The 139692-nt window shown below is 43.7% G+C and overlaps 10 protein-coding genes across 17 annotated transcripts; 6 read left to right on the forward strand and 4 right to left on the reverse strand.

The window, feature by feature from the left end:
* Window positions 1-2508: 2508 nt before the first annotated feature.
* On the reverse strand, window positions 2509-32860 carry vwc2 (von Willebrand factor C domain containing 2). Its single transcript, XM_076050057.1, has 4 exons — window positions 32567-32860; window positions 22242-22957; window positions 20071-20200; window positions 2509-3467 (listed from the first exon to the last, which is right to left on the reverse strand). The coding sequence occupies exons 2-4, from the start codon at window positions 22866-22868 to the stop codon at window positions 3316-3318; spliced, it is 909 nt and encodes a 302-aa protein (XP_075906172.1). The 5' UTR covers window positions 22869-22957; window positions 32567-32860; the 3' UTR covers window positions 2509-3315.
* Window positions 32861-34907: 2047 nt separating this feature from the next.
* LOC142904146 (poly(rC)-binding protein 3) lies at window positions 34908-45932 on the reverse strand. 3 transcript variants are annotated; one of them, XM_076050075.1, is made up of 14 exons: window positions 45277-45926; window positions 44026-44066; window positions 42193-42300; window positions 42009-42032; window positions 41860-41892; window positions 41631-41747; window positions 41287-41418; window positions 40726-40854; window positions 39504-39593; window positions 38801-38842; window positions 38303-38378; window positions 37394-37446; window positions 36565-36734; window positions 34908-36128 (listed from the first exon to the last, which is right to left on the reverse strand). In XM_076050075.1, exons 3-14 carry the CDS (start codon window positions 42268-42270, stop codon window positions 35768-35770), a joined length of 1305 nt encoding a protein of 434 aa, XP_075906190.1. In that variant the 5' UTR covers window positions 42271-42300; window positions 44026-44066; window positions 45277-45926; the 3' UTR covers window positions 34908-35767. The 3 variants fall into 3 exon arrangements, with proteins under 3 accessions (XP_075906190.1, XP_075906191.1, XP_075906192.1); XM_076050076.1 differs by lacking the exon at window positions 44026-44066; XM_076050077.1 differs by lacking the exons at window positions 34908-36128; window positions 38303-38378 and having other exon boundaries at window positions 36577-36734; window positions 45277-45932.
* A 2198-nt stretch (window positions 45933-48130) lies between these two features.
* On the forward strand, window positions 48131-58335 carry mocos (molybdenum cofactor sulfurase). The gene is made up of 15 exons (XM_076050051.1): window positions 48131-48455; window positions 50550-50639; window positions 50737-50803; window positions 50915-51559; window positions 51684-51760; window positions 51891-52090; window positions 52198-52314; window positions 52897-53286; window positions 53390-53552; window positions 53661-53748; window positions 54090-54214; window positions 56840-56936; window positions 57435-57576; window positions 57680-57784; window positions 57907-58335. Exons 1-15 carry the CDS (start codon window positions 48344-48346, stop codon window positions 58009-58011), a joined length of 2523 nt encoding a protein of 840 aa, XP_075906166.1. The 5' UTR covers window positions 48131-48343; the 3' UTR covers window positions 58012-58335.
* A 1358-nt stretch (window positions 58336-59693) lies between these two features.
* On the forward strand, window positions 59694-67695 carry LOC142904140 (lysophosphatidylserine lipase ABHD12). Its single transcript, XM_076050059.1, has 13 exons — window positions 59694-59840; window positions 63301-63413; window positions 63498-63603; window positions 63805-63924; window positions 64048-64078; window positions 64177-64222; window positions 64530-64659; window positions 66058-66095; window positions 66266-66345; window positions 66433-66515; window positions 66625-66703; window positions 66839-66960; window positions 67083-67695. Exons 1-13 carry the CDS (start codon window positions 59752-59754, stop codon window positions 67102-67104), a joined length of 1059 nt encoding a protein of 352 aa, XP_075906174.1. The 5' UTR covers window positions 59694-59751; the 3' UTR covers window positions 67105-67695.
* A 1560-nt stretch (window positions 67696-69255) lies between these two features.
* Window positions 69256-79880, forward strand: tm9sf3 (transmembrane 9 superfamily member 3). The gene is made up of 15 exons (XM_076050087.1): window positions 69256-69443; window positions 70322-70517; window positions 70671-70793; window positions 71798-71958; window positions 72071-72148; window positions 73111-73242; window positions 73997-74163; window positions 74556-74650; window positions 74756-74886; window positions 75829-75968; window positions 76356-76424; window positions 76501-76647; window positions 76738-76821; window positions 76917-76993; window positions 78281-79880. Exons 1-15 carry the CDS (start codon window positions 69348-69350, stop codon window positions 78346-78348), a joined length of 1764 nt encoding a protein of 587 aa, XP_075906202.1. The 5' UTR covers window positions 69256-69347; the 3' UTR covers window positions 78349-79880.
* Window positions 79881-80028: 148 nt separating this feature from the next.
* On the reverse strand, window positions 80029-84278 carry prdx3 (peroxiredoxin 3). 2 transcript variants are annotated; one of them, XM_076050092.1, is made up of 7 exons: window positions 84119-84278; window positions 82644-82755; window positions 82005-82146; window positions 81633-81768; window positions 81287-81390; window positions 80680-80845; window positions 80029-80204 (listed from the first exon to the last, which is right to left on the reverse strand). In XM_076050092.1, exons 1-7 carry the CDS (start codon window positions 84152-84154, stop codon window positions 80154-80156), a joined length of 747 nt encoding a protein of 248 aa, XP_075906207.1. In that variant the 5' UTR covers window positions 84155-84278; the 3' UTR covers window positions 80029-80153. The 2 variants fall into 2 exon arrangements, with proteins under 2 accessions (XP_075906207.1, XP_075906208.1); XM_076050093.1 differs by lacking the exon at window positions 84119-84278 and adding an exon at window positions 83147-83350.
* Window positions 84279-84405: 127 nt separating this feature from the next.
* On the forward strand, window positions 84406-88908 carry sfxn4 (sideroflexin 4). The gene is made up of 14 exons (XM_076050091.1): window positions 84406-84738; window positions 84872-84937; window positions 85037-85093; window positions 85191-85220; window positions 85436-85490; window positions 86154-86179; window positions 86259-86312; window positions 86413-86475; window positions 86561-86629; window positions 86723-86813; window positions 87010-87125; window positions 87210-87295; window positions 87584-87701; window positions 88197-88908. Exons 1-14 carry the CDS (start codon window positions 84700-84702, stop codon window positions 88272-88274), a joined length of 948 nt encoding a protein of 315 aa, XP_075906206.1. The 5' UTR covers window positions 84406-84699; the 3' UTR covers window positions 88275-88908.
* On the reverse strand, window positions 88390-93798 carry dennd10 (DENN domain containing 10). Of its 2 annotated transcripts, XM_076050090.1 has the most exons (10): window positions 93645-93798; window positions 93505-93559; window positions 93102-93298; window positions 92903-92982; window positions 92669-92817; window positions 90935-91046; window positions 90740-90840; window positions 90491-90598; window positions 90078-90172; window positions 88390-89889 (listed from the first exon to the last, which is right to left on the reverse strand). In XM_076050090.1, exons 2-10 carry the CDS (start codon window positions 93548-93550, stop codon window positions 89722-89724), a joined length of 1056 nt encoding a protein of 351 aa, XP_075906205.1. In that variant the 5' UTR covers window positions 93551-93559; window positions 93645-93798; the 3' UTR covers window positions 88390-89721. The 2 variants fall into 2 exon arrangements, with proteins under 2 accessions (XP_075906205.1, XP_075906203.1); XM_076050088.1 differs by having other exon boundaries at window positions 93505-93795.
* Window positions 93799-95310: 1512 nt separating this feature from the next.
* Window positions 95311-104866, forward strand: eif3s10 (eukaryotic translation initiation factor 3, subunit 10 (theta)). Of its 4 annotated transcripts, none has more exons than XM_076050112.1 (23): window positions 95311-95470; window positions 96843-97033; window positions 97120-97256; window positions 97453-97616; window positions 97717-97916; window positions 98192-98400; window positions 98484-98655; window positions 98836-98940; window positions 99030-99128; window positions 99226-99342; window positions 99431-99616; window positions 99732-100079; window positions 100193-100297; window positions 100375-100488; window positions 100720-100842; window positions 101003-101156; window positions 101869-102044; window positions 102176-102203; window positions 102252-102321; window positions 102450-102991; window positions 103381-103510; window positions 103614-103795; window positions 104122-104866. In XM_076050112.1, the coding sequence occupies exons 1-23, from the start codon at window positions 95422-95424 to the stop codon at window positions 104298-104300; spliced, it is 3780 nt and encodes a 1259-aa protein (XP_075906227.1). In that variant the 5' UTR covers window positions 95311-95421; the 3' UTR covers window positions 104301-104866. The 4 variants fall into 4 exon arrangements, with proteins under 4 accessions (XP_075906227.1, XP_075906228.1, XP_075906224.1 ...); XM_076050113.1 differs by having other exon boundaries at window positions 102252-102315; XM_076050109.1 differs by having other exon boundaries at window positions 102176-102321.
* A 6979-nt stretch (window positions 104867-111845) lies between these two features.
* On the forward strand, window positions 111846-117021 carry emx2 (empty spiracles homeobox 2). Its single transcript, XM_076050080.1, has 3 exons — window positions 111846-112728; window positions 113960-114144; window positions 115664-117021. Exons 1-3 carry the CDS (start codon window positions 112338-112340, stop codon window positions 115829-115831), a joined length of 744 nt encoding a protein of 247 aa, XP_075906195.1. The 5' UTR covers window positions 111846-112337; the 3' UTR covers window positions 115832-117021.
* The last annotated feature ends 22671 nt before the right edge of the window (window positions 117022-139692 follow it).

The following is a 139692-nucleotide window of genomic DNA, read 5'->3' on the forward strand; positions in this document are numbered from 1 at the left end:
TGAAACAACAATTAATCCGTTTTACGAATGACTGGTTTACATATCCAGGATGGCAAAACAGGGAGCACGGTCAGCGGTCCAAATTGCTTTTCAAGTTGTCAGACTGTGATTTGAAGCACTATTTCGGTGCTACCTCGGGGAACGAATCTCTTCTAGCCTCAGCTTGAACACCGACAGGGCTTGTTCCGAGACAAGCGCAGCCATAAACTGGGTGAAAAGCTAAATTAGAGGCACTAGTTACGCTTATCTGACGTTAATCAATGGTGCTGTTGATTCAGTAATTCTTCCAAAGGGGGCCCTGATTAATCCAGAGTCAATTTTTGATTTGACTCACCATGACACTAATTAACGGAGCGCTACATCCTAAAATATCATCTTGTCATCCTCATCCTCATCCTCAAGGTCGGAAGCTCAGCAGCAAAATGGAGCTCTTGTTGCTTCGTTACAGCTATAAATTCTTAATTCCAAACTTTGGCGTGAAGAAGGATTATTGTACAACATTCTTCGAAAAAAAGAAGGGACTGGTAAATATTTTACTGGTGTTATCAGTATTTTTACAGTGTTTCCTCATGATTCTGAAATAAAACGTTTCACATTCAACATATTACAAATTACTCGTACATGAATTTTCTTGACGAGGCCAGTTGAATTTAGCGGTTGAGGCCAGTTCAGGCCAAACCTTTTTACATCTTAAACACCACACAGACCTTATATATAAAATACTATTAATAATAATATCATTAATTATTGTCATATTCACATATTCTGTCTAATCTAAAAGAGAGATAGATCGATAGATAGATAGATAGATAGATAGATAGATAGATAGATAGATAGGAACCCACGTAGAAAGACTGACCTCTTTAACATTTTATTTCATGTTCACACAGGCGTTTGTTGTGGAAGCGCTGATGAGACACCTTTGTTGGGGCGCTTTCTTCAAACCTATGACGCATTAATCTCAACTTGCAGCGCTGAGTGATTGCCAAAAATGAATAATGGATTTCATCAGCTACCGTGATACGGACACAGCCCATCTCTCTGCGGCTGCAGTACATTGTCCGGGACAGGGCAGAGGCTTAATTGCTTAGTTATAGCTTTGGGGAGTGGAGGCTAATCTCATACTTGACTTTTTCTCTTTTTTTATGCAAACAGATGTGTCCAATTAACAATCTTACTTTAAAGGACTCCAGTTGCGTTAGCACTCTGGGAATAGTATTACAAAGTACAACGCAGCCATTTCTGCCTATTTAGGGCATAGTCTCACCCTTGGACATCTTCAATAAATCGTACACAAGGGTGGTGCTGGGGTCGGGGGGGAGGGATGGCTGCGATATTAAGTGAGCCAAAAGCCCTCCGTGAATGTTAATGACCTGTCCAGATAACATCTCTGGCCGGAGCCATTAAATCACCGGCTGAGACACGGTGGGGGGAGATGCTTGGGGAATTAGACATATGGTGGCATTATCTTGCAAAATGATAGAGTAGAGAAAGCGCCGCAGTAGCCCCTCTAAATAGAAAGGAAGCTGCCGGAAAGAACAGGACGCGTCCGAAAATGAGCTATTCACATTTCAGATGAACGCCGGTGTGCATGAGAGCAAAATCCTGTAATTATTTCCCACTCGGATGCACGGGCACAGGCCCTGTTCTCCTCGAATGAGCAAGGCTCTCTTCTTAGGAGCTTATCAGCCGTCGAAACAAAAGGGGTTTAAGGCCGGCCAGAAAACCATAATAAACCTGCGGCCACCAGATCCCCGCCGCTCTGGGAGAAGCCTGTCATGTCGCATGTACATGCATTTAAGCTTATTTACCTCGATCCCTCCGGCTGGCTGACAGGCACGTCTCACCGCTGGAGTTGCGGGCGGTGTTGTCGGGCAATTCCCCGCGGCCCTCACTCCTGTACACGCCCGAAGAGTTTGGAGCCGCGTACGTTCCAATAGGGTGACCAGAGAGGGGAAAAAAAAAAAAAAAAAAACTGCCCAGTGGTCACGCTGTAACCCTTAGATAAATGATTGATCTTATTTTAATTTGCTGCTATTGTCAAATCAAAAGCAAAGACAAGCAACAACAACAAAAAAAAGGGCCCCAAGTTGCTTGACCTTTTCAAATGTTAAAACCAAATTGGGATCAATGACATCAGAGGTTCCAGATTGGTTTTTAATGGAGGTTATAAAATAGAATAATAATTAAAAAAAAAAAATCCAACAGCAAGTATGGAGATTCTGCATTTTTGCTCACAACCTCTATCAGTTTAATGCTTATGAATATTAGGAATGAAACTGCAGCATTAGAAAATAACCTAATATCCCCTTCAAAACTAATTAAATATTAACCTTGTAGCTTCCCCACAAACCGTTCTCTTCCAGGAGCTGATGGAGGGCGGGGGGGGGTGGAGGGTTTGGGGGGCGGTCTGGTGCTCACATCTGAAGACGGGATTTGTTCAGCGCAACCGCTTCTTTCTGATGAGAGAAACGCTTGGTGGGAGAAAATAAAACAGTGCCTTGATCATTTCATCTTGGCGTCATTTTCTGTTTTGGAGGAACACTTTTATTCATTTGGAAGTCTGTAAAATGCGAAACATAATCCTCTTGGCAAAGACTGAACATGAGATTGCACAGTGGGTAAAAGCACCATTTTGAGCGTTTTACAGAGCGCAGCTTGGCATTTATTTTAAACATGTACACACGAGAGAAAATTACAAAAAGAAGCACTTTCGAATCGAAAAACAAACAATTGAACATCCAAAAAAGAAGGTAGGTCGGGGAAACAGTCACATCTTGTTGTCGCGTTACTCCGAACTCTTGATTGTTCTGTACAGCACAACTCAGCCCCTCAAAACTGAAATGGGTCACCCCCCGCGTCTGCTCTGCACTTTGGTGGTGGTGGTGGGACTGGTCTGAGGGTTTGCTTTTGTTGTTTTTTTATCTCCAGGTGACAACGCAGGTGGGGACACGGCGAGGTTTTCACCTCCAAGGACAGCTGTGTGTGTTCTTTACATTCTATTTTAGACCTCTGGTCCCATACATTGCTTATTAAAATACAGAGGATGTAAAAAATACTTATTCACTAGTTCCGCATTAATGACTCATATTTTTTTCATATATTCATAAATAATTCAATACATAGATAAATAGATATTCTGTGTGTGGATTACAAACTTTAATAAAAGCTCTCTCTTCCAGTGATTCAGGAGCGATTATAAATTCTGAAATAGTTGAGGGTGGTTTTCTGACCCTGATGTCCGGTAGTCCGGCTGAGAGACCGAGAGCTTGCGTGCAGCCTGTGCCCCAGCGTCCCAGGTGTGGTGTCCAATCCTTAGCTCCGCTGGCACTCGTTTTTACTGCAGGTGGCCTGCCGCTCGATCTGCCACGTGCCCTCCTCGTATGTGCAGTAGCAGATTGTGCACTCATCGATCTTCACCTCTCTGCCCGCCGGTATCACCGACGTGTCCGCGTAGCAGTTTGGCCCTGCACAGAAAGAAGAGGAAGTGGAATGGAGCGAGAGAGAGAAAAAGCAGCCGAATGATTTGCATGATGCGGTTAAAATTTAATTTCAAATCCGGCCTCATGTATTTTTGAAACGGCCGTTCGCGGGTTGTTGCCGCCTTATCACGTTAGGGAGGTCAAACCTTGAACGGTGAAAACTGCACAAGGACTAAATTGCCGCGCTTATTGTAGGTCAGACAGCGTTTCACTGTGTAAATTGGCACAAAGATATAGACGGCAGGAAGAATGGAAAGGAAAAAGAATGTTTTTTTTGTTCAGACTGGTACCCATCCATTTTTATTTGTCCACCAAAGACCAAACAAGGTCCAGTGTGTAAAAATCCAATTAAAGGGCTGAATGTGGAATTCAATGTCACTCTCCAAAAGAAGCCAATTGTGGTAATCGCTGACATATCAGGGTTAAAATCATTGTGTTCTGCAGTCTGACTTGGAAGGTGAAAGCACATCCATGCAGACATAACAGCATCCAGATTGTGATTCTCAAAATTTAGCTTTTTTTTTTTTAACACAAGATCAATCAATGAGATTGACACGACTCACTGACTTTAGATGAAGCCACGCCCTGCCAGATGGGAAACAGTTTTTTTTGGTTACTATTTATACGAGTGTAGTTCAACAATTATGTCACAAGTGACAAGTGATCATAAATGTAGTTTGCATGCCAGGTCTCTAGGTGGCAGTGTGTTACTGCACAGCAACTCAACTTATCGAGAGCATTACCCTCCCGGGTAACTGAGCTCCAAGGATGTACCCAGCTACCCTATGGAGGAAACTCTTTTCGGCCGCTTATATCCCCAATCTCGTTCTTTCGGTCATTACCCAAAGATCATGACCATAGGTGTGGGTGGAAACAAAAATCGACCAGTAAATCCGAAGCTTCGCCTTTTGGCTGAGCTCATTCTTCACCACGACAGATCGGTACAGCAACTGCATCACTGCAGATGCCGCACCGATCCGCCTGTCGATCTCGCGCTCCATCTCGTGAACAAGACCCCGAGATACTTGAACTCCTCCACCTGAGGCAGGACTTCTCCACCGACCCAGAGGGGGCAAGCCACCTTTTTCCAGTTGAGAACCATGACCTGGGACTTGGAGGTGCTGCCGTAAATGCAAACCAGACTCCTGCTCCGATCATAGAGGGACCAAACAACAGAAGGCCCTGACCCCCATACTCCTGGAGCACCCCTGACAAGACGCGTCGATCAAAGGGTTGGCGGTTCAATTCCTGGCTCCAACTGTCTGAAGTGTCCTTGGGCAAGACACCGAACCCCAACTTCCTACCAATGGGGCTAGGCAGCGCTTTGCATGGCAGCAGCCACCCACTGGTGTATGAATGTGTGTGTGCATGGATGAATGAGAGGCCATTGTAAAGTGCTTTGGGGTACCATGAAGGTGCTGGAAATTGCTTTCCAAGTGCAGTCCATTTACCATTTACCAAATCCACAAAGCACATGTGGACTGGTTGGACTCGAGCACCCAACGGAGAGTGTGGAGCTGGTCCAGTGTTCCGTGACTATGACGGAACACTGTTTTCTCTGGCGTTGCCAGCATTGTTCCTCCTGAATCCGAGGTTAAACTACCGGCCGTATCCTCTTCTCCAGCACCCAGGAGTAGAATTTACCGGGGAGGCTGAGGAGTGTGATCCCGCTATAATTAGAGCACACCCTCCGGTCCACCTTCACGAAAAGAGGAACCACCACTCCGGTCTGCCAATGCAGAGGCAATGTCCCCGACATTGCCTCTGGATTGTCATGGCTGACACGTCTCTGATATTACAGAGACGTGTCAGCCATGACAGTTCCTGCACAGAGACTTGAGGTACTCGGGGTGGATCTCATCCACCCCCGGTGCCATGCCACCAAGGAGCATTCTGACCACCTCAGTGACTTCAGCTTGGGTAATGGACAATTCCCCCCTAAGTCCCCTGCCTCTGCTCCCTCAGCGGAAGACATGACGGTGAGATTAAGGAGATCCTCCACTACCGCCCGAGCTGCAGCACGCTTGGCCTGCTGGTACCCATCAGCTGCTTCAAGGGTCCCACGACACCCCTGTGCTCGAACATGGTGTTCGTTATGGACAAACTGTGACTAGCACAGAAGTCCAGCAACAGAACACCGCTCGGGTTCAGATCAGGGAGGCCGTTCCTCCCAATCACGCCTTTCCAGGTCTCACTGTCGTTGCCCACATGTACGTTAAAGTCCCCCAGCAGAACAATGGAGTCCCCGGTTGGAGCACCATCCAGCACCCCTCCCAGAGCCTCCAAGAAGGCCGGGTACTCTGCACTGCTTTTTTGGGCCATAGGCCAAAATCACAGTGAGAGACCTGTCCCCAACCGAAAGGCGCAGGGTCGCTGCCCTCTCGTTCACCGGGGTAAACTCCAACATCTGGCGGCTGAGCTATGGGGCAATAAGCAAGCCCACACCAGCCTGCTGCTGCTCACCACTGGCAACACCAGAAAAATGGAGAGTCCAGCCCCTCTCAAGAAGCTAGGTTCCAGAGGCCATACTGGAGGTGCGCCCGACTATATCTAACCGGTATCTCTCAACCTCCTGCACAAGCTCAAGCTCCTTCTCCCCCCAGTAAGGTCACATTCCACGTCCCTGCAACCAGAGACCATTTCTAGAGGCCCGGGTCGTTGGGGCCCTCGACCTCGACTGCCATATGAACCACATTGCACCCGACCCCTACGGCTCCCTCTGCGGGTGGTGAGCCCACAGGAGGTTGGACCCACATCACTCCTTCGGGCTGGGCCTGACCGGGCCACGTGGGCAAAGACCTGGCCACCAGGTGTTTGCATGCGAGCCCCAACACCCGGTCTGGCTCCAGTGTGCATACCGGGCGACGTCACAGTCCTTGTTCTATTGTCCATCATAGGGGTTTTCGAACTGCTCTTGGTCTGTCCCGTCACCTAGGACCTGTTTGCCTTGAGAGATCCTACCAGGGGCATAAAGCCCCAGACAACATAGCTCCTAGGATCATTCGGGCACTCAAACTCCCCCACCGCGATAATGTGGCAGTTCAGAGCTGTGTTAAATACAGCGTAGTGTATATAACACAACAGCAAAGAGCGGGTAACATCAAATCAGAAACTTTATTATCTCTTTATTTCTTAAAGGTGGCAAAAATGGCAATAAAAATGAACGTTTTCTGTGGATGTTCAAGGAGTTTGTTTGTCTGTTTATTTGTTTGTTCCAATCCACATTTTGTCACAGTTGACATGACAGTGGATGCAACGTCACACAACGTGAGGCGAGACGTAAAACATTTTGTGCATGCATTTTATTTAGCTTCTTATAACTGTAGTGGTTTAAACTTTTCCACTCAGGAATGCGAGTGCAGTCTGTGTGGATTTTACCTCAGTGATTTCTAAACAGATCCAAGCATCTGGTGCAAACACCTTTGTGAGGGGCCTCAGCCTCCGCAACGTCATGAAGAGGTCCTTATTGCGGCATTTAAGCCACTAAGCCACAAAACTCTCCTCCCCCTACGAGCCCCTTGTTTTTTGTGTCAGAGACTATTTAGATAAACATGATATGGATTTATGTTATCTGCGGGGTGATGTAGTGCTACTTTACACCTCTTGTCACCTATTGCAGTGAGCATACATTAAAATTAATGAGGTGATAATGGGTGCCTTGTGGGGAATCTACGCTTTTATTTGAAAGCCTTATCATATACAAAGCTGTAAAAGGTGCTTCATGAGCACGAACCCCCTAAAAAACATAACATTATAGCACATGAATAAACAGCTGCCATCAGTATCTTTGATTATCAGATGACTGCATTTTAACAAAATAGCGCATCCAAATGAATCTAAGTGAAAAAATACATTTTAATTGAAAGGTGTTTTCAGATATTGTGTATGAAAATAATTTAATGTCTTTCCTCATTTGGGCCAGTTCCTGCAAAAGCTACCCAAAAGAGAGAAAAAAGGCACCCAAAATCCGTTAATAAGTATTACGTATGCCACTAGAACAGCTAGTCAATTAGGTAAGAAGCAATTATACGTCCAGAGCCTCTGGTGAACTAATCCATTAAATCTTGGGTAGTTGCAATCATTTCTTTCCACAGCCTCCCAAAGAAAAACAACACTTTGTGGCATTATTCCCATTTAACAGTCTACACTGTCTGTGACATATCGAGCAAAACTGGATAAAATTGACCATCTTCCCACGCGGTCCAATATTCTACAGGGAAACTATGGATTGTGACATTTACACTGGTACTAATTGTCGCAAGCCAATCAAATGCAATGGAAAGAATCGAAATCGAAAGCCAAAGACCAAGACACAGCCAATCTATGAAAGTCGATGTCAGCATAGGGTAACATTTGACAAACAGTAATGTAACCTCGTTCTTTATGTATATATATGTATATATATATATATATATATACATATATATATATGTGTGTGTGTGTGTGTGTGTGTGTATATTCTTTTTTTCTTTGATGAACTGTGTTTGAGTCACAAGCACCCAATTGCAGTGAAAGGAAGGTGGTAAATCAGCAGCTGCAACAGAAAGGGAGCTGGCGGTGTGTCCGTGGCTGAAGAGCAGCGAGGGCACAGTGTGTGCTTTGGCTGACACTCTGGAAAATGTACTACACATGTCGGATGTGCGCTTTCACTAACTGGGTGTCAGGGGCTACTGTCTCAATCAGAAGAGGCTTAGCAGTCCACTCAAAAAAAAAAGTGTCCGAGCACGGAGACTAACCACCAGGCGGGTTAGACACTCAACCGCAGCATCCCCGCCTTCACTTTTTATTCTCCCCCTGTCTTTCCCTGGGGTATTGGCTGCATTTCATGTCATTTGCAAATAATATTTCAGCTGGTTTTTTTTTTTAATGTTTATTCAAAGGTAAAAGATAAAGTAGGCCAGTGCTCTTACATGTAAGACCTACAAATAAGTAAATAAATAAACAAAAAGAAGGAAATAGTAGAATTACCCAGAACACTGGAGCACAGTGAAGGCCAATGGGACAAAAGCTAGTTTGAAAGTAGGACAGGACCTCCATTTTTACATTGCTTTGAGATGCATATCTGTTGCCAGGGCCACATATCTGTATGGAGATTCATCTTAACTTTCCTCGCCGAGATACTTTTCATGAAGAAGAAGAAGAAGAAGAAGAAGACGAAGAAGAAGAAGAAGAAGAAGAAGAAGAAGAAGAAGAAGAAGAAGAAGAAGAAGAAGAAGAAGAAGAAGAAATGCCAGCAGACCGAATACGGTGCCCTTCATTTCATTTCCCTCAGTGGAAAACGGGCTCTCGCATCTGGGCCCTCATATGCTGTTTCCAAAAATAGTACGATAAGAGGCGCACATGGACGAACAAGCGTCAGAATTTGGGAAAGATGCCCCCACTGGTGTCAGGGATCATTTTTTCCACAATGGGATCCTATTCCAATGGGAACCAATTTTGATCCCATTTAACGTTCTGAATACGAGCCTTAATTGGGGTCCTTTGAAAGGTTCTTGTTGGAATCTGGCATCTGCTGCGAATCCACTCAGAGTGGCTTTTTCCACCAGCACTTCGCGTCGCCAAGTGACCACTCAGCGTTGACGTAGAGAAGCCGTCTCATTCTTGAAGGCTGAACTGCCATCAAAAATGCGATGCATCCTGCGATTAGGGTGATTACACGAAATTCTTGAGGGCCTGAGTCATTATCTTTTCCAGCATCTTGTCTTGGGATTCAGACAATTAACCCAGGGGTTTTGTTTTGAGGATTTTTTTTTTTTCTTTTTTCGCATGCACTTTGTTCCATGCCTCTTTGATTCAAATTCAGACTACAGCATATTTCTGATTGAGGGCTGCTTCCGCTCTACTCTGACTCAAAGGTTGGGCTAATAGAGACTGAGACTTGTGACTGAAAACACAGGAAGCAGCGTTGTTTCGTTTTAATATGCTGCCGCTCTGTAGGGAGACCCAGGTGACTTGCCTCTTTTTTAATATCTCCTCCATAAATTTGATCCCCCTAATGGAAAAAAATTGACGTCAAAGGAAGTATTCATTGAGAGCTGCGGTCTTGAAGTGGCCCAGGCATCCCCCTTCTGTCTCCCCGCGACGTGTTTTTGCAAACAGTCCTATGCATATCCCACAGTACCAGATATGAATATCTTCCCTCTATCAGGTCTGCCGCACGAATACCTTCGCTGTACGCATGAAACTAAAGTATTGGCCTGCTAAAAGCACCTCTCTACTTAATTAGCAGCCGCAAAAGGAAAAAAAAGTAAACAAATCAGCTCATAAATCATCCATTATCTCTCAGAACGCACAGTGAAAGCCTAAACGCAGCACCGATTACCTCGGCAACAGCAGGTATAGCCGGTCCGTTTTCCCTCAGACTAACAAGGTCTTGAGCCGGTCCTAGGCATAATTAAGATGCTGATAGATGGGTGGGTAGATGGGTGGGTGGATGGATGGGTGGGGGGACGGAGGGGATTTTCTCCTGCAGCGGCGGAGCCACATTTCATTGGATGACGGCGGAAGAGGAGCGAGGCGGCGCATCAATCAGTGGCGGGCGCGTTGCCGTGGCCCCGTCAAAATGTCAACCCTGACGCATTTATAAGTCGTCAGATGGCCGCGTCTGAATAACAACTCGTGCAGCGGGCCCCGGCCGCTGTCGCCGCCGATTCATCCTCATTAGCGCCATTTAGAGCGCTCTGCTTCAGATGAAGGATGCGCACGTCAGGCGCGTTGTCGCCGGTGCGGCACCGAAAAAAACTAAACGACCCTGCAGTTTTTGTTAACAAGATAAATCCACGCTCCATCCCGGCTCCCAGGGATTAAATCACAAGCCGTCAGCCGGGCCGCTTCTCAGATGAACGACGCTCATTATTGCAAATAAATGCGTTTGACCACTGGATGCCTGTCATGGATGCCCCCCCCCAATTGTCCTGCTGCGGTAGTCATATGACACCCGCCATTTTGTTTGTCACTGCTTCATTGATATAAAACATCAGCGTCGCTCCGTCAGCCACTCACTCTGGCCGATGCGGTGGGAGATTTTTTACAGGCGCCTCAGGCTTCATGAGAGCTTTTCCAGTGACACGCGAAGAAGGCAGAGACAAATGGGCGCGCGCACGCACACTCGAACAGTCGGATCCAGACTGCCGTCGCAGCCTGTTAGGAGTTGGCATAGGCTGGCGTGTGAAAGAGACGGCCATTAGCACCTGTGGCTCCTTTCTCCGTGGCAGCCGGCGGCCGATAATGGACGGGGAAACGGGAACACGGCTCCAAGTCGTTCCACCTCTTCGTTCTGGAGTGTTGGGAACATGTTGGCAGCTTATAATACCGATAATGGTAAAGAGAGGAGCAGAAATCGCTCATCTTAATGGATTTCTCGAGTACATTTATATTATGAATGCAGAATGGAAAAAAAAAAGAAGACCTGTCCCCTTTCTGGAGGGAGCGTCGCAGGTTTTGCAAGGGGAGAGACTTATTAAGAGGTATATTTAACCACGAGCGAATGAACGATGCCTTCAAGAGGCGTTCTGCGGTAACGGGAATTCAGAAGCTGTTGAATGCGGAACTCCGTCGATGAACGCCGAGAGACAGAGGGATTCATACCGATGCTGAGGCACGCGAGATATTTTGATTTGTTTGGATGCAATGTCTCTTGCCCGCGTCCGCAGCGATGTTTGTGCCTCGACATCGCAGCTGCGGACAAGAGGCACGACTGTCACGAGCCATGTCCTTCACTGGAATAACAAACAGCATTACCCGGGACAGACTTTACTCGGGGGCTGCTTCATTTGCTTCAATCTAATAAACAGCCTATTTAAATTGTGGGGTGTGAGGCTCGACAGTCTTTTTTTTTTTTAAACAGTTGCCCTTCTCTGTTGTACTGCTGTATAGTTAAAATCCCATCCAAACGTACCTTCAGCATTGATTTTTATTCTGAATACAGCAACAAAAAAAAAACACGTAATAAGCAGCACACTCAATGGCCCTGTTGTATTGTTGAGACATAATGCAGCTCACTATTACCTTTGTGACAGTTCTTTTTAGTATTCTTATCAACGTCTCAAAATCCAGCCATGGCAGTGACCATGATTTCAATAAAACGTGGCCGTCTGGTAAAAGGCAGGAAAAAAAGAAGACGGCATATCAGCTCTTTCCCTTTTTTGTGTTATAATTAAATGCCATAAACGTGTCCTGCAGTTTATCTGGGGAAATGTCTAATTTTCCACAATATTAATTATTCATGATTGCATAATGGCCAGTAGCCATTGTGTGCAGCTTGTACCATCAGACTGTCATCATTGGAGATGGAAGGAGATCTGGAGCAAGTGTAATGAACCTTTCACACAGTCGTCTGTTACCTTTTATCTCTGGCAGAAGGAGCTCGCACTGTATGTTACAGCAAAGATTAGTCCTCAAGGGCATTTCTCTGTGTGTGTGTGTGTGTGTCTGCACACTCTCGCCAAAGAAGTTTGAAAACATTTTTTTTCCACCTATAAAAGTCTTTGGTCCTTTCTTCAATGCTAAAAAATCCCGTCCTGTCGGGGTAAAACAGTCGCTACAGCATTATGTCTACGTTAATCTCATACTCTTGTGTCTTTCCTCTTCATCCTCATCTGCGTTTTCCATTGCAAGGTCATGCATAATTGATAAACTAGTAGACAATATTGGGCAGTGCATCCTTAAAGGACCATAAAAGTGAACAACAGGTAGGCCAGGAAGTGCACTCCCCTATATACATTGTTGAAGCTGGTAAAGACAGTTTTTGTTGTTGTTGTTGTTGTTGTTGTTGTTGTTGTTGTTGTTGTTGTTCTCATACTCAGACTTGAGAAAGTTCTACACATTTGTAGTCTTTGAACGTGTAAAAAAAAAAAAAAGGGGTGAGGAAAAAAACGACTTGTGAGATTGCAAATAAATATTTAGAAATATGTGTTATATATATATATATATATATATATATATATATATATATATATATATATATAATATATATATATATATGTATATATATATATATATGTATATATATGTATATATATGTATATATATATACATATATATACATATATATACAAATACACACACATAAGAGAATGTATATAAATATATCCATATATATGTGTTGATGTGTGTTAAAAAAAAACTTTTTGTTTTCTTTTCATAATCTATGTTTTGAGGCATCTGTGAAGTTCCTTTTTCTTTTTTTATTATTATCAGAATCAAACAACTACAAAATCCATGAGGCTGGACTGGTACTACAGGATCCAGGTTATTTCTGACTGGTAAAGCAGCGCTGATTTGGAATGACGGAGCTCGGCGGAAAACAGTCAAAGCAGCGCTAATCTTTATCATTGGTACCTGGACTTCAGCACGCCTTGCCTGTTGTCCTCCAGTGACCGGAAGGAGGCTTCCTTAAACAGGCGAACTGCCCCATTTCTCTCATCATGACAAACAAACTTTCTTTTCATTTGACTGTCGAGCCCTTTAAAAAAAAAAAAAAAAAAAAATGCCACATTAAAAGGCCCTCTGTGAATCAGCCCTCTCTTAATTTAAATGAGGCTCTGTGCCTCCCGGCAACTGGGCTACCGTGTCTGGTGTTGGTCCATTTGAAGTGATTTTGGCTCGGGTTCAGACTGTTTATCGCATCCCCCCAGATTAACGTTGACCCTCGTGTCTGAGTCTTGAAGAGCACCACTTGTTTCCTCATGCGTTGCCAGGGAGATACACAGCCAGAGCAGAGGACAGGCCGCCCCGTGCTGCCGAGGTGCCGGGGAGAGTCTTCTCCAACCATTGATTTTTTTTTTTCCCTCTCCCTTAGCTTACTTCAAATGCTGCCTCGGAGAAAACTATTTTTTCATGGACAAACACAAACATGTCTTTTCTACATCTGTCCGCTGAAGGGGGAAAAAAAAAAAAAGGAAACAGACGGAGGAAAAATAATCAGGCCGGAAACACATTTTTCCCTTTGTGAATGACAAGGGCTCGTGCTCAAGAATCAATATTGTTTAATTTCTCTTTACGGGCAGCCAATGAGCGGCAGTGACAAAACTTTACGGAGTGTGAAACCACATAATTGCAATGTGTTCCAGGGCTTTGGGATAATGAGTAAAAAATGATGAGAACCTGCCACCGTTCACAGCTGTTCTTTGATATTCATGAACAACTGTCTGCTGTGGATGTTAGCGATACCTCTCACTTTCATCTCGCTCCCCCAGCGCTTCCCCAAGTGTCTCCTCGCATACGGGCTAAATAACACACGGGAGACGGGGTGCCCTGCCATAAGCATTGATTTTGCATGCCTGAAAAGGCCATGATAATGCCTTTGAATATATAATGAGCTTATCAAACGGCAGAATAATTCATTGTGATTTTTATCAATTGGGAAAATGGTAAAAGGGGAGCGAGGGAAATGTTAGCAGGCCAATGAGACAGGCGACAGGCGCGACGTTTTGATTAGAACAGATATCCCGATCAGGGAACTGATGTTTCAATTTTTCAACTAATTTCTTACTCTTAGCCCCGGCTCCCATTAGCCATCCCACATCTGGCTGAGGTATTAACTCGCTCCCATTAAGGAGCGATGCTTTGATGTGACACCTCTGATGATCCACGACTCCCGGTCTTAACATCTGCCCGTGCGTCAAACAACATCTGCATGCAAAGGGGGCAAACAACACAACCTGACGGAGGGAGGGGCGGGGGGGGGGGGGGGGGGGGGACTCTCCGACGGCGACCTTCGGCAACTTTCTCCGGCGGCGCGGCGGTCTCCCGTGGCTACCGCGGGCTCGCAGTCTCGTATCCAGCGCGCACGTCATAGATGGGCGGGGAGGGAAAAAAAGGAAAAGAAAAAACGCGGTGGACAATCAATGATCTTCATCATTTAAGTCACGGTGACCGTGATACCCGGCCAAAAAAACATCATTAATAAAAGACAAAGGGAAAGCCAATGTCTAATCGGTTTAATATTGCAATGCAAGGGAGGATCAGGAGACAGATAAGCATTGAGTGATAGCTTGTTTACTTTTGTATTATCCCGTCGGTACACCTTTGGGTTGCTCACAAAGGTACCCCCCTGAAAGTTCTTGCTTTCAATGCTTTTTTTTTTTAAATATGTTGTTGATCACGCATACACTCTGGCCTCAACCCAAGCATGAAATTAACTGAAAATGCAAATGAAAGCCTGCAACAATTGAGACTTCAAAGCTGTGTGTTTTTTTTCTTCTTTTTCGCTGCTTTGTATTCGCTAGCAGATGCTTCCGAATGGTCTTCGCTCGCCGTTAGCAAGCGAAGGCAAACACGCGCCGCGTGTGGCCGTCGCACCCACGTGTTTGCACGTCCTGTTTGCATCTCATCTTTGCACAGGCGATGACCTCGCGAGGCCTGTTCATCAAAATCCGAGCCAGTTTGGTTGCCCGTCCCACTAGGAGGCTGTTAAACACATACTGGTGCAAAGATGCTCTGCTTTCGCCCGCGATGCGAGCGCTGATGATTCGCAGCTACGCTGAGATGTGAAAACACCGGCGGGCGGCGCGGAAGTGAAAACAGAAGTCCAGGAAGAGCCAGCGGACTCACACATATCTGATGATAAATATTTTATTTTTTACGTTATTTTCGGCATTAAGGGCGCCACCTGCGCTAACTTTGAAACACTGCGGCCCAAGTGCTGCACAGTATAAATGCTGCTACAGGCTGTTTCTCTGTCTTTATAAATACCGCCATGCCCTCGCAGATTACACAGAAACAACACAGGACAAAGCTGACAGAGCTCATGCGAGGACGTTGTGGCTGAGTTGTGTGAAGCAAAATAAGCCACTGAGGCTGAAGGCGGAGTGTTTAAAAATGCGTAATCACACTCAAAGTAGCGAAGGCAAATGTTTTTAATTGAGTAGCAAGGAAGAAGAAGAAGAAGAAGAAGAAGAAGAAGAAGTACAGGGAGGATTGAAGTAAATTTAGGTCATACTCAGACTTTAGCTGTAGGCTTTGACCTGTACTTTTAATGTATATTATATGAGCATTGAGTGTTTAGTTTTCCACTTTACTGCTGCACTCTGTTTTTCATTGACTTGTGAACCGTGCTCAAAGAATTGCAACGTATTCTGCGTTTACGTGTACAAATGGCAAGACAAAAACTTTCTGAATCTTGATCCTCATTGGTTGAAGGATCATATGAGACACTGCGGCAGTCCCTGAGTGCCTCTGAGAAATCTGACAATGTTTAGAAGTTCAATGGATTCAGTAACTGAAACCCACTTGGGCGTCAAGCCATCTAGGAACACTTGTTTTTCAGTGTTGGCACCTGCTTGGCATTTTTCTGTTTTCCACAGGTGTGTGTGTGTGTGTGTGTGTGTGTGTGTGTGTGTGTGTGTGTGTGTGTGTGTGTGTGTGTGAGAGAGAGAGAGAGAGAGACAGACAGAGAGAGACAGAGAGGGAAAGACAGAGAGAGAGAGAGAGATTCTTGTCGACTGGAGCCAAGTCAAATCGGTAGAAAAAAATGGTTTTCTTGCACAAAAAAATGGACTAAAACCAATGACTACTCCTACACTGCAGCCGCGTGTATTCCACACTCGCATCCCTGCAATTCACGCTAAGCATGAAGAGACAAAGACATGAAGCCGATGTCAGGAGAGTGAATACTACTTGCACGCTAAAGGTTAATCATTATATCTTCCCCATCACTCAGTGCTGAGTGTCAGATTTGCTTTCCTGGTAGCCTACAACTCCCTCAAAACGGTCCATCAGCGTGTGCAACACATTAGACCACCAGTGTTTGCACTTTACAGAGGAACAATGCAACAATTTTATTGTAATTAGTTAATGAGTTGGTGTGATAGGTAAGTGATGTATTAAAGGAAGAATGAGGTCTGCCTCATAGCGCCCCCTGCCTGAAAAGCAGCCTTGCCTTGGAAGTTTTCTGCTTTGACTAAGACACAAACCCCAGTCAGGTATCTGCAGCTAGAAGGTAGAACCAGCCAGCGCTGCTGCATTTGTTTAAAATGTACACAGTGGCAGAGCTGAGGAAAAAGAAGAGGTGAAGAAGGCGAAACCAGTGTCTGACTGAGCAGGAAGTCACACAAAAGTCAACCTTGGTCGAGCCTTAGGTGAATGGAAGGAGGTATGTACAATCGACTGGCATTGTTTCTGCTGCACTTGAAAGTGCTGTTCAAGAGTTTGCGTGTATTCCATGTATTTCTGTGTCTTTGTGCACTCTTTGCATTTGCTGTTATTTGCAAAGCTTTGACATGCACTAATGACCTTATACTGTACATAAGCTACAGACTTGCATCGCCCCGAAGCTCGGGACTGACACAGTTGCATTTGCAGTGACAACATTTGCATGTGCGCATAAACTAAACGCATGACATTTTTTTTAATGATACAGGTTTTGTTCCATCAAGTTAACACACACATATATATGTATATATGTATGTATATATATATATAATATTAAAATAAAAAAATAAAAAAATATTAATATAATAATAATTGTTTCAAATCAAATCTAGTACAAAAGTAGGCACACAACAAATCCTCATACACATTTTAAAGAAGGAAACAGGAAGTACCAGCAGATATCATCCTAGACAATCTATTAAAACGTACGTTCAACTTTTACATTTTTGATTCACTTGTTGTTTGATAATAAATTTGCTTGCTGTGCATTCATCATCTTCCATACCCGCTTATTCCCGAGCTCAGGGTCACGGGGGCCTGCTGGAGCCTACCCCAGCTGTCTTAGGGCGAAGGCAGGGTGACACCCTGGACAAGTCGCCAGTTCATCGCAGGGCCACATAGAAACAAACAACCATTCACACTCACATGCACAGCTACGGACAATTTAGAGTGCTCAATTGACCTCACATGCATGTTTTTGGAGTGTGGGAGGAAGCCGGAGAACCCGGAGAGAACCCACGCAGACACAGGGAAAACGTGCAAACTCCACACAGAAAGGTCCCAGGCCCGGAATCAAACCCAAGAACTTCTTGCTGTGAGGCAGCAGCGCTAACCACTGCGCCACTGTGTCGCCCGCTTGCTGTGCACTAAACCTCTAATTAAACGTCTAATGCGGAGCCATCACTTCTGTGGTTGTAACTTCTTTTGACGTCAAGCACATTTTTTCTGCATTCCACGTGTTTGTAACTATGCCATTTGTCCGTAGGGATGGCAGTAACCACAGGGCAAAAACTGCCATCTTTCTACACATTTGACCCTCATATCACGTCGAGGCTTCCAACGGCTGTTGCTCACTCTGCAAGAAATGACAACGAGAGAGCAACGTTTCTAATCTCATCATAATAACTACCAACTGTCGACTGAATATTTTTAATGTCTTTGCACCCATCTTTCCTGATTGAAAAGCGAAAGAAAAGAAAAGAAATATGAATGACGGCGGCTCATAACGATGTTCAGCATTGCGTATACGCTAAAACAATAATTTAGCTGTCCAAGTAAATATATTGGCTTGAAGAGTCAAAGGGCTTCATAATACATGCTGAATAACTATATGCCTTATTTCCACAAGAAAGTTGGTAAGTGATGCCCAAAAGCCATCTGGAGAGAGCAATCAAAAAATGGAAAATCGGATCCCTCTGAGCTCAAAACACATCAAAGTTTCAACACCAAGAGCGTGGTGAATGTGTAGAAGCTTTTCTAGTGCCTCCAAAGATGTTACATAATTGTGTTTTTTTCCGGTCTGAGTGGCACTCCATGAGTTGAATGTGTTCGATCAATGTAATTCTCAATTCCCTGAAAACCAAAGACACAAGTGTTTCTAATTCTGTACGCAGTTGGTGGAATGGTAGCGCGAGTCAAACCACCAGTTACCCCGGCTGATCCCATCTCCCAGCTGTAAATCCTCGCTGGATGAACGAGCCCATGGATTTCTCTTCGGGCTGCCACATGTGTGCACTGTGCTCTATTTACATCTGTCTCCTCCACTGATTTGCAGCCCATCATGTCCACTGGGCATCTTAGATCACAGTGGGGGAGGACTAGGAGCGCTGCCCGGAGTCTGCACAAAGCGCTCCCAGCATAATCAATACGTGCAAGCATTAAAAACCGTGTGAAGGGGAGAAGGAAAGAAACAAACCAGGGGAAGAATGCGTCACAATTTAGCATATGTCTGAAGGAAAACAGGTGTCTGCTGGCAAATACTCCCAAGATTGCTAATGCTTCCAACGTGCTGTCTCGCTGTTAGCAGGCTTTTAGTGTGATAGGGAGTCCTTCTCATTGGTAACTAGGCATGACCAATCAGCAAGTGTTTAGTCTAATGAGCTTATAACTGTCGTAACACCACATTCAGGTTGTCATCATAACACACTGCACAGATGGTCATTGTATGCTGATAGAGACATTTAGTGTCATCCACTTTAAGCCAGTATTTTTTTTTGGCAGGTCCCTTTTAAGAATATATCAAGTTAAAGACGTTTGGCTTTTGTTATTTCACTTTCAAAGTCTTGCATCTGTTTCACTATTTGATATGCAAATGCACCATTTCATCAAAACACGCTGCTTGCACTTTTTAGACGCGCTGTCATCCGGTTACCGCCTCACACGTACAAAGCATTTTTACGTGCAATGAACTTTAAGGTGCACTGAGTGTTTTTTGCTGATTTTCTTCCCTCATGAAGATGACTTGCCCTCTTTGCAGACGAGCCCATGTGGCACGTAAAGATACCAAGTCAGAGATGTATCGCAAGTCATCATTCTTTTTGCTGAAGGAAGCATTGTTGCTGACGCTGCCACGTTTCATTAGAGTCACGCCAAGAAAACAAGGGGACATAATCTAGGACATGCTGTCCGGAATCATCCCCCAACAACTTCAGATAATCGACTCTGAGCTTCAGAATTCCTGCTTCTCCGACGGGGCCGGAGCTCTCGAAGCAGCGGGATCATAAACTTACAACCCCGCAGCAGGGGAGAAAAAAATGCAAGTGGAGCTTAATTCTCCGTACTTCGGGGTGAAGACAGGGGAGGACTGCAGCCTCCATTAGTGGAAAAACAAAAAATGACGACAAAAAAAACAGAAAACGAGAGGGGGGGGCGGGGGGGGGCACGACTTGCCAACTCTGTCACAATATTAGAAATATGTAACATGATATGCGAGGAGAACGGTAACGCCGCTGTGCAGCATAATGTGCGCTTTGTGTCAGCAAGGCGAGACATGCGCTCCTCTGCCCATATGATTCCTGCTGAGTTGCCCTTGAGCAAATACACTTGACACTCGTCAGAACAGTGGAAGCTGCACAACGTTCACCACTGGAGGAGTCAATGCGGCGGAATGAAATGTTCACCACAGCAAAGCATTGAAATTTAAATTTTTTTTATTATTTTTCTCTCCAATATTTTGAAGCAATAAAGGTTTTGAGGCCAAAGTGTGAAACCTTCAGATGTTTCCTTTCTTTAAAAGCCCTACAGATTTATTATTCAATTAACTGAACAAGGAGGTAGGGGTGTCCTCTTTTTTTTTTCCACGGCTGTACTGAGCAAATGTTGGAATTGCTTTGAAGACAGAGTGAAACTGGGGTGAAAAACTGTGGAAGCTGGAAGCAAATACATATATATATATATATATATATCATTTTTTTCCGCCAAAATGGTCTCCACTCACCACTCTTGCAAATGGGACAGCACTGATCCGGTTCGTACTCCGGGTCCACGCAGTCCGTCTGGGGGCAGGCGGCCACGGAGCACAGCACCTCGCCGCTTGGCTCGCATCGGCACGTCTCACACGGGGACACCTGGTTGGGCAGAGACCCGCCAGATTCACACCCTCGTAAACAGCTCTAACGCACACGCACGCACACGCACACACACACACACACACACACACACACACATACACACACAAGCGCAGTCACACACACACACACGCACACAGAGCCAACACAGAGCCTATCCGTAATTAATTTCACTCTAATCTTCACAGTGTTTGTTTCACTTCCTGCTTCCTTCCCAGCGCGCCGTCTCTCTGCGGCTATCTTTCCCTCGCACACACAATAATACCCGTCCTGTCGCTTTTGTTTAAGGCCGCGCCGTCTCACTGTCACTGGCTGCGTCCGCGGAGGAGAGGGGGGATCGGGGGGTGGGAATGGGGGGGGGGGGGGGGGTCGGGTCGTCTCTCTCCACTTTATTGCCAATGAATGGCTCATTTTGCAAAAGGGCTTGAGTGAAAATGCGCTTCACTCCCCCAATCAGTCGATACGGAGAAATCAATAGGAGCGGGGGAAACAAAAGGATACTTCCAATTTTCTTGGCCCGTGGACGGGAACATTAGAAATGGCTTGCTTATCCGAGTGTGCCAGTGTGTCACTGGAGAGAGCAACGGCGCTCGCGAGGCCCGGGAAAATGATAGCGCGCAGTTTGATCGCGATCAGGCTTCTATACATTCCTCCTGAAAGGCTTAGTTTAGCGGCCGCTCGCGCGGAGCCATTTGCCTTTCCATTTTAGCAGGAGACCAAAGGTTAATTCCGGCGGCGTCACTGATTGCAGGGGCTGGCGCCTCCGCATGGCACTCCACCGTGAAAAATGGAATGAGGCGGCACTTAGCACAATACCCCAGAACTTAGCAATCAAGCATTAAAACCTGCCTGTTGCTTTGGTATCGGAGCCCTGCTCTGCACGCGGCACAGCCAAAGGGCTCACATAATGTAAATGAATGTCCACTAATGTCTCTCAGCTGTGCAAGACGTAACCTTGTCTGCGAGTAGAGGGGGGAAAATGCTGCATTAACCAGTGCCGTGTTAGTATCACCTGGGGAGGTCGTGCAATTTATAGGAGCTGCAGAGGACTCCTATGATCTTAATGTCATCTGTTCTGGCCATGTCGGTAATTTGTTGAGTAAAAATTCCACACCAAGTAATTTCTCTTTGATGAGACCAAAGTGTATTTGTCCGTGAGGTTCTGTATTTGCCGTTTTGACAAGATGCAGAGAGAAACACGCTTCGGACGAACGGTCTAGACAGCATTCTGGATGCAGGGTTGGCTGCGGTTCACAGACAGAGCAAGATAAAAGCCATTCAAAAAGCGAAAACCCCAAATGTTTCTATTCTACCGAGCTCTCTGGTTTGTTTTTTTTTTAACCTGTTCAACAAAAAAATATGTAGCTGCTTGACATCACATCCGGGGGTAAATGCCGGCAAAATTGAGCGTAATCACTGATCCTCTGCGAGCGCACCACGTGAAACACAGCCACGCCGCGTGTCATTTCTAAATTCCGCAATGGTTCCCAGGTAATACTAATTGCGCGGATTGCGAGCTGGACTCTGACCACCCCCCCTGTTGAGACGTTAATGGCCATGAAAGAGAAAATGTTGTCTTTTGTGAGAGGCATTGCGCCAAGGTCGTGGAAAAATCCTGGGTTAAGCCTTTTGGAAACGTGGCAAAGAGGAAAGAAAATACGCTCGCTCTTCGCCAACGCCCACATACGGCAGCGGGTCTCTGTAGACTCGTACCGTTGCTGTAACTACAAGGCTTTCGTGTGGATCAACAGACTGAAGTTGAAAGTGCGCGGCTAAATTCAGCCTCCAGTAATATTGGAGCTCGTGCGTGGGGACAGAGGGAAGGAGGGGAAGGCAGGACGGGTGGATCAAGTGCTGAACTTTGTTTTTATAAATCTGCCTGGCCGGCCCCGCTTGCTTGCACGCTGCAAGGCGAGGCACAGACAGTTTTTTCGCCCCCGATGAACTCAACTCCAGCGATGGAAAAAAAAGAGGAGTGTTCTGTCAGCACTCCTTTGTTTGACCGTGTCAAGGAGTGAGCCAATGCAGTTAATGGACTCACCTTAAACTCCTCGAGAGAGGCATAGATCTTGCCCCGAAACTCGCAGTAGTTCTTCTTCTCCTTGCACAGCGGGCAGCACTGGCTCGTGTCCACTTTGATGCAGCGCGGGTGAACCTTGGGACATTCGGGCTTGGTGCACAGGGGCCCCTCGTCCGTGCAGAGGCAAGGGCACGCGGAGGGGCCGGGGGTGAACTGCTCGCCGATGGCGAACACAAAGCCACTCTCGTCCATGCAGCCTTTGCCCCTGTAGTCCGGGTAGGCGTACTCGTCAATGGCGTCCAGGGAGAGGGCGACGTCGCTGGTCGGCCCTTCGTCTATTTGATTGAGGCTGTCCTGTATGCTCCAGGACTCCTCGGGCTTGCCGCCCTTGGAGCTGAAGTTGGGCCTGGCGCGGCTCACCGCTGTCCTGTTGGGGCCTGAGACATTGATTTCCTCCAGCCGCTGCTGAGCGCCGTACCCTCCGGCAGCCTGCTGATCCTGATGTTTGTCCTCCCTGGCTTGGAACAGCGCCTTCTCCAGACGATCTCGGCTGGCCGGCAAGGTCACAATGGGATTGCACCGAGCGCCACTCGTCAGGACGCCGAGAACAAAGAGGACTTCGACTGCCATGGCGACGGAGCGTGGCATCTCGACCCCCCCCCTCCACCCACCGGTGAGGTGGGAAAACACCTTGGCTCACATAACACTCCTCACATCTTAGGTGTGAGCCAGTCCATCTGAAAAGAGAAAATTAAACTGGGGTTATGCGCTCAGTATTTTGTCACTTTTCTTTTTTTATCCCCGGCTTGGGATTCGACGGCAGAGTGGCGCGAGAAACTCGGAGCGCCGATCTGTCGTGTCGAACATCCTGCTGAGTGCGGCGGCAGGGCTGTGGGATCAGTGAATTGGATCAGGGTGGGGGTGGGTGGGGGGGCGGGGGCGGGGGCGGGGGGGGGGAGGCAGAGGATGGATTCGCGGGCGGCGTTGGGAAATCGATAGCATCTCATACTGTAACACCTCTCAGCATCAATCGGGCCCCCATCAGCGACGCAGTACGAAGAACGTAGCCAGAGAGGGGCCCTGGTTCTGACGCGGCAAAAGCTCCAGCCTCTCACACGGAACAAAGAATCAGGATCAATGTCTGCTTCTTTAAAACGAGCCGACACAACTCTGCAGTGGGGGGAAATCGATTTGAAAATTGAACATAATTTCGGTCTGGAGGAGAAAAACTTACCGCCGCAGACATAAGTGGACGTGCATAAAGGTGGGAGCGACGCAGGCGGACGATCTACAGTAAAAAAAAAAAACTTTCTCTGAACGAGCGCCAAATGTCTGCTTGTTTTGCTTAAATGCAAGACAAAAATAGAAGTGCATCACTTTCCTCAGCCTGTCTGAGGCGTCGACACGCAGCAGCTCAAGTGGGGTGAGCGCCAAGGATCAAGTGCAGACGCTGCACAGACACTGCACATTTTTGATAGGCTGCAGTCGGTGTTTGTGTTTTTTGCCCCTTGCTTAACTTGGCCTTTTTTTTCGCAGCAGTACGTTGAAATTCAAATGCTCGCTATGATGCTTTGCTGCTCTCGGTGGCCTACTTCCACCCCCCCCCCCCCCACCCCCCCACCCCCAGCCCATACGGATGTTGGGTGTCGCTGCTCATCTCCATTCAAATGGGCTACGGTTGGCGTTGACATGTATAGCTTATTTTGAAAGAGGCTGGGACTGTGCCTTATTGACTGGCGCAATGATTAACTGCAAAGTCCCGTCCGCGCTTGTTTAAGAATAGTCCGCCGCATTGATTCATTTGTCAACCCCAATGACTGCGGCTAATTTCCAGCAGGAGCGATAAGGTGCCCCAAACAGGAATGTGAGTAGAAACTGAGGATCAAATAAGCCGTGAGCCAATTGCTTCAGCAGTGTGTAATACATAGAGAGGGCAGAGATAATGCCGGGACAGCTAGCCACATTAATTCTATTTGAGTCTGACGCGGAAGAAAGAAGAAGTCTCCCCCACATGTTTTAAGTCACGCATTTTGATATTCATGAATTCTGATCCATCCGGAGGGAAACAGGCTGAAATTGAGTGCCCGCATGCCGGCGGTGTTTGAGCAGTGTTTTTAGCAGCTTCTGTGTTTGAGGCGGAATCCTTGGAGCTGCGGTGGAAATGAGAGGAGGCAGAATGAGGAGCATACCGATGGTGCCGCCGCAGCTGAGGCGGAGGGAAATGGGCCCAAGCCTCATTAGTAAAAGGACCTCATTTGGCTCCTTCCAGCCTCACCTCTCCACCTTAGCAGCTGTTTCCAGGCTGTCACAACATCACTGATGCTGAATACAGTCAGTCAGGACTGAGCGCCGAGTGCCCCCCCCCTCCCCAAGAGGCTTCCTGTATACCTTGCATTGGCCAAAAACAGCAAAAGCTAATTGTACAAGGAAAAGTTTAGAGTTCCGTATTACTGGTCCCTTGCACTGAAATAGAACAGCAGAGTCCTCATTCTACAGATAAAGACAAGGGAAGTTTGAGCCGTACTGAAAGGGCTTGTTCATTCAGGTTGTTCATCTGTGGCGCCAGCGCCAGCGTGGCTGTAAATATGATTAAAAGCACAGTGAGCTGTGACACTGCTGCTTCTTCACTCCGATAACCCACAATCGGAGCAATTCATTTTGGCAGGTGCCACCCCCCGACCCCAAGTCGTCAAGTGCTTTTTAAACAAATGTGTGTGATGAAGCCAGTGGTAAAGACGGAATTCTTTGAAAAAAAAGTTGTACATTTATTTCCCCCATGTCAGAAAGCCCCCTGAAAATGTACCCAATGAGAAGAAACATGGAACAACAGCTTTGGGTGTCCATTGGCAAATAAAAACAAACGTGTCTGTTTTGCCAATGTGGAGTTTGTAAAAAGAAATTCAAGGTGCTCTCTATCTTTTGAAAAATTTCTCCAATTTCCATAGGTTTGTACCTTTTCTCCAGAACACTGAAGCTGAAAAAATGTTTTACTTAATAACATTTCTTTGGCAACTAAAGCAAATATCTTTAGAAATGGGAGGTCGTATTAAAAATAAAGAGAGCATGCAGGAGAGAGAGTATTTCTAAGCTACAAATACTGAAAAATATAAATTTATCAAATTTCCTAAAGCACAGACAATTTGAAAGCACCATCGAATATTACATTACTACAAATAAATAAACACAAAATGATAATTAATTCAATTTCAACCAAGTCAGTCCGTACATATCAGACTAACAATAGTTAGGCAGTCCTGTTGAGTTTAATAAATAACAACATATGGATGCAAATGTGTGCATCTATGGAAAGCTGCAACCTGTTAGTAAACATGTTTGAATGCCATCAAGAGAAATTGAGAGAAATAGCTAAACCAAATCATTAAAAAGTCATTTGTGACAGCTGCTGCAATTCCCCCAATCAATTTGTCGATGTTTCATTAAAAAAAAGTTTTTTAAAAAATTATTCTTGCTCACCCCTGAAATCACACATATGTATTGAAATAAAGCGATCTAGAATCTGTAGAGCAAATGAAATGTAATGCTGCTGACAAAAGAGCCAAAAATTTGTTACAAGCCATTCAATCCTTTTGATTAAACAACAAAGAAAAGAAAAGGGAAATAAAACGAATTCTAAATTTAATTATAAAACAGGGACAATCTAAATTCTGTGTGCAAGACATATAAAATTCATGTACTGGTTAAGGAAGCCTGTCTTATAGCGCGTTTCACATTTAGGGCACTGTCAGGTGGACTTCCTCAAAATATGGCGGATCCAGATGGCAGCTAACTAGGAGCAAGACCCTGAAAGCTCTATGTATATTGTTGTATGTAAGTGAGAACCGTTCGAAGGGCAGGAAAACCAAATTATTTTTCTTGTACTGCGAGTATACACTTTAAATAATGTATATATGGGCAGGATGTTAAGCTTTTACCAATACAAAAATCATACATTGAGCTGAATTTTGCACACTGGACCTTTAAGTCTGCTTTTCCTTTTCAGACACAAATATTTCTCTTCATCCATTTGAGCCACTCGTCTGTTTTTTTCTTCTCTTTTCTCTTATGGTCGGAGTTTCAGAACATTATTAATTTTTAAAAGTTGTTTAAACATTTCCTCACAAATATCAGACTTTCACCAATTTTAAATACTCTCCATATCATGACTATCGCTATAATAACACTATATGTAGTAAACTCCAACACATTTTTGCTTCATGTTTTTTTTTTTTAATCAGGTGATTTTTAGCCCAACCCAAAGAATCAGAAACCGGTATTGCACTTAATTGCACCGATCATTAAAAGGGGAGATTGTGAACTAGTTTGTTTTTTTTAATGTGAAACAAATTCTTTACAACCATATTCAGTAAATGAAGACATATAGCAAGTATTTGCTCCATTTTTTACATCATGACAGACCTAACCTTTTGTACATGTCTAATTAATTCTTAGATTCAAGTGTCTGGGGGTTTAGGAGGCTGGATTTGAATTTTTACTGCGCGGTTTCCAGGTTAAAGACCAGGATATCACTCCTTGGGTTCAAGTGATATCCAGCTCCTTCTGTTTATGGTCTTGCATACGGTATAAGACATTTGGGGAAAGGTCATGGATTTATCTTTGCCCTACAGCTTTTTAGAGAGCTCAGTTTTTTTGCCTGGCTGCTTCATCTTTAATCCCTGTGAAAATATTGCCTGGCCGGGGAGGGGGAAAAACAGCCACGACTGACGAGGCTAGATGTGGCAAACGCTGCCAGTTTGTCTGTACATCTCTGCATCTGCTATGGACAGCCATTCAGGCATACTTCATTTTCCGAGTCAGAGTTTTGTGGAAACATGATCTGTAAAATTGCTGATCGCCGATTCAGTAGTGTCCTTTTTCCAGTGTCCTCTTCCAGGATCGGGGCGTCATGAGGGGACATTATGCGGTCACCCACTCCGACCGAGTCGAAGCAATGAAGCCGTCAGACTCGTAAAGTGCGGCACGCGTGTGACCTGAGAGGGCCGCGCTCACTAAAGCCTTAGATTAAGTACTGGTTGTAGCCATCAATCAACACTAGAGCCCATATGGGCAAAACAAGACAGAGTTCATTCACACTTGTGATACAAACACTCACTGCAGAGGCAAAAAAATCAAAGCAAATTAATTAATCTACTCCGTCAGTGGAAGGAACAGCTCCACAATTTACGCTTGTAAGATCCAAATAATTACCTCTGGAAAACAAACACTCTCGTTAAAGCTGGAGAGTGAGCTGTATATTTTGCTCTTTGGAGAGCCGTCATCTTTTCTTACCTCACACAGCCAAGCGGTCATGTGGTGTCACATCTGCTCAGGCAACTGATAGGACTGCGTGGGATCGAGTATAAAAGTAACTGCAAATGAGTGCTGATTGCTTTAAAGTCCGGCTGTTAAAAAGAAATGACCCATGAAACTACACATTTCGCAAAAAAGGAAATCAAGTCTGTCTTTCAAGATATACAACATGTTCTGCAGTGGAGCCAACTCCTAAACAATTGTGGTTGCTGGAGCTAATAGCAGGGAGGCAACCGGATGTAGTACAAAATAACGAGTGATGAATCAGTTCTGTTCTGTTCTATTACTCTTCAGTTTACCTTTGTTTCCAACACTTGGCAAGAAGGCCGTGTTAACGCAACTCTGTAATTGGACCTGTAAGTTTTAGTTCACGATTCTGCCGTGACAGGTCGAACAGCAGGAAATCTCAGGCGGGGGAGCTCGACAGCAGACAGCCTGAGATACGGCATTACATCACTTACGCCTAACTATCTCTCAGGACGGTGAGTAAAATATAATCGGTTGTAAAGTCCACTCTGCGGGACTGCTGAGGCTGCAAAAATCCAGCATCATATCTAAATATTATCTTGCCCTGGATAACAAGATTCTCTTTTGTTGAATCTTGTTTTGGTGAACCTTCATGCGCCTGCTGGACTGTGGACATGCATTCACAGATGTTGGGGATTCTGCAGTGTTAACAATCTCTCAGCTTTATCTCTCTCTCACTCCTTCTCTCTCTCTCTCTCTCTCTGTCTTTTTTATTGTGTCCATCTCCTTTGTGTCTGTGTCCCGACCAGAGGCAAACATCTTATGCACCACCGCACTTTACACGTATGCATCGCAGCTGAGTGGTCATACTTGTATGTCCACAAACACCTACTGTTTTTTTGTTTTTTTTTACTTTTACAGAGACACACTTAGGTTTGGTGTTGTCATACCTGTGCACTGACTTAACGCAAAACCCAAACAAATTGTGTTCCCTAAATGCACTACATTGACTTTCAGGAAAGAATTTTAGGGTTGCTTCCCCCAAATGCTTTGACCTTGTTACAGAGGGACCTAAAACTGTCTGAGCTGATTCTTCTGAATGATTTTGCCGGGCTTCATGATCTGGAAACCACTGGTCACATCCGTTTCACTTGATTGATTTTTTTGTATAATTTGTTTTGACATTCACTGTTGGTCGTTCGGTCTGAAATAAGCAAGAATCCCTGTGAAATGGTTTCTTGATCTTTTTTTTTTTTTTTTTAAATAATAACACGTTTCATTAGTCTGCAACAAGAAAAAAACACTGAATTCAAGGGAAAGAAAAACCTTAAACCGTCACCAACAGCAAGATAACCTTGTGATAGCCTTGCTGTGGTTTTAGGCCTTATTACTAACAGTCTAATTGCCTCCAAACACAAACACCATGTGGTGTAATGTGTACTTTCCATCTGTGATTATTTTTGGGAGGAGCAAACAGTAAATGTACCTTTGATAACGCTAAGTCAATACTATTAACGCCCTTAGATTTTCAATCGTGTCAACACTGCAGCCCCTGTTCTGCAAACATTTTATTAAAAGAGGTGATGTTGGCTCAGGAGGCAGCGCAGGTTGTTCACTAATTGCAGGGTCGCTTGTTCAATCCCTGCCTGTGGCTGTGCTTCAAAGTGTCCTTCGGCAAAACCCTAAACCCCCGTGTTGTTCGCTGCTGTGAATGAGGATTGCTCACGCCGACCTGCCGGTTTGCTTCAACCACAGGGATGCACGTGTCATCGGCGTGGGCTTTAGTGTACCACATAAATACAGTCCATCTACCACAAACGTATTTAAATAGAAAAAAGCATGATGGTAAAATACATGTTGAAAAAATCGGGGGTTAAAGGCATTTTATTGCTGCTCACTGGTTTTCCTTTGAAACACCGGCCACTATCTGTGGCTGAAGAACGCAAAACCTGCAATTAAATTGCATGCCCACCGTGTAATTTCTTAGAGCTTTTATACTGTAATCTGCCCCCAAAAGAATATTGTTATACTTTCTGCCGTAGGTCTCATCATTTGGGGGGAAACATTAAAGACATTTTGTTTGTAATAAATTGTAGAAAATTTAAATGTATTCAATTGTGGCTCAAATACAGCCTAGCAGTGACCGGATACAGAGAAGAATAAGATCTGACTCATACACCCCCCCCGCCGCCGCCCCAACGCTACATTTTTTTTTCCTTCTTGCTTCAAATCTCTGCCTTCCCTACACTCGGAACAATAAAAATATGGTGTGTGCTTTTCAATTTGGGGCATACAAACACATTCGTGCAATACCCTGGAAATAAAACAGAGGAAACTGACCAAATTAGAAACAATTTATCTCACTGTCAAGAGCCAAACAGCAAAATACAGGTCTATGTAAGTCATCCGGAGCTCGAAAGAAAGATTCTTATTAACCAGTGTGACAAAACCCAATTTAACAAATCTGTGAATGGACTCTGATTAATGGTGTAATATCTGATGCATGGCAACTTTGCAACTGTATTAGTATCATTGCATATTTATTTGAAATGAATGCCTTAATCCGCAGAGAACACAGTGCATCCTGCTATTCTGTTCACAAGTTAAGGTTGCGGATTTAAATGCTGCCATTTCTTAGAGCTATTATCTTTGACTGACTAATGATTTTTCCTTGTTTCACTGCCCGTTAAGCATTGCGGCCGTGGCCGCGGCGACAGCATCCTGCACCAGAGAATTAACCCAGCATCAGCCTCTGTTTCAGCTCCTTGCCAGCAAGTCTGGCTTCAGTCACAACAACAGTCACCATACCCATATCCGTACCCCTTCAAAGGCTAAAGTTCGGTTTACATCTCACTGCAAGCCAACCACCTCACTGTGATAGCTCAAACAACATCATTTTATCCTCTTCCTTTAATGCTGAATTTCGACTGACCACTAAGTCGAGACAGTCCGAACACTGCTTCTGAGAGAGGCTGACTGTTCATCACTCCAACGTGGTGCAGCAGCAATGATTAATCAGGCAGGAATTCAACCTGGCTGTTCAGTTCACGGTTCAGCGACACTCACCATCGCATTGATTTATGACTCATAAATTATTGTCGTTTTCATTACCCGGCAGAGGGTGGATAAGTCTTGACACAACAACCCCGAGCTGAGAGAGAAAATTCTGCCGCTGCCTTGCCTCCAACACCACAATGTTATTATTCACAGATTGAGCTGGCAGGGCTTCAATAACAAAACCGAGCCGTGTTAAGGTTGACCTGCCTTCTGCATTCTCCTTTTATGTCACTCAGAGAGAAATCTTCGGGGGGATGTTGACAGTAGATTCACTCACACAATAACGCTGCAAAAACGGGACAAATGCACCATGGGTAGCGCTCACAACTCGAGGGATTTGTACGCGTGGGCTAGGAGGATGTGTTCCCTCCCGTCCTGGTCAAAGAGGAATAATATAGATGTGTATGTGTGTGTGTGTGTGTGTGTGTGTGTGTGTGTGTGTGTGCGTGCGTGTGCGTGTGTGTGTGTGTATGGTGACGGATGTTTTGGCCTCGGCTGTTTGAGGTGAACAGCCCACACCTTTTGAGTCCAACAAGAAGCATTCGAAAACAGGAAGATATCTCACTCACTGCATCTGGGAGAATAGCGGCTCCTGCAATGCCCAGCTCCATTAAAATCCGGATGTCATTGAGAAGAAGAACCATCTCCTCGGGGCTAGAATTAAGTTCATACAGACAGTATGCCCTCACCACTGCGTGCAACTCATTTACGGCACATTACAGATTCCTCACTGTCCCGACATCCCTCCACGACGACGCTCGCGCAAGCGGGAATGCAACAATTTACTTTGAGGTCTGCTTCAGTTAATGACAAGGCAAATCACAGGGGACGAGATGTGAAATGTTTCGACAGTAGTGGCTAGTGGGCTCGGCTCTGACAGGGTTGGGGATGTATTGAATTAATGATGGCACGTTTTAGAACTCATTTTTGCATAGATAAACAGTGTGAAATCACGGAATCCAATTAGAGCAATAAGGGACACAGAAGCAGAATCCAAAAGTATTAAGCCATCAGCCAGTGAGTAAAGATTGCTGCGGGGCTGCCTAATTGAATTTTATCATTCTGGCTGTAAATCTTGCTAGTGACCTAAATCAAAAGAAAGTTTGGCCTAAACATAGAATGCAAAAGCAATGGCCCTTGCAAAACTGTCACATAACCTTAAGATAATATGCACTGTGGAGCAAGGTGAGAGTGTGCACGTGCACGCGACGCCAGGAAAAAGTCTGCAGTGCTGAACGAATTAAGGAGGACGGTAAAATAGCATCCTCTGTTTGTATGTTTCACAAGGACCGCCATGAGAGATGAATAGTGATGCTGGGAAGCTTTGCTCTTTTTTTGGGTACTGTCTCGCAGTGAGAGATGCAGAGCATTTTCAATAAAAATATGCACACATTTCAATTCACAACTGCAACAATAAAAACAAAAGCAAAGGTGCAGGTTTTCATCAGTCGAGCACATGACCTTCTCTAAACTATTACTTTTTGATTTATTTATTTTTTTAATTATACATGTTATTAGATTGCTCTATATGCCTGGGCTGCAGGCTGCTGGCTGGATGCTGCATACTGGACTGGAACAGGCGATTGTGCAGCCACCTTGTTTCATGCTGAAAACGCACTCCACCAAGTGTTACCTCTCTGACATCCACAGGTGCAAAAAAAAAAAAAAAAAAAAACCTTTTTTTCCCGAACCAACTGCATTAGAGCCCCCCGATATCGAGCTCATAATCACATCTAGGGCTGTTCAAAGAGACACAATTGGATTTTCCAGCAGCGGTTTCTACTATCGGGCAGAGTGAGATCCGCATAGAGCGCACTCAAACACCGATTCCAGTTGAAAAAGCTCCAAGTTGTGCCAAAAAAAAAAAAAACACAAAAAAAAAAAAACACAAAAACAAACCCAAAAAACCCTCACAAAACCTGAGCGTTAAAGCGATTCCGGCAGAGAAAGAAAAACACCCAAAACAAAATAAAGAGCCGCATCCTGGCAGAGTAGAGCTGAAAGGCAGAATTCACCTGTGGTCTCCACGGAGTCTCCGCCAGTGCGTCGGGGCTCAGATACACAACGTCGGATTGCCGGACAGCGGAGCCACGGGAGAAGCAACAAATGCTCGGCGGTGAAGGAGATGGGAAGTGACGCTCGTTAAAGACGGCCAAATGCACAGTTTCCCCCCCGCCCCGGAGGACGCGCGCAGGTCATCGGCGTGCCGACGCTCAACTTTCATCGGGCGATGTGTGTAGCGCGCGGAGAGTGCCGCGTCTCCGCTGCGGGCTGTAGCGCGCACTGCTACACAGCCGTGCCCGCGACTGAGGGCTGGCACTTTATTTCTCACGGTGACGGGGAAAATAAAAGGGAGAGAGAGAGAGAGAGAGAGAGAGGGAGGGAGGGAGAGGGAGAGGGAGAGAGGGAGAGGGAGAAATAATTTAATAACTGAAGGGGGAGGAGGCGGGCTGAAGGCTTTTTTTTTTTTTGCCGCGAGTGCCGGTGGCGGCCACTAGGTGGAGCAGTCGAGAAAAATGACGTGACAAACGCCAGTCAATTAGCCAAGCTTATTAGACGCTCACGGGTCGGTTCGCGGGGTTCACTCACAGCTGAGATTAACTGCTTTCGCTAATTATATCGAATTAGGAAGTCGTTTTCGTGACACGGTTTGGTCACCTGCTAATTTGTTGCCGCGCAAAGAGATCAGCGTGTACACAATGCCGGAAGGGAAGCGTTAATTGTGATTGCACACCTGAACGGTTGGCGTTCATCCGGAGCGATGACTCATGCACCTCGGGCCGTGGAGATGGAAGTCGAGGCCTTTAGACACCCGATGTGCAGCATACTGGACCATTTCCACCAACAGAAACATTCATTTACAAACGAGAATTTACTGTCCGTCACACAGTAGAGCGAATAGATTCTATACAATTTACAGGTATGTTTATGGCTTAAAGGTCATCCAACGTAAACCTAGATCTTCTAGTAGTTGCGTAGTTGTTTTATAAATAGAGAGGCCGAGACATTTGAACCGCAGAAACACAACTGTCTACAACCCAAACAACTGAAGGCAAACGTCTTTTTAGTTGGATTTTTATCACAAAGCTTGCAAAGGTAAAGTGGAAAGGAAAGGAGAGAGATGGAAATGCAGAGTCAGAAGTGTCCTCTAATCTGATAGAAACGTTTAAGATGATTTACACAATTATTTATTTACCTCTAAATTGCTTTTGACAAAGAATATGTGATGATAGCAATCTCCAGAATTGTGACTGTCAGAGCCGCCTGTGTCAGGTTGTGAAAGGACAGGATTAATAAAGCAGGAGAGGCAAGGCTGGCAAAGCAGAGCTGCCCTGGGCTCATGGCCCTCATGCATGCAACATTATTCTCTGCTGCCACAACTTTCTTGAAATGTCATTGAATTCCTGCAACCATTTAACTATTGATCATCTCCTCTTAAACATTTTGAGCCCTGCTTGGAAAATGGACCACGTGACCCCACTGCTCTCATCGCATGGATCTGATATGGAACACAAGTGGCAACCTCGCAGCTTTATTTTCCTACATGAAAATACGAGGTCGGGGCTAAACAGGGACAGGGCAGAGGAGAACAAGGTCTGAATGTGTTCTACCCAGCCCTGCCCATTAGCATTATGCTTGAGTGGGCAGCTGGAGGTGAAGGTTTTCCTTTTTGGGTGCCTATGGGAGTTTTGCCACAACATGTGTTGAATATTTACTGCGAGGTTAGTGCGAGTGCATCTGTTCTTGTCAGCAGAATGCAGGTAAGAAAAGTTTGTGGTTGCTGTCATTTCATGTCCTTTTTTTTATCAGCAAACTTCAGACATAAAGTGAAGAACTATGGTTTGTGAGGTGCTTTCTTTGCATACTTTCCAAAGCTTCTTAAAGTCTCTGCGTTTGTCCCTGCTAATGGTCATTGTTTTTACTCCCACTTGTTTTCTCTATTTTATGTATGCCGCTGCTTAACGTGCAGCTGGTGAGATTTTTTTTTTAAACAAAAATATTAGGAGAAATATAGCCTTGTGTATAAGCAAACTTTGAAAACAAACAACACATCAAAACAGATGCTCAAATTCCTTATGCAGTGCCAGCGTTTACCAATTTTTTTTCCCTCATGTTTCTGCTAAAACAAACTTGGAAGGAGATATTTCTTAGAGGCAAACATATTTGGAACAAATATTCAGACTGCTCAAAGTTTTGTGATGCAACTGCAGCAGATAGAAAATGTACGGTTCGACTTGACACAATTAAAGCTCAAAGCCAACAAAGCGTCGGTAATCAGAAGTTCAAGGCAAGTAATCATCAGCCAGGGTATAATATTTGTTTTACACCGGCAACAAGAACACAGACAAGTTATTATTCATTAAAAATCCCATTTATTTCAAAGTCATTTCATGAACAAATATTACAAATCTGCACTGTGGGGGGTTAGCTGTAGTGGAAACACATGAATAAAACATTTATTACAAGACTTTACTGGTCACCATCCATTCCTGGTGCTTTTTCAAGTCGGAGAACAATGGGAAAAATGATTCTAGAAAGAACAAATAAGTTACTTCCATTCTGGCCATTATGGGATTACTGAATAGAGTGAAGTCCACTGGTAAAATAATCATCCCTTCATAACTGCTACAGTGCAATGCTACTACAGGACAGCCAAGCCTGTTAGCACTGAGGAGAGCCTATTATAAAGTGTTAAAAAAAATGTTTAAAAAAATACCCCAAAACACTTATTTCTATTGTACAAGACAAAAACATTTTTTAACAGCCTGCTGCCAACAAAGCACCAATGTTTCTTGGCGCCAGTTTGCATATCTAACAGTAAAACTGACTGTGCACTAGTTACACAGATAAAAACGAAATTAAAATTTGCATCGTTGAAAATACCTCATCAGGAGTATAAAGCTCTGTAACGTGAATCCATTTAAAAAAAGGGGGGAAAAAAACAATTCTAGGACACAATACAAGCCTGAGTTACCCACATTAATTGTTATGCGCACACGTAAGATAATGGTAAATTAATATGCACCCGCTGCCGCTGCTTCAATTAATGGAGACATGTTTCATTCTCTTTCTAATAGTCTCCTGGTTTATGGAAAACAAGTGCAACGTGGACAAGCGTGCGCCCACCGGTGTAAACCACAGGCCACTCGCATGTACGCAATTTTAATTTGATTCTTTGTAATAATTCCGCCTCATTTATTATCGCCTCACAGACGTCAATAAGGAGCAAACTTCTGCCGCTCAGACTTTTTGACGCCGGGCGTCTGCATTTTGGCAGTGTAAGGGGACAGACCCTGCGTTAGGCTGGAGGCGGCTGCTGGGTGGACAGCCAGGACGGGGAGACTTTTCATGCCAAGCAGGCTGGAAACGGGGATGGCGTAGTGTGGGTTTTGGATGGTTGGTAGGGTGGAGGAGGAGTGGACGTTAATGGCGGTGGGGGCTGGGGTGGTGGCCGCCAGGACGGCCATAGAGGTAGCAGCGGTGGAGGCAGCAGGGATGGACTGGGAGAAGCCCATGTTGAGATCAACGGGGGTCGCGGAGGAAGCGGCCTGCATGGTGTATTTAGCCATCTCTAAGCTGGAGGTGATGGATGGGTAGATGGATGGATGGATGGATGGATGGATGGATGGATGGATGAATGGATGGATGGATGGATGGATGGATGGGGGCATTGGAGATGGTGAGGGGTTAAAAGAAGGGGGGAAATGACAAAAAAAAAAGGATGGGGGTGAGAGAGAGACGGAGAAGGGAGGTGAGAGAGAGGAGAAAACATAAGAATCAAAGGAATGTGTTAAAAAGAAGAGACAATAAGGATTTGAATGCGGTCGAGAGCGGGAAGCCGTGAGATGGAACAAATCCAGCCTCACCGCCAGTACAATAGCTCCTCCCTTCAACACAGGCAGCGCGTTGTTCGGTTGCCTCGTCGCCACTCGCTACGACGCCAAGCCCACGCAGCGAGTGGGCGCCCACCCCCCCTCACCCCCCGCTCCCCCCTCCCGTTTTGACGTCTTACCTTGCGTTGATGAGGTACTGGGCGATACTGATGCTGGCCGGCGGGCCCGTGATCGTGACTTGGCGCGCGGCTGAGCCATCAGTGGCGCTGGCAATTTTGATGTGAGCCCCCGAAACCTGGCGGATCTCATTGATCTTGCTGCCCTGCCTTCCAATTATGCAGCCAATGAACTAGACGGGGTGGAGGGGGGATGGGAAGGACATGCAAATGGCAATCAGCTTCATCTTTCCCATGCTTTTCAGAATCAAAAATTCAAGATGACACGCAGAGGTGACAACAGCGGAGGCGGCGCTGACAGTTTCTCCCCTGGTGAGCAATATGTGACATCATGTCATTGTAAGGCTCGGTGAAATGACAGGATATTTTTTGGGTTTTGTATCGGATCATGTTACGGTCAATTCATCCGGTCGACTCTGTCTCACTCTTAGTGGTTTGTTTATTCCATCACAAAAAAAATGATACATGACTATTTAATATCTCTTTGCTGAGGCTCCACCTCTACTATCGTGCTGTTGCTGAGGATCCAATATTAACCACACATAATGTTCTATACTCCCCCCTACTGAATTAGCACGATTAGATTAAATTTCAAACTGCGTGCATTATAAAATTCAAACACTCATTCACTATGTTTCTGAGACATGAATATTATTATTCACAGCTCCATCAGTGCTGTCAGTGATGGTTATAATTAAAATCTCCACAGGCAGAGAAGGTCAAAAACGTTGGGTCAAAAAATGTGTGCGGTTCTGAGAAAGTGCTAACGAGACACGACGTCGGAGCATTATTGCTGCAAGTTTCAGGGGAGGACAAACAATGTGGCACTTACATCATTAGGTATTGCCATCTCCTGTGAACTTGTGGGGGCAGAGACATCCAATCCTGCAAAGTAGGACAAGGGATGCGAACAACAGTATGGCACTAATGACTTTCACTTTCATGGTATGACAAGTTGCCCTACTTTGTCTAGTTTACCACTGGCACACTGCTACATTTAGAGTGTGAGAAATAGAACGTTGCAAATGAGAAAGATAGACATGAGCACACATGCACAACATATGCACTTATTTACATGACTAGCATTTAAAGTGATTCTGAGCACTCGTCGTGCCCACATAGCCAAGATGTTGCTATGTTCCATCGTCTTTTACTTTGGACAGAGTGTGTGAGGGAGTTGAGGTCAGGGATGGTCTGGCCAAGACAGTGTTAGAATTGGAGGAAATGTTGAAGAGGTGGGAGCTGGGGTCAGAGATTAGGATTTGTTCATTGGATTGGGGAGAGTAGGCAAAAAGGAATTGAACATTTGCATGGGAAATGATGAGAAATTGTTAAATATTTAGCGAAGTGTAAATATTTGTCATTTTTCACATTTCCCTCCCAGAGAACTGTGCTGCTTCCCTTTCACAGTGCTACTCTGTCGACTTCAATATTTCAAACTGTGCTTTGGATTATGAATATTTCAGCGAGTGGCTCTCCACATTGTTGCTAACAAACTAAATCCGAACCTTTGCAGTTCTTTTGTTTACATCGTCTTTCCTGCCTCAAACTATGCGGATGCCACCGCGCTCTATAACCGTCTCTGCAAAGCAACGCGGGTGTGTACAATCTGAGAGCAGAGAGACGTCCGTGATCTTTCCTGTCGTGAGGGGGGTTCGGGAGGGTGTTTTGATGGTGTGATTCTAGTGAGGAGTGAAGACGGGGGATAGATGGACTTCCCCGGGGAGCCGTGGGTACGTACCAGGGAAGGTAGGGTTGCTCTGCCCAAGGGAGGGGAGGGGGATATGCTGCATAGCCAACTGGTGAAGCTTGGTCAACTGCAGGGTAGGAAGGAAGTTAGAGCTAACCAATCAAAGTGGATTATTTCAGAGGAGCTGATTACTACAATACAGAGCCAATCTGACGATCACAAATATCACAGATGGTGTCGGACTGAAGAGGCTCAATTTGTCCTCGGGAAGCATGCCGGCGTCTCGTTACGAGATACACAGTCACATCTCTCTGGCTACGGAGCTACAACTGCTCAATCAGTTGAGTCTCGAGATCTTCGCCGTTATTTCAATCAAGGCATGCCTCTACTGCTTCTTTCGTGTTAGTGGTGTTGAAAGAGATCGGCGTTATAGAAATCTCATCTTTGTTGCAGAGTAGGGTGCACAGAGGGCATAGTGGTGGCGTGGAGGGAGTGGGCAGGAAGAAGGTCAACAGGGCGGATGTCAGTCGCTCAGAAGAACATACTTACATCTTGATGTGCAAAGGCATACTGCCCTGGAATTGCGAAAGCCTGTGATAGAGGAAGAGAGAGGGAGAGGAAGGGAAAGGGAGCGAGAGAAGAGAGAGAAGAGAGAGCCTCAGTTTAATGATCTGGGTTGCACACAGACGTGTTCTAGCGTGTCACTTGAAAGTTGCTTTTGTCGCAGCCCGGGCACATAGCGCCAAGGGCACCCGGCGAAAATCAATGCTCTCCCTCGTTTTCCAACACTGTAATGTGTATAGATTCAGCGGGATTTCATCTAAATGTCATTCACTGTTTTTCCCCCTCTTTGACCATGACCAGAAATCCGATAACATAAACAGATGTCTGATAGGTCACAAACAGACTGTGCCAAAAAAAATCGGGGCAGCGGCTCACCAGCTCGCGGAAAACGTGAGCTTCAGTCACGACATCTCCCAGGTCCCCCACGGTTATGCACTGCTCTCCGATGCATTGCAGCCATTAAAGCATGGTGAAATACTTTCTTCCGTGTCATTACAGTCTCACTGCTCTTGCCATGCCAACGTGAAGAGCTTACTGCAGCATAATTACAAAGATGTGTCCCTCTAGTGGCGAACTGCCCTTAATGAGCTCTATTTCTCTACGATTTCCAAAAAGGGAGGCTTTAGCGCTGTTATGTCTCTTATAAAGGGTTGACGATAGCGCTGGGATAACTACCGTGTGGACTTACTTGTGCAGAATGCTGCGGCGCTAACACTGCATGGGCTCCAGCAGACATGGCCTTGGGACGGTAAGGGATAGTAGCTCCTTTTGGTGGAGACTGCAGACCAAACGCAAACAGGGAGAACATTTCATATGCTGCTGCATCTGAGAAAAGAGTTCTTCCTGGCTTTGTAAACTCTATTCTGCTTTTTCTTTTTTTTCTTTTTTATCATTTGCTGAATCTTTTCATATCCTATTCATTTGAAATTGAAAGATATTTTAAATCTGAGGACGAATGTCGACGTAAACTGCTCACACCAACGCCTTAAAGGAGTCAGTTCAATCTTGAAGCTTGAAAGCTTGTAACAAAAAAGGGACTGGGAGCCATACATCAGCGGTACCTTTGAAGGAATAGTGGGGCAGAAGATGGTAAAAAAAAGAAAAAAAAAGAAATCAAGTTAATATCCTTATCTTGAAAAACAAACAGAAACATTTGATTACAAATGCATCTCCGTGTTTGTGGACCTTGTGGAACTTTAAAGATCCAAACAAAATAGCAAACTAGTGTGCTGAATGTATTTATTACAATTACAACTTGGAGGATTTGTTTTTTCTTTCCCCTGACTCAGCCAAAAAGCATTAACACACAGCGGTGCAAGTGCAAATGCGCAGTTCTTCACTTCAGCAGTCTTCCACTCTGCTATATAAGAAAAAAATATGCATTGGTTTGTTTGGGATTTTTTACTGCTGCGGGTTTCTCTGAAAGCTTTCATAAAAACATACGTTATACACTCTGTAGAGGTGTCATGAAACACAAGAAGATTTTTATATGTTCACAATGATAAAACTTCCAAGCAGCAGCAGACGAGCTGCAGCTTCCCTGTCTTCCAAATCACTTTAGAGCTTTGCTAAATATGGGGGAAAAAGTTTGTGATTATGTGTTTCACATATTGCTCGAAGGGGACATTGATAAATTAGCTGGTTATTATTGTTATTATGGTTATTATTACTCATGACTCAAAGTCACTTTGGCATTGCTGGTGTTGGAGAAGAATAATTAGGGGACATTAGTCATCGACACCGCTCTTGCACTCAATCTAAACCAAACCAAACGCAATGCTTCAACCTTGCGTTGCGAGGAACACGTCACCGATAACATTGCGACTTTGCCGCGTTGCCTAACCAAATGTCACATACCCAGAGCACTAAATTGAGACATCGGGTTGAATGCGCCATCTGACGCCGCTTACCTCCAGCATGACAGAGCAGATGTGTCTCACACACTGAGTGATGGCCTGTGGAGTGCCGGAGATGGTGACAGCCCTCTCCGTAGAGTCCGGCAGCATGTCTCCTGCCACCTGAACTTGAGCGCCTGTGGTCTTGATTTTGCCAGACATCGCGAGGAAACAAAGGCTACTTAGTGCTGAAAAGGGCCCAAATTGAAAAGCAGCTCCAATTACCCCCCCACCCCACCCCCAATTACCCCCAAACAGATTCTGACTAGCAGAGAGCAGCTGCAAGCCCAAATAGCTGCACATATGTCGATATTTGAAGGAGTGTGCGCCAATTTCATTCAGTTCAGAAGGGGATATTCAGCCTCCGTGATCTATACACTCATAATCAGTGGCATTTTCATGATTAGCAACCAAGAAAAACACACTTTTTGACTAGGCTGAGAAAAAGTTTGTTGCTAGTGCTTGATACTTGAAGTACAAGAGCACCAAAGAACATTTTTGTCTCCCTGTTTGGATTTCTTCAACAACAACAAAAAAAAATTCTCTGATTGAAAACATATAGGAAAGGACTTCTACCTCTCTGATCTCTTTGATTTTGGAGCCTCCTTTGCCAATCAGCGAACCGCACTGGCTCCCTGGGAAAACAAGCCGGAGTGTCACAGGTGGCTTGCTTGTCACAGTGCTGTTTGTCATCGCAGCGCTAATATCCTGGGGGAGAATTGAAAAATATGTTTGTTTGTTTTTTGTCACTCTGACTCAAAGAAAGTCAGCTATATCTGACAGTGTTGTTTTTTCTGTGGTCCTGTGGTATTTATACACAACACTTTCAGAATCTTCGTCAGACGGTAGGTGTGCAATGCATTATTTACGCCATGCAACATTTGTCACAACAGCATGCTTGCGCTAATGCTCTACTGCACCTCCTCAAACTTCTCTGCGATCATGGAGAACGCTCTGAAGATGCCCTCTGTTGGTCCTGTGATGGTGACTATTCTCTCTGGAGATGATCCCTCTGATATGTTGATGCGTGCACCACTCTGGAAACACAAGTCCATCATTATTCCAACATTACATTTTGCAAGGAATGTGTGTCCCAACACATGATTTCCCTGAGTTTCTAGCACGCGGGATGTTCAAGTTAATGCTCACCTCCTCCCTCATTTTCTTCACTGTTTCTCCTTTCTGGATTCATGAAGAAAGCCATGGAATAAAATAGTAGGTTTGATTAGTTACAGTAAAGGGGGAGGGGGGGGGGGGGACACACAACGAACACAGTGTGAAACAGGGAACAGGCATACCTTGCCAATTATGCTGCCAACTTCCTGTAATACAACGATAACAAAGGTTGAGCAACATTTCACCAGATAGGATACCATCACATGAACACAGGAAACCATCATTTTAACGCAGTGCTGCTACTCATATGGCAGATAAAAACAAAGGAGAGCAGAGAGAAAGCATCAAGGCTATCATTTGAACAACCTTTCCGTGCATCAGCAGCCTCAGTGTCAGCGTCACGTTCAGACCACCGTCTGAAGTCATTTCTTCCTTGTCAGACATGGTGCGTTTCTGGAGCAGAAAGGTAACACTCTGCAAAAAGAAAAAGAAAACATGCTCAAGGCCATGTTTGTGGATTGTGCGTTGTTTTATATATTGTTTTGTTTATTTGGTTGTTTCAACTACACAGTAAAAGTTTACTTGCTTCCCAAATGTTGATTTTGATTGTTGTCATTTATTCAAGGTTCTGGTGGATGGACAGTAGAAGCAATTTGGACTATTTTGCCCCTGAACTTATTATGTCATAGGCATGATAAGTATTTATTTTTCCCTTTCTATTTGTTTACCCCTTTGTCTTTTTGTGGTCATCAACCCTGCTTACTCAAACGGCCCTTCTATTTATTACCGTCAGACCCCCGCAGCTGCAGGAAATGTGAAATGCGTCATTTGCTACGCTCAACAAGATTTTCTTGGGGGGTTTGGAGGTTTAGGGGAGGGGGCAGCCAGATACTGTAGATGTAAGTGCTTCTTGAAAGGGTGTAAGCTGCATCTGTATAGTCTCCGGAGACAAAGAGTATCTCTTATTGGAAAGGTTACGGATCATTAGATGAACCATGGGGAATTCAGATAATCAGAAAGTCCTCCAAACCTGGATCTATTGCTCTTTTTGTCTTCTAAAACGGGTGGATTTGGGGGCTTACGGTCTCTGAGGCATAGTTGACCATTGTTGTTCGTCTTTTAATCCCGATCGTTGTGAGCTGGAGAAACACTTTGCGAGCCTATCACTTGGTGTTATCAAACTGTGTATTTGGTTCTGGCTAAATACAAACAGTGTGACTCCTTTGAGCACGATAAGGCACAAAGGAAGCCACTTGTTCTGAGGGCGATCAAGTGATATGTGTGTGAGCATGACCGCCTCCTTATAACACAGTGACACCGCTCAGCGTTGTGGCCACATGTCCAATTCGCTGTATTTGCAGAACAAATAAAGAATGTGTTGATGCGCGGCAGGAAAAGCGGCATATTGCGCTGCAACGGAAAGGGGGACAACTTTACACTGAGGAGGAACCGGGGGGGAGGATGTGTGCGAGAACTCTGAGATGCTGAGGGCTAGAGAGTAGTGTGCCTCATGTTGAAATGATCTGTTTTCATAACCAGTTATATAAAAATGAAAGTTCTAACCGACTATCCCATGTTACAGCTAAAACGTCGCGGCTTCACACAAAAGGAACAGTAACTTCTGAGGCCTTTGTGACAAAGTGGAGGGAACATGGAGTTAAACAGGTTGTAAGCGTGCAAGACGTGTTCCGGCTTAATCTAGAGATTAATCCAATCCTATTCTGGGGGTTTTAATGGCTGTGCACGGAAAGATATGGGGTTTTCATTTGCTTTTTTTAATGAGACACATAAGACAGCCGCTCATTACTTTTAACTTGTTTTGACTTGACTTAGAGGGTTAGCGTAACTCATCAATGAGAAACACAAAGAGGAAGAATAAATGTGACTGGCTTTCCACAAAGCTAGAAGAATTTAACAACACCACTGTGGCTCTGCGCATTGCCATTTATACCTTCTTTGATTTGCTCAACTTTGTTATAGAGGTGATCATTTTGTGGCTCTGTCCAACTTGAATCCAACCACAACCTTTGCTTTTTACATTTTTTTTTAATTTATCAAAGGTGGTATAATTTGCAACATAATCAACTTTCTTCTATCTATTCTTTCTTGTATGTGCACAACACCATTGGCTTCTCCCCCTGTGTTGTCAGTCATTGTGCTAATCTAAGCCAACTGACAGGTGGGTGCTTATATACTCACATAAACCAATAATTACAGCTCTCCCTGACGCCATTCCACACCTGAAAGAAACACCAGAAATAAGTGTGGACATGAGCTTTCAGCTTTGGCACCATTTAAAATGGTATTTGAAAATAAACAAAGATGTTCCAGGAATCCCCACAAGCTTTGCTTTAAATAACACACTGTTGTATTATGCTCCAGCGTTAATATTACCAGACTAAGCTAAAGGCTCTAATCCAAATGATGTCATAAATAAGTAGACGTTGTCTTTTCACTACGACAAGGCTCGTGACTATATTCCTCGCAGTGTGTATCATTATAAAGTTACAGTGAATAGGGTTACATCAAATAAACGGCAACATCTCTGTCTAATCCTATAGGGTGGGATTTGTTTAGTTAATGCTAAAACCCTTTTGACCCATTTCTGTCACCTCCAGCACATCAGCAACCACTCAAGGCTTCCGAACAAAACAGTGGTGCACACACCAGCACCCACAAAGTAGACATAGAATGAAACGCATAATCTAGAGGAACCCGGCTCCCACAGCCCTGACAGACAGCAGTGTGCTTCAGACAATAGGAAAAACAGGGCATTAATCCTTGAGGGAAATGGAGTACAATGTTTAAGTGGATTACTCGAAGGGGTTCATTGGGAAATATATTCTAAATTGAAGGCCGGCACAAAGCAATTTTGACCATTCTGAGAAAATCAATGATAAGGTGATTATATTGTATAAGATTATTAGATACAGTGGCGCTCTAGTTTGGAAAAGAACAACCTCTAAATAGAATTCAAACCTAACATGCATTTTTAAAACATGTTTAATAATTCATATTGATAATAATAAAAGATCTTTACCTATCACTGATCATTTCGTGTCTGAAGAATCATTCTATTTATAACCACAGCAGCTCACACTATGAGCATGAGGCCGAACAGCATGCCATTCTTACCTAATGTGATAACTCACTGTGGCCCAAACTATCTCTGTACAGAAAAAACAAGCAGACAACAGGGTACAGAGACAAACAGGCAGCTAAAATGAACTCTAATGGAAGTCAGGAGTGGTGCATTAAAACAGAGGCAGCTATGGCTTTTTTTTTTTTTTGTACAGGCGCGAATCAAAAGTTCAGTTTGTGTCTGGCTTCACCTCGACGTTACCGCGGTCCGCGGCATTTCCATCTTTTATTGACGGTTATGACCCTGTGGCTAATTGGGAGGCAGCAGGATAATGAGTGAGTTTAAAGGAATTTTGTTTGAGTACTGACCTTACACAGAAAACGCTCGTCGCTCCTCACTATTTTTGGTATCTCCTCAATGGACGGTCTTCAAGTTTTGAGGTCCGCGTGCAATGTTTGCCCCCTTTGTTGTCAGTTATGCGCAGGGTGGACAGATGGCTGCCTGTGCCCTCAGACCGGCTGGAGCAGAGGCTGTCTTTGCTATTAGTCCCTCAGCTTAGCCCGAGATAAGCCCCTGCGTAGGGCAAGTGAACCCGCATCTCTTGCCTAATTCTCCCTGTCACGGCCAACCAAAGAGGCGTTCCTCAGCGCGGAGATCCACGAGCCAAACGGGCCTGAGGGCAGGGCAAAGAGGCACTCTGGCTGGATAATGTCCAGCTCAGATAGACACGGCAACAGGAACAGCCACCGCAAGAAGACGCCGAGGAGATCTCGTCTTTCGGAGTCATCAGACACGCACAAAAGACCCTGAAGAGGAGCCTTTGTGCCCTGATGTTGCTCTTGGGCTAAGATATCTGCGTGGCCGCTATGTTTTGTTTTTTTTCATCAGAGAGCTTCCTTCCGGCCAGATTTTTTTTCTCTATCCTTTTTTTTCTAAAAATAAATCTCCTTTTGAAATCACCTTTGTAGCACAGGGAACCCGACAAATTGAGTCCTGGGAAAGACAATGTACCATTTGAGGTATTTAGTGATGTTGAGCACAATGTCGTTGTGGGGTGCCCCCCATCCCTCCCCCAACCCCCCTCTCCACGATGCCTCTGCCCTCCCCCACACCAAGCCCTTCTGCCCTCGTAATGAGGCCATACTGGGTACAATACAGCCCTTCTGCACAGAGAAATGTATTCAGCTGTGCTTCAAAATTATGGAGGAAAGGATTCACTGAAGCATAAGTGGCACATTTAATTACCATTCAGTGTGTTGCACTGGGACAATGATGGCTGCTATGAGCCCCTATCAGCAAGCCACAATACGTTTGCTTCTCAACGAGGATTTTAATACTTCCAAGTGGTGTTTTTTGTTAATACACTATTAAATACTGTACTGAGGACACAATGATAAAGATTAGGTGTTTGTTCAACAATAACATTTTCAGGGACTTTTTCTGGGGTTACACCTCAAACAATTGATGTCAACGTGCGTAGAGAAGCATATTATAGAACCTTGCTAAACTGTAACAGTGTTATCAAACTACAGCTTTCAAGGTCAGGGCTTCTTACAGAGTGTGTGACTGTCTGCCCTTTCACAGACCACAAGATGAACAAGCATTTCATGCCAGTTGCTTGTGACTAATTTTCTCTCCGTCATGAACCGTGTGTCAATGAGATTAAAGAGTCTGGGATTATATATAATGGAATTAGTGGGGAGTGATGACTGAAACCTGTTGGTGTAGTAGCTAGCAACAGTTACTAAGAGCACAACAGGATTCATATCTTTAAAATCATATTAAAACAAACAGGGCTATCAAGTTAATTCGAAAGAATGAACATCTGTTCCAAAATACTCTAATATGTTGAGATTTTCTTATCATTCCAAAACAGTCTGTGAGAACAGCTAAATGCGCTTTTATAAAAAGGGAGATTTGATCTCACCCTTTTTTCTGCACAGATTGTTTGACATGCCGTTTGTGCAGGAGTAGTGGTTTGCACTGTCACCTCTCAGCAACTGTCGCGTTCCTCATGTGTCTCACAGGAATTTCGCAAAGTACTCCGGCTTCCACCCACAATCCTAACACATGCACATAAGGCATAATTGTTGACTCTAAATGGTCCATAGGTGCGAATGTAAATGGTTGCTTGTTTCTATGCAGTCCTGTGATGAACTGGTGACTTGTCCAGGGTGCAATTTTCCACCCTCGCTCCCAAGACCATAGGCTCCTGCACCCACAGTGACCCCGAGGTCAAGAGAAGCCGTGATAGAACCTGGATGGAGTGCATAATTTGTGCAGATGTGCGCACCTTATGGAATAGCATAATATTACCAGACTAAGCTAAAGGCTTAGTCTACATTATGTCCATGTAAATCCATGGACATAATGTTTCAGATATGTGTAACTAATGTGTCATTATTTATGATGCAACGACTGTAACCTGCAAATATTTTTAGGCCGTAACAAAGATAATGGTCAGGGGATGTGCACTAAAGATATTGTTTTCTAAAGAGATACTTATGTATTGCATGTAATACATACTAAATACAAGGGCAACCATCGGTTCCCTTTTTCTTTTTTCTCCTTTGTCTTTCATTTTGATATTTTGATGGATTTGGAAATCATCAAAACAAAACACTGAGGCACTGATTGAATTGTCCTGTTTTATGACAGCAGCCACTTTGAACTGGCCATTGTCAGATGGCTTGTATGAGTCAGCGAGCGATTATTGTTAAGCAAAATTTCTCCCTCCCCTTGAATCATTATCTCAACAAATTCAATGCATGCCTTTTAATATTAGTTTCAGGGAGCAACGCTGCAAAATCTAAATAAATTCCAGAAAAAAATTGAAAGGGTATGGAGCTGTTTCCACGCGTCTACGCGCGCTCTGCAGACGCGTTGCATACGCTTCTGGGGTGAGGTAGGGGGGAAGGGGGGGGGGTCTGAGATCATAAATTTAGACCGCCAATTAACTGTTTGTAAGGCTGACATGGTAGATACACATACCGAGACATCTGCTACTTGAGACCAGTGACCAAACATCTGGGAGATTTTTCAAAATGCAACGTTATCAGTTTAGCTGTAGTACGTTCGCAGTGAGGTCATAAACCCGGGGAGGGAGGGGGAGCATGTTGCGGAAGAAGGCGGTTCGCTACGTCACACGTCACGGCGCTCGAGTTGTTACAACTCTTTTCTTTTACTTACAAATGTGCCGCCGGGTCTCTTAGCTGTACTCAGCAATCTTGTCAACTTTACCTCCGATGACACTTGCGATGTTTATGACTCCGCTACTAACTCCTTAGTTACCTTCGGGATACAGTCTGGGGGATACGACTGGTGAACTGAAGTCCGAGGGCGACGGACTTTCTTCCTGCGAACTGCGTCAATGACCGCAGTCGCGCGTGTGTTTGTTTGCGTGACGCGAACACTGCGCCGTGCCGAAAGCTCCCGATGGATTTTGAAGAACTGTGCACCTTCGAGAGCTACCGGCAGCACTGGAGTCACTACGGCTATGGGGGAAACTTCCAAGACGTGGTTGAGCAGGAGTTCACTCGGACAAAAGGTAGATACGGTCTGTGACCTGCGCGCTGAATCATTGCACAGAGTTGGCCACCATCCCAGAGATAACGCGCACAAAACACTAAAATCATTTACTAAACCCCATTGACACTGTCAATACACACTCGCTTTGCCTGATAAAGTTATAGTTATGTTAATCATTCAAAGAGTCTCGTGTAAGCGCACTTACTGATATCACACTTCTTGGGAGTGACAGGTTAGAGACAGTTTTCCTTTTTTGAGGAACTTCCTTGATCCTTGAAACAATTTAGATACAATACCAAACTCCATTTCCACCTCATCCCAAAGTTGCATTGACCTCAGCTGGGTGCATGGTTGTCTCATTCACCAACGCTTCGTTCGAAAGTCCGAATCTTTGGGCTGAACTCACTGAACCGAATCACTTCCCGAATCGATCCGTTCAGTTCTCCATTCAGTTAAACGGTGAAATCTCATAACCTCTTCATTTTTCAAATGTCTCCATCTTTCATGGTTCGCAAAAAGTGTTTGAAAGTAATGTCCTGTCTTCACCGAACAAACTTAAGTCACCGAACAAAATAATATCTGATCCGTTGGATAGTGGCTGTTTTCTTGTGGTGGCCATGGTAAGATCATGACTCACAGATACCTGAAATGTCTACATGACTGCTTTTTATTATTATTCTCATTGTTACCGTACTGGTCGGTGTGACCTTATGACCGTGGACCTATGAATTAAAGAACAGGAAATGATAAATGTTAAATATTGATAACGAACCCATATCAGCTTGTTTGCACTGTCTTAGTGTTAAGGTTAGGGTTACATTAAATTTCTTTCTATGAGTGTCTTGCTTTCCCCAAGTACAGAATCCAGACCAGTCGTCAAGTCAGAAATATGTGTAAAAAAAGAAAGAAAGAAAGAAAGAAAACAGTCACTGTACAACAATTAAGAAAAAGGTTTAAGACGTCAAATCATCCCCATCCCCAAAGCCTCCACTGGCCACCACTGGCCACCACACAGCTCCACCCATGCCCTCAAACCTGAGCAAAGTAAAACAGACAAAATCAAGCATATTCATGTAAGAATACAGTAAGAAAAACTTTGACAGCATAAAATCAAGCTATATTCCTCCCTGGCAGTGTATAAATCTTTCAAATATTACGATTATTAAGCCAAAATCAGCCATACTTGTGGAAGCAACAGCACTTCTATGTGGGTCACAACAGCAGGGGATCTAAACGTTTCGGTGAACAAATTGATTTATTGCACTGATCCAAGTCATTCAAAGAACTGCTTTTCCCAACACTGTGTGATTTAGAGATTTTTCGAGCTTTGCGACATGGTGTGTTATCCCGCTGTGGGAAGTAGCCGTTACAGGATCCACAGTGTGGTCATTAAGGTTTGGATTGGCAACAATTCTCAGGTAGGCCGCGCCGCCAGACTCTGAACCTTCCATCAAAATGTCACGAAAGAAATCAGAGCTACTCAGACCAGGCATCGTTTCTGTTCTGACAGGTGTCCCCGCTTTGACACAGTGACGGTCTTCTGTGCGCCGTGGCTGTAACGAGTTACTTCAATTACTGTTATCGCTCTGTCATCTTGATCCAGCCCAGACATTTTGCCCTGACCTCTGGCTCAGAGGATATTTTGGGTTTTTTGGATCATTCTCTTAAACCCTTAAGATGCTTGCGCAGGAAAATCCCTCTAGATCTGCAGTCTCTGAAATTCTCAGACCGGCCTGCCTGTCACCAACAGTGGCTGAATAGGTGTACAATCAACAATTAACAATTGATACAGTATATGAATGTATATTTAAAGTATGAATCCATAAATAATGGTGCATTTAAGGTTATGGGGTTTGGTGGTTGCTGGTTATGCTGCTATGCAGCTTTGAATTTTCCCTTTCTGTAAAATCAAATAGAAAAATGAACTGTGGAATACATATTTTTTTAAATCTGTAGATTCAATTTAGGTTCGTCAAAATAGTGTGAAGTATTGAAAAGGAGAATCTTTAACTTTTATGGGGGAAGGCAGGCAACGCAAGAATGCCGCTGGATGGATTGAAATGCACACAAGCTAGTTTCCACCATCGCAATCAGTCTTTTTTCCTGTGAGCAGGACTCACTTATCTGGATCACGCAGCAGCGACTCTGTACCCGCAATCTCTCATCAGGGATTACTGCCAGGACATTTCAAGAAATGTGTACGGTGAGAAAAACATCACGTGAAAGCAGAAGGTTGAAATTATCATTACCACGGCTTTGATTCCCTGAACAGATAGTGTTGTTCATGTGGCCCTCCACAGGAAACCCTCACAGCCACAACCCCAGCAGCAGACTGACGCATGACACCGTGGAGAGGGTCCGATTCAGGTAACGACCTTTCACGCGCCAAATGAAGCCTTTCATAATGGAGTCGCGTGACTCGGCTGGACGCGACTGTGCTGGTTGAAATGGGTGAAAAAGCGGCTCGCTATCTTGCAGGATATTGCAGCATTTCAACACAACCCCTGAGGAGTACTGTGTGATTTTCACCTCCGGTTGCACGGCCGCTGTCAGAGTGGTGGCTGATAGCTTCCCTTGGAGGGCGCAGACGGAGAGCGAGGCGGGGAGCCACTTCTGCTATCTCATCGACAGCCATACCTCTGTCGTAGGTATTAGAGGACTGACGTCCGGCCGGGGGGTAGTCGCCCTGCCCGTCTGCCCGCAGGAAGTGGAGGGCCGGGCGAAAGATGAGGTCGACGGCAAAGAGTACGCCTGCCAAACACCGCACCTCTTCTGTTATCCGGCCCAGAGCAACTTTTCCGGGAAGAAGTATCCCCTTCGCCATGTCAAGGGCATCCAGGCGCGACGGCTCTACCCGGCGTGCGACCACCGGGGCCGCTGGTTCGTGCTGCTGGATGCAGCCTCGCACGTCAGCTGCTCCCCCCTCGACCTGCGGGACTGCCCCGCCGACTTTGTCCCCGTCTCTTTCTACAAGGTGTTTGGCTTCCCCACGGGCCTGGGGGCCCTCCTCGTTCACAAACGCGCAGCGGGAATACTAGAGAAGACTTACTTCGGAGGAGGCACAGCCGCGGCTTACCTGTCGGGAGAAGATTATTATGTGCAGGCGGCAAACATTTCTGACAGGTGAAGTCCTGCGCGAGCTTGCCAAATCCTAGGTGTTCTCTGAAAGCTCTCGCTTGTTCCGCAGCTCCCTCGCTACACCTCTAAAAATTGCAGTTTATTTTCCCTCCATTTTGCCCTGATAAAGGTTTGAAGATGGAACTGTGCCCTTCTTGGACATCATTGCTGTCAATCACGGATTTGATGTTCTTAACAGAATTACAGGTGCTGTAGAGGCTTTTTTTTTTAACGTGCAAGCTTTCAGAATGGCGACATAGGTTGTCTGAAAAAAGGCTGTTTCCGCTTTGAGTCAGTGTGAATGGCCCCTCTGTCTTTCCCTTTGTTTTGCCTTCAGGGGGCATTCACAACATCCAGCAGCACACTTTTGGCTTGGCACGCTACACTTACATGCTGCTGTCAAGTCTTTGCCATGGCAACGGTCGACCGGCAGCTCAGATATATGCTGAAGGCCAGTTTGAGAGTCCGAGCACACAGGGCGCAATTCTAAACTTCAACCTTATGGATTCTAGCGGGCACATAATTGGATGTTCGCAGGTGAATTTGACAAACTCGAGTTTCTCCCTGCCTCGTTATTGTTTACCGTTTGTTTACGCACATGCAGAGGCCGCTGCAAATTTTGAAAAATCCTCTGCTACTCACAGGTCGACAGGATGGCAAGTCTGTACAACATTCATGTGCGCACTGGCTGCTTCTGCAACACCGGCGCCTGTCAGTACTTCCTGGGGATCACCAATGAACAGATGAAGAAAAACTTGCAGGTATGAGTCCAAAGCCTAGTCCAGGTAATTCTGTCTCATTCCAAATAAATATATATGTTTCTTATATTTGTGTTGTTTCTGTATCTATTTTGATCTAATTTTGGTCAATTTCTTCAGTGATTTGTTCACTGCTCAGAAATACCACTGGCAGAGATGTCTTTTCAGGAAGGAAGTTCTTTTCTCTCAGCAACTCAAATCTCTTCACTGTTAAAGTGTGGATAGAAGGAGAGGCTTGGCTTTCTTAGCTAATAAATGTCAGTAATTAGCTTAGTCACTGAGATTTTCCTCCATTAGTCTTAAAGACTTTTGATTAAGGGGTCTAAATTTTTGAAAAAACATATCTTTGTTTATATAAGATATAAGACAGAGCATCCATCAATCCATTTCTATTACCGCTTCTCCTGTACTGAGGGTCACAAACATGAGGTTACACCCTGGACAAGTTGCCAGTTTATCGCAGGGCGACATCTCTACATTAAAAACTCGCAGACCAAATTGTTAACCTCTGGTTTTTACTTCTGGTTCTGAATTGTCAAATTTATGGCCTTTCGTAGCTACTGTAAACATGTTCTTTTTGTCAAGGCTGGACACGTCTGTGGAGACAACATTGACCTGGTGGACGGCCGGCCGACCGGATCCGTCCGCGTGTCCTTTGGCTATATGTCAACATTTGAAGACTGTCAGAGGTTCCTGAACTTTGTCGCCGAGTGTTTTGTCGAGAAGCCGGTCACGGTGGACGACGGGAGATTAAAGAAATTGAGAGCCACAGCAGCCCGCGAGGAAGTGAATGACCGTCTCTCGACAATCAAAGTCAGTAACGGAGAAACAAATAAAGTGAATGAAGAGAAGCAGATGCCAAAAGACACGTCAAAAACACAAGGAAGTCAGCAGACTGTGTCAAACAGCCAAGGAGGAGCTTGTGTCCTCACCAACATCTACATATATCCGATCAAGTCATGTGGAGCATATGAGGTGTGACCTTTCCCCAAAAACCCTGTCTGCCTTGTTTTCCCTCTCTTCCTCTCTCTTTCTTTCCTCTGTCCTAGTTTGATGCAGTGCTGTGCTCTTTATGCAGGTCCATGACTGGCCATTGGGACCCCGGGGTTTACTCCACGACAGGAGCTGGATGGTGGTGAATGAAAACGGTGTGTGTCTCAGCCAAAAGAGAGTGCCATGTTTGTGCCTCATTCGCCCAGAGGTCCACCTGCCCTCAAACCAATTGCTTCTGCAGGCATCAGGTCAGACAGAGTCAGCGGCCCACTACCAAAAAAAAAAAATGCTTTAACGTTAAAAAATTCAAATATATGAATCCTGTGTTAAAGGACTTATCTTTTTTTCTGGTGCAGGAATGAATGCTATTTCTGTTCCCCTGGAAAGCACGGCTGAAATTCACACGAGCTATCAAGTGTGTCAGAGCAAAGTTTGTGGTGACAGGTGAGCTTGGCTGTGTTCAAACATTTAAAAGCAGCAGCTCCAGGAAATACAGTGACAAATCATTCGTTCCATATTTTTCATTCGTACCAATGCTTCCTCGGCGCGCTGCTTCAGTCGACGGTGTTGTTGAGCCTCGTGTACTTAATTTAATTGCAAATAAAACAGACAGAAAAAAAGAACTCGACATGATGTGAATCTCCTTAGGTACCTTTGTGATAAATCACAGGTGAAAAAAAAAAACAGCATTCTATTTAGTGATTGCTGGATTAGATGTTGCTCCAAATAGGAAGCATCAAACTGTAGATTTCCCCCGGGAGACTAATCCCTTCTTCTTCCTCCAGGGTGGAGACTGTCGATTGTGGCGATGAGGCTGCGTCGTGGCTTTCAGATTTCCTTAGACAGCCATGTCGTCTGATAAGACAAAATCCAGATTTTACCCGAGACATGAAGAGGAGGCCCAGTGGAGGTACACAGAGTACAAAGGCACACAGGAATGCAAGGACACGGTTTCGAACATCGTCACACTATATGTTGGCCATTGCTGCTGCTGCTCCCTGTTGCGTTTCACTTCTAGATATTCTGTCCTCTGTTCGGATCACATCTGTTGGAATAAATAGCTTGAGTGACAAAGTGAATTGTACTAGCGATTTCGGACCAGGGACACCATCCTTGTGAAGCAGTGCATTAAATCCAAGGCTGCCTGAAAAGCCATTTGTTCGTTGGCCATGTTTGAAGGAGAGGAGGCATAAAGTGTGTGAAACATCAGTGGCTAGAATTAACAATATATACAGTGTCACAAACAATTAAAACATACATTTAAACATGATACAGTCGTTACATACATTATACTAATCACAACGTCTGCAAAATTTTGTATTTTGCTACGATATGATTTTCGTTATTCCTGTTTTTAGAATTTGGCAATGAGGATGCACAAAGCAAAATCTCTGAGCATCAGTCCTGCTGGTAGTGGGCTTGCATAATAAGAAGAACTTGAGGTCATTGGGGTAATTGGCCTGAGAGTAGAGACTGCAAAATCCAAGCAGGGATCCTGTGTTCCAAAGAATATGAATGGAAGGACAAATGGATTTGCATTGTCAGAGAGGTATAGAATTTGATATCTTTTGAGCCGAATAACTGAATGACTGGTATTGTTTTTGCGTGTGTCTCATCATTCTTTTTTTCTTCTTGTGTTTGCATCTATACATCTATATATGTATAAATCTATATCATTATCTAAAGGTTCCCAAGAACTCACTAGCATTAAGCCATCTAAAAATCGAATATTCCACTGATCATACACATTGGATTTGAAAAACTCCAGAGGAACCTGTTCTCTATTCTCTCTCTAATAAAATAAAAGGAGGTAGTGCCAGTTCGATAAATCTTTAGTGATTCAACGTCGGGCAATTTTACATTATAACACAGACCAAATTGGAAAGACTTCTCGGTGGAAACAGGAACAATGAAAAATGTCATATAATAAATTACACTCCACATGATAACTCCTTCAGAATGAGGGCAATTCACTATAAAATACATTTCCTCTTGAAAAATGTTAAATGACATGCCAGCATCTAAATTAGTTTGTGGACTTGAATTCTTGGTCTTGGTTCAGAACAACATCTTCTTCATACTTAATCCCTTAATGCTCAATATTTTGCTCACAACCTCCCAAGCAAAGAGCCATAGTTTGCATTACACAGAGAAGTAAAATGATTTTCTGCCATCCGGTGGTGAAAGGTCCTGCAAGTAGTATCTAACTTTTTTTATTTGTTGAAAAAAAGCCTGTTTACCATTATATGCATTGGAACAGACCACTGTAAATGTCTATTTTTTAAAGGTTGTATTTATATTAGAATCAAACTTTATTTATGTCCAAAGGGTAAATTATTGTGTCCAGTAGCTCACTAAAAACACACATAAAGACATAAAAACACATTAGATACCAAGTAAGGTGCATGTGTGAGTGGATGTGGAGGATGTTGGGGGAAGGGTGTCCGTCTTGGTCTTTCTCAAGTATCTAATTTTGACAATTGCTGAGCACTGTGATTGCGTGAATGACAGTGGAATGTAATTTGCTTTATTGTATTAAGGCTTGACCTCTGTTGACCACTGTTTGTAGTAAAGTTGACCAACTATCTGCTGGCAAACTACGTCAGCTGTTAGATGGCGGTCATTTCAGTCTTTTCATGTTATCTGGCGGAGGGAGGGAGGTGGGGGGGAGGTTAGAATCAGCCAAACACAGTAAATCTGATCTCCATGTAGTTTGGTTGGATCTCACGGATGCCTGTGCTTCAGTCTCCGTACCTATTCATTAGCTTTGCGCTGAACTTCTTCCACATACCACCATACATCCATCACCATGTACCAAATTTCCTACTTCCTGCAGCACCAGAGAAATCAACAGCTTACCGTCAGCCGGGTTAGCAATGGGTTGTTCCATCTCCCCCATCCTTTTCTCAACAGTATCTGAGGTCTGAGGATTCAAATCTCAGTCAAGTGACTGCCGGCCCTGAGAGGCTGGTGATGCATGGTGTCGCCCATCTGCATTCAGACTGCAGCATGCTCCACCAGACTTGGGAAAAGATTTGAACAGATGCTCGCGTTGACCGGGAAAAACTAAAACGTGACAAATACTCTATCCTCTTGGTAAAGAGTCAGGAAGCGTCATCTCATTTTCAGCTGACGGTGAAAAAATTTAGCTTGTTGTGGACCAACTGCTGCAAAACTCCCTGAGAGGGAGACCCGACGTAGACATCCCTACAACTGCTTCACCACTTCCACCTTTGTTTAATTGACTTCAGCCCTGTAAATAACTTGTTACAAGAACAGCTTCTGATGTTATCCCACAATGAGTCACATAACACGAAAAAAGACCTTACTTTTCCGGAGGTTATCGATATTTAATTTTACTGTGTCAAGCCCAAATGACCACAACCCACTTTCTTACATATTGAAGTGTGAAAGTGATCAATGAATGCTTTTCATTCTCTGTATTAATACTGGGCCTTTTTTGAGGATGGATTTGTCCTCAAGTTGAATGAAAGAAACAAATTGCTGGTGCTAACTTTAACTTTTGTTCTTCTAGCTGCCATATCCACATCTCTCTCCATGGTGAATGAAGCTCAGTATCTCATGATCAACCGTGCCAGTGTGGAGCTCGTGCAAAAGCTAATGAGAAGCAGGTTTGAACACAATGATGTCTTATTCAAAATATGCCAGGGGAAAAAACATCAGGATACATCTGTACATTTACTCTACCAGTCAAAAGTTTGGACACACTGTGTGAATTTAATGTCTTTTCTTTCATTCTCATGACTGTTGACATTGCAGTTTCTCACTGAATGCATCAAAACTACAAATAAACACACAGACTTATGGAGGAAACAGTAAAAGTGTAAAATAACTTTTAACACGTTTTATATTTAAATTCTTCAAAATAGCCACCTTTCATAAAAAGTATGTTTAGAGTTATTTGAAGTGTTTTTCTTTGCACCATAGTTACATATATCTTGCTCATATATTTGATGTCTTCAGTATCTGTCTGCTGTGTAGAAGTCAAGATTTAAAAAAAAATTGCATGAGAAGGTGGGTCCAAACTTTTGACTGGTTGTGTACATCACAAAGGGTGATTTTCATTGCATAGCAAATAACTTGCGATTTCCACATTTCCTTTTTCTCAGACATGGCCATTCTGAGGGTGATCAGCTCCTTGACTTGCAGAATGTCATTAGTCGCTTCCGAGCCAATTTAGTCATTGCTGGAGTAGAACCATTTGAGGAGGATAATTGGTCACACTTGATTATTGGCAACACTCAGTTCATGGTGAGCTGACACTCTCAGATAAACTATAAATTCTTCAAATGAATTCAGTATAGGCTTTCCTACAAAAAAAAATGAACGTGCTCCCTTTGTGATTAACTCAAAGGTCACAGGTCAATGTGGAAGGTGCCACATGATTGGAATAGACCAGGACACAGGAGCCAAAACAAAAGAGCCTCTATTGTCACTGTCTGCCCACCGCACAGGGAAGGTCAGTCTTAACAGCTGCGTCTTTGTCATGATGATAATGCTCGTGTCATGGCAGTTATGAGCGTTGAAGTGCCTGCACATCAAGAGCTAAAACACTCTCCTTATTTTCTCGTGCATTTCCAGTTGACTTTCGGCATGTACCTGAGCCATCAACTCGCAGACGGCTCTGCTGCAGCAGGTTCTCTATCTGCTGGTGCTTTCATCCAGCCAGAGCTGCACGGCTCATGAAGAAAAATATCACTTTTGTTTACTTTGGCGTCAACATTTCTGTCCTTCGCAGTCATGCTGCACCGCAAGAACCAAAGATCAGCTGTCAAATACTGTGTGATTCGAGATGCTGCTCTTTTTATTGGTGTATGTGCGCCCTGCTGTCTTTCGTCCTCTCAGACTCATTCCACTTATTGCCTTCATATTTCACTTTATCTCCACGTAGTCAAAGTAATGAGCTTTGTTTTGTTTTTTTGTAATGATGGCATTCTTAAAGTGTTTGTGATGTACAAATGCAGTGCTGCTATTTGGGTCAAAAACCATTAAAAACTTGGAGGAAGCTTATTGACTCGTCTTCTTTTCATCCCCACAGACAGAATTTTATTTTATTATACACACCACACACATACAGGATGTGGCACCTCCACTGCTGCTTCAAATCCAGGATATATTATTCCCTGCAATACAAAAGCCAAGCACTCAAATGTAGTGATGCATGCTCAATATGATTCCATATTGGCAGTGACATGAAAAATCACATAAAATGATAACACCATTATCATTTCATGTACAGGGAACACATAAACCATGATATAGATCTGTTCATGGTTCAGCTATAGTAATAAACAGATGCTTACCGTCTGCGTATGCACCGACCATGCACATACAAACAACAATTTAAAACGGTAGAGAAGGGGATTTGGAATTTGCAGTGATGTAAATGGAAAGTAAGAGCCAAGTGAACTTCCAGCAACTTTGGTGATAATTCACAAAATAAGCTCAAACTATGGAGCTGGAGACACAATTCTTTGAGAGATTCGCCTGAATGGTAATTCAATAGGTCATAGAATGTGATTCACATCGCTTTCATTGTCATTAAAACTCTCCATGACTCATTTGCCCTAATTTTGCTCCTTGAAATTATGATCCATCTCCAGACTGCACCTCTCCGCAGTGCACAGGCCGTGCACACTCTGCGACCTGCTGATCATCGTTGTTTTCGTTTTTGTGAAGATGTATGTTGCTGTGATTCATGATATTTATCTGTTGTTTTTATGAATTTTGATCCAATTGAACGAAATGAGGTAAAACTCTTGTTCAGTTGCACCAGCACCTTTTTAATGAGCTAAAAAATGTGCCCTCTAATTTATGCTCAGCTCCTCTGATAATATTACAAAAAAAAAAGAAAAAAGTATGGCCTTTCTTTCCTCTCCAACAATTTCTTTCATACTTTGTCCCCGGCAGGTGTTATAATTTATACCGTTCAAGGCCCACTGTCCCTAAAAATCACTGGAGGCGTAGAATGGACTTGGCTTAATACCAGAACTGTCAATAGATTTTGTTCTTCTTCCTCGGAGGAGTGAAGTATTATAGTATAGTAGTATTTTTATTTTATTTTTAATCGTATAAAGTATAGTGCAATATAAAGGTATAATATAGTTTGGCAGAATTTTGAAATTTCATTGGTGAGTTTACGTTTGGTTACTGTCTAACATTTGCCCTACAAGAGTCTGCTCTCGACAGGGGCAAAAGTACAATACGTAGCGACTGTTCCGTTTAAGGTAGCTCCAAGTAATTAATGTATGTATGTACCGAGAACTGGGGGGGGGGGGGGGGGGGGGGAAGAACGGTAAAGCTGCGCCACCTTAACTACGCCGACTTGCCTCGCGTGTCTGAGATTATATTCACTAGAACAAAGTTTATCAGCCACAGAAAGTATTTGAAAATCAACCAGGAAACGGTGTTTCCAGGCATTTTAAGATGAGGAAAAGAAGCGGAAAACGGAACGCTTCTTCCGCTGGCAGTGACGTGAGGAAGCCCGCCGGGATCCGCCGGAAAGAAGGCACACCGTGAGTTAGCTCACTACCTTTAGCAGATTTGCATTCATTTATTTATTAACAAGCAATTCAAAGTTAAAAAGTTTTTAGAGTCGCCATTTTTTTTTTTTTTTGTCGAATTCGAGGTGGTGAATAACCAGTGTGCAGTCTGCAAAATGAGGTTTTACACACGCTGTCACCATTGTGTTGAAAAAGCCTTGGTTAATAACCATAACACATTAGCGGAAGTTTGTGAGGAAAGACAGCCCCGCTCTGTCCCACCTCCAATGGTCAATCCTCTCACAACAAGTCAAGTGACTGTGTACGCTCAATTGAGTTGGGGTCTTGTTTCTTGTTAGATCACTGACTGATTGAACTCCATTATAAGCAGCCTCATGAAAGAATCTACTGGAACGCTTCAAGAACATTACATGTGCAGGAAAATCAGTCAGGATGTGCTGAACACATTATGGGATGGCTTTGACAGTTGCTGCCTTGAATGTGATATAAGAGAATGAATATCTCGTGTGCAATATATCATTACAGAAGTTGAATGCTTTAGAATTGCTATTAAAAAAAAAAAAAAGAAAGAAAAAAAAGTGAGCATTTTTGTATTATAATCACACTTAGTTGTGTTGTGCTAAACCATAAAAACGGAAACCAAGCATCATGAGTTATGGCTCTTTAAAACAGCCGACTTTTAGTGTGTTCACACAGAATTTTGCGCACTTGGAATTCTCTCAATCGCTTTTAGTTAGGCATTGAAAAATAGTTTTCATTCAACACTGAAATGTTCATGTAATTTTATTATTCATTCATCATATAATTTTTAGTGCACTCATAATGATTGCAGAACATTCAAGATCATTACTTCATAAAACTGGTTACTATGGAGTTCAATGCAGAAATGAGTCAGTGATCTAAAACTTTTGAATTGTAGTGTGTGTGTGTGTGTGTGTGTGTGTGTGTGTGTGTGTGTGAATGTGTGTGTGTGTGTGTGTGTTTATATATACTGTATATATATGTGTATATATATTTATATATATACACACACATACACATATACATACTCACACACACACACATATACACACACACACACACATATATATTCATATATGTATGTATATATATATATATATATATATATATATATATATATATATATATATATATATATATATATATATATATATATATATATATATAGAGTGAAAGTAGGATACACAATTTACCCCTGCAAAAACTGTGAGATCCATTTTTGTACTTGCCAGTCATAGCCATATGTATTGAAATGCCTAAAAGCCTAATTCCTAAGGTGTGGCCTTTGTGGGGTGAGAGGGCCTAATTTATGTCATTTCAGAGTTGTTCACATGAAAAGGTTCGGTAACCACTGCAATATAGAGTGACTCTCCAGCAGAACAGGGGTTGTATTAGCACCCATCACTGCTCTCCTCTCTTTAAAAAAAAAAAAAGATGGCAAGCTGCTATCTGTCATCTGCAAAAGACATGGGGTTGACTGGTGAAGAGAAAAGTGTTAACTCTGGACATGGCGAAGAGACAGTTTAATGACTGGTGGAATGAATGACCCCTTATATATTTTCGCCCCCAGGGCCATGTGGAAATCAGTCTTTAACTTAAAGAGCTCTTCTGGATGATTAGAGTGTTAATGGAGGGAGTGGGGCGTATTGTCCATTAATTGGCGATCGTCTGAAGAGTATCCTTTTCTCTCTGGGGAGTCAGAAAGACTCTGGTGACAGCCTGGCTGCTTGATTAGATAATTCAGCTCTTCTCTCCCCCATATTAATGGCTCCATATTAATGCTGCATGCACAGACGGTGCGGGCGCTCATTCCCGTGTGTCTGTATGTATTTACGTTGAACTGCAGTTTGTGCAGTTCAACAAAATGGTCCATCACATTTCCTGCCGTCTCACTTCCCCTGATACACCTGTACTTATGGAAGGCAATGAGCCATTTCATTGCACTTTTTGGGGGAAAGCTGGAAAATGTCAATGAGACACTGATTTTCTCATGCGAGAAAAAAAATGTTTTTTTCCCCCCAATGTTTTCACTTGCTTTGACTACATAGCAAATACGTTTTTCGAAAGGAGGAGACCTTTGCGGATAATTTGGCTAAATGCGACTGATGAGCACCAAATGAATAGTAACCCATAAACAAACTGAGCTAATGTCTCTGGCAACTCTTTTCACAGTCAGCCAGCTGAATGCAACATACAATTTTCGGAGTGTTGTGACTGAAAAATAAATGTGACATCTGTAACATTATCTGCGAGTGAACAGTGCAAGGTGCTGCTGAAGAGGAGAGGAGGCTGAAATGTGCGTGGGTGTCTTTCTCACCACCAACTGCTATCTGTTAATGGGGGAAATATTACATAGTGAAGTCCATACGAGTCGATTCTGGATCTATGCACACACGCATGCACATCATTCATGGTTCAACTATAGTGTCTCTGGGGGACTCTATAGGTCCATCGCAATCTGACACTGAGGGTTAGCGTTCAAAATATTCATTAGCCATCCAGTGGCTAGTCTGTCAGCTGGTCAAATGATGTGGTGGTTAATGTTTTGAAAACCAATTTGAAAGGCTCATTTTAACATTCTATTAGCAAGCATTCCCTCATAGCAACACAAGTATGACAACCTGAAGTTTTTGATGGTGCGTAGTCATTTCCAAAAATAAAAATCTATATGATCTCTTTGTTGCCTCTGACTGAGTAACTAACCATTGATGGATTCATAACTTGATTTTTATCAATTATTAGAATAAAATAAAACCTGCAGAGGACTGTAAAACCAGTCATCATGTTTTAAGTTTCATTTGAGTTGTTTGGATCTCCATTAGCTGTGACCAGAGCAACAGCTAACCTTTCTGGAATTCATCCACACAGTAGAACTTTCTGCGTCTAGATCACAACAAAAATACACAATGCAATACAAAATGCAAATCACATTACAACCTTTCTTAACCACTGTCACTACTATAGTAACAAACACGAACAATAGGTTACTCATGAGACGTCCCTTCAAAGGAAGTTATAACTCAAGACTGCACTTTAAACCAGACTTACAAACACGTAAAAACAGTGTCTGATGAAGGGACTTCAATGTTGAATAGAGCTTTTGATTCTCCTCATGAGTAAGCTTGAGTCTATTTTTCTGTCTGTTAGTTGTCAAAACAATTTTTTGAGCAAGTAATGAATTATTATATCATTTTAACCCATTGTAATGATGTACAGCCTTTCTAGCTAAAGAATTAATCTAATAATGGCACATCAATTGCGTTTTATTGGACGAATGACAAGAACTGTTTCAGTTGTAAATATGCGCCTTCGCTGTCTGACAACAACTTAGCATCCCTATGAGTGTAAAAACGAATCAGGGCATTTCTTCATTCTTGAAAAACTAGGTCCCTGTGGGTGCATCAAATTTAAAAGAACAAATTGGTTTAACCACAGTTCTGTCTGTTCGCAGGTCCCGAAGGTGGTTGAAAATAGGCCTTCTTGGCTTGTTTTTTATTGTCCTGGTCCCCGTTTCGCTCTGGACTCTCCCAGACTTAATCCAGCACTTTGTTTACACTCACAGAAGTAGGTGATTTCTCCCTCTGTCTCCTGTAACCACTGTAAATACTCCTGTTGCTGGGCCCACATCTCCTCCATTCTGTTCTGCAGTCAGGTTGCCTTTCTTCATTGACCTCAGCCGGCCGGCTGAGCTCTCCCTTAATCACACCATCAACATGTACTTAACATCAGAGGAAGGAATCTCCCTTGGCGTCTGGTCAGTGTAACCCTGGTTCAATTGTTTTTGGGGTTTTCTTTCAAGCTTATTTTTCAAAAGTGTGGATTAAGCACAAGCTTATTTCATTTATCCATTTATCTATCCATCTGTCTATCTATTTATTTATCTTTTTTTTTTTTTTTACAAGACTAATCTCTTGGTGTATCTTTAAGTGGGCATTTTGTTTCGACCTTTTTAAAGGCACACTGTCCCTGACAGTCGGTGGAAGGAGGCTCAGGGGAAGGACTCGGCCTGGTACCAGCGCAGTTTAGGCGATGGCAGTCCAGTTTTCATATATCTCCATGGGAACACAGGCAGCAGGTGCAATAAATTATTCATTTGTATTGTAGTGTGAAGCTAAGGAAGCAGACTGTGACAGTGGCACACTGCTCGCAGTGCGTGAACCGGTATATTGGCTCACGTGTCTATTAATCACTCCAACAGGGCGGCCCCCCACCGCGTGGGAGTGTCAAAAGTGAGTGATGGGACACGTAAACGTATTAATCATTACGGGTTGGGGTGTAAATGTTTCATTGGCCTGTCCAATGACAAATAAGTGTTGTATGTCTACAGGTTTTGAGTGCACTTGGTTACCACGTGCTGGTGCCCGACTACAGAGGTTTGTGGGAATAAAGATTTATGGCTCTACGTCTGAACATATTTTCCATCTTTTCGCTTCTTAACTTCCATTCTGAAGGTAATGCACAAACTCCTCAACTTGATTTAATATCATTTGCACTGTCATGCCTGACAAGTTGTCGTCAGGGTGCGAAAAAAGACTCCAGTTCAGCTTCAGGTCAGGGAATAGAGCGGTTTTCCCACAGAGAGGCTGCCCCCTGGTGGCAGCGAACCGCAGTGTTTAGACCCGTCTGCGAGCACTTGTTATTATTATTAGGCGTTGTCAACGCTCTGTCACCCTCTGGCAGGTTTTGGTGATTCCACGGGGGAGCCGACTGAAGCCGGTTTGACCACTGATGCTCTCTACGTGTACAAGTGGGTGAAAGCACGCTGCAGGGACAGCCTGGTCGTCATCTGGGGCCACTCTCTTGGCACTGGGTCAGTGAGACTTGACAGCATTTTTGTCACTTGCGTGTCTGTCAGTGCAGCATTTTGGGATGTGCACTGCCCAACCCATTATATGAGACACACATATATGCACCTCTAAAAGGATACTTCAACATTTTTTAATTGTAATCACTGCAGTTGTATGAGTAGGTACATCTGAAAAATGAAAACAATAGAGCATTACAAGACCAGAGTTTTGTTTTTTGTTTTTTGTTATTGCAAATGAATAGCCAGAATTATATCAAAGATTATATTGCAGACTATATTGGAAACCTGCTGGGAAAAGTGCTCTCGAAAGCACATTTTGTGCAGCTACTCCCATCATCAAAAAATTGATTCTTGAGAAGAAGCCAAGATCTGAGCGTCACAGACTTTGTGGTGGCTAGCAGTAGGATTTTTTTTATTTTACTAACCAAGACCAGGCAACTTATTCATATGAGCCAAAAAGTAAGTAACTCTGGCACTGTCTAAGGTGACACTGTGTCACTCCGCCTGGTGGTTTACTCATGAAAGTAGCTTGGAGGACTTGCTTCATGTGTCGCAGTGTTACATAACTCTACATTATTATTTCATAGTGTAGTGAACGTGCAAGTCACAACTTGTATTGGAGAATGTTTTAGTGTTGTTGTGTCCCTGGGCAAGACACTTAACCCAAAATTGCTCCCATTGGGGCGAGGCAGCGCCTTGCATGGCAGCAGCCACCCATTGGTGTATGAATGTGTGTGTGAACGGGTGAATGAGAGGCCAATGTAGAGTTCTCTGGGGTACCGTGAAGGTGCTGGAAAAAGCGCTATATAAGTGCAGTCCGTTTACCATTTACCATTTAGAGTTGGTGGATTGCGTGTTTGATGAGTTTTGATGGAGGGAGACCAGAGCCGTTCACCCGCCTTGTGTTCACTGAGCAGCCTGTGTTTCTACCCCCTGGATCTCAAACAGCAGCCACTGGTAATTAAAGGGAATGTGCCCACTCATATGATTGTTGGAATCACAGCATCTTCAATCAACTACTAAGAAGTGGATGGCACCGCAGCATTAGCAACTAGAATAGCTTGTGCTAAGTGAACTGGCTTTGATCCAATGCAGACCCATCTCGTTTGTGAGTTATATGTTATCATTAATAGGTAACATAAACAATGAAAGAAAATGTGACTTATAGATAATGCAGAAAGTAAAGAAAAAACACTTTTTACTTGTTCTTTAATTGTTGCTACGCTGATTTCTTCTGCTCACGTCATAAAACTTACCAGCTAACCAAGGTGACTTAGTGCCTTCATGGCAGGAGTGATTGAAGTGAGCCCACTGCTACAATGAACAGCAGTTTGATGGCGAAAACAATTTAATCCTCATAAGCAAGTAAAGCTTTGTTTTGTTTTTTATGTCTTTGTGCAGAGTGTCCACTAACACTGCAGTAAAACTGATTGAAGAAGGTAGGCTCCGACCTCCACAAACCATTTTATTGCTTCTAATCAAGACATAACTTGGAGAGTGAATTGTTTTTTTATGCTTTGTGTGATTTATCTTTAAAATTGACCCAATCTGCTCTTATTCTCTTATCTTTATTATATCAGTGACCTGATTTTCATCTCTTCCTTTTTAGGAGTGATATTTGATGGGGTGATACTTGAGGGTGCCTTTAACAGTGCTCGACAGAAGATACAGTTTCATGTTTTCTCTTGGGTAACCTTTTTCAATATTCTTCCTGTGTTTGATTGCTGCTACTATAACGCATAACCTCACAATGTTTTCTTGTTCCCTCTTATCAAGTATTATTGGAAATTTCCAGGCGTTGGCTACTTCTTCCCAGAGCCATGGGAACACAACAAAGTAGTCTTTCCCACTGAGGAAAGGTAAGAGACGCCAACGAGTGTTGAATGTCTACAAATGTTAAATATTAATTTCTGCATTCCTAATATACACATTTGTTACCCAGTGATAACTGTGTTTTTCATTTTGCAGTTTGAAAAAAATTAGAAGTCCAATCCTCTTCCTCCATGCAGAGGATGACCACTTAGTTCCATTTCCTGTTGCTCAGCAGGTATCTCCCCCTGTCGACAATGATCAAATCCAACTGAACTGATGTTTCCCTTGAAGCTACAAGTGATGGAGTCGTGTTTTTCGGTATGGCTTTCTGTTTCAAGTCAGCTGAACTTGCTTCGCTCACCTCTTGCAGATGTATGAGGTCGCAGTGAGTGCCCAGAATGCAGAGCGAGTCAAGCTGGAGGCCTTTGACGGATCTAAGGGATACTTGCACAACGGTCTATACAGAGACCCAAAACTGCCCGGGGTCTTAAAGTGAGAACATATTTCACTAATGATATTAAAATTAATGATTCCCTTGTGCCCAAATCAGTGAATTTTATCAGTTAAAAAAGTTTCACTACTACAGCATTTTCATTCTTGTGACTTCTTTGCAGGAATTTTGTGCTGTCCTTGTAGAAGTGGAGAAACAACCGAGGAGGGGGGAAAAAAAACATACTCAACTGAACATGCTGGGGACTGATTAGGTCTGATCAGCATCCAGACCCCAATAATTTGCCTTAGAAATGCTGATTTCATTTCTTGTCATTTTTTGCATGTCATGTCTGTGAAACATGATTCTATTCAATTGCACTGTTTTCCTATTTGTGGGTAATTGTAATTCTAATATTCTAATTCTAAAAATTTCTTTTTCTTTTTTACTTATATAATAAAACACAAAGTGATGTATTGGCTTCATTGAAAGACGATCTGCAGTACATATCCATTTTACAGAATTTTGGGTAACGCCACTTCGGCATCTCATAAATTTGCAATGAATGGGCTGCAGTTAGGTCAGATTCTTGTACCTTGTAAATTTGCCCTGGAGACACTTTTTAACAACCAAGAGCTCAAAGTACACAAACAAGATATACGAGAAACAGCCAAAAGTGACCACAGGGTAGGGCAGATACGCTGTCAAGCTGTCAGTTTCATTCAGATTTGTGGAAAACTTTTTAAGAAGTTGATGACACACACACATATGCATATTATGTAATGTCAACGTAATTTATTTACTGATTATTTCAACTACTTGACAATTTCGATTCAAACACAGCTTATCCTGCACTTAGGGTTTTGTGGATGCAGGATGCCTTAGTGCAAAGGTGGGTACGCTATAAACTTCTCGGCAGTTATGACAACACTAAATTGTGAGACAATGGCTATATGATTTGTTATTATTTTATGATAATGCCATTAAACAGGCTGAAGTTTTTTATGCCTACATTTGTCACACAGATACAATGTCCAGGGACATGATCTATATTAATTTTTGAGTGTTTTTGTTTTTGTTGTTTGTTTGTTTTACCTTAAGTGTCCTTTAAAACATAGCAATCAAGCTATATTTTAAGGTACTAGGACACATTGAAAATAATATACTTCTCAGGTCTTCATTTCCCATTAACCACTTGAGCAAAACGCATACAAATCTCCAGAAATCACCAGAGTAAGCCTTCTGTTTACTGCCTTCTGCAAGATGAAAGGAAAGCCAATGCTTTGTTGTCCATTGCACATATCTAAAAGAGGTAGTAGCCATGCAGCAGTAGGTTTGAATGTTCACAATTAACTGATTTCAAGAGTTGTGCACCCTAGAACACATTTAGATATAATATGCATTAGAGCAAGCAAAGCAAGTTTAGACTGTGTCTTGACTACACTGGCAAGATACATTTATCATATGTGGGCTTCTAATCATGCAATATTACAGTTAGTTATGTAAAATAAATACACTAAATAAGTAACAACCCACACTGTTGAGGACTAATTCTTGTATTCATTTTGATTATAAATATGTCTGTTTGCTTTCAAACCATGGTTTTTCATGTAAAGCCATAGTTAAAAATGAGAAAGTATGACTGTCTGTGCACCACCTGCATCTTATTGCATTTAGTTTAAATGGATAGGGTAAGAAAACCTGTTGCTTCACTGCATTAGGGATCACCATTGCATAAAGAAGTAAAACCTCTTTGCATTTATCAAAAATGATCATAGATTCAACATTTTTATCATCACATTCATAATATCCTACACTATTGTCATTTTTATATAGTTTAACAACAAATAGAACTTGTGTTTTGGGACCAAAACAATTAAATTATTGATTTTTACTGCTTGTATTTTACAAGATTACTAGAATAAATACAATGTATTGAAACAAGTTAATTTTTATTTACGGGCGATTATTTGATAACTTGATTTCTGAAAAAGAATTCTTGGAATAAAGTAACAAAGTGAATATGACATTATAAAGCATTTTTTTGTAATTAAATTGTCTTTTCTTAAATTAGATGTTTGTTTGTTTTTAAGGTGGTGTTACATGTTGTTTTTGCCCCCTTGCAATTGGTGATTATATTGTCGATGCGAAATGCGGGGTAAAAATCCAGTCCTGGCAATCAGATGACGTGGCTGAAGGTTGCGGACGATGCGCCGACTGCGTTTCTTTATTCACCGTATAATTCATCGCTTTTCGCAGTGAATGGAGCATGTGGACCACGTGATTCGCTTCAGCCAATCCCGTGTGGGTTCGTTGGTCTCTCTCGAAGCGCTTACGCCAAATGCGTACGTGAACGTCCCTAAAATTCTCTCTGTCATACAACCAGGAAGAAGGTGGGATAGCCCTGTAAAGCTAACGTTCCCAATCTTTCTGCATACTTTCACCGAAAATGATGGGATCTACCAGATGGAAAGTGGCAGCGGTGGCCTTTCTCGTCGTAGTTGGCTCTCTATTATCTGTAGACGCAGACGAGCATGAGCACACGGTAAGTCAGCATTTGGAGAGGCCGATTGAAAAGAGAAGCCTTGGAAATAATGGTCGTTTGTGCTCAGTGTATCATGCTAACTGCAGCTAGCTGCGTTCAAAAAAACGGAATTGTGGACTCCAAGGAGTGTTTTACTTTTGCCATAAAGTCTTATGTCGATACTCGCTGATAAAAACGAGTCGGCATTCAACTGGACTTTTAAATCACCATCACTCTATCGGCCTGAATGCTGTCAGCTAACGTTTGCCTGCTAGCACCCTAGCACGTCTTCCACATTTGTCTTAAGCTTTCGCCAAGCACCGGCAGAAACTACGCTTAAGTTCGTCAAGCTAGCGCACGCAGTTCATCATGCTACTTTATTACCAAACATTTATTGCTTTAAGCAACATTTTCATATTTCAGTTTTTCCCCAGGTGAGACGTAAAATGGCCAATGAGCTTGCCTTAGCTAAAATGACATTTTGTTGGAATTCTATTATTGACAGGGCCTCTTGGTTACTTATCTCCCTGACGCCTCAATTACAACTGGCTATCAGTATAATATTGTGTGTGTCCCCCCAGCCACACCATTTATTTATTTATTTATTTTTGTTTGTTTTTTTGTTAAGGTCTTGCATGAGCTGTTTTGTGTGCGCGTTTCAAATGCGATGTGTACGTTCGAATGGTTACGAAGGCAACATGAACGTCGCTCTTTGCGCGAAATTCTTACAGGAAGTGGGGCTCTTAACTGCACTGTTCAAAATGAATGTGTCCACTGTCGTTAATATAGTGCTGGGACGCGTATTGGAAACAGCATAACGACTTCCAGAGCGTTAGCCCACCTTCCTGAAGTGTCGTCGCGTTCCCGGCTTTTACCTGTTCCCTGTTTCTGCTTTGCAGTACACAGATAAGGAGGAAGTCGTTTTATGGATGAACACAGTGGGGCCTTACCACAACCGACAGGAGACCTACAAGTATTTCTCTTTGCCCTTCTGTCCCGGCACCAAGAAATCCATCAGTCATTACCATGAAACCCTCGGAGAGGCTCTGCAGGGAGTGGAGCTAGAATTCAGCGGCTTAGACATCAAGTTCAAAGGTACCCCTATTGCTCAGACTTTCACTTGTTGAGCACCATGAGCTAACAGCAGCCGCTGACATTACTGAAGTTTCTCCTTCTCCCCGTCCCCTTGTTCACACGCCAATTTCCTTTGATGTAACAAACACTGTTTGGTATCTGTGATCCCTGCAGACGAAGTCATGCAGACCACATACTGTGAGATCAACCTAGGCAAACCCGAACGGGATGCCTTTGTCTATGCTATAAAGAATCACTACTGGTACCAAATGTACATAGATGACCTGCCCATCTGGGGTAAGTGGTACTAAGTTTTCTTTTACAAAATGTAGTGTGCGTGTGTGTACTTTATAATCATTTGTCTTTAATCAATTTTGAAACAGCGTTGTGATTATTGACTTGTCGGCACCGTAGAATAGTCAGTTGCATTCAATTCATCTGCAGGCTATCTTGACATTTCATACACTTTATGACAGTCTCTCAACACAGCCATCACTGTTCACGGCTTGCATGTGGTTGCAGTTTGCACAGTGCTGCCACTCCTGCAGTTGCTCCAACAATTAATGCGTCGGCCTTTGCAGGTAGTGGGTGGGGCGCTGGCATTTACTCAAGACAGTTCTCCACGTCGGCTGTTGTCTATGCACACCTGAATAGCAGTCGGAAAAAGTAGACTTTGAACTTGCATCCGGTTCCCCGGGGATCTTATGAGGCTGTGATCTCGTTGGCTGAGGCTTTCACAGAAAGCAGGTACCACGCGGTTAACAAGCAGCGCTGTAATTGCACCGCGATGATGGCACACTTGATGTGCCCCGTCATTGTGTCATATTAAATTCAGCTTGCGTATAGTCATAATACCATTCATAGAACACTAACTGTTTAACCACTATCCACCTTTATATTTGGAAAACATAACTTCAATGACACCCGTTATTGGGGTTTTATTGAACTTATTTTTGAGGGAGATATAATCACTCGCTTTATCTATTCAGAGATAGAAAGCTTTTGTGAAATTGCATTTGTGCAAAACCACACATTCTTAAGAAAAGAATGCATTTCTTTACAGAGATCAAATTGTAAGGCTTTGCGAGAAAGATCGAAATTACTTATGCTGGCCAGTGGGGACAAGCTATCAACTGCACAACTTTCACAAATTGTATAGCCGGTATTAATAATCTTCAAAAAACATTTACACTCTTGGTTTCACTGCTGGTAAACACAAGGCGTAATGATCCCTGCTATAATATCTCCACTTCATTATGGGTTGGATCTATAACGCAACGCACGTTTACTTTCTTCTGAAGGTATTGTTGGCGAGGCCGATGAAAACGGAGAAGATCATTACCTGTGGACATATAAGAAGCTGGAGATCGGTTTCAATGGCAACAGAATTGTTGATGTAAACCTGACCAGCGAAGGCAAAATCAAACTGGTGCCAAACACAAAGATTCCAATGTCTTATTCAGTGAGTACTGGATGCCTCCTTTGATCGCCGTATGCAGTCTCATTTTGGGTATACTCGCGCTTTCTTTACTTCATCGTTAAATCAGAATTTAAATCCAGTTTTCCTCTCACAGGTGAAGTGGAAGAAGTCTGATGTGAAGTACGAAGACAGATTTGACAAGTACCTCGATCCATCATTCTTTCAGCACAGGGTGAGAGCAAACTTTGATCAATCATTTGAAAGTCAGATTTTAAAGTTCCCACTTGTCTGCATCAGTGCCTGCGGTTCACATTTCATCGAATAGACTGGAAGGACCTTAAACAACCAGCTGGTATTCCAGTGCTAATTTATATTTAGCATAAATTTACGATACTAAAATTTACTGTATTATAACTACACTATGTGTCAATAAGTGCTCCGCTCCTATTTTTTTGTTTGTTTCCTTTATTGTGGTTTGAGGGGCTATTACTTAGAAGAAAGTCAGCTCCAGCACTGGAGGCATCCGCCACTCTTTTCAAGTTGCAACTCGTGTGGTTCGCAACGTTGCAACGTCTGTCTTACCTTCAGGCTTCTTAGGCAACTGCTTCGCTAAGATGCCTAAAATACCAATCCTGATTCAAAGTGCCTTTGCTGAGTCATGTGTCTTAACAAAGGAATAGTGCTTTTGACGAAAGTGGCTACTTTATGAGCATCGGAATCCAGTCCCACAGGTTGGAGGTCGCTTCGTTTGAGTGAATCTTAAATAATCTGTCACTGGTTCTAAAAATGTCACAAAGTTGTCGCTAAGTTATTTGAATTTATTGCTCTATTGATCTTTAATGTGCAATAGCTCCGCCCCTCTTATGTACCATGGCCCTGCACTCTAGTTTTAGTTTAAAAAAAATAATAATCTTAATATTTTTATCTCCTAAAGTATGTAATGCTATTTTCTGTGCTTTAGATGATGGGCTATTTTTCACTTAATTTTATATTTCATATACAGTAAATCTGATTTCTGTAAAATTATCTGTTTTTGTTTTCCGGTGTTACAGTGAATGAATTGATGATTTAATGCACTGCTGCTGTAACAATTGAAATTTCCTGTGAAGGATTATTAAAGTGTGCATCTATCTAATGAGATCTATTTGCCGGTTGCGTATATACAGTCCCTGTGAACTCTTTTCTGTCTCTCAGATCCACTGGTTCTCCATCTTCAACTCTTTCATGATGGTCATTTTTTTGGTCGGCCTGGTCTCCATGATTCTGATGAGAACCTTGAGGAAGGATTACGCTCGATACAGCAAAGAGGAGGAAATGGATGACATGGTGAGATGGCGTTGACTCAGCGCTTTTCTCCTTGGCCCACTGTTTGTTTAAGTGTTGTGCCTCCAGACTGACAGCAGTACTGTAGCAGGGGGCCACCGCCGGGGAGGCTTTTTCCTTGGAGACTTTTTTTTTTTTCTGTCGCCCTCTTATTGAGACACACTGATACCTTTGGTCCCCGCTCACTGCACACAAACCAGGCTCACTCCCTCCTGTCTGTTGACCCCTGTCATTTGTAGGAACTTCTTTTTTTTGTTTGTTTTGTTTGAGCAAAGCAAAGTAAAACACACAACACGGATCATGGGTTGTCTCTCCTGCGGTCTCAACAGGTAGAGATCGGCCTTGTTGAGATCGGTTTGCGAAGCCTGTAAAACTTTGTAATTTATTGAAAAATCAAAAGCACCCCATCAGTGCTCTTCCGCACACCATTTTGAAGTAAATATATAGATTGCCAGCTTGTAGTCATTGTGTATTTGAGATAGGAAAAAAAAAGAAGGGAAAGGGTGCACTCACCCTTCAAACACTACTATTGACTCTTACAGGCAGTGAGGATATTAAAGGGGCTGACAACAAATGAATAGGCCTGCCCTTCTAGGATATAATTTATTCTTTTGGGGGGGGACTTTTTTCTTGGGGGGGAAGATTTTCTTGTAAATGTTTTTTTCAAGTTCCCTTTTTTTTAAATGCCACAAGAATGTCACCGTGTTTTAAAGCAACGTGTGAGTCTTTATTTTCTACGGAATCTTTGCACCATCAGGACAGGGACCTTGGGGACGAGTACGGCTGGAAGCAGGTACACGGGGACGTGTTTCGGCCGTCAAGTCACCCGCTGATATTCTCCTCGCTCATTGGCTCCGGCTGCCAGATCTTCTCCGTCTCGCTAATTGTCATCATCGTCGCGATGGTCGAGGATCTCTACACGGAGTGAGTGATGTGTACATAGCTCCCGGCGTGCAGGATGTTTGGATTACTTGACGTCAAGGTGGTAAATTGATGTCCAGTGCCAAGACAAATAAGTGTTATTGGTACGCACAGTACAGTATAGCGGAATCAAAGTCAAAGTTCAACCACAAGTGTACATTGTTACAGAAACAAAAATAGCTAAATTAAAATAATTAATTTGCTATTATTATTATTATTATCAGACAACCAAAAAACCCTCTGACATACAACAAACAGGTTTTATTTATTTTCACCCAAAAAATGAGGGAGGATGTCAGACAGAAAAAAAACCTTTGCTTTTGTCTTTAAAGTCCCTTTGAAACAGCCCACAACTGAAAGCACGACGCAGTTCAATAATCATGTGTTTTCTGTAGGAGAGGATCAATGCTCAGCACGGCCATTTTTGTGTATGCTGCCACCTCCCCTGTCAATGGCTATTTTGGAGGCAGCCTGTACGCCAAGCAAGGAGGTAAAAGAATCTCAATGCTTTTGTCCGTTACAGGCGCAAACTGAAGTTTCTTCATTTCACAAATTTGCCGAACTCCTTTTTTTTTTTTCTGCGTGAATCATTCAGGCAGAAGATGGATCAAACAAATGTTCGTCGGGGCATTTCTGATCCCAGCGATGGTTTGCGGGACAGCCTTCTTCATAAACTTCATCGCTATCTACTACCACGCCTCCAGAGCCATCCCGTTCGGCACCATGGTAGGCCTGACGAGCTGGTGCGGCTGGTTCGCTTTATCTGCCATCAAACAAAACAGGCTTGCCAGTGCTCTGAGAAATAGCCGTCATAATTCCTTCAGAACAATCACGAGCATCAATCAGCAGCTTCCTGCTCTCTGCTGATGTAACATTTTCCGCTCCACTCGGTCTGCTTGAAACGCCAGGCGAGTAGGTACTGAAATACAGTGGTTGGGGGAAAGAAAACATTTGGACACCTCATGCATTTGTGATGTACTGTATTGCACTAGATTCGGTCCCACGTTTCCCAAGTGCTGTTTATTGTAGTGCAGTCACCAACATTTGCCCACGTGCTGCACGTGCACTGTTCCGTCCATCTCAGAACTGGATGTTTTAGCAAGACGACAAACCTCGCAACACATCCAGAGCAGAAGAACCACAAGAATTTAGTTTTATTTTTTTTTTTTGTCTTATTGACAATAAAACAAACAATTCCCATGGGTTTGTGTGCCTCCTTTTAAAAACCTTTGGAAACACACAAAAATATTCTCTGGCAATTCTTGTGAGTGAAATTTTAAGAATGTCTGAAAACTTTTCTTTCACTACTGGATACCGCGTACTACCACCTAGTGGAAAAAACCCGTACATGTGTTCCTGATTCAGATACATATCACTGCAATGTGACTTATGTCTGAACAGTTGAATCTCATCCTTTCTACATCATTGAAACCACAAGATAATTGTGCACACGAGGAAGCAGGACCCCACAAAAAGAAATGGAGCTGCTCTGTAGAAAAGAAAGAGAAATCTTGTGACAGTTAAAACTATTGCAATATTTAAAAGATAAAATAAAAATCCAATTGAAACAAAAGATTTCAGAGACAAGAGAGACTAATGAGAAGACTAAAGGGTAATTGGGTATCAGCCTGGCAAGCACTGCCTTTAACACCGTTGTGTCTTCTGCAGGTCGCCGTCTGCTGCATCTGCTTCTTTGTCATTCTGCCGCTCAACCTCGTGGGAACCATCCTGGGGAGAAATCTGTCTGGCCAGCCCAATTTCCCCTGCCGAGTAAACGCCGTTCCCCGGCCGATCCCCGAGAAGAAATGGTGAGCGTTGGCTGAAATGGGAACGGTGGAAATCAAACCTGAGAATGGGCACACAAATTTTGCGTGCGAATAGTTGTTTGTCTCAACGTGGCCCTGCGATGAATTGGCGTCTTGTCCAGGGTGTCACCCTGCCTCCGCCCTGGGACTGTTGGGATAGGTTCCAGCAGACCCCCGCAGCCCTGAGTGCAGGAAGAAGCGGGAAGTGATGCACATCCCCAAAGGCTTCCGTTCTATTCACATCATTGGCCTTGATCTAAAGTTCACAAAACACAGAACGTTTCAGCAAACGTTGAAGCTGCCGCTTGACTCAGGATGTTTCAGGAGAGCCCTCAGCGTCCCATTCAGTTTTCAGATAATGATTCAGTGTTGGATATTGTGCCCTCCTAGGTTCATGGAACCAGCGGTCATCGTCTGCCTTGGGGGAATCCTTCCATTTGGCTCCATTTTCATTGAAATGTAAGTCGAGGCAGTGGGTTCGCGGTGAGGTGAACCCTGCAGTAGTTTCACCGTTCCCATCATACCCCTCTCACAGGTACTTCATCTTCACATCTTTCTGGGCCTACAAAATCTACTACGTGTACGGCTTCATGATGCTGGTCCTGGTCATCCTGTGCATCGTGACCGTGTGCGTCACCATCGTGTGCACGTACTTCCTGCTCAACGCCGAGGACTACAGATGGTGAGCATGAATTCAGAGCGGCAGTAGAACTCGAGGGGGGCCGCGCCAGCGTCGCCTTTGAATCGCCAACGTCCTCCTCTCTTTTTCCAGGCAGTGGACAAGCTTCCTCTCCGCTGCGTCCACGGCTGTTTATGTTTACATGTACTCCTTTTACTACTACTTCTTCAAAACTAAGTAAGTTGTGGACTCGCCCATGTGAAAACGGTGTCCCCTCAATGACTCAGGCCAACTGATTCATGATTTTCTTTCTTTTACCTGTGGTGCTTCAGGATGTACGGGCTGTTCCAGACGTCCTTCTACTTTGGATACATGGCTGTGTTCAGTACCGCCCTCGGAATCATGTGTGGTGAGTCCTCCAGCACGTTTATGTAAATGCCGACATTTAACGCGTCGACACAAATGCGCGTCAAGCTTTAATCCTTGCGTAGAAATCTACATTTATACCTGTCGAGTGGGAGGAAGGCATTTTAATAAACGCTTGGGTTTCTTTTGTTCAGACAGATGATAGTTTATACAGATGTTACCTGCTTGTTTTAATAAAACTTAGTATTTTGTCAGATTTGTTATCAGCTCCCCCGTACAATGCTTGATTGGCACAGTGTTCTTATAAAAGTCTCATATTTAACACATTTCAGATTGTTTTATTTTAAAAAAAAATTCTTTAATTTCACGTTCCTGCAGAGCTGCCTCATCATATATTATCTTCAAAACTCCACATGTGGAGCTCTTTATCCAAAACACGTTTAGCCGGTCGTTTACAGTGATGTCCACACGGTAATAACTACTTACAGTGTGAGGCATGTCCTGCGTGCACAACAGCACAAAGACAATATGTATGTCACAAGAGAGAAATGTTCTTTAGTTTGTAGAACTCGACGAACTGGCCATGAGTAACGCAGAACACATTCTTTCCATCTGGTCCCTCAAGTTCTTCAAGTTTAGCCTCCCGAATGAAAAGGACAAAAAAGGACATTTGTTGGTCACAGTGTCTGTCATTCGCGCTAACTGCATTCTACGGTTGACATGTCTGCGTCATGTTTGGTATAGAGTGAGCTCTCCTCTAAGCAATTCCCAGGAAACATGTATTCATTGATCGGAATGTGTCTGGAAAGTGTTTGAATTCGATTTTCATAAATAGTAAAACTATTTTGAAAAAAATCACTAAATCAGCAAATTAAATACATAGGGATGGAATTAATTACGTCTTAATAAGACTTCACACTTCAGTATCAATAGTTTCATTTCAGTTTTATATTCTCTGATTAATTCTGAGTTAGGGATTTAAAAATGCCCAGGTGGAACAAATTGAACTCCCTCTGCTACGGCTGTAAACGATTTTTGCACAACACAGTTTTTTTGTAGCACCCTCCATAAAAACGTCTTTTCAGGGCAGACTGCTCCACAGATCAATGCTGAGCTTGACTCAACATGCATGCACTTCCAAAGCAATCTCTTTAGCAGCTGTAGGTAAAACATTCCTTGTCTTGCCCACCCACTGTCTATTGGTGGTGTCAATCTTTTATTGTGCAGGACATTGTTTTTGTCCTGCGATTGGGCTTTTTTTTAAATTACATTTTTATTGCGAATCCATCGCTTGCAGTCCTCTTCCAACAGTCACGTTGATGTGTTCCAGGTGCCGTGGGATACATGGGAACAAGTGCCTTCGTGAGGAAGATCTACACAAATGTAAAAATTGACTGACAGACACTACAGCAGCAACGGGGATATAAAGTGGATTTACCTGTGTGATGGCGGGCACAAGTCATCCTTTACTTTTCTTTCTTGCAAAGAGATTGAGAATCTCGCTTTGTATTATGTAGGTTTACTGCCCCCCCCCCCCCCCTCCATTTTCTGAATGAATCAAAACGCCGCTACTCTTAAGCGAACCACAGCGAAAATCCACAGAAGAGGCCTCAACACGCAAGGCTCTGGTTTTTATCAGTTGCTTTTTCTAACTCAACGTTGGGGCAAATGTTTCAAGGCTGACATGGCTTCTCTTCTCCCACCCAGTCCCACCCGAGACAAGTGAACAGAAATGTTTATTGAAGGAACAGTGTAGCTCTCTTCAGTGAAGAGGCCTAAGTGTATTGAAAGCCTTTGTTCTATTGTGTCAGAATGCGAGAGTTGGGTCCGTGCCCGCGTTCTGGCTTGAGTTCTATTTTGTATTCCTGAAGTTTCCCATCGCCACACAGCTTCCGGTGAGCCTTCGCCGCAGAACTGGAGGAAGAACTGTCACTCCAGAATCATTCCCCAGTTTTGACGATTCACGATTTCCACTGTTGCAGTAGCAGTCCATCCAGTTGAGATTTTAGTCCTGATGTAGTTTACTGTACACACGAAAAAGCAGGACTGATCAAAGGGTTGAGGTAAAGGAGGCGATTTTTAAAATGGTTCTTTGATGTGATCCCATTTCCCCCGGTAAGTTGGGGTTTTCTTAATGTTTGGGTTTGAATGAAGTCTACATGTAAAGATAATATATGGATGGGAGTGTATATAACCTTAATGTACCTTTAGATGTAGATCCCAAAATGTATTTTCGTTGTACAGATTTACTACAGGGTTTTTTTTTTGTTTTTTTGTTTTTTTAATGAATCATTCAGTGAAAAACAAAATGTTCTTTTGTTTTCCTTGGGATGGGTCTGGTGGCGCTGTTACATCTTGCCTGAAATTGCATGACGTTTTCACCAAACATCTGTTCATTGGAAGTCCTCTCCAGTCAGCGCTGTCAGGGTTTGTGTTTTTGTTTGTTTTCCCCCTAGGTACCTTATTTTATGTCCAGTAGGCCTGCGACTGGACGCTCTTATTATATGATTTCATATTATTTAAAGCTTTAATAAGGCTCTACATCTTTGGGTAAGCCATTTCCCACATGTTCTGTTGCCTAACCTGGAACTTCATTCGTGAATGTCTGAAGGAATGAGGCGGACGCTTTTCTTCCGCCAAACATGCTGTACAAAGTCAACTTTCTGTACACGTAAGCTAGATGTTTTTTGTCACCACACACAGTGCTTCAGAGTGTTTCTGAAATGCTTTTTTTCTCCTCCGGTTTGTGTAAATACCTTTCGTACCCTACTTGTATGAGAAGTGGCAATGCATTTTACTCTCATTTCCAGTTCTCCCCACAGAAGTTGATTTTTTGCACCTCATGTTGTGTAATTGTGTCTGATTAGGCATTTCGAACCTGCATATTAACATGCTGTAAAAAGAAAAAATAAACATGTTTATGTACAGGGGTTATGAAGCATGTTTTTCTTTGACTGGAGGTAAATATAGAATCAATAACTTCTGTGTCTCACACGTATAATATAAATAACAATATATGGACAAGGGTTCCCAATAATCAAACACAAGTCGTCATATCATGAGCCAACACAAAGTTAATCATTTATAAAGAATATATTTATTCATATATTGTGATGAATAATTACAACTTGTCAAACTAAGAACTTTCTTGGAAATGTGCACCATTTTCTGTTCAGGTAATGGTTGAGGGTCAGTTGCCTGTTTTAGTTAACTTTTTCAAAGTACTCTTTGGAACCCTCTGGAGTTGGTTTTATCTGGAAAAACAAAAAGAAACAAAGTTTAAGTTACAAACTGCTGTAAAAGACCAAAAGTGTCTTTTTAAATCATAAGTATTGTAATTAATCAGTCTGGATCGTGTCCTTAAGTACTAAACGCTTCTTCCTCTTTAACAAAATGAAACTAATTTGCTTATTTAAGCATTCCAAGTCCTCAAACGACAACGTTGGTAAAACAAAGTCTTTGTCTCTAGACACTGTTGCCCTGCAATACATCATGATCTGCCAGCTTGGAACCATTTATAGGAACTGCATTTCAGTCACATTACTGTGCATCTATTGATAGATTCAGCTGATGTTTGCCAAGGCTTTGTTTCAGCGAGTAATACCCCGGTGAAAATGAGCAAACAAGCAATGCAACAACCCAAATAGACTAATGTGCTTTCTGGAAGGACAAGGAGCGCGTCACTATCTTGAGGAGTGCTGACTGAAGGTTTCACAAGTTGTCACTCACCGTTGGAGACTCTGGCTTCCAGCTGGCGGGACACACCTCGCCGTGGGTCTCCACAAACTGGAAGGCCTTGACTAGGCGAAGGGTCTCCTCCACGCAGCGGCCCACTGGCAGGTCGTTCACACTCGTGTGCTTCACCACACCATTGGGGTCAATGAGAAACAGGCCCCTGTAGGAAACAAAAAAATGATACTATAATATAATCGTAGAAGCCCATGTCTGAGTTCTAGTGAAAAATAGGACAAAACTTAAAACATGCCTTCAATTCGCAGGAGAATTCGTCACGGCATTAATCGTACGTAGGGTAAGAAAAATGATAAAAGAAGCGGTGGAAACTCGAGGGTGAATTCTGTCCTCCATTAAAAAGGAACTACACAGGTGCAGAAAATGAAGGCTGTATCTCAAGAGTGGTTTATTACACTGGAAGTGCTCAAATTCACCGAGAAACATTTATCAAACCGGAGCAGTTGATGAGAAAACTCCACAAACTGAGTTGGCGGAACAAAATTGAGTTCAAGGAAAGAAGCCTTTGAAGTGGGGAGGAAAAAAAAACTGTCACGCAGATACTACGGTTCGATATGGCTACCATGAAAAAGGGGCATGGACCCACCTGAGTGCGATGCCTGGCCCCTCGAGCAGCACACCATAGTCCCTGGAAATCTGCTTGTTGAGGTCAGACAGCAGGGGGATGTGGATGTGGCCTAGACCTCCCGCCTGGTGAAATAACAAGTCAACAAAAATCCAAGTCATTTAATGCAAGTGACTGGGGCTGAACACAGCAGACTCCAGGACTGAAAAATCGGTTAAGAGCATCATAAATCTTGCCATAAATAAATAATGCATGGCGCTTTAACCCTGTCGCACTCAAAATGAACAGGTTTTAGAGTGAGCTGACACTTTGACGTCTAATATTTCACTCATGCTCTTTAAAATTCAGTCTCAGGAGGGGCAGTCACCTTGCGTGGAGTGTTGATCCAAGCAAGGTGGGTGAAGTGAGAGTCCACCGACACACCCACAACCTCGCAGTTGACGTCGTGGAACTCGTTGGCCTTGTCGCTGAATGAGATAATTTCTGTTGGGCACACGAAGGTGCTGCAGGATTACAAGCAAAAAACAAAAACAAAGAAAGGTTAAGCGACATCGCTATTAAGCCGGGGCTGATGTTAACAAGCAGATGTGAGATCTTTCGCATTCCTTACAAGCCAATAAGATTTTGTTGCTATAAATACTCCACCGAGGCAGAACAGAACTGCAGTGTACTAATTAACTGATAATTAACATGAATGATTTGTAGTGTTGCAAGAAGTATTTGAGTCAGAAATACTTACAAATCCAGGGGATAGAAGAAGAGGACCAGGTATTTGCCCTTAAAGTCAGCCAGGCTCATCTCCTTGAACTCTCCGTTGTAGACAGCGGTGGCCTTAAAAGCAGGGGCAGGCTGAGTGACAGCAGGGGCCCATCTGGAAGTAGCTGTTCCAAAGCAGAGTCACTGTGAGCCTCTCATTTATGAAATTGGGCACAAAGACATCCTGCATATCAAATCAGAATCAGCTTTATTCACAGAGTATGTGACACACACACGGACTTCTTCTCCAGCAGTTGTCTTTCTAATAAAAAATAAAAAATTTAAAAAAATGCAAAGATAGGGAACAAAACTCTCAGCAAGCAAACACATAAACTAAACAAATCTAGGACATCGGGGCAACAACAAACCCTATAATTAAAAACTAAAGCTGCTTATCATTTCTACACACCTATCACAGTAATGTTGCTATTTTTAGAACGGCAATTGTTATTGTGCAATTCATTCATGTTGTTGGCGTGTCATCCAGTTTGTCTGTTTTCGCTGTCTCGTAAGGACGGTAGAGCTTGGTGTTGTGTGGCACAAAAATAAAAGGAAATCAAATCTGTCCTTAAGCAACTGATGTGGATGTGTGCACTCAATGGAAAAATGACTAACAACCTACTGGTAGAAAAGCAGGCCCTCTGAAGTGCAGGGGCGGTTAAGGCCTTCAAAGCTCTTGATGCTCCATGTTGATTGGCTGCAGTGACTCTCAGCCCGCCAGCTGCAAACCTCGCCTGAAAGCAAAACACAAATAAAGGATTTAGGAATTGTCGGGTGTTTGATTTGAGTACTTCTTCATCATTTTCTTTCAATGTCTCTGGAGTCTGAATAAGATATCTTGAAAAAAGGTTGCTGGCAATTAATGACATAGTGGGAAGTCAAAGCAAAAAAACAAAAAAACAACAACAACAACTCTAAAATCTCTATTTAAATAACACTTTTTCTGCTAGGAATTCTTTCCAAACAGCCCAACAGCAGTAACTCAGGCTCAGCAGGCTTTTGTTGTTGTTTTCCTTTCCTCAGCTGCCAGGGACAAGTCGCCTGCTGTGATAATGATTGCTGTTACTAGGGCAGCTAAGCACCAACAATTTAAAAGTAAAGGCAGAGGCTGCAGGACATGATTACCTCCAGGTCCAATGTGGGTTCTTAGCAGACAGAAGAAGATGACAATTATGTTGTATGTTTGGCATTCAGAGAATGTAATCCAGGGGGGGAAAGTACAATAGAAAAGCCACTTTGTAAACTATATTGTAGATTACATATTCACAGGGCAATTAATAAACTATTAATAAACACAGTGGCATGAAAAGACCTTTGTAATTCACAGTACCTCTATCACTGAAATTAAAATGCAGGGGCAAAGCAGAGGAGTATGCACAAAGGTTCTGTTAAGATAATTGGTTTAACTTTGATCTCCCTGTACCTTTGATAGCTGCAAATTCATCCTCTAACACCACATGACAGCAACAGCTCTTAACACCAGCCACAATCAAATAAGTAGTTTTACACCCCTGAATGGACCACGGTGCGAGGGTCTCCACTTGTGCAACTGGTTGATAAATTGTTAATAAATTAGACATACTGATTTTAAATTGCATTTTTTTTTTTTAATGGGTATTGAAGCTGATACGTGAATAGTTTCCTGGAGGCTGCTAATGGCTCACTGTAACTTGCAAATAGTACCTGTCAAAAAATAAATAATAATCATCTTCCTTTTTTTTTTTGTTACACAAGGTCCAAAGCTTTGGGTGAGAACTAATAACAACAATAATGTTGGAGAGTCGAGACTTCCAATATCTTAAAATCGGCAACTAATTCAAAATGGGACGAAAATTATAATACAATAGTATTGACACTTCAAACTCGAGCGTTAACTTGCGGGGCCGTGGACCAGATATTTGTCACCCCCAACTGTCGGCTGAGGTTCAAGTGTGCGACACACTCGACATGACGTGCGCCAGACAGACTACATGTAATATTTCAACGATCCCGACAACGTGAGTTTTCATGAGTGGCAAATAAACGCAAAAAGAAAATACACAGCTCAACCAAATGAGAAATTAAATCCGCGTCTGTTTTATAATAATTTGCACTTACAGAGGTCCTGAGCAGAGTTCCGATGGTGGCTGCCATTTTGGATACGCAGTGTGTGTCGAGAGAGGGCGGTTCAGGCCGGCTGTTACGTCATTTGCGTAAGGTTTTGCAAGGTCACAAATGTATCTGTAAACGGTGACTTGGGTTTTGATTTCAACCGCGAAAAATGTGTTCACGTTCAGAAGAGACTTTAAAAAGGCGAAAGATGGTTATTTTGTGCTGCGTTCAGGAGTCCATCGGTTAAACGGGGCTGTTAGCAAGTAATTGCATTATTGTGTTGTTTTTTTTTTATAATCGCATGACAACGTAACAATAATTGAATTCTTAGGTACAAAATAATGTGTCAAAAATAAATAAATAAACGTAGTTCCTAAGTTACAACAGACAATTTTTATGATTTGAGAACGCAGCATAACAAACCCGCCCATATTTGAACACGTGGTTAACACGGAAGTAGTGGTGAACATGGCTTGACCTACGCCGGGGACGAGAGAAAACCGCATGGTTTGATCAAATGTGTCCCGAATAAGTCTTCCATTTGCGTCGTTTTATGTATAAAGCATGTTTGCCTATTCGTCGTTGTAATGGATCCAACCCTGTTATATTGGAAAAGTCATGGCGAGGTGAGTGTCTAGCTTTTTACACTGCACAGGTGCACAGCCCAACCAGTGTCACAACCGTGATTGCGTTGATATCATGTTTACATCTCTGAGTTTCTATGAAAACTCAAGTCCAAATCTCTGCCTTTCTATCTAGTCCTTCCTTAGTCGACTGCAAATTTGGGTCAGTGTCCTTGACCCAGCTCACCTGCTTGCCTCAGACGTAAGTATTGCTATTCGCAATGTCCTATACTGGATTGTAAGTTTTTCAATTACCTATGTTCATTTTTTTTTTTTTTTTTTTTAATATTTCTCCCAACAGCCTGAAATAGAGAAGGCGCACATTTCTTTTGGAAGTGAAGATAAACTAAATGAAAAAGTCAGATGATATTCTCATACTATGATATTCTAATTCTATACTTCCGAACCAACTGTAATGCAGCCTTTATTCAAACATGTTCTTTTTCTTCTTCTAGGATGGGAATTCACCAAACCTCTTGCCACTGGTACATTCTGCAAAAGCCTTCTAATATAACTCTCCTATAACAAATCTGAATGCATGAAACAAATATATCGCTACACCTCTTCCTGTTTCAACACACGCTGGGAGCAGCTGTTCATCTTAACCGTTTCCATATTTAGTTGCATTCTATTCTATCCAAGTAGAAGTGCAACTGTTGTTTATGTATTGCATATTTGACTTTGTGTTCTTTTTTTGCAGGCGTCTATACACTCTGACACAGGTGCACCACTCCCACTTTTTTTCCGTCCTCCAGGTAAAAATAAATCAATGTTTTTTAAAATAAACCACGGCTTACTGAATCATAAATGATAAATGTTTTTAAAGCTAGATGGATACAAAATAGTTTTCAATCAACTGATGAGTCTAACACAGGACACAACAGAATCTATAATGTTGGGCATTGATGTCATACGGGATGTATATATAATATTGTGTAGTCTACACCTTGGTTTTTTTTTCTAACAGCCAGGTCCAATATGTACCATTTCAATTGATTTGGTGGCATTGAACTGATTAATAAATACAACTGTATGCTTAGTAAGCTAAAGCAAGTGTCTTTCATTAGTGTTAATACATAAAGGAACCAACTTATATGGAAGTGGAATGGAAGTACTCTCATTACCCTTTTTTTTGTGTGTTTGTTTTTTACTCTGACATCACACTTTGTGTAAGAACAATCAAATAGGAAGTCACAAATCACTTTCATTGACATTGTTTGCAATACATATATGTATTTTTATTTTACCATTGCATGCTACTAAATCTTACAAAATAGACCTTTTAATAATGTATTTTAAATCAGTTTACTGTATGTCAAATCATTTTATATCCACAGTTTTTTCTGGTTTTACTGTCATAGTTTAATAGAGAAAAATAAATGTAAATGTCCTCAAATTGTCTTTGTTTTCTCCTACAGCATTTCTGCCGATATCAGGGCCGATGGTATGTCTGTCGCCCAGAAAATACTCTTGATGGTCTCTATAATTCTGATGAAGTAACATTTTTGAAAATCTTTATTTAGGTAGTTGCAAGTCTTTTACCACATAATGGCATCAAGCCTGCTCTGTTTTGGCAGGTAAGCAGCGAATGCTTTGTCAGTTATATCGATATGCCATATTTACCTATTATACATTGGTGTTGTCAGTGACAAAACAATGTGTTTTTTTTTTTTTCAGTTCCTGCTGCAGAGCTACGCTGCTGGTTTCAGTCATGCAAACAGAAACGTTTCTTCAGAACAGGTAGTGTTCTAATCAGCAGCCAATTTGACCTCCTGCTTTAACGCATCTATGCATCATAATGTCTGCGTTTATCTGTCACCACCAGGGGAAGAAGACGTCTTTAAAACAGCTTCTGCTGATTGCAGGGACCGTTTCCTACACAACATGTGCGGGGGTGTGTATAACATGATAACTCATGTTAAGTTGGAAAAAAAACAACTGCTTTCTGGAGTGTTTGTTCAAAGATTGTCATTGTCTTTTGTGACAGGCCCTGCCTCAAATTTTGATCAATCGGCTCAGTGTGACGAGCGCACCACTGCAGGCTTTCTTCCGCTCCATATTACCAATCCCCCTCTCAGGTAGATTCTCTTGAGCCATTTAATCAGAATGCAGTTTTCCACAACATATACTGGTTTCATTTATCTTTAGTGATTTCAGCCGAAAGTTAGACAGTGTTGTACAATTCCCTGTTTATTTCATTCAATCCTCTTTTGATCTTACGTTTGCTTCACTCACGTGGATTTACCACGAACGGAAATTAATTACATTTTCTAGCTCTTCTGGCTTACTTCACTGTGTCGACTGTGAGGAGTGACGAGTCGGAAAATGGAATCCAAGTCTTTGACAGTGACGGAAACTCTGTGGGCCTGTCCAAAGCAGCTGGAGCGAAGGTTTTGTACCCATCCAAATGTGACTTAGAACAACTGTTGTCGGCACGTTACGGTTGTGAGTTTCTTCCTGTTGCTTTTGTTCAGGCTGTGAGGGAGACCGCGCTGTCACGAGCAGCACTTTTTGGGACGACGGCTGCAGTTCCCAACCTCCTGCTTTTGCTCCTGAGGAGGTCCGTGGCTTAAAATTGACTCTTTCTGTTTAATTTCCATCAATTGCAGACATTCCCCTGCCAGGGTGTAGCAGTGTATTCTATTTCCTTTGAGCAGTTGTTATCTGACTTGTTAATGAGGATCAGCAGTTTCTCACACAACCGTTTTTAATTCACCTGTGTGTCGTTTTGACACATTTTCTACAGTTTTTGCTCTTCCTGTCTGTGTCTGTCTGTCTGGAGATGCCACCATCGGTGTGGGCAGGATTCACAGCTCTTAGATCTGACTGCTTGTCGTCTCCCTAGCAGAAGAGGACTTTTCCAGAGGAACTCTCTGCTGGTTGCTCCCCTCCGTCACATCGCCATTGCGTTTGTGGTGGGCCTGATGATCCCCGTCTCCTTCAGCCTCTACCCACAGCTGGGAACGGTAAGACTCATCTACTCCAGTGTTTTAAGAGAGAAACATGAGGGACATTGCATTTTCCCCCCTCATTTCAGGTGCCTTATTTGACAGTTTTTAAAAAAGATTTTGACATTTTTTAAACAGCAGGTTTTGAAATGCAATGGATTTATAACATACTATAACATAGCTTTTATTTCCCAGTATAAGTTTCAGTTCAATAAATGCTCAAATAGCGCAGTCTTCCAAAATTAACAGTCATCTTACAACACCTCTGCTATGCTATGTATTTTTAATTTCTTATCCATTCAAACTAGCTCCACCTCTTGCAGCAACAAGCGTAGACTGCATATACTCTGAGGGTAATTATCTAATATGTCATGAATAATAATGTTCTGGTCTGAGGGATGGACTCGGCACTTGAATCCTTTCAGGACCTTGGAGCTGTGGAACTTGGGTCTCTTTGTAATTTGTCAGCAGTCATGGCACTGACCACCTTTTTCTCTACTTTTCATGTTCCAGATAAAGAAGGAGGATGTCGAGGTGGAGCTGCAGGCCGCAACAGATAACAAGTGGTTGTTCTACCACAGAGGACTCTGACAAGATGCGCGCATAGAAAATAAATGAAATACCCGTTGCCATGACTGGCAGTATCTTCAAGACACACAGCTAAAAATGAACAAGTCATTTGCGTTTTTCATGGAAACACAGCACCTCTGTTCATAGCAAATTTATTCCACTGTAATAGTAGGTTCACATACATTGGTTAGTATGCATTAGTTTCCAAAGTCAGACGATTATTTCTGTGTATTGCACAATTTGGCAATGTTTTTTTTAAGGATGAGGTCAAGTGTAAAACCAGTATTTCATTAAAAACAAGATTAAAACCTGATGAGTAAGACACCTGTAATGACACAAAAGCACCATCAGTTGCTGGTTCTTTTTTTTTGACACTTCTATTTAGACAAAACTCCCCCATTTCATACATTTGCTTGCATGTAAGTCATCTGCAAGTTCCTAAAATACAAAATTCTTAACCAAAAAAGTGTCCCATGCCTTGTTTCCAATTGCAAACTCAAGTGGTCACATGACATTTGCTGTACTATAAAATGGAAGAGGCCATATGGAAAGCACTGAACTTTGGACCAGCTGAACAGTTACCTCGAGCTCTGTAGTCTTTCCATATGACGATGCAGTAACTGACTGAAGAACCTAATGTTTGTTATCCCATTGTTGCAGCTCATCTGCTGCTCACAACACTCGGAGCACTTCGGGTCTTAGAACAAACGGGCAGGGTAGAGGAGTGTATTTCAAATGAAATACGATACAAAAGGTAGAATGCAATGTGTTTGTTAGGGAGATATTTTCATGAGAAAATAATAAAACATTCAAAGCTGATGTGTTTTTGACTGAGTCATTTCACATATTTATAAAATTCAACTCTTGCGAAATTGATAACTTTTTCCTTCCAGTAGAGCAAGAACAAAACTCAAGCACAGGCAGACGCTGCTTTCAAGAATCAGGTTATTGTTTGTTTTGGTACTTTACAGGATACAACTGATATCCACTGGAGAATTTTACAATTTCCCTCCAAGCATTAACTTAGAAATAAATGAAATGTAATCCAGCTTTTCCATTTTTGATCGTTGTATTTGGACATTGAACATTTTCCAATTAAGATACTTGCAATTAAAAGATTAAACCTCCTTTCACCTTTTCGCAATTTTGAAGAAACTAAAATATATTCTCTGTAGCTTCATCACAACACGGAAAAACAATTTGTAATAAAAAAAGAAACTTTATCAAGTGTCCTCTTTAAATCAGAATGTAAAACATCCAGGATATAAAATGCTACGTCACATATTAGCGCAACAGCGGACAGTAAAGTTTGATGTTAGTGGCACGTTTCAATACCTCCGATGCACAGTAGATTACTGTGGGAGAGATCCAGCCTTTCGGGTGACGGCAATCGGCCCCAAAATCCTCGCAAGCAGCAAAGCCAAAGCAGTGCCGCAGACATCAAGCAACAGCAGATCTGAGGGAATGTCTATATCCGCAGGAGCTGCTCGGCAGCTGCTAAATGAAAGAGGAAGTTCTCAGTCGCTGGAGGAAAGTGACGCTGTTTCAAACCTTCCAACGTGATTTTAGAGTCTTCGCAGCCGTCAGCCAGGGCCACCAAGTTGGCGAGGATCTCTTTAGTCTTGACAGAAATATCCTGCCAATGGGGAAAAAAGATTGTGAGACATTTGATAGATTTTTCTCTTTGCAATACAATAATACAGTAAGTAAAGCATTTGACTTGACTTATCATCTAGGAGTATTCCACTGCGCTTGAAAAGAAAAAGTTCTTCCCCAACCTACAGTGCAGCCTCAATGCAGATACATTATGAGACTGTGTCTCACCTTGATGACTTGGCTGTCTGATCTGTCTGGATCCTCTGCAGACTGGACGATGAGGTGGCCGATGTCCTTGTGTAACTTGCCCATGGCCATGGCCTCTGTGGTCGCAAACACACCATCAGTTGGGAGATAAATGCTCGACGTGATCAAAGTGCCTCTATTCAAAGTTTCACATTGCACATACAGGGTTATCAGTTTTCTGATCTTTCATTGGAAATTGGATATTATTCTTTTTTTTTTTTCCTTTCATTTTATTTCTGAATGGTTATTGAGAGAAATGCGTGGACCGAACTCTGGGGAGATTGTTAAAAAAAAGTTGCATGTTATTATTAGAAAATATATATACAAATCAGTGAGGGGAATTTTGCATATTATGGGACCTTTAACATATGGCTGTTCCTTTGAAGACACTGTACCTTTGGCACTCTGGGACACTGTGATGACACTGTCTGGGAGGCTCACGTACACATCAAACAAGTCCGATCTGTTGCCAACTTCTGGATCGACGAACCCGGCTATATAGCCTGAGGAGGAAGCAAACATACTGCCGCATCAATTATTCACCGTCCCGCTGCGCGACAAGAGAGCAGATGGTCGCCGAGCTACGACAGTGTTGTTCCACTCTCAAAATCAGAGTGAATAAAACAGGAGGCAGGCAGCCTCACCGGGGCTTTTCTTGAGATCCTCCAGCTCAGTGTCAGTCAGATGGACATAGGGGTGGACGATGGACCAGTCTTTCCGGTGCCACGTCAGAGTGGGCAGAACTCTGCAGGGAGACAGTTCGGGGAGGGGGGGGGTTATCGTACAAGGTCCCAACACGATGAACCCAAAGGCCGAAAACGCAGTTCGACCGGCAGCACCTTGTAAATTCCAGCAGTGGCTCAATGCGAGGGTGATGGACGACGATCCTCTTCTTCAGCATGAGGGCGGTGTAAAGGATGATGGTCTCCATACCAAAGTGAGACACCACATCTACAGCAGGACGGAGACACAGGCTTGAACCGGATGATCCCATTGACTCTTGGGGCAAATTCAGACTTTCAATTTCCGTCCACTGCGTTGGGGAAAAAAGAACACCTAGCCTCTTTCACCGGTAAACAAGCAACAACTCACTTATACACCAGCCGCTCGACAGCAGCTGAGTGACGTTGTGCATGTATAAATCTTTCTTTTACTAACTACTCTTTTCAAGGTTGCTTAAATTGTTTTTCTCGGGAGAAAAAGAAGAAGAGCACAGCACTACAAAATGGAATTGTTTCCTTGAACAAAACACAGTGCTGTGAACGAGACCCTCTGTGGCACAGCGCATCACAGGGGTTTAATTAAGAAATACTTTGACAAATGATGAATTAGGAGAGACGAAATTGAGAAATATCCACAAAAAGTCTTCTTGTTTTGTTTTAAAGGGAAATATTGATGAATTTTAACCAGCTGATTACTCACTCAGCCCCACTGATAACATTGATCAAATGAGTCGAGCAGATACGTGACTAACACACTATATATTGTTTGTAAGAAGTTTTTTTTTCTATTGTGCCCCTGCACCATGGAACAAAGACAATCTCTGAATTAAAAAAAATACCCAACATAAAGTTTCCTCTGGATAAGACAGGACCTTCAATCACTGAACATCTTGAAATGACATGATGAAACCACATTAAGTTGAGTATCTTTCCCATGAGTTACTGGATATATTATATGCTTAAATGTTAACAGTATGAATACTCAAAAAAAAATGAACTACATCACATTGACATAGAATTTGTAATGAAATAAAATATCTGGGTCATTTTATAACTGATGATCTGAGTGACGACAGATAGAACAGTGCTGCAAATGATATGCTCAAGCGAACGTTGTTTAGAATGTGTTCACCTAGTGTTGAATGGTTTTTATTCAGGACCTATTGTACTCCTATGTGCACAGCACATCTGTGGTGGCGATACAGGAGCCGCAGCCTGCAGAGACTCACTGTAGCCAACAATGATGCGATGAGACTCCCCCTTCGTGTCCCTAGATGGCGCAGTGCAAGTCAGCTTTTCGTGAACTCAGGTGTTCCCACCTCTGGAGCCTTATTAAGGCAACTGATGTATAAATGTATGTCTCGTTTGGACAAATCCCATAATGGGATCATGCTGGCTTTAACCAGCCCTGGAAGAAGCAGCTTTAGATATAGGTCTGGCATTTTAGCCTTACATGAATTTTACTGTATGTTATTCATTGTGTTGAACTTGTTTTTGTTTCTTTTATCTATGGACCAATGTCTGTGTCTGAAATAAAGTTGTATATAATTTCAATTAACAAAACAGGAATTTAAAATTTAAAATTTTCACCTTTTCCCATAGGTTTAGGGATTTTTATTTTTACTTGCTACCACTAGACAGGAGAACCAAAACAGTTTATTTTGTATTCCACTGACACCAAATACGAAAAAAAAAAAAAAAAAAGAATTTCACAACTCAAACTTCAGCCTCCATCAGTGAAAGCATTTTGTTAAGGGAATGCACTTTTACCTTTTTATTTATACCTATTTTTTTTTTTTTACAAACATTAGTTTTAAAACCTGCAACACAACATGTGGGAGGAGGACTGACCTTTGACTGAAGCAGCCAGATATGCTTTCCTGACGTCGTGGTCCTTGATGAGAAACGAGCCGTTTTCATCACTCTGGCAAATCCCTTTGGTGAGGACGGTGACATAAGCCTCCATCATTTTCACCGGGCTGCCGTGTTTGATGTACATCCTGCACATTGACACACATTCAAAGTGCTTCAAGGGAAGAACTGTTGAAAGCCCACTGTGCAAGCAGTGTGTCGCACTGACAGTACCTGCAGAGCACTCTGTTGAGGGCTGCATACTTCTCAGGGTTGAAGTCTTTTGCAGTAATAACCACTGAAAAATGAGTGATCTTGAAGGGAAGGGGGGAAAAAAACAAAACACATTTGCATGTTACACACATGAATGAAAAGCTGTTCGTACTGCGTGCTTGGCGGCACGTTGACAGAGATCTGCGGTGCAACACTGTACCTTGTTTAGTGCGGTGGGTTCCTGGACCTCAGCTGTTGTGATGTAGTACCAGGTTCGACAGAACTGACCGAACACAAAGGTGTGAAAGTCGCGGCCGTCCTGGGTCAGGCAGCACTTTCTGAGCAGAACCTGCCTCAGGTCCGAGCTCACGGAGGGGTAGCACCACACCCACAGCGTGTCTCCGTTCACATCTTTCTCTGAGGAGACCGCACAGCTGTTCAGACATATACCCTAAACCCGCCACCAAGTTGTACTGAACTGTTATGGACGTTATGCCCTGTAGATTAGCTTGACATGGTCACAATGGAGTCATGTGACACCCACTGAGCCCGAGGCGCAGGGTTCGCCTTAACTACCATGAACATGAAGAGAGGAAAAGAACGGAAGAAGCAATAACACTTACCGATTAGCCCGACGCTTAACATAAACTGTGCTTCAATTGCTGCCATATTCCATACCTGGAAGAGTTCAGAGTGACAAGTTAACCAGAGTCAAACACCCCAGAACGTCTTCCTCTGCCTACAATACTGAGGTTATGAAGTACCCTGAGAGATCCTGTGGGGTTCAAACACCGAGACACGAAGCTACGTAGGTATTATTAGAGGCCAAATGTCTTCAATTTTGTCACGAGCCTCAAAATGATCACTGCTGTAAACAGACTCGGTGCCAAATCTCTTCCTTTTTCCGGAACGACAGAATTGTGGGGGCGGAGACATGCCGGCTGAAAGCCAATCGCAGTTGGGGATGGTTAGCTGGTACGATGCATTCAAGTACTATCGGACCAGTGGATATAATACTAATACTATACTAAACTGAACAAACAGCAAAGACAAAATAAAAATGCAACGGGTCTTTTTCAGTAAGTAAACCTCCAATAATCTTTACCAGGTGTTATTATTGTCGTGAAATGTTCATATGGACCGACAAGAGGCCCTTAGCAACGCTGTATTAAGCCAATGTCTACGATTTTATGTAGTGGAGTTTGGTCCGCGAACACACCATATAGGGGACACATACGGGAACTTCTCTCACGAAGGGTTGCCAGGTTTGAACCGAAAACGTATCCATTTCTGAAGAGAAATCTGCATCCATTCCTTGTTTCGTAGTGAAAAATATCTGACGCAACATACTTATGTATCCGTTTCAAATATTTTCCACATATGTCTCGGCAATTTAAACATCAAGAAATGAATGCTACATTACACAAGAAATCACTTATCCAGAGATGTGTGATTTCTCTGTATTTGTTGTCAGTTTTGCAGTTTATTACCAGACATACAATGATTTGAATAATAATAATAATAATAATAATAATAATAATAATAATAATAATAATAATAATAAGAAGAAGAAGAAGAAGAAGAAGAAGAAGAAGAAGAAGAAGAAAACTTTCAACGCTACGGAGAATTAAATGAAACATCATTTTTATTCAAACAAACTACTGAGCACCGTGCGGCAGCCTGAAAAACTTAGAGACAGTCGTAAAACATATAACTTTTTTAAAGTTAAAAATGTGGTTACCAGTGGGACAAAATCATTCTTCCTGACATATCATTTTAGCATTGCTGTTGTTGTTGTTGTTGTTATTATTATTATTATTATTATTATTATTATTATTATTATTATTATTATTACATAGTATTTAATACCGTTTTGTATCGCTCCCTGTAATCGTAGCCATTCACCACTTGTTTTTTTGTTGTTGTTTTTTTTAGCTCAACACAAATGTTTCACAGCCCCTGGTTTCCCCTTCAAATCCTTATTTTGAAATAGTTCCCTGGAATTTAAACCAATCAGCAACTAACCACTTCTTACCTGCATTTGGGCTCAACATAAATGTTTTGCAACCCTTGGTATGATTTTCCCCTCTAACACACACACACACACACACACACACACACACACACACCTAAACAGAAAAGTGATACAAATATTCAAAGTTTAAATTGTACCTATAGTTGGTCAAGTTCCAAGTTAGGCTCTATGAACAATAACGTTTATTCTGATTCATTAATATAACTGAAAATTAAAATGTTACACATAATTCCTGATCAGTATAATGGAAGCAAATTTGCTTTGTTTTTCATAATGCAGTCGATGAAAAGCTACTGCCATGACCGGTTTACAGCTGACCATTCACTCGGCGAGCAATAGGGGGATAACGCGTCACACACTGGCAACTGAAGTTGGGCCGCCCACGAGGTGCATACTTTCTCAGTCAGCAGCACCATTGCAGCGGGTGTGTGCGTGGCGTGGATGGGCCGGTGAAATTAACCGAAATCGTTTCAAGTCAGCCAGTCTCACTTAGAACGCTACCATCATGCCGGCGTACTTTCAAAGGCCAGAAAATGCCCTTAAACGAGCAAACGGTGAGTAGCGTTTCGGTGTTTTACAGGTTTTAGACGTTTTTTACGTGGACATCTGGTAGGCTAAGCTAACATTAGCTTCGGCATGCTGTGCGTCTTTGATAGCGACCAGTTAGCCGGCCTAGCACTTGGCTAATGCAGGTCAGATGGCTGAGAAGCTATTGATGAATCATCAAAACCATCACCTGAGACAATCGTAGATGTTTTTTGCTTCTTTTTGAGAGATGTCATTTTGGCACTTATGATATAAACGGAAGCAAATATTAACATTTTTTTTTCGTCGTCAGCGATGTACGCGGTCACGTTTCTGCTGCTAAAGATCTTTAGCATATTTAGGCCTTAAAATGGAGCGTCAAGTTAACTATTTGTAACCCACTCCTTTTGCAGTTCTTGGACTTCTAACGTACATTTTCAAGCATCGACTCTGAAAACGAATTTATCAAGAGCTTGACAAACATTACGTTGAGTTTTTTTTATTAGACAGTAGTCCACTCATGGTGACGTGGTGTAATTGCATTATATCCCAGGATTAAACAAGTTCATGCTATGTATTCTCTTGTAATTTCCTTCTGGTGTAAGGTTTTCCTTTGTTTCTTGGAACTCGAGCTTGTTATAAAATTGAAGATGCTGCGCTGTTACAAAACTGACTCGCCCACCATGCCGTTTTAAAGATAGGTCTTTAGTTTTCGAAGATTGGTAATCGGATGATTTAACGAATTAAGGTTTAATTTGAATCAGAATACATGCATACATTTACAATGTTTTAAACAAACTTAATATTATAATTTTTATATTAATGGGGATAATTAACATGAACAGGGAGTCGGCTTGCTGCGTTTTCTTCTAGCTTTTCTCTTTGCCTGCGCTCTCCGGTCCAAACGCATCCGCTTCCGCGTGTCACACGAAACATAATCCCGGGGAAACATAGCGTTGCCGCGGACGAATATTTTGCAGTAGGTCATCTGTCTATGAATCTATTGAGCGAGCAGGTAGAGGGCGTGTTAAATTAATTAAGCGTCTGATACAGGACAAATTATGAGACATGGTTAGTCATGCTTATAGGACTTGATGCTACACAATCCCCATAATATTCACACCATACCATAGGTTCTTGTGTGATGTCATCAGTTTGAGTGAAGTAGCGTCGTACTTTTGGGTTCATCAGGTGGAAAAAGAGCAACTTATCAGTTTGCCATAATGGTGTAATTTTAGAAGATTTGTCAATAGGCAGTGTTTGTGGCGTTTTCCTTCAAAAAATGTTCCCCCTTAAACGAGGCTGTCAAGTTGCTCTTGAAACTTTGTCATTCTATTCTGCATGTATACATGTGCCTGTGCTCAAGCAAACACAAATATCCTGTGTTTTGTGTTCATCCAGAGTTTCTTGAGGTTGGCAAGAAGCAGCCAGCCCTCGATGTCTTGTACGATGTCATCAAAAGCAAAAAACACAGGACATGGCAGAAGATACACGAGCCTATCATGCTCAAGTATCTGGAGCTCTGTGTGGATCTCCGCAAGAGTCATTTGGCCAAGGAAGGTCTCTACCAGTACAAGAACATCTGCCAGCAGGTATGTGTGAAGGGTGGGGACACAGACCCGGTGGTTGCTAACAAGAGGGAGGCCAGAATCCAGAATTTACTTGTTTGTGTTTTCAGGTCAACATCAAGTCACTGGAGGATGTTGTCAGAGCCTACCTGAAGCTGGCAGAAGACAAGACAGAGACTGCCAAAGGAGAGTCCCAGCAAATGGTTCTGGACATTGAGGATTTGGATAACATTCAGACTCCAGAAAGGTAACCATGCTGCATGTTTGGACCAGATGTTTTTTCACTGTGTTTTTAAGTGCGTAAGAGTAGTTCAAAATTATGCCTGGTTCTACCTTCAAGTTTTAATTGATGAACAAATTGAGTTAAATCTAAATGTGAAGACATTAGATGGTGCTAAATGCTAATTCAAGCGTCCTTTTTTCCCCCATGAAAATAATTTCAGTGTGCTCCTGAGTGCTGTGAGTGGAGAAGACACCCAGGATCGTACTGACCGACTGCTCCTCACTCCATGGGTGAAGTTCTTGTGGGAATCTTACCGTCAGTGCCTGGATCTGCTAAGAAACAACTCCAAGGTGGAGCGCCTGTACCATGACATTGCTCAGCAAGGTGACATAGTGTTTCATTTGTTTTCACGTCCCACCCTCCAAGTATCAAGTACCGTCAAGTTCAGATTGATAAATAACTTGTCTTTGTCTTTTTTCTGCAGCTTTCAAGTTTTGCCTTCAGTACACCCGCAAAGCAGAGTTCCGCAAGCTTTGCGATAACCTGCGGATGCATCTGAGTCAGATCCAGCGTCACCACAACCAGAGCACTGCCATCAACCTGAACAACCCTGAAAGCCAGTCCATGCATCTTGAGACACGTCTGGTGCAGCTGGACAGTGCCATCAGCATGGAGCTCTGGCAGGTCTGTAGAACAGCATGTGTTTGTTGTTGTTTTTTAAACCTCAATTGGTTACATACACTATTTGGCTCTGGCATGTCTATATATCTAACAGAAACATGCTTTAAAAAACAAAATTACCTCTATACATAATGCAGGATACATTGTTAGTCTAACATAATATACACATTTTTTCCATTGTCCCCACTGGTTCCCCTCGAATGAGATTTGTGGTACTTGGGGAAAAAGTGAAGCCCTTGTTGTCACTGATTGTTGTATTTTCATTCCGTCTTCATTAGGAAGCATTCAAGGCTGTTGAGGACATCCACGGCCTGTTTGCTCTCTCCAAGAAGCCCCCCAAACCACAGCTGATGGCCAACTACTACAACAAGGTTTCTACCGTGTTCTGGAAGTCTGGAAATGCCCTCTTTCATGCCTGCACACTGCACCGGCTCTATCACCTCTCCAGAGAGATGCGCAAAAATCTGACCCAGGATGAGATGCAGAGGTACCTTGGCCACCCTTTGCTGATATTTCACGATTTTCTAATCTGGGGTTGAATTGCGACTGAATTGAATTTGTATTTGCCAGAATGTCCACCAGGGTCCTCTTGGCCACTCTGTCCATTCCCATCACACCTGAGCGCACTGATATTGCGCGTCTGTTGGACATGGATGGCATCATTGTGGAGAAGCACCGAAGGCTGGCCACACTCCTCGGCCTGCAGTCACCACCGACTCGGCAGAGTCTCATCAATGACATGGTACATTATATGCACTTAAAAGAAAGCTCTGTGAAATTAGTTGAGACATTTTTTTTTTTATTAAGTCACATTTTCAAATATTTCTTTTGCCTTTAGTTAAAACCAAGTGTTTCGAAAAAGGACGGGACAAAAGTTTGAGCTCACGCTTATTTTTACATATTTCTACTTTGATGCTTGCAGGTGCGGTTCAACTTGCTGCAGTATGTTGTTCCTGATGTGAAGGAGCTGTACAACTGGCTAGAAGTAGACTTCCATCCTCTGAAGCTGAGCGGGAGAGTCACCAAGGTAAACAGTCCAGTTGCCAGTTTCTTCTAAAACAAATGACTTTGTCTCGTGCTGTCATGTTCAGAAAATTAACATGGACATCCCACCAGGTGCTGAACTGGGTGAAAGATCAGACAGAGAAGGAGCCAGATCTTCAGCAGTATGTCCCTCACCTGCAGAATAACACCATCTTGAGGCTCCTGCAGCAGGTGTGTTTCAATCTTTGTGAGAACTGCTTCTTTTTTTTTTTTTAATCACATGCATGCAACAGTAGTAACAGGTGGTTTTTGCTTCTCTTTTAATTAGGTTGCGCAGATATATCAAAGCATCGAGTTCACTCGCCTGGCCTCCCTGGTTCCATTTGTGGATGCCTTTCAGCTGGAGCGCTCTATTGTGGATGCTGCCCGGCACTGTGATTTACAGGTATTGTTGGGATCAGGAGTGATGATGTCTTTAGGATGCCTTGCTTCATAATTCTAAACAAGTATATTCTCTATTTTTTTTCTTTTAGGTCCGTATTGATCACTCCTCCCGAACTCTGAGCTTTGGATCTGACCTGAACTACTCGACCAAAGAGGACGCGCCAGTTGGCCCTTTCCTTCAGAATATGCCCTCAGAGCAGATCAGGAACCAGCTGACTGCCATGTCTGCATCCCTGGCTAAAGCCATCCATGTCATCAAACCCACTTCAATCCTGGTGAGTCTGCTGGCTCGTATCAACACAGATTTGTGCCAAGATCAGCTTTTTATATACCCCCCCCCCCCCCCTAATTTCTCAATTCTTTATCACATATTTTTTTGTCCACCCACAGCAAGAACGTGAAGAGCATAGTCAACTGGCCATCACCGCCTATCTCAAAAATGCCCGCAAAGATCACCAGCGCATCCTGGCCCGGCGACAGACCATCGAGGAGCGCAAGGAACGCTTGGAGAGCCTCAATATTCAGCGCGAGAAGGAAGAGCTGGAGCAGCGTGAAGCCGAGTTGCAGAAGGTCCGCAAGGCCGAGGAGGAGCGTCTGCGTCAGGAGGCCAAGGAAAGGGAGAAGGAGCGCATCATGCAGGAGCATGAACAGATTAAAAAGAAGACTGTGCGGGAACGGCTCGAGCAGATCAAGAAGACTGAGCTCGGAGCAAAAGCCTTTAAAGACATCGATATTGAGGTAAAGTTATTATATGATCAAATTGTCATTATACATTCCACTTAGTGTAACAGTGATGAATATTTGGAGAAGTGTTTCTCACAAAAAACTTCTCTTTTTTCTTTTTTTTGCAGGACCTTGAGGAGCTGGATCCTGATTTCATCATGGCCAAACAGGTGGAGCAGCTAGAGAAGGAGAAGAAGGAGCTGCAGGAGCGTCTGAAAAACCAGGAAAAGAAGGTAAACAAATAAGTTCAGCAGAAATATCTGGTACCTGTACATGAACGGGGCTTTAATTCTTCTTTTTTATGCCACAGATTGACTATTTTGAGAGAGCAAAACGCCTTGAAGAGATCCCTCTTATCAAGAAGGCCTATGAGGAGCAGCGCATCAAAGACATGGAGCTGTGGGAGCTGCAAGAGGAAGAGAGGGTACGTTGAAAGCGTAATAATGATTTGCTTGCTCATGTTATTTACAACCTTTGAAGTAGAATACAAGTTTTTGCCCAAGTCCTACAAAAAGCCATCCCCTTACTAGTTGAGCAAAGTGATCTTGCAGTTTCCACCTTTTAACAAGTTAATTTGTTGAAAGAATAAAGGAAATGACCAACCCATATTTGCAAACTCAAATATATTTAAAAAAAAGTATTTTTTCTTTTACAGATTAGCAACATGGAGGTGGAGCGCGAAAAGGCTCTTGAGCACAAACAGCGCATGTTGAGGATGCGGGAGGACAAAGAAAGCTTCTTGGCTAAGATCACCGCTGCTCGGAGCTTCATTTATGAGGTATGATGACGATCTCGGCAGTCTTTTCCTTTCTACTAGTGGATTGAGATGTGATCTTGATGAGATTCGGAAAAGTGTATTATAGTTTACTCAATCTGTTCTTTTTTCTCCGTCCAGTGCATAAATTTAAGCTGCTGTTTCGAATGCTTTGTCTCTCCAGGAAAAACTTAAAGCCTTCATGGAGCGCTTGGTGGAGGAGAGGAAGAAGCGTATGTCAGACAGGAAGAAACAACGCAAAGAGGACCGGCGCAATGCCTACTACCGCCAGAAGGAGGAAGAGGCTCAGCGCATCCACGAGGAGCAGCTCAAGCAAGGTAAACCATTCGTGTTTGCCTGAAACTCCTCACGCCAAAGGTGGAGCCTGCCCCCCAAACCACCAATTTATTACCAAATAATCCACTACTATAATTAAACTACTTTTTTAGTAACGGAGTAATGTAACGGGATTACTGTGGCAAAACTGGTAATTATTTCATAATTACTTTCTCAAGTAACGATTGCATTACTTTTCTGAAATATTTTGCAATTTAAAAATATCTTATTATCCACACAGTGTCTGAAATTTAGAAAAACGATCTAAAACAATTATGTTGCAGATTGATGATGCAGCTGTGATTGATATGCAATGGCGCACCAAGACAAGCATGGCGGCAGCAAAAGAAAAAAAATGCGAATGCGTTAGATAGCAGGAAATACAAACATTTTGAAATCATCTCGTCTAAATCAAAGAAAGTTGTGATTGGTTGTACGTTATTGTGCAGGAAACAAGACGTTCTCAACTGTTTATCTTTTTTTAACTAAAGTAGTTAGTTATTAGTAATTGATTACTGATCAAACAAAGTGGTTAAAGAAGTAATTAGATTACTTTTTAAAGGAGTAATCAGTAGTTGAACTACTTTTATGGAGTAATCCCAACAACACTGCAAACCTCAGACTGCCTGCAAACACATTTGGGAACTAAATTGTTCTGCTGTTTGTCCTGTTCAATGGGTCTTAAAAATATTTGTTGTCCCCTCTTTCTTCCAGAACGCGAGGAGCGGGAGCGCCTGGAGCAAGAGCAGCGGGAAGAGGAGGAGAGGGAATACCAGGAGAAATTGCGCAAGCTCGAAGAGCAGGAGCGCAAACAGCGCGCCCGTCAACAAGAGATCGAGGAGCGCGAGCGCCGCCGTGAGGAGGAGAGAAGAGCCGAGGAGAAGACAAAGGTGAGAATGAGCTTTTGCAACCCGGACTCGCTCAACGTTTACCCACCCGGAGACCCCAAATTTGGCTTAACGACGGATGCATTATTGCCAGTTATCAAATTTGTGCTAACCAGGGTGTTTTGTTCCAACAGGACTGGGGGGGCGATCGTGATCGTGATCGTGATCGGGGGGGCGATCGTGATCGTGATCGTGATCGTGATCGCGAAGAGGGAGGATGGAGAAAGCGTGTTGAAGGAGGCGACTCAGAACGCCGTCGTCCTCCTCCTGACAGGTTTGTGTTGGACATCACGTTTTTTTTTGTTTTGTTTTTTTATTTTTAATTAAATGTTCACACTTGTACGTCACAAACATGTCCTCTGTCCTAATCTGTTTTTTTTGTTTGTTTGTTTGTGTTTCTTAATCTAGGGAGTGGAGAACCGAGGGCCGTGATGAAGAGAAAGAGGAGAGGGACGGGCCCTTCAGGAGGGGAGATGGTGCCCGCAGGGACGACCGAGGCCCCCGCCGGGCCTTCGACGACGACCGAGGTCCACGCCGTGGCGACGACGACCGCGGTCCGCGCAGAGGGATGGATGACGACCGCGGCTCTCGCAGGGGCTTCGATGACGACTGGGGTCCGAGGAGGGGCGCCGACGAAGACCGCCCCAGGCGCGGATTCGACGACGACCGCGGACCCAGACGCGGCTTCGACGACGACCGCCCCAGGCGTGCCTTCGACGACGACCGCCCCAGACGCGCCTTCGATGACGACCGTGGTCCCAGGCGCGGCTTCGACGACGACCGCGGCCCTCGCAGAGGTCAGGACGATGCCAGGGGATCGAGGCGCGGCGCTGATGACGACTGGGGCCCCAGAAGAGGAGGAGATGACGAGAGAGGTGGCAGGAGGGGCATGGACGACGGGCGCCGCGGTGGCGATGACGCCACACCCTGGAAACCCGCGGGCAGACCTGGTGAGCCTTCAGTGTTTGGTAGTGGGCAGTGCAGTCTGCAAGCTAGAACATGATTGGCTCTTAATTGAGTGGAGGTACAAATGAGATTTGATCAAAGAATTTAAAATTAGAAACAATCAATTCAACAATATATATCACAGTAATGTTACCATTGGGAGTCTGTATTGCACCATATAGCCTTTGCTCTTGGTGATACTTTAAATTGATTGAAAATAAACTGCACGTGGTGACATTTATTTGGTCCGAAATTAAAACTTGATCTTACTGAGACCCATGAGGAGATCAGTTGAACATATTGAAATATTGGATCGCTAGGACCAATCTGAAAAAAGCTCAGAGTATTTGGATGTAACGCGTACAAAGTGTTAAGAAACTGCTCTTCTCCACAGGCGGTTGGCGAGAGCGAGAGAAGGCCCGAGAGGAGAGCTGGGGTCCTCCTCGTGGTGATAACCAGGAGGACGGAGATGATGACGACGGAGACAGAACGACCGACCGCTTCAAAGACCGTCGTCCACAAAGGTGATTCTATTTTATCATTATTGTTTATTATTATTGTACCAGTGAATGCGTGATTAAGAGGAAGCCCAGGCACCACCTCTAATCTGTGTTATTGTGCTCATAGAGAGGACGCTTGGAAGAAACCAGGTGGAGATGAAGGAAGCTCCTGGAGGCCAGACAGTCGCAAAGAAGATGCTGACCGTGAGCGGGGCCGCGACGATCAACGTGGGGAACGCCCCGACAACCGCCGCGATGACAGCCGCGACGACCGTGAATCCAGAGCTCCGCCCAGAAGTCAAGAAGAAGGTGAGAAGGCTGCTCATTTAGCGAGAGAGCCTTGAATGGTCATCCTATAGCATCTTTACATGGACTTAGTGCATTTGAAGCAGAGAAACACAAGGAAATTCTGTATGTAGCCACAAGGGGGCGCCATTTGACTGTTACATATTGCCTTATTAGTCCTTTGAATTATCCTGCATAGACAAAATCGATTTACAAGAGAAACCATTTTAAAATCACTATATTTTTGATAACTTTAATTAATGTATTAATTAGTGTACAATTGAAATATCTAAATGCACATGGAAGTCAATTGTTTTCTCAAATGATAATTATTTATGTCCTATCAGGAGGAGGATCTTGGCGTCGTGCAGGGGACAACAAGCGAGAAGAGCGGCCAAGAGAGATCGAGAGGGAGAAGGAGCGTGATGGCGATGGCGAGGGCGAAAAGGCCTGGCGCACTGACAAAGATAACCCTCGTCGCACAAAGAACGAAACAGACGACGATGGCTGGACCACTGTCCGCCGCTGAGCAGCAACTCGCACATTAATTTGGCTTCTTAAAAGCAATTTGTCATCGCTAGCTGGTCGCTACGGCGACCGACTGGCTCAAGGATTCCTCATAATAATGAAAATAAATGTGTAGACAGTAGTTTTTCTTCTAGTTTCCCCTCATCCTTGTCTTGATTGAAGCAGAGGCTCCCCAATCTTACACAGCAACATCAGCCAGTGAACTGTGTGTACTGTGAACCAATGGAAACTCTTCTGCCCTTTGTGGCCAGGAGTCTTCTTACCTTACATCATGAAATAAGTGAACTTATAATTCACTGCATTTTCTCCGACTACCAGTGCAAATCTTCTTGAATCACCAACTGCCTAAGTAAATAACCTTTTTACAGTGCATGTAATGCACCTCCGTCGGTCATCTGTATCCTTCAGGTTTCAGATACTTTATAGCTGTCAAAATACAATTTAGCTTATTCAATACTACCATATATCCTGTATGTGGTTCTAGTTTGATGCAGTCAATGATAACAAGCCGGGTTGCATGTGTACAGATAAAGCCTTTATTAATAAAGATGCTTGCTCTCCACCGTATTAGTTGTTTGAATGCTGAATTTATTGCCATTTAACATGGCTACACACTTGCCACTCTTACTGCACTTTTACATTCACACTGCTATTAAATCTGAAAAGTGCTCCATACCAGTGGAGATCCTTGCCAAGAAATTTCACTCATTACAAGAAAATAATACACGACACCGGATTCATTTTTAAGATTTTAATCCTCGAAAGATCTGAAATAATATAGAACTTAATACCCAGGAAGAGCCACTCCCAAGTAGCCTGGTTATTGCTAAATGCAGTTATAGATCTTTTTAGACATTCTTTCAATGGTCGTATCAAACTTGAGATGGGCATGTTTTTTGTAGTCTCAAAATACAATTAAATCATCAATGAGTCTTTTATTACACTGCCCATTATTACATAGATATATAATTAAGAAATCAATCAATGCTGCTCCCTGTAGACAAGGTAAATAAATTATGGTATGGCCTAGTTGTGGACCTATTTACATGGTGGTGTGGTCTGTCATGCAGTGATGACACTGACTTGCTTGCATAAGGGCAAATTTATTGCAAAGATGTCCAGCATCAGTCAGTCAACAGTTCAGCTGAGGGAGGTCTTGAAGACAATGTGTGTCGAGTCTCTTCTCTGTCCGCTACCTCAACTCGAAGAACAACTGAATTCACGGCTCGCAACATTTCTCAAATATAGGCCAGTTGTTTGTATATAAATTCATCCTATATGTAAGGAAAGTAGCTGATGGCTGTCCTAAAAGTCACTAAAGATGTATTCCCCAGTAGAGATGTCACAGTCAGCAAATAGCTCAGGGTGTATTGAGTACCAAGGTCATCAGATCCACTCTTATGATGGGCAGTGATCCTGTTTGAAGTCAAATGGCCCAAAAAAAGAAAGAAAAATGTGCCAGTAGATGCATGTCTTCACTCAGGAGCAGTGTTGGCGAATAATCTATTACTCAGTAATCCACTACTGTAATTAAACTACTTTCTCAGTAACGGAGTAATGTAATGGGATTAGATAGATAGATAGATAGATAGATAGAGACTTTATTGATCCCTTTGGGATAACTCCCTCAGGGAAATGAACACTTCCAGCAGCAGTAGTAGTACACACTAATGGCACTGTGGCAAAACTGGTAATTATATCATAATTACTTGATCAAGTAACGATTCCATTACTGTCCGAAAGATTTTGCAAGATGAATATGTCTTGTTTTCCACAAAATGTCTGAAATTTAGAAAACCAAAAACCAAAAACAACAATGTCGCAGATTGATGATGCAACGTCATTGATATATGATGACGCCCCAAAACAAGCATGGCGGCGGCAAAAGAAAAAACAGCGTTTGCGTTTGATAGCGTGAAATACAAACATTATTTTGAGTTCATCTCGTCTAAATCAAAGAATATTGTGGTTCGTTGTTCCGTACGTTATGTGCAGGAAACAAGACTTTGAAAATATCCACGTCCAACCTCAAAAATTGTTGAAAGTCATGTTTACAAGTAAGTCAGCAGTATGTGCACAGTAGAGATCTTTTAACTATTGTGCTACTAATTATTTTAACAATATGGGCTGTGCAAAAGGCACCAGTGCTGTACATGATGAGTTTGTTCTGTGAAATGTGATGCTTGTGTTGAGAGAGCAAACATTCATTCATGTTAAGAGGACAGGCAATATTTGCAATTGCAAAATTTGCGCTTTGAAAAAGTTAATTTCAAGCACTGAGCAACTGTTACTTTCTTTTCTTTTTTCCCCCCAAAGTAATTAGTAATTGATTACTTATGAAACAAAGCAGTTAAAGAAGTAATTAGATTCCTTTTTGAGGAGTAATCAGTAGTTGGATTACTTTTATGGAGTAATCCCAACAACACTGCTAAGGTACCTCAGGCCGGAAGAGACCTGACTTTGAATCCTGACGGTGGCAGTTCAAGGCTTACAGTGTTCAGAATTACATTTTAAAGTTCAATGCCAGAAACGCAAGATAAATTCGAGGAGACATATCCAGAGTGTCAGTGGATTGCTCAGGGTGTAAGAGAATTGACTTGGTGGAAGGGAAGAGATCCTTTTTGGAGGTCAAAAAAATAAATGTGCCAGTAGGTCAGGGTGTAAGAGTGCTGTCTTTTAATTCCTGTGGTCAGGGGTTAGAGTCAAACAGCAGGCAGAGTTGCATTTCAATGGCCCAAAAAAATGAGCCGTCAACCCCCCCCGCCACCCCCTGAGTTTTCATGTAGCTTGTAAGAAAAATTTGTCTGAATGAATTGCACCTCTTGAATTCAAAACAGGGCGACACGGTGGCGCAGTGGTTAGCGCTGCTGCCTCACAGCAAAAAGGTTGTGGGTTCGATTCTGGGGCCCGGGCCTGAGACCTTTCTGTGTGGAGTTTGCACGTTCTCTCCGTGTCTACGAGTGCACCCGTTGTAGGTCTTGAACCACCATTCTTGTGATTCAAAGCTCTTTCTATGATGTTGTGAGCTATTTGGCCTCTTTTGAAAATCTTCTGTTGGCACACTTGGGTTGGAAGATCTTTCTGTGAGGTGTTGACAGGTTCTCTTGATACTGAGAACAGGTTGGTAATAGGCAAAAGCGTTGTAGTATATCAGATTTTATTTATTTATTTTTTCCATTTTTGGACATGGGATTTTGCATTCTACCACTCTGTCTCATGCTAAACTATGAGAGGACGGTCATTTCAGTGAGTATCAGGCAGGGTTGGAGCCAAGAGTCAGCAGATAGCTCAGGGTGTGAGAGTGGTGACCTTTAATCCATGTGTTTGGAGGTTTGAGTCCAGATTAACTCATACAGAAAAGGAGAACAAGATAAATACACACACAAAAAAAAGATAAGCATAAATAACCAAGACAAAAAACTGTGTGTATGGGTGCGTGCACACGAGTGTACAAATGTGTATATTGGGGGGAAGGAGGACCGCACTACAGGATGCCAGGTTCCCCATAGACCTATGTCCTATGGGTGCTGGGCCGGTTCAGCACCCCAGGGACGCTGGACAGCACAAGGCCCACCGGAGGCCGGGGGAAGTGGTGGAGTTGCATTTTTAAATGCAGCGGCCCCTCAAAAATCAACGATCAGCACTCCGAGCGATCCAAGTATTTCCACGTAGCTCAGCTTGTAAGAGAAAAATATATCTGAGTAATCTCTGATTACTGCAGAAGATGGTTCAATTCTTATGACGGGTAGAGTTGCATCTCTTGAATTCAAAACACAAGTCCGGCTGTCACGGGCCGTCGAACCACCAATCTTGTGATTCAAAGCTCTTTCTTTCTCTAATGCTGTGAGCTGTTTGCACTCCCTTGAGACCTTCCCATTGGCACACTTAGCTTTCAGAAGTGTTGGGTAGGAGGATCTTTTTAGTGTGGAGTTGACAGGCTCTCCCCGTGTTTGCATGGGTTTCCTCCTGGTGCTCTGGTTTCCTCCCACCATCATCAAAAATACTGAGAATAGGTTTGCAATATGCAAATACAGTGTAATAAGAGCCAGCAAATTGAAAAAAAAAGAAAGACATACAGTGTTTATTTTTTCCTTTTTGGACATGTTAAAAAAAAACTATTATAGGATGTTTTTGTACCAGCAAAAACCCCAGACATAGGCTACTGCAGAATATTGTTTTATTAAATTTTCAGACATGTTGAGATTTTGCATTCGACCACTCTGTCTCATGCCAAACTATCAGTCGTTTCGGTCGGTTTCGGAATTAAAGTAATTTCTTTTATTATTATTATTTTTTTGTCCCAGGAAAAAAAAAACAAATATAGATGTAAGTGTTTCGTATTACTTTTTTCAATTTCCGGTCTCGTTGAGCTTTTGCATTCTATCACTCTTTTATCATAGAACTATCATTCCATTGAGTTTTGGTTAGTGTTGGAGTTGGGGTTAGGGCTAAGGTGTATGTTAGGCTTAGAGTTGGGCTGGGATGGGGTGAGGTTTTCTTGCTTGTTATTTCCCAGAACAATAAAGTTACAGATCAGCCCAAAGCGCCACACGGACGACTGTTTTCTGAAAGTTTTGCACGAGACAGCGGGAAAGAGATTAATATCTTCACATTTAGGAATTAAAAAAAAAAAAAAAAAAAAAAAAAGTCATACTACCTAAAACCAACGGTGGCAAGGTGGAGAGGACCCAGGCAGGCTTCCAACCCCAGACTCCCAGGTAATAGTCATGTACGCTTAACCAGTCGGCCAAAGGGACGTTCCCTTGGCCAAGTAGCCAGGTCACATGATCAATTGGAGGCGTGGTCACAGGACCCTCAGCTGTCACACAACAAGACAACCAAAACTTGCGTTGCTTCCGTCACATTTCTGAGCCTTTCAATTTTCCAAGCATTTGGAATTTCCCTCAGCTGAGATCAACAGGGGGCAGCAGACACGTAAGTGGAGCAGCTAGCTAGCTCCCCATTCCTCCTGTTCAAAGTCTACTTGAAAGAGCTATCGGAGAATCTATTTTTTTGGTCCAAATTGGATATGAAATACTTCAGCCACACTTGTTGCGTTACACTTGTACAAAGTGACCGGCCGTTTTATTTCTCCCCGTAGCTGCAGTTTATTCAACAGTCCAGTGGCGAAACGTAGCAATGTCAAATCATCGCTGTTTATTGTATGTACTGATATCCCGCCACAGTCGTCAGGAACCTGATCAGATTGGCTCAGTTTAAGGTGACTGACTCTCGGCCGTGTGAAATGTATCTGTCTTTTAAAGTGAAAGAGAGGGGCAAAAAAAATAAAAATAAAACATCATCTCATCAGGACAATAAAAAAAAAAAAAAAAAAGCGGTTTGTCATTCACAGAGATCAAGCCATATAATAAGAAAAGGCGAAAAGAGCACGAAAACTCACTTCTAAAATTTGCTGGGGCGCGCGCGGGGGGGGGGGGGGGGGGGGGGATCAAACTAAATTCATTGGTGCTGAAGTGCCTCCAGAGACTGATGAGATTCTCCAGGTTGTGCGGCCACAGTGAAAGTGGAAGCTTCATGGACACCTGCTGGACAGCGAGTAGAAGACCAGTCATTCCCACGACACCAATTTCAATGCACAAAAGTGGGGATGGTAAATTCTGTAAAGCTAAGGAAATACGAGGTGACAACGTTTCAAGACAATGAAATGAAGAGTTTATTGACATTTACGATTTAAAGTAAATCCTGGCCAGAAGACATTTTTATTCCGCATTGTTACAAACTGCACGAAACCCATGTTCAGATCCTGTCAGCTCAAGTTTAAGTTCCAGTTAACTGAAAGGGTGGTCAGGCAGCACTTCCCTACCCAGGGTAGGAAAAATATAAACTTATATAAACTTGACCCTGAGCTCAAACGTTGAGGGGTCAATTGATAGAGTTTCTTGACTAATGAAGAGAAAGACGCTTTTGTCCGGGGAAACCTCTTGGGAGGAAATCTGATGGATTCCTATCCATAATTGCAAACATCAAAGTTACAATTTCAAACAGTGCAACGGCAGTGAGTTTGTTATGGTTCTTGTGGGGTCTTCTATTTCACCCAGTAAATGCCGCTCTGCCCCTACTCCCTTATGAACCGTGCCTCGTGTTCATGCACTACCACAATTTGACCACCGGAGGCCGCTCAAGCACCAAGAAAAAGCTCAACACGGTTCATCGCGAGTGCAGCGTGCTACTTCTCCTCAATGAAACTTCAAACAAGCGTGCAGTCATAACACTGTGCAGCCAATCCCCAAATACCAGCATTAGAAATACACTGTCTCTTACTGCCAGCAGTTCAAAATTCACAATCCCATCTGATACAATGCTACAGTGTACTATATTATTATTATTATTATTATTATTATTATTATTATTATTATTATTGTTATTATTATTATACAATAATAATAAGTACCTTATACCCACTTACAGAAAACGAGCGTAAAATGGCAAAAGTAATTCGTAGATAATGTATCCAAGAGTTCAAATTAAAAATAAAATCTGTAATCTTGACATTGTAAACGACACTTATCAGGCTTCCAGGCTTTTAATAATAATAATAATAATAATAATAATAATAATAATAATAATAATAATAATAATAATAATAATGTCAGTTTTTAATCCAGTTTTGGAATTTTGTCAGCAAAACGCAAAATGTACATTTGCGTTCGAATAGAAAATTATGCAATTTCAGAAGTACCTGTTTTAAATTTTCGATCGCCTGTGCAAAATAACATATTTTGAAATATATATTTTTTTATTTTTCTAGGTTACTGAGCTGAATGTGTTTTGCGCGTGGTCCGTTCAGTCAGCGCTGTCACTGTGGATGGAGGGCCAAGGTGTGCGGCCATTCCTGCAGTTTTGCGCCGCTTTGCTTCCGCTGTCACTCAGGGAACCGACTGAGTCGCAGGTAGTTGCTGCAACACGCAACAAAGCGTTCTGTAACAAACTACATCATGACAGGCTCACAAAACCAAACCAAACCAAACCAAACCAAACCAAACTCGGATCACCCTCGTCATGACGCGAACAACACCTACTGCGCGGTGTGTGTCGCACGTGCACAAAGCAGACAACGTCTTCCATTTGAAATGTATCTGAACGCAATCTGGAAATAAGAGAACTGCAATATACGAAACGTTCAAGAGAAAAACCAAGTAGCAAGTGCAAAGCCGGAAGATGCGCCCGTTCCCGTGTTGCCTTGTAAGCGAGGTCTAATGGATCAAAATTTGATTTTTGCGCTACATTACTTTGCACGATTTAAACTCGTGCTGGCGTCATACCGCACACACACTCACACACGTACGAGCACTCGCATCACTCTCACAAACGCGCGCGCTCAGCCTCGGAAGGAAGGAAAAAAAAAAATCTGTTCGAACTTGTCACAGGCCGTAAATGCAAAATAAAGTAGGCTGAAGCTCTTCCACTGTTCCGGATTGAGCGTGTTAAATGTCCCGGAGATGCGTGCGTGAGAGTTGGCGTGCGTGCGTGCGTGCGTGCGTGCGTGCGCATGCGCATGCGCGCGAGCGCGGGGAGCCCCTCTCCCGGACGGAACGTGCTCCGCTGTTGGCGCGCCCGAGTCCGCCTCTCCGCGCCCCTGCTTCCCATTGACGCACTTTTAAAGCGTCTTCCCCCTTCTCCACCTTAAGGCGAGCAGCGGCGGCGGCGACCAATCACCATGCTATTACAGCCTTCAGAGGAAGCTGTTTATGGGAGAGCAGCGCTAATTAGGCTCATGAACTAACAAATCTGCCTGCACGAACGCGGCGAGGAAAACGATCACATCCATGGATTAGTCCGGGAGTTAGCCGAGCACTTTTTATTTTGGCTTCCTCGACACCGCCGCCGCCGCCTTCTCCTTCTCCTTCTTCTCCTTCTTCTCCTCCTCCTCCTCCTTCTTCTTCTTCTTGTTCTTCTTCTCCCGTTCAACTTGTTTACCGCGCAGAAACTTTCCCCCTTTTCTTGGGTGTGGAGTATTTTTAAGCGACAGCGCCTTCGACAACTTCAACTTAAACTGGGGAATCTGGACTATCAGACAATGTTTCAACCGACACCCAAGCGGTGTTTCACTATAGAGTCTTTGGTGGCGAAGGATAATCCCGTACCGGCGTCCCGCTCCGAGGAGCCTATCAGGCCAGCGGCTCTCAGCTATGCAAACTCGGGCCAGATGAACCCGTTCCTGAACGGCTTCCACTCTGGCGGCAGGGGCGTCTACTCTAACCCGGACTTGGTGTTCGCCGAGGCGGTCTCACATCAGCAGAACTCCGCCGTCCCTGTGCATCCGGTGGCCCCGCCGCACGCTCTGGCCGCGCACCCGCTTTCATCCTCGCACAGTCCGCACCCTCTTTTTGGCAGCCAGCAAAGGGACCCGTCAACTTTCTACCCCTGGTTATTACACAGATATAGATACTTGGGTCACAGATTTCAAGGTAAGTCGCCTCGTGCGCTCCAGCGAACTCGTCTTTTTTATTTTTATTTTTTATTTTTTTATTTTTACGCATGAAGCGACTCGCGAGCGGCACAAGACCTTCATTTCTTCGCATTTGCCTCACCTCTCCATCGAAACAGAGAGCAGAATTTATGGAAGTCAAAATAGCTTCAGCAAGATAATATTTTCCATTGTCGGATTAAACACTTTAGGGATTTTTTTTTTTTGCTGTTACAAAACTGCAATTATTTTTATTTTATTTTTTTTGTTTGTTTTTGTTTTTTATCAGAAACGGAAAATTCAAAACGTTCAAAATACGTTTGCAAAAAAAACTAAGAGAGTGGCTTTGGCTGCCTCTTGCATCGTCTGGTCATGGGCTGAAAAATGTCACTGGAAATTTTGACATGTGTGCAAACTATTTAATGTACACAAGTATGTATCCCGTCAACTTTATAGCTGCGTAAGAAGAAAAAGATCTGGCTGCTCCGGACATTATTCCCCTGTTTCACTGAAGTATTTTGTATTCATTTTATTTAGTATTTTAAACACTATATTTATATGTATGTTTTTTCGGCTAAAGAGTAAATTAAATTAAATGGGACTGTCCCCATTCATAATATCAGGTGTATCATAAATTGATATAGACGTATTATTAGCTATTTCACCTGCCAGACGTTTATTTGTTTCATTTTTTTTAATTTTTCAGTTTAATAGTGGTTATGTGTGTGATTATTATTTTTGTTCCTCAGACAAATTAAATTAAAAAAACAAACAATTATATATTTTAAAATAGCGTTACTGATAATACACATTTTTTCTTCTTCGTTTTGTGCCTTTTTATTTTAACCCTTTGCATGTTTTCTTTTTGTTCATTTTAAAATTACACCTGTAATTGTGTGGCCGTTTGTTTTGTTTAAAATATATATGGGCCTGGATTTGTTTTACTCTACTTTGCCTTATCACTGTGGAGATGGCTCACAATTTAGATGTAGGCCTATCTAACTGACATTAAGGACTTCATTTGAATACGTTTTGTCATGTTTTATTGTCTGGTGTCCTCAGACATTTTACTGGCTGGCCCAGTTCCATTCCGCCCTCACTGTGTTGTTTGTCCTTGCATCTCTGTACAGGCCAGATGTTTGGTCCGCACGTAATAATACTGTAAAAACACACCAATTTTTGGAATGTTTTTTTTTTTTTTTGACGGGCTCTCGTTTTCTGTCCGATTTTAGGGAATGAAACGAGTCCAGAGAGCTTTCTTTTGCACAACGCGCTGGCCAGAAAGCCCAAACGAATCCGGACAGCATTTTCCCCTTCGCAACTCCTGCGGCTCGAACACGCGTTTGAGAAAAACCATTACGTCGTCGGAGCTGAGAGAAAACAGCTCGCCCACAGCCTTAGCCTCACAGAAACTCAGGTAAGACACCCCAGTCATGTTCTCGGCATTGTTCTACACCTCAGTTTTACCCCCACGTATTTTACCTGCACAGTGCGGTCGTTTCGAAATGTGCGCGCTGCCTGCTGCTTTTACTGTGCATGTGTTTGTCTCCCGTGAAGGTTCACGGCTCAGCTCGATCTTATTTCTTGAATTTGATTTTTGTGTCGTGCGGGAAAAAAAAAAAAATATATATATGTATTTTTATTTTTATTTTTATTTTTTTTTTTTAACTTTCAGCTATTATTTTTTGCTCCAAGTTGGCAAACGGCTCGCGTGTGAAATCTATTAAGTAGCGACGCCGCTAAAATAAGTGCATGTCATCGTTTGACAATTGCGGGAACACACTTATCAACACAATCGATTTATATAATCGGGCCCCGAATTGTTTCTCCACACTGCGAGGCTGCGGGAAAGAAGAAGAAAAAAAAAAACGCAACGTCGACAGCCAGGAGACGGGGGCTCTCTGCTGGATCAAATCCACCGTCATTGTATGGCCCTAACCTCATTTCAGGAGGGGTTGGATTACTTTGTTTTGGGGGGAGAATGTTGCCTTTCAAAATGGAGGGCAAATTAACCAGTTAACCATTTTATGGGATGGACGACACAAAGGGCGAGGCGGGCTCAGTGGAATCCCACTGCCATATTTAAGATGCTGTTTGAGGCCATCGGCCGCCGCCTTTTGTCCGCTGCGTCTTTCCTTTTCGGACGGCGGCGGGGCCTTTGGAGGGTCTGAGGGGAGAAATGAACCGTCACCTACTCCAATTAGCGCGCTGACGGCTTATTAAACGCACCTCGGTCGCCTTTTAAACGGTTGAAGGGGCTGCGGAGCGAAGGCCAGCCAATCTATCGATTGTGACGTTGTTAATTCCTCCCCCGGTGCCTTTTAACCGCGGGCTGAGTCGATTTAGGGGAGCGTGTGTAAAGTGTAGGATAAATAGGTGACACAAATGTGACGACGTTGCGACCCCTTTTAAATATTGAACATTTTTCATAAAAATATAGAAACTTAAAAAAAAACAAAAAAAAAAAACCTCAAAGACAAATATTTACCACCAATATGAGGGATTTATTTCATTTTATTTTTTTTCTGATTTTACTGCATGTGTATGGCGTGTATTGTGCACAGTGTTCTTCCTGAACAGCTGTTGGTCCCGGTTTATGGGCGTAAAAAATTAGATGTTGGAAAATCATTTTGGACTCGCGGAATTATGCTTTAACGATTACGTTTTCCCGTTTGGAAGTCTCATCCGCGGGCCCCTTGTTTACTCTTTTAAAAGAAGCATATACAAATATCTAGACGTATACACATATATATTTCCGTACTCCCGTTGCGCGTCTGTATTTTGACCTCGCAACGAAAACAATGCATCCCCTTTTTTCCCCCCTCGCGCGCTTTTTTGTGTGCTTGCGCGTAGCTCACTCAAGGTTTTATCTGGTAACGCTGATCCAGGTTTCATTTTTCTACCCCCCTCCCCCCGTATCCTTCCCTCCTGTCCAGGTAAAAGTGTGGTTTCAGAATCGGAGGACGAAGTTCAAGCGGCAGAAGTTGGAAGAGGAGGGCTCCGAGTCGCAGCAGAAGAAGAAGGGATCGCATCACATAAACCGGTGGAGACTGGCGACGAAGCAGGGGAGCCCGGAGGAAATAGATGTCACCTCGGACGATTAAACCCCCCCCCACCTCACCCCCCCTACCACCACCGCCACCCCCCCGACTATCTAAAGCGTCTGGTCTGAAGGAGGACGTGGATAAAGGATGCCGTGTAGAGACAGTGAGAGGGTAACAAAAAAAGAAAAAAAAAAAGAAGCCAATGTCACACTTCAGATGTGCGGAGATCGGCAGCTGAGGGTGCGGGAGAGGGAGAGGCCGGCGGGCGGCTCTGCTGTCACCCACGCCGGGCGGTCTGTCAATCCAAACCACCCTGGACAAAAACAAACGCGGATGACAAGCGTCTCAGTCCACCTACCTGAACCCTTCTACACACCCACCACCACCGCCACCACCACTACAATCTCCCACCACCTCCTTTTATTCTCCAATTCATATTGGACGTTTGCACTTCAGAAGGTTTTCTTAGAAAAACAACAACGCAGAGACAAAAAACAAAGACAAAAAAAGAAACAAGACGTTTCCACTTGAGATACCAAAACACCGAACTCCTTTTTGTAAAATCTTGATCTGCATGGTATAGTTTAACCCCCCCCCCCGTCCCAACTTGTAGTCGTTTTAATTTGACAACCTAAGGAAAAAAAAAAAACAAATTTGTTTTTAACTCTATTTTCAAACTGAGAGATGTCGTGCTTCTTCGATTTTTACAAAGTGTGCAGTCTTTCATTAATGATTCTCGTGTTAAGAGTTCTTGTGCAAAACATATGAAGTAGCGGTGCTGCGTTATAGTGTTTTTATTTTGAAGAAAAAGAGAACAAAAGCATTCGTTTAACGTTCCAAAAAGTTACTATCTTTTTTTTTTTTTTGGTTTATTTTAAAGGGAATCAGACCACAGATCACAGATTCAGTACTTTAAAGGGAAGATGTCAGGACACTCTTTTAACCTAAAGCTTTACCAATATGTTGCTGTGGCCCCATGCAGCCTTCTGCCAGAACTTGACCCTCCAGTGAAAGTTGCCACGAAGGATTAAAAAAAAAAAAGCAAAAGAATTGAGAGTTAAAAAAAGAAAAACAAGCACTGACCGTATTCCATGTACAGAAATGCTAAAAGTTAATGTTTCTGTTAAACCCTCTTTTACAGATTGTAAATATTTTTTGTGTTTGTGTTAAGTTTGCTACAATTTTAACACAAAGTATACTTCCAAGAAGTATGTAATTGTCAATATTTTGTCAATAAAGTTTTATCAATATGTCGCGCGCAGGTAACATTGAAGGCTTTTGATTACGCAGGGCGGCCAATGAGGCTTAATAGCAGTTATGTTTATTAATTTGGCTCTTTTACTGGATATGATTTGGATTTAAAAGTTGACAGTGACGTGGCGCTCGGATACTAATTTAGCCTCTTCGCTGCTGATCCCTCAGTCTAATATAGTAGACGGAATCAGTTCTATTTATTTATTTTTCTGCGTGGCTGCAGCGTCTGCCCTCGCTGCAGTCACAAAGAGTCCCGACCAGCTTTTGTGAAAGTGCAAATCAGTTTAGGCAATTATCATGCGAGTAATATGAAGGGGAAAAAAAAGGGGGGATGCATTGCCCAGTGGTCCACTTTAATCTCTTAATCCACGGATCCAGAGGGGGGGGGGGCTTGGTTGGACATAATTTAGTACAATCTGACTACCCCTCACGTTGCGATAAGGGAAGGTTGCAATGTGCCGCAAAATGGGATCTTTGTCTAAAATCTTGTCCCGGTGCTGTGTCGCGCTGCAAGGCTGCAGGAGGAAAGGCTGGGCCTGTTAAATAGCTTGTGAGCCATAGTCGGAGTTAAAGGGTTATTTACAGCAAGAATCGCTATTCATAATCAAACAAACCAACGGGAAACAATATTTTGTTTTGTTTTATTTTTATTTATTTTTTTTAACCCAATGCTTTTAACTGGATTTAATTTTTTTCTGCTCATTAACCAGGCTGTTTTTGGTGTGTTTTCTGGTGCGATGTGTGCATGTTTGTTTTAATTGTTTCGCAGCGCGGCTTCAGGTTCGGGGAGCTGAGAGGGGGGTATGGAATATTGGGAATTCTTAATCGGTCCATAGATTATGACAGCAATAAAAATCTTTAGAGAATACCATTAGCTTTGGGGTAAAAAAAAAAAAAAAAAAAAAAAAAAAAACCTAAAAGCTTTATTACAAACCCAGCTTTGAAATAGGGGGGATTAGAGGACTGAAAGGGTCCCACAATAGTTAGAAGAAAAGGTTTCATGCTAATGAGGTTAATGCCCTTTGTATCTCCGGACTCCACAACTTCATTACTCCTATCTCGGGCAACACCGAGCGGCTCAGAGCTTCACAATCCACTCGAGCTTTTCCCTACCCTGCCTCTAAAGAAGGATTTGATAGCGGTCCTGTTCAAACTAGATAATTATATCTTTTCAAGTTGGAATTAAGATAAAGAAAGTGCAGTGGAGGCGGTGAGCCTTGATCCGCCGCAAACAAATTTGGCGCAACTCTCCTATACCCTCACCCCCTCTCCCCCCAAAAAACCACGCACGCACACACGCACGCTCACGCACACACCCCTACATTTGGTGGGCCCGGACACACACAAAAGACAGTCTTCTCATTAGAGCCTGACACAGTTTGATTCATTTAGGCGATTTTAACCTGGAAATGCTGCCCCTTTTATTTTATTCAATTTAACGCTTGCGTTAATTATCAAACAGCAAATATAATTTTACGATTGCTGACTTGATGTATATATTTTATAAATGTTTCAAAGCTATATTTATATATAAAGAAAATATGTTTCGGTCAATATTTGTTTTTAAATAAATAACCTCAGAGGAGAGCCTTGCTTTGACAAGTGTCACCGTTTAAACAATTTTATTATATTGTGCACAGTTTGCTGGTAGAATTTAATCCCGCGTTTTTTCTTACCACGGAATTGTGTCCATTTATAGTTTTGTGTGCGTCTGAAAAAACAAACAGAACCTGACGTCACTCTCTCTCACTCTCTCTCTCTTTTTTTTTTTTTTAAACTAAAGAGCGATTACGCGCTATTTGAGCCGATAAAGTCACATGAATACAATGCTGGAAAGAATTCATCCTCCCTCCCTGTGTGTGTGTGTGTGTGTGTGTGTGTGTGTGTGTGTGTGTGTGTGTGTGTGTGTGTGTGTGTGTGTGTGTGTGTGTTCCGAAGTGAAGAGGGCCCCTTGCAGGATCTCATCTCTCCTCCACACGCAGCCCGTGCGTTAAGGGCCCAGCTGCGGGGACCTCTGGTGACCCGCTTATCTAAACCTAAGCTCCTCCGCTGCGTCCCGGGGGCAAAACGCTCCATAAACCATCGCACCAACCGTCTGCACTTCGATTAGTCCTTAAATATTCACGCGAGCGACCGGGGCCAGTTTGGATGTTTTGGACCTCTAAGCCCCTCCGCATGCGCAAAACGCCCCCCCCGTCATTGAAAAGAGTAGTGACTCATATCGAGTGACCCCCCCTGACCCAAAACCTCTAATCTCCAATTAGTAGGTATAATTACGTCCGCTGACACCGCTAATGTGAATGGTGGCTGAGGGAGGGAACCGGACACACTCGCGCTTTTTTCGCGCGGCGAGTCCAGAACTGATCGAGTTCTGGGAGGATGGCTCTCGACAGCTTTGTTAACGCGCTCGGCGAGGGAATGAAGGATTGTTTAAAGGGCAGCATCTCGTCAGGGCTAAAATAAAGTGGCACCTGTAGGCCGACCCTGCCACGTAGCCACGTCAGGACTAACTTGATCCGTCCCGTTTCACAAATTGCCTCTGAAATTGATCCTTGAAAGGAGAGAATGGACCCTACACAACTCCCGTGGCCTCGACATAAGGTGCGGCGACAAATATACAAGACTAATGAGCAATTACCATACAATCAGCCCTCAAATAGCTTACGCAATAATAAATTAAACATCGGAGCCTTGGATTTGGTTGCTTTCTTTATTATTAATAACGCGGGAGGGACGTTCGCGGCCTTGATGAGCTCTGAAGATTATGTTTTCCCGAACGCAGCAGTCCCCCCCCCCCATCCCCAGCTTGCCATCGGGTACAGTCAGCAGTTATTGACTCCAATACAGGCCTCGAACGCCCCTTCGCCGAGGAAAAAAAAAAAAAAAAAAAAACCTTTTAATTGCATGTTCATTGTCACCGATGTCGACTTGAATTTACTTCTCATTTAGATTTCCCCCCGAAGATTAAACGATTACGTGGAGGGCCACGAGGACAGCGGTCTTGAATGCAGCACACGCGGGCCCAGCTGCGTTGACGTTCAATAAAAGTGGACGTCAAAACCGAAATTCTTCCCTTGGACTACAATGGAATTTTGTTGTAATATTTTTCCTTTGGAGAAAAAAAAAAAACCAAAAAACAACTCTACTCAAATAATTAGTGAGTCGAAATGTGACAAATTACAGTGATGTGCAGAATAATTGATTGCTTTTTTTTTTTTTCCTGACTACGATTGCTCAAAATTCACTGCTACCTCATTATACTAATTGAATTAATTATCAGTTTAATTCTTATTAAACGCAGGGAAAGGTTGTATTGTAACGAGGCACACGGAGTTGTTCCGCTCGTCATCCTTCCGCTTTCTGGTGTGCAGTGCTGACTGAGGACCCTCTGACCACGCGCAGGGGGGTGTTTGAGTGACGAGTTGCCATCCCACCGCCAAATATTCATCGAGAGCTGCAATTCAGACGCCTCGATTCTGTTTTTCAGCGGCCTCCACGGTGTGCCTCTTTTCCCCCCCTGTCGATGCTTCTTCTTTGGGCCCCACTCTGCCCCGCTGCTGCACACACTCAGGCGCCTTTTTAATAGCTCCTTTAATTTTCACTATCTGCAACACGTAACATTCATTTCCAGCGCATTAATAATTCTCATGGATTATTTCTGCACCGGCCGCTCGGTTTGTTTTTCCTTCGCTATTTGGGGGTGAGGGGTTGGGAGGAGAAGGAGGGGGGGCGGGGGCGGGGGGGGGACCATTAGGCTGTAAGGTGATGCCATTTCATTTGCATATAAGTGCTTCCCGAACATTCGCATGCAGCTCCGAGGAGAGTAATTGTCCACCATCCCGTCCGTCGAAGTTCCAAAACTCAAAACAATTTATGGGTCGTATCTGCAACCAGCATTCCCCCTCGGCGCGCTAATGTGTAACACATGGCGGACTGTACACCTGATAAAATACCTTAGGGGCCCTGCAGTTTGGAAAATCCTCAATTCGCTCCCTAAATAAAACAAACAATGGCCTCACTAAATATATCACATGTGCCTGCTGAACTATTTTGTGTCTCTTGACCCTGCGAGTCCCCCTCGCCCTCCCCCCTCCCCACCTTCCACACCGTCGGCAGCCGGTGCCATGGCACAACAAGCAGGTACTTTTCACAATAATACCGCAAGATTTTCAGATTTGCCCCGCTGCAGGCTAAACAGAGCAGCGGCCCTTGCCGGAGCTGCACTCCGCCCCCGGAGCCCGGCTCTTGCTAAGGCCACTAATTCTTCTGCGCATGTTTTGTGTCGCTCCATGTCGGGGCTAAGATCACATCCAATGAAATTAGCTCACATCTAATAGCAGAGCGTTATCCCACTTCGCCTCAGCTGTTTCATCTCGGCGAGGGAGCCGCAAATGTGGCTTCACTTAGAGCTGAAATGTAATATAGCCGCTAGCGTGGGGGTTGCCTGAACAGACAGGTGAAATTGTGGGCACCTGTTTCTCTGTCCTCGCTTTGCACCCATCTGAGCTTTGCTGCGTCCCGTCCCCCGCCCCCCCCCTCTTGGTTGCTCAGCCCCCACCCACCCCCACACCCACTCCCCAGCAAAAAACATGGACTATCATGTTTCTGATGGCTGACAGTGGTTGAGTGCTTAGCGACTGGAAAGAGAGGCTGAGTGTAATACCAGCGAAGCACTGTTTTTGGACGCAGGCCTTTGTGCACTTGGACGGTTTGACGCCGCCTCCACTTTCCATATTCTTTTTTCACCAAGAGATTCAGCGGAGTGAGTGACACACACCGAAAGTGTAACGTTAGCGCTTTGGCTTGGCTTTTGGATCAGGCTTAAAGAGACTGCGGCCACGACGATGACAGGGATAGTAACCAGGCACAAACACAAAGTACTTTAAAAAAAACATATACATATTTATAACTCTGTTCTTGTGCAAGGCTTTCTAGGATTTAGCAGGGAAACATTGTTTTGTTTTTTGCATTTATTGCTATAAATAATAAATCTTTATATACATTTTCCATGGCACCCTTCCCATTTGCGTACAATATACTAACAGACACAATGTGAACATTTATATCGTAAAGAATTATTTTTATATGCAGCAGTTTTTAGGATTCTGCACAATTCTTTTTGAAATTTGAGGCAACTTTAAGGCTTCCGGACAACAGTGAAGTAATAACTGACAAATGTAAAGATTCGAGGAGAGTGATGAATACAGTGCAGATTTAAACTTCAAAACTTTACTCATGTAAACAGGTATTTAGCACAGATCATCCTCTGTGCTTTTATGTGTATTACTTATGTGAAATGCATTAATATCTGCACTTAGAATGAAGAAAATCCCTTCTCTCACTACTTTGTGAGTGTTTGTTTTCACACTCAAACTCTGACAAATTAAGGATCAAGTTAGTATACCCAAAATTTAATGGGTTGAATAGGTGAAAACCAAAAATATATTTAAAAAAACTTTTTGCATCTCCAAAAATGTTATATTACATATGTTCTAAATTGATTTCAAGTTCAAACTCTCTTAAAATTGATTAACCCCAATAAAAACAAAAAAACCACATAGCTATAGAATGTTGTAACATCGACAAAATTTTCTTCAAACATGTTTTTCAAATTGATCTCTGTTTTGTCAAAAAAGCCGCTAAAGACAAACACATGTGAGCCTTTATATCCTGTTCTTAAAAAAAGCAACTCATATTAAACTGACCATTGTTTTGAATCATGATCCGTTTTATCTGTTTGGATTACAAAAATATCTCTGTGTACAAACTTGAGAAGGATTGGTAATGATGACCAGACTTAAGGCCTAATTTTCAACAGAGAACACTCATAACACGCAGACAGGAATTTCTGGATACTTATGGTAATTCATGAAGTTTCTGCCTCGCTGCAGCTTTGTGCTGTTTCTTCAGGAATGTTGACCCAACTCTTGCACCATCTCTCATTAGTTTCCCCTCAAACGCTGGAGTTATTTCTCACATTGATGCAAACCTTTGCAAATTCCCTGGGCCGCGTCGCCTTAATACGCACCTCCACCTGCACAGCTGATACTAGAAGTGGATGTGGAAATGATCAATGAACGCACATTTGCAGTTTGCATATACGTTTAAGCAGAAGCAGGAAAATCTCTGCTGTCACTATGATGTTTTAATAAAAATACATATGTATTTCAGAGTAAGTTTCAAGCCATGGGTGACCCAGACTTGGGACTGCACAATCCTTTTCCTTGTGTCTCCCAATCACGTCCCTCACGAAGTGTCTCTGTCCCATGAAGCCAAGCGGAGACGAGGCACCAGTCGGATGAGAAACATGAAAGCAATGCACTTGAATATGAGGTTGGGAGAGGAATAGAGAAGATGTTTTGGGTTTATTGTGTCTTTTCCGTCAGCGGCAGATGTTCTCGAATTCCCCTTTTCATAATGAAGTGCAGCCATGTGTTGGAAATGTGTAACGCTGGGGAAAGGAGAAGAAGGAGAAGAAAAAAACAGCGTGTTGACGTGCTTGACATCCAAACACTGACACTTCTGAGCGAGCCAGAGAGGAGAGGGAGGCATTTAGCCGCTCCTTATAAAGAATAATAAGGTGGGCTTGGGAGCTCGGCTTGACAGGCGGTGTAAATGATTGGTGGTAGTAATTCAGCCCGTGACACCTATTATGGGCCAACAGACACCTTAACACCTCCACTGAGGAACCAGCCTAAATTATCCTTGCTAATCATTCACTCTCATTCACTCATAATGTTCTTCCTCTGCACGGCGCAGCTTAGCCATTGATGAGGGAGGGACGCTAAAACATGTGATCTCCGGCTGAGTGTCCGAGTGCTGCCCTCTAATTAATATTGAGCACCGGCCTATTGCAGGGGCGTGGAAGGGGGTGGGGGGCGATGGTGGTGGTGGTGGTGGGGGCGGGGTTCTTGTGGGCTTAAGGTGAAATAATTACTCCGCTGTCACTTTGAAGTTCCGACCAGCGATGGCCGTTGAACTCTCCAACGTCGGCCGGCCTTTCAGATTCGCACCACTCCAATTGGCGCCCACGCCAAAATTAAAAAACAAAAAACAAAAAACAAAACAAAAAAAACGCCCCGTTGCCATGTAACTGCATACGGCGTGGAGATGCGAGCTCGAAACGCAAAATGAGTGGCAGGTGACTTTTGATGTGTCCTCATCGAGGAGGACTCACCATTCGGGGAAAAAGAAAAAGAAAAAAGACACGTACTGTATGAACGCGAGCTCACGGCGAGCTGCGTCTTTTTCAAGTCCAATTACGATCACCGCACCCACTCTCGTCGCAGCCATTGTCTGCACCCCCCCCCCCCCCCCCCCACACACACACACACACACCGGTGGGCCCAGCTGTGCGTCTTTACGAGCGGGGTGTCACGGCGGGCCGAGTGTGTGCGAGTGGTTATCCTGTATTTAGAGGTAAAGGCACGGTGAATCAGACCACTTCACACATGAAAGGCAGCGGCGGCTCCGTTTAATTCTCTCTGCCTGGATCTCGCTGTCCTTTTACGGCGAGGTGGTGCTGGTGGTGGTGGTGGTGGTGGTGGTGGGACTCCAGAGGCTAGTTAAAAGGTGTCTGATTCTCGCCATGAATCTAATTAGATCTCCGGCCGAGGTCTTAACATCTCCCTTGGAGAGAGGGAGAGCGGGGGAGGGAGAGAGAGAGAGAGAGGGGGGGGGGGGGCGGCTAAAAAAAAAAGCACGGAGGAATAAAGGTGCTAAAGCCCCCTTCCCTTTAGCCTCTGCTGCACCTTGGCCCGAGTCTCTCCCTCCACCCCCCCACCGCCCCCGCCCCACACCCCCAACCTCTCCTTCTCCTGGAGAAAAACAAAGTCCTGCAGGCTAATGAAGTTTGTAATTAAGGAGATTCTGCGGGCTGAATGAGTAATTAGGACGCTGTTTCTCAGGGGTGTGAGCGGTGCCGGTCAGGCAGGCTGCATGCACGGCCGGAGAGAGAGCAGCCTTTCAAAAGAGCTCCAGAGGGAAAACGTGGCATTTCTTTGGGAAAGGTGCCGCTCGCCCCTTTTGAGAAAATTTATGTTGAAGATCAGGGAGGAATGCCGGGAAGGCGTCCTCCACTCATTGCTCCCCAGATTACCGTGTTTACATTCAGGCAGACACACTCGCGTTGGCACTCACTCGCCGGCGGATTTCTTGACGCGCGGGCGAAAAAAATCTGATATAATTTGAGGGAAAAGCGCCGCAGGACAGGGCCGCGCTCTGTTCTCGGTGAAGACATCTCCATTCTAATTATCACATTTACTTCAGATTGGTTGACTGTGCGGCAGATAAAGAAAGTTCACCTGGCCTCAATTAACTATATTTATCTCAGATTATCCCTCCATGAGATTTCTGCTCTGGCGAAAAAGATTAGCATTATTAAGAGTCGCGCACGCAGGATGAATACGTTCCTCAGACAAAGTGACATCTCTTAAGGAGGAGAAATTAAATCAATGAAAATTGGAATCAAAAGGCAGTAGATGAATGTTTTTGGGATTCTCTGGCGCGGCACCCTTTTTTTTCCCCCCGCCCTGCTGTGGTATCACAGTTTACATCGCTGGTATTTCATTTGGAAAACAAATTGAAAATTAAATTTGATAATTATTTAATCAAACCTGATGTAGAATCACATTTTTTTTTGCCGGCACAGTCGTGCTGAGTCCAGCTGGAATTTGCTCTTTGGATTTGGGTACATATGAAAATATGCTGCTATGCGTGTTCAGACATCTAATATAAGGCCCAATATAACCACTGGAGTCAGGATACCCACACCACAGATAAGGAGCAGATAAGGGTGTTTACTAACTGAGGTCTTTGACTGATACAGTAGGAAAAAAGGAGCGTCTTCACAGTCAAATCCTTCTGATCTGGGGGCTAACGTCGACATTCTCTCAAACCATTTACACTGTTTAGACTGGGAAGTGTCCCGCTGCGAGGCACAACACCTGGGCTTTGAACCCGTGACCTGCCTCCCGGTCAGCTGGGGGATCAGCGTCGACAGACGGGGCCCAAAACTCTTCATTTCCTGTTTCGGCCTGCAACAAACCCTCTGCAAACCGCACAACACAGCTACGGCTACCTGTGTTTCAGGTGATGCAATCAACAAAACGGAGAATTCTGACTTCTTCCAGGACACGACTCGGTGCGTTAAGTCTCATTTCTCGGCTAATTTGAAATTAACGGCTCCTTTCTTTGTTTTTCCCTTTTATTGCCCCGCAAACAAGGCGGGCTTGAGTCGCAGACTCATTACAGGTTAAATAGAACAGGTGTTTGTCAGCTCCAGGCAGACGGACGTAGATGGGGGCCTTTTCATGTTGACTACTTCCTCACACATTAGTCTTGAGCTAAATTGCTCTGAGTGGAGGCTCTGCCCTGCCCATCCTTCATCATCCAGCCTGACCTCTCTCCCCTACACGCTGCAGGCAGGGCTGCAGATAAAAAGGGGGGTGAGAGAAAGAGAGAAAAAAAAAAACGACTCGAGGAATTCTAAATATTAGTGGTTGTAAATCAGCCCCCAGTGGCCTATGAATAGCAATTATCTTTCTTGCGCTAATAAATCCGCCCACCCTCCCCCACCAGTCACAGATAAGATGGTTTCTCTTCCTTACTGGTGGTTAAAAAAAAAGAAGAAAAAAAAACAGCTACAAGTTTTGCCTGCGTGAAAAAAAGAACTCTAAAGAAAGAAGGAGGGAAAACATGTTGCGAGGCTCGCGCCGTGTTTCCTGTTGTGAGCTCAACGGCAAGGGGGGAACAAGATCACAGGACCTGGAAGGGGGGGGGGGGGGCCTGGAAAAATCAGACGCTATCAAGAGGAGAGCCCTTATCCGTCTCATCGATACCTGCTACACACGACCAGGCACACGGTGGTGACTCTAGGCCGGTGGGAGTGCGGAGATTCCTCTTCAGAATGCCATGGGAAGCGTTTAGCGGAGGGGCCCGACCCCTCGTCTGACAGGGGCATTCTTTGATTTTTATCCGTGACAGGTTAGCGCAGACGAGACGCTTTTAGCAGCTACTTTAAACTGAGCAGTGAGAGCAGTGAGAACGAAGCCGCGTCCTGCTGCCTGGCGTCACCGGCGGGAATACGCCTGCCGTACCTCCGGGAACTCCGCTGGGATTTTGGCCACGACTTAATGGTCACCGTCCATATAGGAGGAAAACACGGCAATCAGCAGCGGCAGAGCCGCCCCCCCACCCCCCTCCCTCCTCCCCCCCCCCCACCGCCTCTATAAGGTGACTGAACCCTTATTCCATGTAAAGACTTAAATTAACCTCATTAAGCGTGCTCTCACACTAGATACATAATTATCCCTGAGAGGAAAGCCAGTGCTAATACAAATTAGAAAGATAATTAAGCTACTGAGACTGGCCACTGCATCTCCCCGAGCACTGGACCCACACAACCATTACGTTGCATTAGAGCAATTGTTTACAGTCACTACAAGTGCCTTTTCTTCTTCCTCTTCTTTTTTTTTTTTTTTTTTTTTTTAACACAGGTGGCCGTGTTTGTTCAGAAGGTTCCACGCAGCTGGGGTTCGTGTTGACCTCGCCTAATTCAGCCACTTGAGTTCCGTGGGCGGGAGGGAGCGGCAGATAAGGCCACTTCCTCTTTTCGTTTCCGGTGGTGTCGGGCGAGATGACTTCACCGCGACGCCCCTCCTGACCTGCAGCCTCTCTGGAGAGAAGGGCCGCCTTTAGAGCGCTAAAAAAAAATTAAAAAAAATCCAATCTTCATAAATGGTGCAGCTGAGTGCAGTGCCTGCGCCAGGTGACGAGGCCGCTCAGCGCCCTCCCGAAGACTCGACCGCCAGTGCGGAGATGCCTTCAAGGCCTCCTCGACTCCCCTGAATCAAAGCCGCCTGACCCCAACCCTCTCGCAAAGTGCTCATTCCAACGAGAACAATGAATCTGGCTCGTTTCTTACATTCCTCTCCTGATCATATGATACCTGAAGAAGCAGAGGAGGTAGAGAAGAGACGAAGGAACACTTGCAAAAGCAACAAACACGCATTGCATCGCTCGTCTCTCAGTGAGGCCGCCATTAGACTGCGGTGCCGCCGCCGCCGCCGCCGCCGCCTTCTGCTCAAAATATGGCAAGAGAAAAAAGATAAATACACGCAGCTGGCTGCATTTTGGCCGTGCGATTCCCCCCTTTGTCGTAGGAGGAACGCATATTTTGTAGGGCTCAAGCAAGCGTTCAAGAGCGCTCAGCAATTGTGGGAGAAATCGCTGCGAAGGCTCCGGCTGCACTCAAGAAGGAAGCGGTAAAAGGCCGGCCTGTGATGTCGAAGAAATTCTGGCCCCGTGCAGAGTGGGTTTCTCTCTCTCTTTTCCTCTTTCCCCTTCCTTGCCTCCATGGCGAGTGGGGGGAGTGCGAACGGAGAGGAGCTGGGCGTGTGCCAACGCTGCCTCCTGTGGTTTCACGCATAACAACATTGCATGCACACAGCTCTGAGTAAGCATTGATTTAAGAGGGCACTTCTTCTTTCCACGGCTTTAAGCAAAACAAGCCCCCGTGTTTGGATAGACCTGGTAAGCAGCTCACTGACCTGAGCAATGGGTCAGATTAAGTTAGCCCCCACCCCCGCCCACACACACACACACACACACACACACACACACACACACACACACACACCCTCCTGTCTCCCCTGGCAGCCCAGCGCAGGATGAGGTGGAAAAGGGAAAGTGAAGTGCTCTTCAGGGCCTGGCAGCCAGGTCAGGGGAGTTACTCAGGAAAACAGGAAACTGACATGGGAGACAAATGATAGGTCTCGCCCCGACCACGCTGCAAGACTCGATCATCCATAATTGCTGTAAGAGCGTTACTTAGGAAAATCTTAAGATAGTGCACGTCTTTGGAGATTCATCTCAGAAACGGTCGAACTTTCTCTGCGTGCGACACGGCAGACGCTGCAGTCCAGCCCAACGTCTCTCTGCCGACGGCGACGCGGGATGAACTGAGGATAACGGCAGACATAGACGCTCCGACCTGACGGCGTGTCCGAAACACACTAAACCATCCGTGTTAATCCACATTTAAAAGAAACATTAACTTTGGAGCAGGGAGAAAAAAAACAAAATGAACAACACAAAGCAAACATGGGGACACGGCAACAGTCTGAGGTGATATTATCTATTGACTCTGTTGAGTGACTGTTCACTTGGAGTTAGTCATTTCTCAGGACATGCTGGAGGGTGGATTGTGTGTGTGTGTGGAGTAGAGGAGCAGCTTTTGGCCAAAGGCGAAGATAAGCCAGGGGAGGCGGGGCTGCTGCTGCTGCTGCTGCTGCTGCTGCTGCTGCTGCTGCTGCTCCAGGACACAATGGAGCGAGCCAGCCAGGCAATCAGCGAGCGATCTGGGGCGACGTTTAGCGGTGCTGTAAGATCTGCTAAACTAGCCCTAATTTCCCCCCGCGTCCCCCCCCCCGTCGTCGTCTTCGCCGTCGTCGAAGATGTGTGAGTTGAGGTGGAAAGGGGCAGCAGGAGGAGGAGGAGGAGGAGGAGGAGGAGGCCTTTGGTCTGTCAGAGCGGAGTTAATCTCAACCTGGGGCGGCACGTTCACTTTTGATGGAGGCCAGAGATAGGACAGAGGCGAAGCAAAAGCGGTGGTGGTGGGGGGGTGGGTGCGAGGAGGAGGAGGAGGAGGAGGAGGAGGAGGAGGAGGGCCGGCGGGATGAAAGATCACCCACACCTGCGAGAGGCTGCCGAAAGTTACAACTCACTCAAAAGAGAGAGAGGCCTTTTCTTGCTGCCGCTGCCCCATTTGTCAGGGGGGGGCGTGGGGTGGGTGGGGGTGGGTGGGGGGGGGGGGTGGCTTCCACCGGTGGCTCATCAAACGCACTCCCCTCCACGGCATAAAGATCACATTGAGTCGCCTGTAAGATAACTTACAAATTGAAAATGTTCAGCTACGCCTCTGACACACTTTTCTTTTCTTTTTTTTTTTTTTTTGCAACAAAACGAACAAACAGCACCAACCCGGAGTGACGACTTCCCCCGCACCCTTCTACATTTTGTTCACCGTGTCCTCCTTTTTTTTGGCGGGCGGGTGGTGGTGGTGGTGGTGGTGGTTGTGGTGGTGATGGTTTCAAGAGGTGTCTGGGTGCAAAAAAAAATCCACAATAATCCTCTTTGGGGGGGTTGGATATGAAGCGCCACCCCTTGAGGTTTGCCCTCTTTGGCCCTCCGTCCTCCTTTCAAGCACTGCAAGATTCGCCGGTGCCACCGAGAGCTTTTGTTTAACTAGCGATCAAAGCCCGGCACACGCACACACGCACACACACACACACACACACACACACACACACACACACACACACACACACGCACAAGATCCAGCATGGCTGCTCCCTCTCCACCAAAAAGCCCCCACCGTATCGTAAACAATAATCACACACGAGGACCGAGCGCTGCAAGGATTCCGCGTCGAATTCCTGCAGCTTTGAAACGAGGATGTTTGAAATAATAAGCGTCTAAAACCAAAGGGGGCGGAGACAGAGAGGGGGGGGGGGGCATTTTGTTGGAGCGCGTGCAGGACGGGGCTATTAGAATGGCATCTAGACTCGGGCCCCGGTTAGCACTGTTTGTGGTGAGCGGTTGCAAGTGCACGTTACCAATAAATATGTTTAGGCAGCAAATAATTCCTCCTCCTCCTCCTCCTCTTCCTCCTCTTCCTCCTCCTCCTCTTCGTCCTCCTCCTCCTCCTCCTCCTCGGCCTGTTTCATCTGGCCTTTGTTGCTCCCTGCCAGAACGCCGCTCTCCCCTCAGCTGGCAGCTCGCGCAGCACATCTGGATCCGCGGGAGGGTGTAATACACTCAGATCACGAGCACGTGTGTGCACGTGTGTGTATGTTGGGCAGGTGGGCAGAATGACATGCGTGGGCACATCCTCCCAGCTATGAGGAAAATGCCCTCTGTGTCCCGACACGACGGGGATGAATTCCCCGGGCCGAGGTAGCCCATAAACAAAAACACATGGAAGAGGGGAAAGGATTGAAAGAAAGTAAGAAAAAAAAACCCACAAAACATAAAGACTCTGTTTCCGCAGCTCCAGAGCCCCACTGAGACTCCAGTCTCAGCTTAAGTCAAAGAATGAAGCACGTTCTGTGAGACAGCGAATCTGTAAATTATTATCCAGACAAGGGGAACGAGCGTGTCTCTTCCAGAAAGTTGCGCTTGCGAGCCCCCACTTGGGAATGGAGCTGTTTTTGTTGTACATGCCTGTATTCTAAACGAGTGGCGTTAATCGCACTAACATTCTGGGATGTTTTACAAGTGAAACACGCCTGCTGTGGCATTCCTGCAGGACGCAATTTAGCTTTCAGGAATCTGGGCAAGTGCTCCCGTTTTCTGCAGACCACCAAACTCATATGTTGAACACTGTTATTTTAGAGGGTGGTTTTGAATTTTTTCGTTTTTTTAAACGAATGAATTTTACTTGCAAATCAGGCCCTGTATGTTTGTCTGCACTTTGTCTGCAAGGATTAGGAGTCTGAGGTTGAGCTGTGCATGTGTGGAGCAACAGTAGATGATGATGATGATGATGATGATGATGATGATGATGATGGTGAAGCAACGGCAGAAGTTCTTCTCTTCTCAGGTTTTTTTTTTTTTTAAGACAACTTGTATAAAATGAAGGAATACTTCCGCCATACAGAAACCAACAAGAAAAGAAAAATCTGAATGTTTGCTGGACAAAAGGAGCTAGCTTGGAGCTTGAATACAGTCGTGCAATTGGACCCACAAAAAGGTCAAAGATCCTGCAGTAACGTGCCAAGCCACTAGTTGGCGGTATACTTTGTAGCCCTTCAATGGCCACTGATGGCGGTGGTTTTGGGAGAAAAGTCGCTAAACTTTCGCGCGAAAACTAAGTAAACTAACTAAATTAAACTAACTTACTAAATCTAACTCCTGCAAATTCCAGCCATGTCTGCGACTCCTTTACAACTTGCAAACAGTATGACATATTTTGGAGGCGTGGCTTAGCTGGAGGCAAAACATTTCAGACGTGTCAGCTTGTCAACACCTGCTCGCATGTTTTAACAGATTCTGATTCTCATTTTGTCAGAATGGCTGCAGTAGACACAACTTTCATTCAAAATGCAAGTTGTGAGCATTGACGGTTGCATTTGTAGTTCCAGCACGTATGATCCCGAAGATTTCAACAATTTCTCTGACTTGCAAGTGGCAGCTAACTTCAAGCTTTGGTGGATGTTTTTGTGGTTTTGGCACCCAACAACATTTTTGCAGGTAGTATTTCTTCTGTCTTGCCTCCAGCTAAAGCAGTGGCATGATCATGTCGTAAAGGGTCGATGGCTGTGAGAGGTAACAGAAAGAGACAACCCACAAAGTATTTATGATAAATTACGACTTGTCAATGTTTTTTTTTGTAACCTATTTTCAGAGGTTTCCTATCACATGCGACGATGAGTACATGCCAATTGAGGTAGTGATGGAATTGTTTGATTTAAACTTAATACAACCTTAGCTTCTTGCATATGGGATCAAAATCTAACTGTTGTGAATTTCTTCAGATTTTTTTTATTTATTTTTTTTAATATTGAGTGTTTTGTGCATGACCTTGTAATTAATGTGTGTGAAACAAACCAAACAGCATACAGACTAAGCAGTAAGATCATGCATCATCATTTGACACCTAGTGAGAGAACATCTTAACCCAACCGTGGTTCGCCGATGAATCTCGCGCAACTCTTAACCGCCTCAGCCGTCAACCATTACCGCGGTGCACTCTCACAGCATGTGGCCCACAGAAGTCACACAAGAAGCTCTCGGAGTGAGAAATAATGGGCACAGCTTTACAACTCTGACTGCCGCAACCACCACCACCACCACCACCACCATTTACACCTGCAAGCCAGGTGCGAGCCACCTACAGCTGTAAACTAGACTGAGGTGTCGTCCCAGCCAAAAGAGAGAGAGAAAAAAAAAGTAGAACCAAAAAAAAAAAAAAAAAATCAAACGTCCAGAAGTGCTGAATCACCTGCAAAGAGTCGGCTCATCTTTACTTCTGTCAGCATTTTTCTTTGTCTTTTCTTTTTTTGAAAGAGGCACCATTTCATAATGGTTCTATGTAGGCGGGTGTGACAACGTGTTCCGGGGATATTTCGCCACATGGAGGGCAGACCAATTGTGTGTTCAGCAGCATCTCTGCAGGGATTAGCGATGCCATTAAGTGGCCACGGGCTTGTGGCAGGGGGCCGCATCCCCTGTTCCCTCATTAAAATCGCCAGCAGCTGCCCTTCTTCGCAGCTCCACTCGGCCACCACACCACACCACATGCACACACACACACACACACACACACACACACCACTTACGGTGCCACCCTGGACTCCTTTCATGGACTTTCACGAAACCTCTACTGGCAGTTTAACAAAGTTTAATGGTTTCTGACTGATCGTCTGTCATGCTCTCCGTGCTTCAGAAAAGTTTCCTAAATGTGCATTAAGGGAGTAAACATCGTATTCAACAGCTAATTTCACCCGAGGCAACTAATGCTGATCACGCACAAGATGAGTCACACACAACACAAGACCACACACCTCCATCTATCTATCTATCTATCTATCTATCTATCTATCTATCTATCTATCTATCGGTATGTGTATACACACATATACATTTGGGCCATCTGTACTTCAGTTATTTTGATTACTTTGATTACTTTAATTTATTAAAAACTTTGATGTTATCCTACTAAACAGGAGACATGGAGACTGGAATGAACTTGCTTTGTTCATGCAACAACTAGTCACGTTTTTCTTTTCTTTTTTTTTACCTATTCATACATACATGCATAAATCCAAAATTAAATAAATTATCATTTCACATGAACTCACAGGAAAGAATCCACATACATACAGTATGATACTCCAACTTCTCTTTGAAACGTTCACAACCAAGAAAAAACAACAACGTGAGGATGTAGAGGTATCAAAAGAGACCCATAAATACTCTGCTGCAGTCCTAACTGCTTTTGAACAGGGGAGACAGAGGTGTGTTCAAACACTACCCAGAATGCTAAGCCTGAGGCTGCGGCCGAGGGGCGATGATGGGTTTCTCTGTAGACAGAGGGGGGAAATAGAGGGAGGGACCGGCAGTAATGATAAGCTCTGCATGCCACCCCTAAAAAGAAAGACAGAAAGAAAAACAACAAAAAAAAAACACGCCCACTTTTGTGAAGTTTGTCATTTCCTCAAGGCGCAATTAATTACTGGCAACATCAGACGTCCATGTGAAAGTCTGAGATCAATTTAATGTGACTTACTTCGCTCACTCTGCACATTGTAAAACACCTACATAACTACAGCGTTGGCTCCGCTGTCAAATCTCCCCTCACAAAAGCAGTTTAATGTTTCCACTGTAAATCCGAATAAAGCACCATAATAAAGCAAGACGTTGTAGGGCAGAGGCATTTTGGCTGGAGCAGTTGCGGCGTTGAAGGGCGCAGCGGGCCGGCCCAAGTCTCGGGCCCCCGAGGCAACGGAGCCGAGGTGAGGTCTCCGAAATACAATCATACACACACGGATTTGGGAAATTAGAGTTTCACGTAAATGTAAGCATTTACAGGTGGTAAATATCCTGTTGGATTTCACGAATGTAAAAGCTTAAGCACTACACCCACAGGCTATGGAGCAGACACACACACACCCCCACACGCACACACACACACACACACACACACGCACACACACACGCACACGCACACGCAAGTGGGTGCGCACGCTGGAATTGATTTTATTTCCACTATCAAGCCATTCAGCTGTGTGGATTTTTCACACCTGTGGACCGATAATCTGCAGCATCTTGAAACAAATACAATTTTCATTGACACGCTACATGAAAATAGGAATTGTAACGTGCAATCTTTGACAATCAGCAGTTGGGGATACCTGGGGATAAATAAGCCAAATCGCTAACCTGCGTCAGTTTAAGATATCTGCACCGTGGCATGAGCCTAATTTCAAGCCAATTAGGACGATCGCGTTCCCACTTATTTTTTCAATTTGCCAGCCTTTTCAGTTACATTATTCCATAGATCACCAGGGGAAATAGGTAAATCAAATTTCCATCCCCTGAATTGGGTATATGACACACCAGATTGCATCTGCACATCTTCGTCTGCTTTAGTCCTGCTTGGCGTTATTACGCGGATGCCGACAATGCGCGAGGCGACGGCGGCGGTCTTGCCTGGAGCGGATGCCCACACAGGCTTTGCCTTCTCCCCGCCGACTGAATTTTACGACTTTTTTCAGTGCGGAGGAGCCGAGATTGTAAAGATAACTGTTGCCACTCGCCGCTCCAATTTGTTATTGAGAGCGGTGCCATTACCTGGAGAGCGGCTGTGGTTAAAAGAGAATAACAGCCATAATGGAGATCTCTATCCCTTGTTACATATCTGATGGAGGGGCTTTAAAGATCAAACAGGCGGCCAAACATTCGGCATTCCTCAGTGACTTTCTTTTGATGTGCTGGACCGCCTCTCCTCAAAGGTGTTGTCTCCGTGCCGCTCGTGAAGAGGCAAACGTTATTGCTGTTAATCTGTTTTTCCTGATTGGATTTTTGCAACTCTGGGGCAGAATTTCCTTTAAGGCGGAGCGGCCAAAAGGGGCCGAGATCATTGGTGACATTGTCAGGAAGGTGACACTCAACACAAAGCCTGAATCGCACTGCATTGTTTTGTTTTTGTGTTGATAATTTTTATAAAGAGTAGTATTTTCGAACCATTTTATTCATTAATTACAGCACAAATCCTTCACGCCAAGGATTATTTCAAGTCAGATAAAGTTTCCACATTCATCCCGTTGCCCACCTCTCATTTTATCCTGGACACAGTTGCGAGTAGCCTTGCATGACTGCTGACCCCCAAAAAACCCACACACTTTTCAAAGAAGTACAGGACATTGACACGTAGACGCATATCTGTCCGTTACATGATTTTGTACAATAGAGCGCATTCACGTGTATGAATTATTTTTCTCCCACAGTCAAGTGACAGTGGCGAGACAGAACTTTAAGAGAGCAGAAAAGTCAAGCTGACCCAACTGACCCGATCCTCTTGATCTGTTTTTTTCTATGAAGAAAACATACATTTCTTAACATTAATGTCATGGATTTTAACATGAGTGTGTACAATTTAGAAATAAGTCTGACTACATGTATATATTTTGTTTAGAATTTTAGGATACGCTACTCCAGATACACACTAAGATGGCCGCAGCCGTTATCTGACATATCGAGGAAAAAAGAAAGCTGAAGCCAGATCAGTTCCCAGGAAACATTATAGAGGATTATTTCTGACAGGCAGAAAAACAGGCCGCTTATTAAAAAAACCCTTCCCCCTCCCTGGTTTCTCTTCTTCATGGTTTTCATGTGTGGTCAACAGTAATCAGTTTACAGTCGCGCTCTTTCAGGGTGTGAAGACACACACTTTTCATTTGCACAAATAGAGAATGATAGTTTCAAGAACCCATTTCAATTAATCCCCCTTAAAGTTTTGTTCAGTCCCTCTCTGAAAAAAAAAAAATAAACCTCCCACTTTTAATCTGAAACCTATGGTGTGTTTTTTGTGTGTGTGAGAAAGGGATTTACCCATAATTCTCATTGCCTGCATCCCTTCCCCCTCTTGCGGCAAAACACATCTGCACTCTTTTTTGCGCACACGCATGCAGACACACACATGGGCGACACGCACAAACACACACTGTATAATTTATAAAGCCTAAGCTCTTTCAATACTCCAAAATGCCAGATAAACTTTTCTCATTTGCTCCTAATTTGGTCACGCAAGATAATGCCAACATCTGAAGGCTTTTTAAACTGCTTTTTATAATGCATTCCTGAAAGGAGCTGGCACTGGCACCTCTGCACCTTGTCAGCTCCAATAATTATTTCCAATCCGGAGCTAGCCCTTAATGTGCTGATTAATCCAGCCCTCTCCTTGCTGTGAGATGCATTCAGCTCCATTAATTTTTCAAAAAGGCCTCACTCCCCCCACCCTCACCCCCACCCGCCCTTCTTTTTTTTTTTTTTTTTGCTGGGAGCCCTGCAGATGTCAGGGCTGTGGCAGAGAAAGCCATTAGAAGTTAACACCTCCCACTCCCCAGAGACTGGCATGGACTTCCCCCCCCCCTCCCTGGTTCCGATTGCCAGGCAGCCATATTAAGGGCGTCCACTGCCAAACCTGGCATTCTCTGAACTTGGACATCACCACCTCTGCAGCCCGGACCCCCACCAGCTTTTACCCCCGCGAGCGGAACCCCCTTAATGGGAGCGTTTGTGGACATAATGAGAAAGCAGCCCGCTATGTGCTGTGTTGCGCAGAGTATCTGTGGATATTGGGGAGCGTTCGTCGGGATTCTCGTGCCGTGCGTCACCCTTCTCTCTCTCCCCCAGCCCACACTACCCCACCCCCCCCCGAGATTCCAGGTTTCGGAGCCGTCTCTGTGAGAAACGTCCTTTAGAGCGAACCCGCTCGCCCAGCGCGCTCCAATTCAAAGCCATTTGAAATCTGTGCTCCAACCTCCTCTCACTCCAGAAGCTTTGTGCAGTGCAAAACCCCCCCACCCACCGCCCCCTCCCGCCCGCCCCGCCAACAACCTCCCATCCACCCACAAACGCAGACTGGTTACAAGCCGTCTCAATTGAGGAAATCCCCCCCTTCAACCGGCTTTTATCTGCCGATAGGTAGGTGAATGGTGGAAATTAGGATTCCTGGAGAGACTTGGGATGGAGAGAATAGAAACAAAGACTTCCCCATGTCGGGAACCGATGTCTCTTTTTCCACTGCTTTTCCCTTTCATCCCGAGGGCTCCTGTCAGACAGAGGGAAGGAGAACGAGAGCACATATAATACCTTTTAAGAGGCTGCCAGTTCTCTCCCATGCGATAAGCTCCGCTCGAATCACAATGGAGTTTTAGGACCTCGCAGCCACCCCACTGTAGGCCTGAGAACACGCTCCAGCATACACATCAACAGCGGTGCGCAAACTAAAAAAAACAAAACAAAAACAAAACACAGCACAATGTAGCCAATTAGACGCAACATATTGTACCCGACATACAGGAAAAACCTTCAGTTCGTAACGATGGTTTGTTCTAAACTGGCTGTAAAGCCTGGTAGGTCACTACATGTATAAACATATTGGACATAGAGCATTAGTTAGACAATCATCTGTATGCAACAGCAAATAGGTCGCCAGCATGGAAGCGTATAACTCCACTAAACAGCGGAAAAACTATGCATACTCTATTTTGTATATACAGCCCCCTCGCGCCCCGTGCAAAGTATTCAAAAATCTGTATAAACAGAGGCAGTGTCGAAATCCCCGCTCGTTTGAATGTTAATGAAACGGAGGTGTTAGGATGTCAGAAATCTGTCCAATAACGATAACGGTACAACTCCTGTTTACACTGCGCACGCTTCGGCTCCCAAAACCCAAAGTGCAGCCTCATTTACGTGCTAATGTGGGGAAGCAGATAAAGGACGGAGGAGCGATCACATGCCCTGTCAGAGAGTCACCCTTTGAACCATCCCTCATGCCGCTGAAGAGGGGGGAAATTAAAGAGCCTCAGCAGGTTTACCACCTTTCAAACACAACTCACACTCCACTCGAGCCCTCACTTTGTGACAGAGGGAAAAATAACTGCGGCAAACACGCACATGCACGCGCGCACACAAAGCACGCAAGCACAAAAGAGCTTCACCATTGGGTTCACGCACGGCATTATTTTTTTTCCCTGACAATTAATCCAAAAGGAAGCCGAGGTTGATGTAATGCAAATGACAGAGGCGCACGAGACTAACGCGCAGTGCACGAGACATCAAATGCATTTTTGTTTTTAATTTTTTTGAAAACTACGTCTTGAATTTTCCCGAGCTGGATTTAACTCTGGGCTTCCCTGAAACAGACTAGAAGAGCCGGTTAGACGTGACTGATTGATGATTGTTTAGGAGAGCCGCATTCAACTGCGTCATTTTTGCATTAGCAGTGGCTCGGTTGGGTTCAAGCAATGTGAGAGGTGCTGCCCGTAGTTAACCCCCATATAACTATTGTTTGCCTCTGCTCTTCCTCTCGGCTCTTTGGAACGTACTCATTTAGTCATCAGCTGTTTCCAGAAGCAGCGGCCAGCTGTGAGCCCTGCCGAGGAGCAGGGAGTCAGCAGATCCTGCGCAGCTGAGGGGGGCAGGACACAGTGAGGGGCTAGCTTCTGAAAAACAAGTACAAGTACGAGTACAAGCTTTCATTTGAACTATTATGTACACCAACAAATTTTGGAAACTGTTTATACATTTTGGTTGCCCCAGTTTGTCGGGCTGCCTGGGAACTTTTAGGATTTCAAATTAGAATGACAAAGTACTTTTGTTTTATAAACACCTTAAACTAAGAACAGTGCTTAAACTTAGGTTAAAGGTTAGATTGAAAAAGCTTCCTGTATTAAAAAACATTTTCCAGGTTTAATTAAGATTTTTGCAAATAGCATTTATACATTCACAATATTTCCTAATTATATGTACGGAAAGCACTGTCAAATTAGTCGAAATGTTGTATGGAACTTGGCCAAAAATAAAGTTTGGGAAATTAGTTTTTTGCTTTACGTGATATTATTTTACTAAAAAGCCCAGTGAATGTGTATGACATTGAA

The sequence above is a fragment of the Nelusetta ayraudi genome, unplaced genomic scaffold (assembly GCF_046127955.1).
Source record: "Nelusetta ayraudi isolate G7.1 ecotype Tasmania unplaced genomic scaffold, CSIRO-AGI_Nayr_v1 ptg000122l, whole genome shotgun sequence".
NCBI classification, from domain to species: Eukaryota; Metazoa; Chordata; class Actinopteri; order Tetraodontiformes; family Monacanthidae; genus Nelusetta; species Nelusetta ayraudi.

What these genes read in the sequence shown, in the direction of transcription:
- vwc2 (XM_076050057.1), bottom strand. Translation starts at nt 22,868, where the DNA reads ATGCCACGCTCCGTCGCCATGGCAGTCGAAGTCCTCTTTGTTCTCGGC. An exon ending in CCTCTCTCGAGGAGTTTAAG is followed by an intron (nt 20,201 to 22,241) that starts GTGAGTCCATTA and finishes CTGCCCAACCAG; the next exon opens with GTGTCCCCGTGTGAGACGTG. An exon ending in CTGTCCCATTTGCAAGAGTG is followed by an intron (nt 3,468 to 20,070) that starts GTGAGTGGAGAC and finishes CTTTCTGTGCAG; the next exon opens with GGCCAAACTGCTACGCGGAC.
- LOC142904146 (XM_076050076.1), bottom strand. Translation starts at nt 42,270, where the DNA reads ATGTCTGACAAGGAAGAAATGACTTCAGACGGTGGTCTGAACGTGACG. An exon ending in TTGGCAGCATAATTGGCAAG is followed by an intron (nt 41,893 to 42,008) that starts GTATGCCTGTTC and finishes TCATGAATCCAG; the next exon opens with AAAGGAGAAACAGTGAAGAA. An exon ending in TCTGCTCTGTCATGCTGGAG is followed by an intron (nt 39,594 to 40,725) that starts GTAAGCGGCGTC and finishes TTTGGTCTGCAG; the next exon opens with TCTCCACCAAAAGGAGCTAC.
- mocos (XM_076050051.1), top strand. Translation starts at nt 48,344, where the DNA reads ATGGATTTTGAAGAACTGTGCACCTTCGAGAGCTACCGGCAGCACTGG. An exon ending in GTGGAGAGGGTCCGATTCAG is followed by an intron (nt 50,804 to 50,914) that starts GTAACGACCTTT and finishes GCTATCTTGCAG; the next exon opens with GATATTGCAGCATTTCAACA. An exon ending in CAAAAGCTAATGAGAAGCAG is followed by an intron (nt 56,937 to 57,434) that starts GTTTGAACACAA and finishes CCTTTTTCTCAG; the next exon opens with ACATGGCCATTCTGAGGGTG.
- LOC142904140 (XM_076050059.1), top strand. Translation starts at nt 59,752, where the DNA reads ATGAGGAAAAGAAGCGGAAAACGGAACGCTTCTTCCGCTGGCAGTGAC. An exon ending in CGCCGGAAAGAAGGCACACC is followed by an intron (nt 59,841 to 63,300) that starts GTGAGTTAGCTC and finishes GTCTGTTCGCAG; the next exon opens with GTCCCGAAGGTGGTTGAAAA. An exon ending in AGTTTCATGTTTTCTCTTGG is followed by an intron (nt 66,346 to 66,432) that starts GTAACCTTTTTC and finishes CCTCTTATCAAG; the next exon opens with TATTATTGGAAATTTCCAGG.
- tm9sf3 (XM_076050087.1), top strand. Translation starts at nt 69,348, where the DNA reads ATGATGGGATCTACCAGATGGAAAGTGGCAGCGGTGGCCTTTCTCGTC. An exon ending in CCTGTACGCCAAGCAAGGAG is followed by an intron (nt 74,651 to 74,755) that starts GTAAAAGAATCT and finishes TGAATCATTCAG; the next exon opens with GCAGAAGATGGATCAAACAA. An exon ending in TACTACTTCTTCAAAACTAA is followed by an intron (nt 76,822 to 76,916) that starts GTAAGTTGTGGA and finishes GTGGTGCTTCAG; the next exon opens with GATGTACGGGCTGTTCCAGA.
- prdx3 (XM_076050092.1), bottom strand. Translation starts at nt 84,154, where the DNA reads ATGGCAGCCACCATCGGAACTCTGCTCAGGACCTCT. An exon ending in GAACTCTGCTCAGGACCTCT is followed by an intron (nt 82,756 to 84,118) that starts GTAAGTGCAAAT and finishes TTTTGCTTTCAG; the next exon opens with GCGAGGTTTGCAGCTGGCGG. An exon ending in GAGGGCCTGCTTTTCTACCA is followed by an intron (nt 82,147 to 82,643) that starts GTAGGTTGTTAG and finishes GCTTTGGAACAG; the next exon opens with CTACTTCCAGATGGGCCCCT.
- sfxn4 (XM_076050091.1), top strand. Translation starts at nt 84,700, where the DNA reads ATGGATCCAACCCTGTTATATTGGAAAAGTCATGGCGAG. An exon ending in CCTACACAACATGTGCGGGG is followed by an intron (nt 86,630 to 86,722) that starts GTGTGTATAACA and finishes CTTTTGTGACAG; the next exon opens with GCCCTGCCTCAAATTTTGAT. An exon ending in TCTACCCACAGCTGGGAACG is followed by an intron (nt 87,702 to 88,196) that starts GTAAGACTCATC and finishes TTCATGTTCCAG; the next exon opens with ATAAAGAAGGAGGATGTCGA.
- dennd10 (XM_076050090.1), bottom strand. Translation starts at nt 93,550, where the DNA reads ATGGCAGCAATTGAAGCACAGTTTATGTTAAGCGTCGGGCTAATCG. An exon ending in GTTAAGCGTCGGGCTAATCG is followed by an intron (nt 93,299 to 93,504) that starts GTAAGTGTTATT and finishes CGGTCTCCTCAG; the next exon opens with AGAAAGATGTGAACGGAGAC. An exon ending in AACCCACCGCACTAAACAAG is followed by an intron (nt 92,983 to 93,101) that starts GTACAGTGTTGC and finishes CTTCCCTTCAAG; the next exon opens with ATCACTCATTTTTCAGTGGT.
- eif3s10 (XM_076050109.1), top strand. Translation starts at nt 95,422, where the DNA reads ATGCCGGCGTACTTTCAAAGGCCAGAAAATGCCCTTAAACGAGCAAAC. An exon ending in TGAAAAACCAGGAAAAGAAG is followed by an intron (nt 100,298 to 100,374) that starts GTAAACAAATAA and finishes TTTATGCCACAG; the next exon opens with ATTGACTATTTTGAGAGAGC. An exon ending in GAAACCCGCGGGCAGACCTG is followed by an intron (nt 102,992 to 103,380) that starts GTGAGCCTTCAG and finishes TCTTCTCCACAG; the next exon opens with GCGGTTGGCGAGAGCGAGAG.
- emx2 (XM_076050080.1), top strand. Translation starts at nt 112,338, where the DNA reads ATGTTTCAACCGACACCCAAGCGGTGTTTCACTATAGAGTCTTTGGTG. An exon ending in CTTGGGTCACAGATTTCAAG is followed by an intron (nt 112,729 to 113,959) that starts GTAAGTCGCCTC and finishes GTCCGATTTTAG; the next exon opens with GGAATGAAACGAGTCCAGAG. An exon ending in TTAGCCTCACAGAAACTCAG is followed by an intron (nt 114,145 to 115,663) that starts GTAAGACACCCC and finishes CCTCCTGTCCAG; the next exon opens with GTAAAAGTGTGGTTTCAGAA.